This window comes from Caretta caretta, chromosome 8 (assembly GCF_965140235.1).
Source record: "Caretta caretta isolate rCarCar2 chromosome 8, rCarCar1.hap1, whole genome shotgun sequence".
In the NCBI taxonomy this organism is placed as follows: domain Eukaryota; kingdom Metazoa; phylum Chordata; order Testudines; family Cheloniidae; genus Caretta; species Caretta caretta.
This window is the reverse complement of record NC_134213.1, coordinates 25071359-25215537: the sequence shown is the minus strand read 5'-3', so window position 1 is coordinate 25215537 and position 144179 is coordinate 25071359. Positions and strand designations below refer to the sequence as shown.

At 40.2% G+C, this 144179-nt stretch overlaps 1 long non-coding RNA gene across 1 annotated transcript; it reads left to right on the top strand.

Annotated features, from left to right (window-relative positions):
* The first annotated feature begins 60238 nt into the window (after window positions 1-60238).
* LOC142073080 (uncharacterized) lies at window positions 60239-122526 on the top strand. The gene is made up of 2 exons (XR_012669768.1): window positions 60239-60372; window positions 120686-122526. It is a non-coding gene; the product is annotated as an uncharacterized LOC142073080 (long non-coding RNA).
* The last annotated feature ends 21653 nt before the right edge of the window (window positions 122527-144179 follow it).

Here is a 144179-nt window from a genome sequence, read left to right as displayed (position 1 = left end):
CATTCAAGAGGTAGTCCAGCTGGGAAACCATAGAGGAGAACAGGTGCCCTGAGTAGGCTAAACTACAATTCCCATGAGGCACTATGGCAGTTTTTTCTGAATTGAAATATTTCAGTTTTTTTGTTTAGTCTAACACCTAATTTTCCATCACAAGAGCTCTATTCTGTGGCTATGTGCTTTTAAACAGTTTCTATGTTTCACCTTTTCATAATGATTCTTGTTTACAATTTGTAGACCATTTTGGGATCCTATGTCACCTTGATCGATCAGTCCTCATATAGATTGCGCCGATCACAACACGTCTTCCATTCTTCTCGTATCCAGGCCTTCCTTCTCCATGTGCGGCCATGTCTTTTCACAAGAAAAATCTCCTCATTTCTTTGGAGGTTAGCTGAGCAGTCGTTTCAGTTCCCGTGGGTATCACTCGGCGACAGCTGCAATCCATCGATTGTCAGTGAACCTTACTATATGCCTGCCCCATTGTATATTATTGTGCCTGCTCTCAACGAGGACATCCTGCACTCCGCTCTGCTGTCTGATCACTTCACTGGGGACTCAGTCGCAGATTGAAATTCCCAGAATTCTTCTTTCCATTGCCCTCTCCAAGACAGACAGTTGCTGCTCCTCTGTCTTTGTCAGCGCCCATGTTTCGCTGCCATACAACATTGCCAGCAGTACTGTTGAGTTGAAGAAGCTGGTGCATGTTGTCTTGTTGACTTTTTCCTTGGAGGACATACTTGATAGAATTGAATGTGCACCAACCTGCTTTCTTTCTTCGCAAGCGTTCACCTTTCTGATCATGGCGCATGTTAATTTCTTGGTCCAAATAGACATGTTGCTCTACTTCTTCTATTTGTTCTCCCTTGATTGTTATTTGGACTTTCGGCAGGGTATCAATCTGCATAAATTTAGGATCCTATATAATCAATAAAAAATGTAATTGCTTGAGTGACAAGCAGGAAACTGTTTCTCTCACTTTTTTGCCAGTGAAAAATAAATAGTGATCTAAAGCCGTAGTGATAAAGTACTATCAAGACTAATAGGCCTAAAATTACAGAACAAGGTGGGTACGGTAATATCTTTAATTGGACCAACTTCTGTTGGTGAGAGAGACAAGCTTTTGAGTTTACACAGAGCTCTTCTTCAGGTCTGGGAAACTTAAGACTTGTCTTCACGTACAGCACCCGTGCAGCTGCACCACTGTAGCATTTAGTGAAGGCACTACTACACCTACAGAAAAGCTTCTCCTGTTGGTGTAGTTAATCCACCTCCCCGAGAGATGGGGGTTAGGTCAGCATATGTCGCTTTTTCACATCCCTGAGTGACACAGTTATACTGATAGAAGTCTGTAGTGAAGACCTGGCCTTACTCAGAGTGTCACAGCTAAATACAAGATGGAACCAATTGTTTATCATAAGTAGTTAACACATATTTCAAGGGAACAGTCAAGGTGAAGTGGTCCACTTTAACACACCTGCAATCCTAGGGAGAAAAGGAAAGGTGGGTTGAAAGGCAGCGGGGCAGGGGAGTTGTTAGGGGGTTATAGATTGTTATAAGAAGCCATAAATCTAGTCTCTATTTTCAGTCCATGATTTTTAGTGTCTAGCACATATTTTGAAAGTGTTGTGCAAGTTTCCTTTCAGGATGAGGGCTGATAGGTCAGCTATAGCGTGATTGCTTTGTGAAAAGTGTTCATCCACAGGTCTAAAATTAGACCTCCCAGCTGCGTTTTGGTTTGCGAACATGTGTAAGTGCACGTTACACTTCCCTCCATTTTACCCGTTTGCCTCAGCCTTCTGAGTAGGTAAGATTCTTGTACATTTCATTACCCTGCCAACTCAAAAGAACTGAGGAGGCAATCAGTGAAGGCAAATCACCTGCCGCATGCAGCAATTTCATGAAAAATATAAAATTATATCAGTGCTCATTCGTCTTCATTTACTTAGATTCATCTATATTCATATTTGGCCCATTTCTTAGCGCTTGTTTCAACTTTCATTGAAATCAAAGGAACTTTCCCAGTGACTTCAGTGGGCATAGGACCTCAGGTCATTATCTGTGTGGTGGTGTATCGTATGTATACAGACTAATATTTAGCATTAAAAATAATATATGAATAAGCAACACTAAATCTGATAGTCACTGTTGCATTGAAAGTAGTGATACACAGTGAAATGGAAAGAAAAATACAAAAAAGTTGAACACAGATTGGAACAAGTCCATGACATGCTTTGTTAATCTGGAACCCCCAAAATCCAAGTTGAATTGTTAACACATTAGAATAAAACCATACACAGAGGTGTATTTATATGCCATGAAGGTCTGTTCTATCTTACAGAAGTGGGTATACACTTACCAGCATTATAACTCAATATATTTAGGCTTTAATATAGATCTTGTTATATTTGGATGTGATGTTTTATGTTAAATTTAAATAAACACAGTTTTCAAAACAAAATTACTCTCAGCTAACAAATGCACTTGTCAGGCATCAAGTGGCAGAATGTAGAATGAGCAACAACTTTGTGAGCTACACAACTGGTGAGTGTCAAATCTGAAGAGGGTGTTCCTTTGTCTTTTCTTCTTGGACAGAAAGAAAATAAGCACTTATTTAAAACATGTACAAAGTTTACATTTTACAATGAGCTCAGAAATGCAGATGGTTATAGCTAATTTTAGGCCACACTTCACAGAGATCCTAATGATGGGATGTTCATTATACATGAGGAGATGTCTTGAGAAGCAACAGAAACTTAAAAAGACATCCATCTATTTCAGATTGAAAATTCCAAATGTATTATCTTCCCCCATCCTTGTTGCTATAATGCTGTGTAACAAGGCTGTATAATTACAGTAGCCAGCAATCTGTGTGGCACTGAACACCTGTTTTCTACATGGTCTGCTTGAAGACTAATTGCCTAACTTGTAGCAAAAGCTTCTTGTACCAAAACCTCACGTATGAACTATACTTTGCTAAATCATTATCTTTAATGTAACTAAATCTGTAATATGCGGATTGTTGATCGACCATACTCAAATGCCGGCATTTCAAAACTATCGCAAAAGAGAGCTGAATATGGCAGAGCGTACCGTCCATTCTAGTAAGTTCACTACAGCTGGTTTTGGCTTTGTGATGCTGGATAAGAGCCTGTTCTTGCCTTTAACTCACTTGATTAATGTTGGAGTTTGAATTTTAAATAAGACACTGTCATAAATATAAAGGGAAGGGTAACCACCTTTCTGTATACAGTGCTATAAAATCCCTCCTGGCCAGAGGCAACATCCTGTTACCTGTAAAGGGTTAAGAAGCTCAGCTAACCTGGCTGGCACCTGACCCAAAGAACCAATAAGGGGACAAGATAATTTCAAATCTTGGCGGTGGTGGGGGGGGGGGGGGGAGGGGAAGGGAGGCTTTTGTTGTGCTCTTTGTTTACATGGTTGTTCTCTCTTGTGACTGAGAGAGGCCAGACAGAAATCCATCATCTCAAACCCTCCTAATCCAAGTCTCCAATATTGCAACTGGTATAGGTAAGCCAGGCAAGGCAAATTAGTTTATCTTTTGTTTTATGTGAATTTTCCCTGTGTTAAGAGGGAGGTTTATGCCTGTTTTCTGTAACTAAGGTTTTGCCCAGAGGGGGATCTTCTGTGTTTTGAATCTGAATACCCTATAAAGTATTTTCCAACCTGATTTTACAGAGATGATTTTTACCTCTTTCTTTTTTCTTCTTTTTTTTTTTAATAAAATCGTTCTTTTAAGAACCTGACTGATTTTTCCATTGTTCCAATATCCAGGGGTTTGGGTTTTTGATGATTTTGTAACCAATTGGTTAGGATATTCTTCTCAAGCCTCCCCAGGAAAGGGGTTTGTGTGTAGGGCTTGGGGGAATATTTTGGGGGGAAGACATCTCCAAGTGGTCTCTTTCCCTGTTCTTTGTTTAACACGCTTGGTGGTGGCACCATAGGGTTCAAGGACAAGGCAAAGTTTGTACCTTGAGGAAGTTTTTAACCTAAGCTGGTAAGAATAAGCTTAGGGGGTCTTTCATGCAGGTCCCCACATCTGTACCCTAGAGTTCAGAGTGGGGAAGGAACCCTGAAAGACGCAATGCAGGTTAAATACCCCGAATACATCTGGCTGCAAGTTATGAATCCCAAGGAAATAATACTACTGTTTAAGCAACAAATCTAGGCAGGCAGCACTTTGCACAAGCAACACATTTGCAGAGACTAACTTTGCTTGCAAGATGCTCTCACCTTCAAACTTTAAAAAAAAAAAAACATAGGAGATGTGGTCGAGTGATGGAGCAAAATTGTAGTTGTTCACAGAACTGCAGCTTTCTGCAGCACCTTTTTGAGAGTGGACTCAAGCAAATGTACCAAGTATCTTTATACACTGAATTTTTGCCCTGATCCTTCAAGCTGCTTCACCTGACTGGACCCCGAGCCCATATTTAACTCCATTACAGTCAGTGGACTCTGTAGACCTATAGGAGCTTGCCCACATAGGCAGCTTGCTGGATTAGGGCCTTCTTTGGTTCTTTCTTTAAGCTAAGCAAACAAACAAATATCCTTTTCTTTTTACATGTGTGTGAATTCCAACACATCATTGTTTTACCTCATATACTGAAGCTGAGACTTATGGACTATTTTAACTGCCATCACCATTATCCTAGAGAACAACAAATTAGCCTTTGCATTTCAGATAAGTTTTTCCCTGTGTTTTATCTCTGGGTCAGATTCTGATCTAATTTCCATAGCTGTAAAAGCAGAGTAACTCCACTGACGTTATTGGTTATTCCAGAAATATAAAGCTTTCCATTAAAAAATTTCTTCCACTATGAACTATTCCATTAGTCTGAAAGGGAATCCTGGAGAACAACTCAAGCAAGTTTTCCTGGACAAAAATTTTAAGCATGACCACTGTAGCCGAGGTAAGAATCTTGCCCAGAAATGAGCAATTTTATTCTTGTTCTGTAATACTATTCTCATTTTCAATTTATATACTAGCAGATTTGTCTAACCAATTATCTCTTTTGTGCCCCAAGATATTTGACCAATACAGACTAACACAGATGCTGAAATCTTTTATATTAATACCAGTATTTGTGGAGATCTGTGGTATTTTAAACTTTGATATAAACATTTTTGGGGGGCAATGTTGCACATATTGACCAGCCTGGAGAAATAAGATATGGTTCTGCACATACATCTTTTTATACCTTTCTGTATGCATGGCTTTCTTATCAACATTCATACCAAATAATTAAGGCTAAGTTTTTGTCATGGATATTTTTAGTAAAAGTCAGGGACAGATCATGGAAAACAAACAATTCATGTAGCCCGTGACCTGTCCCTGACTTTCATTAAAAATATCCCTGACAAAAGGGAGAGATGGGTTCAGAACCTGCTGCTGATGGGATTCCCAGGTGCCCCACTGATGCAGTGCGTGGGAGCTCCGGGCTCCCCCTGCCCTTGGGGTGAGGCTGCTGCAGGGTCCCCTCGCCCCCAGCAGCTGGTAGCTGCAGGGTCTCCCAGCTGCTGGCCGCCCACAGTGGCTAGTCAGATGCAGGGTCCACTGGGAGCTCCAGCCCCAGGGCAGAAAATGTTAGAGAGGTCAATGGAAGTCACAGGTTCTGTGACCTCCGTGACATAATCGTAGCCTTACTAATAATTATATTTTAAAAGATTTTAGCTCCCTAACAGTGCCCTTTAAATGTGCAGAGAGTTCACAATTTTATTTTCCAACTATTTGGGAACTTTATCTCTAATAATTTTCAAGTTCATTCCTAGTGGTGGCAAACACTATGAGCCCAATCTTGCTCCTATTGAAATCAGTAATAGTTTTGCCATTGCCTTTGAGGAGGGTAGGATTGGGTCCCAAGATTATATGACAGTTCTAGAGTAAAGTGATGAAGTGGTTTTGAACTACTCTGTATGTATTTCCTCTCTTCCCCAGACCCCCACAAAAGCACAATCTACTTAAATTTCTTCAAGCACCGTAGAATGTCATTGTTATCAAGGGCGAAGGAGAATATTCACTGTCTGATTTAATTATTTAATCCAAGGTAGGTATTTTTGAATTTCCTACTTTTCTTTGTCTCTGACCCTTAAAATGTTCAGTCATTTATGTTTAATGAACTCTCCTGTGGACCTCTGTGTCAAACTCAACATGAGAGAGCTTAATCATGGATATGAATGATTATCAACTTGGCGACTACATGATATTGCAATTAAAGTCAGCTTCAGCTTTGTTGAGAGAGTTGTCTTCTCTGATCAGATGGAAACATGATGTTTTAGAAGCTGTTAATTCCCAAATTCTACTGTGTTTGCCTTCTAGTGCTCATGTAAGTTAGAATCAAGGCAGCATGAAACATCCCCAACAAGTACAATTTGAAAGCAGAACCAAGTTTGTTAAGATTCATGAAGCATGGCCTGATTTTTGATGGAACCATGGCAACATATAGTTTGGGAGGGCAACAATGTACTCCATTCAAATTAAAAAATTAAAGGAGAACTCCATTGGCTGTGAGCTGATGTGAATCACACCACCAATTTAACCGCCTCCATACCAAACTCATTTAGTTTACAACTCTGATTCAACCTTAATTTTTTTTTTACCTTAATCACTCTGTATATCTAAATGCCTTTTCACTAATAACTGGCTCTTATATAGCACTTTTCATCTGTAGCTCTCAAATGTTTTACACATCAGTTAAGAATTGCTCTCTCTCCACTTTATAGATGGGGAAACCAAGGCACAGAAAGATGATATAACTCCCCTCCCCCACTCCAAAAAATCACCCAGGCAAGCTGGACTTAGTGATAAATAGTCACTTACACCAAACATCAAAATATTGAGGTTCCTCCCAGTCCCAAGAGACCAGTCACTTACCCCAGATCAGTTTGTATGTTAGATCTCACACCAAAGACAACACCTGTAGCCAGTCCTGTAATAAACTAACTAAAGGTTTATTAACTAGGACAAAGAAATGAGAGAGTTATTTAAAGATTAAAGCAAGAAAGCGTATACACAAATGGGTTCCTAAACATGACAGAGATGTAATAATCCATCAATTCAAAGTGTCTTTTGGGGTGGACCCAGGGGTATCCACTGGGGATCTCTGCCTTAGTTAAGTGTCTCTGATCCTGTGAGAGTTCAAACAGCAAAGAGATGAAAACTTTTCTTGTGACCCTGTTTTATCTTTTACATTTAGCCTTCCAGTCCATGAGATGAGCTTTTTTGCATGCAGCATTTCCAAGGTGTGATAGAGCCATTCACCAGCCCTTTCAATCATGATGTTACTTAATGGCCTATTTAATCTTGATAGACCTTCTTAATGGGTGAGGGGGACAATTCCCATGCCCGGGTTCAGAAGTTCGGAGCAAACATTTTCAAAACAAAACTTACATATTTTCTTATAGAATGGTATACAGACACTTGCAAGTGAGATTAATTCATGCAGCAATTTACAAGCATTCCATAGAGTCTAAACTCTAAAAATATTCTTAGAAGACTAATACCTATTTAGAATAAAACTCACATACACATGATTTGGTTTCCATCTGTGAGTTTGTCAGTTCTTTCTTAGCTAAGGCCTACAGAGCTGGCACTTGGTTTACCATCATTACCGGCATCCATAATGGACCTTACTGTTTCCCACAATCTCCTTTGTACAGTGCATATACTGTACAGTCCACACCACATCTGATATAAAGTGACTCCATTTTATAGAGTGCTCCTCTTTCCCATCCCCAGTATCAGCTTAACCCACACTTTTACCTCTCCCCCTTCATCCTCCATGCTGAAAAAGTGTCTGGGAGAGTGTGTACAGTGTGTATGCATATATGTGTGTGTGTGTGTGTATATGTAAACATTACCCTGTTTCCTCTCTCCAAAACCATATTATCCCATCAGCTGAATATAATACACCAAAAATATTCTGAATTGTGGTTCCTATCTCACTGTCATTGCCAGTCAGAAAACAAAAGTTCACAATAGAGCCTTGCAAACCAGCCCCTCCCCTTTTGGGGGAAGAGGGGGATAAATTTCACTGCCCCTATTTTGACAAAAATGAAGCTTTACCCAGTATTATAGGCCCAAAATCTTTTGCATTGATTTGGGAGAAATGCCATGGAAATAACAGTTTGGAGAGCCTAAGGGGACTGTCTGACTCTATGGGAAGACTGTTATAGTGATAGAGGAGTTCACATGTGTCACTGGGTTGGTGAAACCTAATTACGGAAAATAACGTCAGTTTGGGGTGTCTGCTATTTTTGGCAGTCTGCCCTGAGGTGGGCACTCGTGGTAATGAGCCACTCCAGACAACGTGACACTCACAAAAAGATGTTCCTGGCCTCATGTTAGGTCTGCCCACAGAATCTAAGGGCCTGATTTTTAAAGCTAGTAAGATGCAGATAGGCACCTAGTTGGATTTTCAAGAGTACCGAGGCACATAATTCTCATAAGAATTAGGCAGCTATCCCTCTGGGTATTAGGCATGTATGCAATTTTGAAACTTCCACTGAGACTAGATTCACAAGGGGAATTTAGATACCTAAGTCCAGCATTTATGTACCACTGGCATTCACAAAACCTACTCTCAGTTGCTGTCTACCCCTGTGGGCGCTTAAAATCTCTAGATACCTAAATTTCTACTAGTCAAGTAGCCTAGACACCTACATTTCTGCCAGAGGGTATGTGCAAAGCCAACTAAGCCTCGACACTCTCAAGCTACTCAGCTCATGGCTAAGCCCCACCAGGGGTCACAAAGTAGGTATGTTCTGCCGAGCTTGCTTGTGAGGCCCAAGCTGAGCGAAACCCATGGATGTAAAAGAGGAGAGGCTGTCCTTATACCCGCTAGTCAGTGCCCTTACTTAGGAGGTGGGAGATGCAGGTTCAAATCCCCACTCAGCTTGATCTGAAGGAGGGACTCAAAACACACATCTCCCAGCCCTGCAGGGGAGTATCCTTGTTTGTGGGTATTCTGGGAGGGATTGCTCTCATTCTTGCATGAAGCAGTTTCATTTCATATGAAATACTTGAATAACCATTGGGTCAGAGACTGATGGTATAGGTTGGTGGCTGCTACACTCACATGGGAGACCTGGCATCAAGTGCCTGCTCCAGAGCCAATTTGAATCTGGATCTGGGCAGAAGGGTGGGTTTTTGACTAATGTGGCTTAGGCATCTAACTCCAGGAGAGGGTTCACTTCTGTGAATCCTGAGTGAAGGGAACATGTCCATCCAGCCCAGAATGGGGCCCCTAACTCCCTTTTAGTGGTGGGTCTTCAGCACCAGTCTTCTCCTCAGAAGATCTTATTGGCTAGCTTAGCTGGCTGCCTGCTCAATAGGTGCTAGCTTCTGTGAATCCCTTTCGCTGAATTGTATGGGAAGGCTGAACACCTAATTCAAGGTTGTGAATTCCACTAGGATACCTGAAAGTCCCCCTTGTGAACCTAGGCCTAGGTGCCAATCTGTGTCTTTAGGCACCTACATTCCTTTAAAAATTTGTCGCTCAGTGGCAATGGTGAGGAGAGGCATTGTTGCTTCTGTCAACCTCCCTTTCTTTTTCAGGGTCCTGCTTGGAATCTCCTTCCCTTATTAATGTTTTTCCTCTTTACATTTCTTGGGTCTCCCTCTGTAACAAAAACATATGCTGAAGACAGCAAACAATTATGAGAGAAATCATAGACACCTGAGGCACCAGGGCTAGAGCCACACTATTTCATCTCCGGTAATACTCTCACAGGAAAGCACTTATAACTGCTGATACTAAATCCTTTCACCTCTCTCCAGGCTGCCATTTCTGCTCTTTGTTCTTATTCCCTCTTTAGCAAGCTCTCCTAAAATGTAGTCACCATTCTGCTCACTCCTCCATTTGTCATTTGCAAGGTGATTTTTCTTGCCCGCCCTCAGATTTCCTTTAATCAACACATGAGAAAGGTTGAGCACTGAATCCCTTCTGTGACCTGGAACTGTAGAATTAAAGATGTGAGCAATAAGATGTGTCTGAGAGCATCTGGGGCAGGCAACAGGCAGGACCCAAGATTAGCATCACTAAAAAGCAAACAAAAGCAGCAGGAACAGCAAGATCAAAAGAACGTATTGAATTTAAACTAGGAAGTACATGCAGAGTTACACAAATAGAGCAGCATCAACAGAAGAAGCAAAAACTTCTGTTGTAGCAAATAGTAGCAAAACTGCCATAGCAGGGTCCCACTGTGTATACAAAGCCTTACTGATTCCTATGACATAGACATAGGAAATAGAGGTACAAAAATAAAATATAATACATTCAGACAACATAAACCACAGCAGCAATAATAGCATTATACTATAGGCTTGGTTGCTATCTCATAAACCCAATTTTAAGCAACATAGCAGATAGAAGTAGATAGAACTTAAGTGTGTAAGTCTTTACTCCCATTGCTTCAATAACAATTGCTGACTGCTTCTGAAAACCCCACCTTAAGATAAAAGTTAAAAGACCTGAGTTCCACTCTCAGCTTGGTGTAGCTGATCTGGTATGTGACCTTAGGCAAGTTACTGATTTTCTCTGTATCTCCATTACTCAATCTGTAAAAATGGAGACAATGATATTGACAGTAATTATCTTTATAAAGTCTTACCCAATGATGAAAACCACTTAAGGGCTAAGTATTATCCCTGAAGTATTACTGATTGTGATTATGTACTGAACAAGCACAACTACAGGCCTGAAGATGAGAAATTCAGAATGTAATATCATTAAATTAAAAAAAAAAAAAAACTATGTCAATCCTTTTAACTTGCAGGAAGTTTATACTTTTCCATTTCCTAACTTTTGAGTATTTAAGTTCAGGCTTACACTGAAAATCTGGAGGGTAAAGGATTTATTCTCTAAGGTACAGGCAGCTTCTTTTTTCTGTGCTAATCAAGGGTGCCTGAGAACATGCTAACTAAACAAGTTTCAGAGTAACAGCCGTGTTAGTCTGTATTCGCAAAAAGAACAGGAGGACTTGTGGCACCTTAGACACTAACCAATTCATTCGAGGACGAGCCCTCGTGAGCTACAGCTCACCTCATCAGTTCCGATTTGGTTCCAATGAGGTGAGCTGTAGCTCACGAGGGCTCGTGCTCGAATGAATTGGTTAGTCTCTAAGGTGCCACAAGTCCTCCTTTTCTTTTAACTAAACAAGGTAGACATTACAGGACTTTTCAGGTGAAACACTTAAAAGCCAATTAACTGGTGATAATTGAAGTCTCATTATGTTCAGTTAACAATTTAGCTGCCAGGTGCTCTAATCTATATAAAGGAAAAAGCTGGGCTCTATCCCTATGTTCTGAGAGTTTGGGGTGGATGGATGGTTACTGTTTTCTGTACTAGTAACAGCTACTAAGTACATTAGGGAATTAGTCTTGATGGGTGTAATATTCATTGCATAGACACAGAAGATAGATAAAAATATAAATACTGGAAGGTGATAAGGCAACACTGCTTTATTTCTTAGAATTCAGAATGATTGCACACAAGCAGGGGTGCTGGAACAATTTGTATAGTTGGGGTACTGAGAGCCATTGAACCAAACTGAAAACACTGTGAATGATGGAAACTGCTTCAAGCATGGGATGCAGCAGCACCCCAGGCACCCCTAGTTCCAGCACCCCTGCATACACGAACTACAAAATAGAGAGAGGAAACAGGCTGTTTCCAAAGACAGAGAGACTGCTCACTTCTCCCCTCTGCTCTTTGCTTTAAGACGGATCTGTCTAGACTGATGGCCTGCTACTCCCAGTTGCTTAACTACGGAGCCTTATAGCCTACAAGCAAGACCAGGAACGCTCACTGCTCTTAAAGTGATAGCTGTCAATTCTAGCACAGTCCTTAATTCGCCACAATGCGTGTGTGGACTTCAAATGAGAAAGAATTTAGGTGCTTTTGATCCCATATTTTGTTACTCTATAAGGCACTGACCCATTGTGCCTTCTAAATACAACATAAGCAATACTGAATGTAATAATTAGGGTGTAGTGTTATCAACAGCGTGTAAGGGATAAGAAGAAACTAATACGTATAGTCTTCTGAAATTCAAAAATGACAGGTCTACTGGTGCGTGAGCCCCACGCATGGGAATATGGAGGAGAGAATGCCTTGTTTTCTACTCCTCCAATCCTGATTGTGGAAAGCTGGCTCTCGAGTTGTCAAGTCAGGAAAGAACCTCCGTGACCCCCTTACTGTAAATGGTGAAGGGACATGCTCATTCACATGGTTTGTGTGTAAGATCAGTATAATAAAATGTGTTACCCACAAAAATCTAGGGCACCTCACCTATACCTACCGAGGGCTCAAGGAGTAAACTGGTCAATTTAGGGCACCCCACCAATCCCTTGGAGTTCTAGGGGACTGTGGAACCTTTTCCCAGTGAAAGAGCTTTAAAGAGCTGTGCTCTAAACATCTATTCATTAGCAACACACACACAATACATACACCAAGCAACTCTCATGTGCTCACCACTCCCAAGATACAGACAAATTTCATATGATGGCCAGTCAGGATCCACTCATCTGGAAATGCCTCTGCACCTTATGGTCATGCAGAGGGGTCAGAGTTCCAGCAGCTTGATGTTGAACTGCAGTCTGGAAATAAGAAAAGGAGTACTAGTGGCACCTTAGAGACTAACCAATTTATTTGAGCATAAGCTTTCGTGAGCTACAGCATCCGATGAAGTGAGCTGTAGCTCACGAAAGCTTATGTTCAAATAAATTGGTTAGTCTCTAAGTCTCTAACTTAGACTAACAGGGCTGCTACTCTGAAGTCTGGAAATCGTTCCCAAAGAGCATTGTTTTTCATTTACACTATATAGGTAAAATTAGCTACCTCCTTCAAATTTACTTAATCTATCACATTATCCCACACTCCAAAATAACAGATATTTTAACCCAGGGATTGGCAACCCTTGGCATGCAGCCCATTGGAGAAATCCACTGGCAGACCAGGACGGTTTGTTTACCTGCAGAGTCTGCAGGTTTGGCTGATCGCAGCTTCCACTAGCCATGGTTCGCTGCTCCAGGCCGATGGGGCCTGCGGGTAGTGGCGGCCAGCACATCCCTCAGCCCACGCTGCTTCCCACAGCCCCGATTGGCCTGGAACAGTGAACCGCCGCCAGTGAGAGCTGTGATTGGCTGAACCTGCAGACGCTGCAGGTAAACAAACCGGCCCGCCCCGCCAGTGGATTTCCCTGATGGGCCTCGTGCCAAAGGTTGCCAATCCCTGTTTTAACCTATGTGTCCTTCTTCCTGCCCACGTTTTTACATTTTATCATTCATGTCTAAATTGTAACTTAGTTGTGACCTTCTCTGTTTATACAGATGATCAGCATAAAAATGCTGGTTAGTGCTTATCTTACAATTTATTGTCTCTTTCTGTATTATCCCTAATTTCCCAGCCTGGGTGTCTCTACTTTACAACCTTGGTGGTTATAACTCTTGTCAAGGTTCCTCCCCCACTCTGAACTCTAGGGTACAGATGTGGGGACCTGCATGAAAAACCTCCTAAGCTTATCTTTACCAGCTTAGGTCAAAACTTCCCCAAGGTACAAAATATTACACCCGTTATCCTTGGAATGGCCGCTACCACCACCAAACTAATACTGGTGCTGTAGTGCGGTACAAGTCGTCTGTAATAACCAGCCAAGCCTAAGAAGGATTGAACCTGTTTCTTTGACTTTGGGACAGGCCACTTTTGGATAGCATCCACTTTGGCCTGTAGGGGGCTGATAGTTCCTTGACCCACCTGGTGTCCAAGGTAAGTCACTCTGTTTAGGCCTATTTGACACTTCTTAGCCTTAACAGTTAGTCCTGCCTCCCTTATGCGCTCAAGGACTTTTTGTAGATGTTCCAGGTGGTCTGCCCAGGAATCCGAAAATATGGCCACATCGTCAAGGTAGGCGACTGCATATTCTCCTAATCCTGCTAGGAGACCATCTACAAGTCTTTGGAAAGTGGCGGGTGCATTTCGCAGCCCGAAAGGGAGTACATTAAATTCATACAGCCCGAGATGTGTGATGAAGGCTGACCTTTCCTTGGCAGATTCATCTAGCGGTACCTGCCAGTACCCCTTGGTTAAGTCCAAGGTAGAGATGAACTGGGCCCGTCCCAGTTTCTCTAATAGTTCATCTGTGCGTGGCATTGGATAGTTGTCTGGGCGAGTTACAGCATTTAGCTTACGGTAGTCCACGCAAAAACGTATTTCCCCATCTGGTTTGGGAACTAGAACCACTGGAGATGCCCATGCACTTTCAGAGGGGCGGATTACACCCATCTGTAACATATCCTGGATCTCCCGTTCTATAGCAGTTTTAGCTTGAGGAGACACCTGGTAAGGTTGGACCCTAATTGGGTGAGCATTACCTGTGTCAATGGAGTGGTATGCCCGTTCAGTCAGTCCTGGGGTGGCTGAGAACATTGGCGCGTAGCTAGTGCACAGCTCCTGGATCTGCTGTCGCTGCATACGCCCAAGGGTCATGGAGAGGTTCACCTCTTCCACACCACCAGCACATTTCCCTTCGTAGTAAACACCTTCAGGCCACTCAGCGTCGTCTCCTCCCTGGGCTGTAAACTGACAAACCTTTAATTCTCTGGAATAAAAGGGCTTTAGAGAATTAATATGGTACACCTTAGGCTTTCGGTTGGAGGTGGGGAATGCTATGAGATAATTAACAGCTCCCAGGCGCTCCTGGACCATGAATGGCCCTTCCCACGATGCTTCCATTTTATGGGCCTGGAGCGCCTTTAAGACCATGACCTGGTCTCCTACTTTGAAGGAACGCTCTCTGGCAGGCTTATCATACCAGGCTTTTTGCTCTTTTTGAGCATCCTGTAAGTTTTCTCTAGCAAGGGCTAAAGAGGTTCGGAGGGTGTTTTGTAGGTTGGTTACGAAGTCCAGAATGTTAGTTCCTGGAGACGGTGTAAATCCCTCCCATTGCTGCTTCACCAACTGCAATGGCCCCTTAACCTTACGGCCATATACAAGTTCAAATGGGGAAAACCCTAAACTGGGATGTGGTACAGCTCTGTAGGCAAAGAGCAACTGCTGCAACACTAGGTCCCAATCATTGGAGTACTCATTTACAAATTTACGTATCATGGCCCCCAAAGTTCCATTAAACTTCTCCACCATGCCATTTGTTTGATGGTGGTAAGGAGTGGCAACCAAGTGATTTACCCCATGAGCTTCCCAAAGGTTTTTCATAGTTCCTGCCAGGAAATTAGTCCCTGCATCGGTGAGGATGTCGGAGGGCCAACCTACCCTGGCAAAAATGTCTGCTAGTGCCTGGCACACACTTTTAGCCCTGGTGTTGCTTAGAGCTACTGCTTCCGGCCATCGGGTGGCAAAATCCATGAAAGTCAGTATGTACTGCTTTCCTCTGGGTGTCTTTTTCGGAAAAGGACCCAGAATATCCACAGCTACTCGCTGAAATGGAACTTCAATGATGGGGAGTGGCTGGAGAGGGGCTTTGACCTGGTCTTGGGGTTTTCCCACTCTTTGGCACACCTCACAAGACTGGACATAGGTAGAAACATCCTTGCCCATTCCCTCCCAGTGGAATGACCCCCCCAAACGGTCTTTGGTCCTGTTCACCCCAGCATGGCCACTAGGGTGATCATGGGCTAAGCTCAAGAGCTTGGCCCGGTATTTAGTTGGAACTACCAACTGTCTCTGAGGATGCCAGTCTTCCTGGTGTCCACCAGAAAGAGTTTCCTTGTATAAAAGTCCTCTTTCTACAACAAACCTGGATCGATTAGAAGAGCTGAGAGGCGGTGGGTTGCTCCGTGCCGCCGTCCAAGCTCTCTGGAGGCTTTCATCTGCTTCCTGTTCGGTCTGGAACTGTTCCCTTGATGCTGGGGACATCAGTTCCTCATGGGATTGTGGACCTAGGCTTGGTCCCTCTGGAAGCGATATAGGGGATGGAGCTGTTCCTGTTGACTGTGAACCGCTCTCCGCTGGTGCACTATGTTGGGATTCAGGCTCCGGCTGAGCCTCTTGTGTAGGGTTATCAGCTGCTGCCAGTTCAGGTTCAGTGGGGCCCTCTGGTGTTGAGGTTGCAAGTACTGGATTCAGTGCTGGCACGGGGTCTGGTGTTGGTTGTTTGGCTGGTTCCGGTTCTGGGACTGGTTCCGTCTGGGTCTCTGGGACTGGATCCACTACTGCTGTTGCAGACATTGGCCTGGGGTCCAGGTCCATCACCTCTGACTGGGTCCTGATAGAAGTTTCCGGAACAGAGCTAGGCCTCACGGCTTGTTTAGCCTGGCTGCGGGTGACCATTCCCACCCTCTTGGCCTGCTTCACATGATTGGCCAAGTCTTCCCCCAACAGCATGGGGATGGGATAATCATCATAGACTGCAAAAGTCCACATTCCTGACCAGCCCTTGTACTGGACAGGCAACTTGGCTGTAGGCAAATTGAAAGAGTTGGACTTGAAGGGTTGAATCGTCACTTGGATCTCTGGGTTGATTAAATTGGGGTCCACTAAGGAAGCATGGATAGCTGACACTTGTGCTCCGGTGTCCCTCCACGCGGTGACCTTCTTCCCGCCCACACTCACAGTTTCCCTCCGCTCCAAGGGTATCTGGGAGGTATCTGGGCCTGTGGACCTCTGGTGTGATTCCGGTGCAATGAACTGTAATCTGTTGGGGTTCTTGGGGCAGTTGGCCTTTACATGCCCCAGCTCATTACATTTAAAACATCGTCCAGCTGACGGGTCACTGGGGCGAGGAGGGTTGCTGGAGAACGGGGTGGTGGGACGATAAGGGGTCTGGAGGGTTCTTTGGGAGGTAGGTGGGGCTTTGGGCGGTCCCCGATAATAGGGTGTGGTCTGGGGTGGTCCCTTCTGCTCTCCGCTCCAACTGCGACCAGTTTTCTTCTTCTCTGCCACCTCCACCCATCTGGCTCCAATCTCTCCTGCCTCAATTACAGTTTTGGGTTTCCCATCTAGGATGTATCTTTCTATTTCCTCAGGAACACCCTCTAAGAATTGCTCCATTTGCATTAGGAAGGGCAAATTTACTGGAGATTCAACACTTGCTCCTGATATCCAGGCATCCCAATGTTTCACAATGTGGTAGGCATGTCGGGTAAATGACATGTCTGGTTTCCACCTTAGGGCTCTGAACCTCCGACGAGACTGCTCGGGTGTTATCCCCATTCTGACTCTCACCTTGGATTTAAACAGTTCATACTTGTTCATGTGTTCTTTAGGCATTTCAGCTGCCACCTCAGCTAAGGGTCCACTGAGCTGCGGCCTCAGCTCTACCATGTATTGGTCAGTAGAGATGTTGTACCCAAGGCAGGCCCTTTCGAAGTTTTCTAAGAAGGCCTCAGTATCATCACCTGCCTTGTAGGTGGGGAACTTTCTGGGATGGGAAGTGGTGCTTGGAGAAGGATTGCTAGGGTTTGTTGGGATATTCCGCTGAGCCTTTATCTTCTCCACCTCCTCCACATGCTTCCTCTCTTTTTCCTTCTCCTCCAGTTCTTTGTCCCTTGCTTCCATTTCTTTGTCCCTTGCTTCCATTTTCAGCCGCATGAGTTCTATCTGTCTTTCATGTTCCCTTTGTTTTTCCGCAGCCTGAAATCTGGCTAATTCCAGCTTTTGTCGAGTCGTGGATTTTGTCATTCTAACCTCTCTGTTTTTAACTAACTTTACACCCAAGGTTTAGAAATAAACAAACAAAACTTGGCTGTAAAATTTTGCTGTGCTGGAATAGAATACCTATTCTCTGATAGTGATTGTCAGCCTACAGAAAAAGACAATTCCCTTGTCTCTGCTCTGGGCCCAAATCAAAGCAAAAAACCTCCAACTACTTGGAAACCTGCTTACCAGCAGCCCAAAGGAAAAAAAAATTCCTTTTCAAACCTGTGCTCCTTGTAAAACAAAAAAAATCAAAATCCTAAAAAAAAAACCCTGCCACTTTTGTCTCCAGGCAAATGGGTAGAACACACAGCCCCTATTTACTTTTAGGAAGAAAAGAAAAAAAAAAAACTCTGGGTTGGAAGACTGTGAATTTCCCTGCAGGAGTTAAGTACCCTGCCTCCAGGCAAAGAAAACCTGCAATTCACAAAGATAATCCCCTTTTGTCTCTGCTTGGCCACAAAGCAGAGAGAAACCAAGCTGCTTTCAGTTTCAAAGCTGCTTTCTGGACTTCCTAAAAATTCCTTTTTAAAATCTGTATTTCTAGTTCAAAAAATCTCAACTGGATCTCAAAATGATTTCAGGTTAATCCCACCACTATGCCACCATGTCAAGGTTCCTCCCCCACTCTGAACTCTAGGGTACAGATGTGGGGACCTGCATGAAAAACCTCCTAAGCTTATCTTTACCAGCTTAGGTCAAAACTTCCCCAAGGTACAAAATATTACACCCGTTATCCTTGGAATGGCCGCTACCACCACCAAACTAATACTGGTTACTGGGGAAGAGCTGTTTGGACGCGTCTTTCCCCCCAAAATACTTCCCAAAACCTTGCACCCCACTTCCTGGACAAGGTTTGGTAAAAAGCCTCACCAATTTGTCTAGGTAACTACAGACCCAGACCCTTGGATCTTAAGAACAATGAACAATCCTCCCAACACTTGCACCCCCCCCTCTCCTGGGAAATGTTGGATAAAAAGCCTCACCAATTTGCATAGGTGACCACAGACCCAAACCCTTGGATCTGAGAACAATGAAAAAGCATTCAGTTTTTTACAAGAAGACTTTTAATAAAAAATAGAAGTAAATAGAAATAAAGAAATCCCCCCTGTAAAATCAGGATGGTAGATATCTTACAGGGTAATTAGATTCCAAAACATAGAGAACCCCTCTAGGCAAAACCTTAAGTTACAAAAAAGATACACAGACAGAAATAGTTATTCTATTCAGCACAATGCTTTTCTCAGCCATTTAAAGATATCATAATCTAACACATACCTAGCTAGATTACTTACTAAAAGTTCTAAGACTCCATTCCTGTTCTGTCCCTGGCAAGAAGCAGCATACAGACAGACACAGACCCTTTGTTTCTCTCCCTCCTCCCAGCTTTTGAAAGTATCTTGTCTCCTCATTGGTCATTTTGGTCAGGTGCCAGTGAGGTTACCTTTAGCTTCTTAACCCTTTACAGGTGAGAGGAGCTTTCCCCTGGCCAGGAGGGATTTCAAAGGGGTTTACCCTTCCCTTTATATTTATGACAACTCTCATTCGGGATATTCCTGAGACTGGGGTGCTTTATCAGCTACAGAACTCTTTTTTTTTTTCTTTTTCAGTTTTAGTGGTGAATTCCCTAAGTTTCACCCAAGGTTGGTTTAGTATGGGGGTGAGGAGTTGATCTGTTCTCAGGCCTACATAAGGGAAATTCAATATGAGTGGATAAATCTGGTGGACTTAATTTTCCACTGTTTTGGAGCTAGTGTGACTGTTTACAGCTGAACAAAGTGGGGTGAAAGACATTGGAAAATCATACCTACTCTGATGAATAAAGCATGCCCACACTCTGAAGTCTGTCTTACCACATGCAAGATATGTGGTTAAAGTTAATATATATAGGAAATGGGTTTCCTATTAATTTTATATATATATATATATATATATATATATATATATGTTAATAGGAAACCCATTGGGAAAATGCTTAATGTCTGCCATTTTCTGAGACCTTGAAATGATGCACTGTGACTGCTCAGAAATGAAAATATATGAATACAAACGTATGCTCTTTTTCTTTTTCTAATAATTCTGGAGGTTTATTTTTTTAAAAGTTAACTGTATGATAGAGGGAAAACGGAGTTGTTCTGCAACTTCCTAAATCAAGCTGTTTCATGTGTCAAGATAATCTATGGCTTTGGAATAACAGCCACAGATTCAATAGAGAAGCAAGCACTATTTTACTTGTGAATTAAATGTTTAGTTTTAAACTGGACAATCAGTGCGAAGTTTGCAGGGAAAAATAACATTAGTAGGTCTGGTAAAGTAATATGAAATATGGCTAGTTACGTCTGCTATTAATATTTTATAGAAGCATAGTCCACTGTTACCAGATCTGGGTGTCCACGCTGCCTTCATGTCTGTAGATTTATGAGATGCTACCTTGCAACCTATAAAGCATTCACAAGCTTCCACACATGAATTATTCAATCCAAATCACATTTAATCTTTTTGACAATTTAGATGTTATAAGAGCATTGATGGGAAGGCTTCTTCATTAGCCTATAATATCACAAGGATGAATGAAAACATTTATAAAAACTTCAGTTAGCTACTTCACAAAGCTCATGCTCAAATAAATTGGTTAGTCTCTAAGGTGCCACAAGTACTCCTTTTCTTTTTACAATACTTCAAGGTAAATTGAGACATCCTATATACTGTAGGAAACAACAGTTTAACTATGTCCTTTTATAATAATTAAGGGCCTACTTAATCTGCGATATTGCGGATCCCTTAATATTAGGTTCCCACATCAATTTTTGTAGTGGGACCCCCCACTGTCAGCTCCAAGATCCCGCTGTTAGCCCCGGGAGGCTGACAATGGGAGCTCCTGCTGTCAGCTTTTCCAAATTACCACAAATAATAAAGGTTCATTATTACCTTTCTGCGATTTTCCATGTCTCGTCCCCAACTCAGCCGCAATTATTTGACAATTATCCCACAATTCAAGTAGGGCCTTAATAATAATAGAAATAAATCTATATAAATCTTTAAAGCCAAGATACATATTACTTATAAAATAGAGACTAGCCTAATGGATTGGAGGTGAAAAGGGATAATAAATAATTAGGTGCTTTCTGTTATTTGGAAATGACATATCTCTGCCTAAATAAATTAGACTTAGGGAAAAATGTGAGTATTCACTCAGGCTTTAAAATGAACTCACTTCAGGCTTATGTCCCTTTTTTGTGTCTGTTTTCCATGAACATCTGAATGATTGTGGCAATCCATATGAATGTTTACAAAATAATTACAAGCATACGTGCTTGAATACTTGCAGAAATTTAAATGTCAATTCACACATGAGGATTCACCCTGGTAATGGAATATTTTGCATGGCATAAGATACAGCTTGACACAGCAGAAGGATGCCAAAAACCCCTCCACAGTGCTCTGGGGCGTTAGCTGTTAAATGAGCTAGAGAAGAATGTGAGCATGTACCCTTCCTATGTAGGACTGCATACTGTGAATTTTTTTAAGAACTTTTCCTTCTTTTTATTAAAATTTAAAATTTTGAAGTTGTGCAATTTGAAAACTTTTGACCAGTTCCATAGTTGGTAGAAAAACAGAAGTGAAAATACCACACAAATTTTCCCCCTCCCCCTTTTTTTTTAATTGTAAAAATGTAGATCTGTTCTGTCATTTAGTTTGTTCATTCCTATTTCTTGGGCTCTGGTTTGACACAGCAAGGAGAGGGGACTCCAAAACCTATCATCAAAATTCTGGTATACAGGCAATTAAGTAACCCAAATAAAGATCTGGCCACCCCTGTACATCCATGTACCCACGCAAATAACTTCAGTAAATGTGCTGAGCTACTGCTTTTTCCCTGAAAAAAATCAAAGCCTCGTGGCGTCTTTAGCTCTTTTTTTGTTTATAAGAATTAAATTGGCAATTAAAGAATTGGCAATAAGAAAAATAGCATGTGACTTGTGATCAACGACAACTAACACAATCTGAATTTTAAATATGGAGTATCAAATTATTGCAGTGAACTGTTGAGGATCATTCTATAGAATAGATCACAGTGACCTAATTGCTCCTGTGGAAGCAAGGGAAAGTGGGTGTTGAAGGTAACATTTATATTGCTCAATAGTCAGCTATTCAGCTAAACAAGGGGTGACACTATGAGACTCCAAGGGAAAACCCATCTTCTCCTTGCTTTTTGGAAGAATAGTGGAGGTTGCAACCATTTCACCTCCATCACAAATCTCATTACTGGCTTCTCCCATTCTCTGAGCATATTCACCTTCTAAATTCTACATCTTATCCTCTCTCTGTCTTTCAGCCCTTGTTTCCTCTGACATTCTCTTGTTGGTCCTATACCTTTTAGCTGTCTTTCCTTATCGCTGCCTCCATCTCCATGCACTTTTCATGAAACACTATTTCCCACTCTCTCTCACACACTCTGGTACCTGACTCCCTCATCTGGTGTGCAAAGTACTGATTTTGGTCACCATGAAAAAGGCAAATATTTAGTAGTAATTACCATACCCATTACCTTAATGCCACAGACTCTCCTCCTCTATTATAGAGAAATACTGTAGCACCTCAGAGTTCCATCATGATTTCAGGTAAATAGAAACTTTAAAATAGTGCCACTCTAGCTTCTCTCTCTTTGTTCCCCTACTTTTTGATCTAAATTAGGTATGATTCTGCTCCTACCTTCCTATTTCTTCTGTTAGGGACTCATGCTGACTTCAATGAATTTTCTAGTAGGCCCTTAATTGTTAGATTGTAGCCATCCAATTTACAGTTTAAGTTCCGCAAGACCTTTCTAAAGTACCGTGCACGTCTGTTCCTCTATCTGAGTAATAAATAACCTGGACTATTCTAGTCTAATGATGGAACAAGCTAAAGAGTGCAAAGAGCTGATCTGTGGTTTTTTTGCAGTTTCATGCAAAACCCAAAGGTCTTTGGTAAAATAAATTTATATATATGTTAGATGCAAATATTTTCTCTCCAACACTGAGTTCAGGAGTTGAAGCAATAATATATGATGTATAATATATTGTGTCATGAATAAACACAGAGGATGCTAAATTGCTTCCTTTGAGAATCATCAGTGACAACGGTGCTCAAGAAAAAAGAAACAACATATGTGTCATTTATATCTCTTCTGTCTTTGTACATTGATGACTACACTAGCATTCCAATTATTTTATCTTCATGTCTGTACTTTTAGCAAGGCATTGTAATTGTTTTCATACCACTTTCATGACATCCAGAAGGAGGAGGGCAAGACAAAACCAACTACAACAAAAAGCCCAGATCAACCATAACCATTTGTAAAAGCATTATGCTTGTTATGATGACCCATGTTTAGGGGCATTAGTGTCTTAGGTTTTCCAGAAGGGAGTAAACACTTCTGAAAATGAAGATTGAAAAGATAAGCCTCAGTGATAGCTATGAAGGACCCTGTGGACAATGTCAGACAGTAATTTTCTGTGATAGCTGGCTGTTTGATTCTGACTCATTAATTTCTTTTCTCTGTGGAGGTAAATTTGACAGCTCAGCTTTTCCTATTAGCAGGGCAAAAAGGCTCTGAAAAAATCCATAAACATATACAGTTATTACCTTTGACCTTGTTCATCTCTTGTTCTAGTTTACCCAAGGTTTTTTTGGAGCTCTTATTTTTCCAAATGACTCTCTAATTTGTTGTGTGCAGAAGTTCCTGAAGCTTCTTCATCAACTGAAATTTTAGTGTTAACACTAAATAAGGTTTGTATGTTAATTGTTATTCTCATTCTGTAACCAAAGAATGCTGGGTAATTCAATAATATGACACCATTTACTCATCACTTTCTAGTAGCGAGAGTCACTTCAAAATGCCTTACAGTATTTCTAGTTGGTTCTACTATTAATTTATTTCTGCAAATTTCTAAAATACAACAAGAAAAGGAGCCACTCGTACTCCTTTTCTTTTTGCAAATACAGACTAACATGGCTACTACTCTGAAACCTAAAATACAACTATGGTACATAGATTCCAAGGTCAGAAGAGACCATTGTGATCACCTAGTCTGATCTCCTGTATAATATGGACCATGGAATCTCCCCAAAATAATTTCTAGAGCACATCTTTTAGAAAACATCCAATCTTGATTTTAAAATGGTCAGGGATGGAGACTTCACCAGGACCCTTGGTAAGTTGTTCCAGTGGTTCATTACTCTCAGTGTTAAAAATTTCTGCCTTATTTCCAGTCTGAATTTGATCAGTTTCATCTTCCAGCCATTAGACTGTGTTATACTTTTCTCTGCTAGATTGTTACTCATTTGTAGATGCTTTATAGACTGTAATCAAGTCACTCCTTAACCTTCTTTTTGTTAGACTCAAGGAGTTCGATCTATTTAGCTTATCACTGAAGGTTATCTAATTCTTTAATCATTCTCATGGCTCTTCTCTGAGCTTTCTCCAGTTATCAAAATCCATCTTGAATTGTGGACACCAGAACTGGACACAGTGGTCCAGCAGTGGTTGTACCAGTGCCAAATCAGAGGTAAAATAACCTCACTACTTCTACTTGAGATTCCCCTGTTTATGCATCCTAGGATCACATTAGCTCTTCTGGCCACAGGCATATTGGGGGCACATATTCAGCAGATTATCCAACCCCCCCACAAATATTTTTTCAGGGTCACTACTTCCTATGATACAGTCCTTCATTATCCTGTAAGTATGGTGGAAATTATTAATAATTCCAACATATGGCCTATATTCTTTTTTCCTAGATGTATATATTTATAAGCCATATTAAAACATATTGTTTGTTTGTGCCCAGTTTACCAGGAGATTCAGATCACTCTGAATCAGTGATATGCCCTATTCATTATTTAATACTTCCCCAATTTTTGTGTCATCTATGAACTTTATCAGTGATGGTTCTATGTTTTCTTCCTGGTCATTGATAAAAAAAATGTTTAATAGCACAGGGCCAAGAACTGATCCCTGTGGGATCTCACTATAAACACATATGCTTGATGATGATTTCCCATTTACAGTTGCATTTTGAGACCTATCAGTTAACCAATTTTTAATGCATTTAATGTGTTCTATGTTAATTTTATATCGTTCTATTTTTTTTTAATAACAATATGGTGTAATACCAAGTCAAACACCTTGGAGAAGTCTTCTATGACAACGCTATTCCCATTATCAACAAATCTTGTAATCTCATCAAAAAAGATATCAGGTTAGTTTGACAGGATCAATTTTCCATAAACCCATGTTGATTTGCATTAATTGCATTGCCTTCTTTTAATTCTTTATTAATCAAATCCAATCTTAGACACTCCATTATTTTGCCCATGATCCATGTCATGCTGACAGGCCTGTAATTACCCAGGACATCACTTTTTTTAAAAAATGGCACAACATTAGCTTTCTTTCAGTCTTCTGGAACATCCGCAGTGCCAAGACTTATTGAAAATCAACATTAACGGTCCATCAAACTCCCCAGCCAGTTCTTTTAAAACTCTTAGATAAAAGTTTTCTGGACCTACTGATTGAAAATGTCTAACTCTAGTAGCTTCTGTTTAACATCCTCCAGAGATGGAAAGAGTGTTATCATTGCCATATGAGATTATTTGTTTTTCCCGCAAATGCAGAACAGAAATCTTTATTGAGCACTTTTGCCTTTTTTGTACTGTTATTGATAATTCTACCATTTCCATCTAGTAGTGGAGCAATAACATGGTTGTCATTCTTTTTTGTTCCTAATATACTTTAAAAACTCATTATTGTCCTTAACTCTGCTGGCCATAGATGTCTCCTTGTGTTCCTTGGCTTCCCTTTTCAATTTCCTACAATTCCTGACTTCAGATTTTATATTCATTACTATGAACTTCCCCTTTCTTCCATTTGTTATATATTATTTTATTATTTTTATAATTGCCTTCACTTCACATAGTTGTCAATCTAGTGCTCTGGGAACCTATCCCATGAATTAAAAATTACAAAACAAAGGACTGCCATATCTATGTATAATTCTCTCTCTCTCTCTCTCTCTCTCTCTCTCATTCTCTCTCTTTCTGTGTGTGTGTGTGTAAGCTATTTTACCTCATTTATTCCTCAACAGCAAACAAGAGAGATAATAGATTGGGTTTTCAATGTGCCTTGGAGATTAACAAGTTTGGGATCTGATGGACCCAAGAAAAGGAGTAAGTTCCAAAACAGAGGACGCTTCACAGAGAACATCCAATCAGAAGCTCTTCTCATTTAATTTACCTTGGGACAGATATGCAGTATGATTCATTTATTTCTGATTGCACTTACGCAGCGGTAAATTCTGAAACATTTAGCCATACCTCATACACCAGAAGTTGAAGTCATGGACTTGCAACAGGTACTCATGCCATTTCAGCCAAAACATATTGTTGGAGGTTCTTAATAACTGTGAGCCCATGGTGATTAGATTGCTAGCGAATGGCCATCCTATTGTTGTTATTAGCCTATTCTAGTTTTTCTGGCTCATCAATTGTTGGCTTGTTTTGGAAGATGTTAAACAAAAACTAACACCTGTTACAGTTAACTGGTAGCTGTGACACTCATGATTTCTGCAAAGCATGACACAGTGGGAGGCAGGGCAATGTGCAAAGCCTTTTTAACAGAAATCATTGTAAAGCAAAGTTTTACATCTAATCTGTGAGGCTCTATCTCACATTACATGTGTTTGATTTTACAATGAATCAATGTCTTTATACAATGTTTCAAAATTTATCCTCAGAAACCATCAATTAACACTATGATATCTTATTAAATCTAAAATAATATATGATAAATGGAAGAAAGGGGAAGTTGATAGTAATGAATACAAATAAAATGGAAGCTTCGTGAAATAATTCAGGGCTGTAAGGGTCCATTATACAAACCTTGGTTTAAAGGTGATGGGAGTCTTGCTTGAGTAATGTATTCACAGTACTGAGCCCTGCATTTAATTAAAATAACATGAAAAATCCTAAAATAGAATAAACCCGATTTACTTCAGTGGATTCACTCCTGATTTATACAGGAGTAACTGAGAAGGAAATCAGACCGGCTGTATCTCTGGCTCTCTCAGTTCTTTGTATATTTATTTTATTTCTTAATTTGTAAAAATATGTCTATCACAATTCTCTCTGGGTCTCTGAGCATATGTTAAAACAATAGAAATCAACAAAAGAAGCCTAACCTAAATACATGTAAAGATATACTGAATGCACTCTTTAACCACTTGAGCAACAGCCTGAGTTAGTTTTCACACTATGCCTGGAAAACCATCGGACTCAGAATCTATCGTACTAAGAATGGAAGATAATTCCAGAGTCAAGGGCTTGCCAGCAGTACGCCCAGCCTCCAGCTTCTCAACAATTCAGAGTAGAGGCATAGATTACAGTGACAGGATCCAGATCCAAAATAAATGGTTACATCCACCTGCCCAGATAAAGATGAAAAAAACTGTTTTGCAAAAGGAAGGTTGTTGTCTGTTAGTTTGGCTGGGATTTTACCCTTTAATACACAGCACTGACCGGGTTTGTTATAAAACGAGAACAAGTTTATTAACAAAAAACAGCTATGTAAGTGATAATAAGTAAGAATAGAAGAGACAGGTATGGTTAGAAGTACAAAACCAAAATGTTCCTGTTAGTGACTAAAACTTAACTTCAGTAAATTACAATCTTTGCCTAAATTACAATATTTACCTATTGTCAGCTTCCAGCTACTCTTGCCTCCCAGGCCAAGAGGATCCATTTTTCAAAAACTCAGAGTGTGCTGATCCTCTATGTCCTCTTGGTGATGGATAACAAAATGGCTTTTTGTTTCTGCTTATATCTTCTCAAAGTTCATTGACCCAGTTTCAAGAGGCAGGAAGGCTTCCTGGGAAGGCAGCCTCCATCCCCCTTGAGATGGTTAAATGGTCATCTTCCCCTGACTTGCTCCTGGGATGGCTTTATTTATCTTACATGTAAATGCCCTTTTCATTGTCTTTGGTCTTACCTTGCTTAATTTACATTGGAGACACAGTCAAGCCAGCAAAACAAAATTCCTTTGTTGAGGACAGACGGGCTAGACACTGCCTACCAAATGCATTTTAGGAACATATTTCCAGCACACATCTATAATTTTTTATACACCACATGTACATAAATCACACTAAAATATTAATGACCAGCATGTTGCCAGTGTTATATGCCTTTTATCTATTGTTATGTAACCTCTCTAATACCTCAACTAACGTTGCCAGTAGGCTCCTTGAGACAATAAAGAGCTAGCTGCATATAAGACCTACCTCTGGTCTCTCTGAGTGCATCCCTCAGGTGTTAGGCCACCTGCCAGTACCCCTTCTGGGGTGGAATCCTGAGAGTCTCTCATTCTTATATTGGGTGTCAGGCTACAACACCCTGTGTACCATCCATGATTATTCAGGAGACCTGACTGGGTTCAACACTGAGCAATTCTTCCTCTTGAGATCTGGGACCAAGCAAACAGCTGGGACATATAATATATTTACAGATAATTTAAAGAGCAGTTTCAAATCCATTACACTCCTTCCACTTGCCCAGCACATGGCATACTGGAAGTCCCTCCACACAGTTCAAGAGTCTTCTTCTCTGCAATGCCTGCCATCTGGGATTGCTCTCCTGTATCTATCTCTTGGCTTCATCTACTTTCCAACTTCTTTCCTGTCTTAGCTGAAAACATAACTCCATTCCCTTTGCCTCTGAGTTTTACTTTCTCTGCAAATATTGATTTAACTTTGCAAATTATTTTGGAACAGAGTTTGTATGAAAGTGGCTGTATGAAGCACAGTCACTTTGCATTGCACCAATAACATTTTTCTATGTTTTTTCTAACCACAACTCTAGTGCCTTGCAGAAGTTTGTACTGAAAATAAAACCACCACAACAGAAACACACCACAAACTTCATATGAATTTACAGTTATAATCATCTCTATGTTGCACAGTTGAGCTGATGAAAAGCAAACCGTACAATCAGAGTAAGATATAGAAGATATTCTAATAATGATTAAAGCAGCATGAGAGCAAGTTTTATGTAACATTTCCTCAATAAATAAGTGATAATGACTGTGATCTGTTAAATATTTGCTTTAGGGATTTTATGTAATTAAATATAATTCTCTTGCTTTTGTTATAACAATCGTATTATATTATTACATCTAACCCATCCTATCAAATTACTTGTTTAAAAACCTTCCAGAGTAAAAGTAGAGTTCTTTTCCACTGAATGCATCTGATGAAGTGAGCTGTAGCTCACGAAAGCTTATGCTCAAATAAATTTGGTAGTCTCTAAGGTGCCACAAGTACTCCTTTTCTTTTTGCGAATACAGACTAACACGGCTGCTACTCTGAAACCTTTCTTTGTATAATGTTTCCAAGAACGGACGTTGTTGAAACTGGGGCAAGATATTTGTTGTAGGGATGGGTGGCCAAACAAGTTTGGAAAAAACAAAAATTGACTTGAACTTTCTCCCCAAACTACAACTGACCTCCTTTAAATTAACAAAATATTAAGTACAAATTATCCCCAACCTACCTTTATTGAACTATTCACCAGCTGTTTTTGTGGGGAAGGACAAACAGTCCACTATACTTCTCTGCTCACTTTTCCTTTAAGAGGTAGATCTTTGATGGCTGGTAAATGCAAATTTGTAAATGGAGAGCATTAAGGGTAAAATCCTGACCTTGCATCCAACTGGTATGGGCCAAGAGTGCCAAGGATGTTCAAAACATGTGATCAAAGCATGGGGAGCTCCTCCAGCTTTGCACATTTGGGTAGAAAGAGAGGCGGATACATTTGCAACAGTCAGTGGTTGGCTGGATAAAGAAGGAGCATGCTGTTGTACATAAGAGGTTGAAAGGATACCCTCTGTAACAAGGTAGCTGGAATTGGGCTCAGCTCTCCTGGTCCAGTCCAGGTGTGCCCTAGTTTGATGTAATGAGGAGCGTGGGGCTGCTCCTGGGAGTTATAAATGAATCCAGAATCCTGAGAGAGAGAGACAGAAAGAATTTAGAAGGAAAGTTTTATATACAGAGTTTAAAAAGAAGGGGTCCTGAGAGTAAAGGGTATACAGGGGAGGGGATGTCCTGCAGGAGGGACCAGGGAGAGTTCCCTGGTTGAGCAGTGGAGCCAAGTGAGGCTGGTGAAAGCAGAAGGCAGAGAAGCAGCCGAGGCCACCTACAAACTTCCCCAGGGCATGGAGCCATGACCAGAGAGGGCTGAAGGCTGAAAGCAGTAGAGAGAGAGCCTGCCGGCTATCTGAGCTGGAGACATGAAGCTAGAGGGTTGAAAGTCAGTGAATGATGGAGGGGTAAGCCTGCTGATGTCTCCAAGCAAGAGCTGGAATCCTACCTGTAGAAGAAACAGGGAGGAGAAACACTTCAGCTAGAGGAGAAATGTTGAAACGTGACACTTGGGAGAGATGCCAGAGGCATACCCGGAAGCTGAGGTGAGGCATAGTGAGAGATGCTAGAGCCATAGCTGGAGAGTTGGGGTGAGGGGATAGATACTGGGGCTGTACTTGCTATTGGACAGTTATGATGAATGTACTGTTTGGACTGTGATCAGGGGATTCTGGTTTATGGTTATGGGACTTTGAGTAATAAATTAACCCCACAGAAAGGGCTATTTATATATTCCAAATGCTGTGTGCGGAGTTTGTTTGAGGAATAGCCTCAAATATTCAGGCAAGAGGCTGCTTGCTGCTGCTCTGAGGCCATGAGGGGATGGCTGAGAGGGGGCCATATATTTAGACAAACAAAAGAAAGAGTTCTAGCAGTAATAGCCTCAATACAGTGTCCAACGGGGTACAATTCTACATGTACACCTACACCTGGCAACCACCAAGAAGACACTGACAATAGAATTCCTGGGGAATTTTCCAGCTAAATGTTTTTCACTGGAAAATGCTTATTTGTTGGAACCCAAACAGTTCATGGGGAAAAGTTGTTTTTGACTAATCTCCTGATTCAGGAAATTTTTACTTTCAAAATGAAAAGCTTTGTTTTCCAGTTTGAAACAACTTTAGACATTTTAGTTAATATATAGTACAAAAAGGCTATTTTGATTTTGAACTTAAAACAAATATTCAGATGTAATGGAACAAAATATTTTGATCCAATTTGATTTTTTTCAGATTATTTGTTCACAAAAAAAAAAAAAAAAAAAATGAGATTTTGACTTTTTGGCCTGATTTGGGATGTGAAAATATTTTGACTTTTCAATAAATCTCACAGGACAGGAAAATATTTCCCACTCAGCTCTCATTTACACATATTCACAACTAGTGGAGTAGGCATCCTATAGCCAGGACAGTGACTGTCCTTCATCTGTCAAGTAGAGCAAGACCAGAAAACAACAACGGTTTACAGCAGACCAGCAGCCACAAAGCACCCACATAGCAAGAAGTGTTGTTGTACAGACCCAGGTGAGAGTATCACATACCAAAAAGAAGGTTCTCCACTCCCTGCTTAGGTCACTGAGCTTCACAAAGGCCCATTAGGCACTACATTAAGTATCAAATATGAACAGATGCTGTTCTGTCCATTTGGTCTGACACAATTAATGGCCACTGTCCCATATACAGATGGATTACATAGCTCACAGGGTTGATGTCCCCAAATGATAGTAGCATAGAGGGAGCCCTGATTTCAGGTTGTTTTAGTTCTCAGTCAGAAGCATATTTTCAGATGAAAACCTTAAACAATATCAGTTGAATCATTTTTGTGTTGTGCTGGTGAAAAGAAATGTATAAATCTGGAACCCTGCCAAAACTTAGTGGCATGAAAAACGTTGCCTAAATAGATTCTTGATTCTTGACAAAGCACTGGCGGGGATGATTTAGTTGGAGATTGGTCCTGCTTTGAGCAGGGGGTTGGACTAGATGACCTCCTGAGGTCCCTTCCAACCTTGATATTCTATGATTGTATGACTTTGAAAAGCATTCAGGTCAGTTCAAAGGTTAGATGAAGGATTTGAGCCATTTCTTATTTTGGCTGAAACAATCCATCCCTTTCTAATTTGTAATGCAGGGCAAAGGGGTAAAGTTAAGGCTGCTGTGGGGATTTTAACTAAGGGACTCTTTGCCTTAACTTTTCATTCACCAAGTATTTCTATTCAGGATGGTTGGTGTAAGCAGAAACTTGTCAGAAAACTTGTGAACTGGATTACAGCAGAGGGTAAATATGGCTTATTGAGATCCTTAGCAAATAATACTTATGGTAAATAAATACAGCCAATGAAAATATATTTTTCTTATGTTTTTGCTGACAAGAAAGAATTAATTTGAACTACTTTGGAGTTAGATGGGAGCTGAGAGCCAGAACAAAGGCCTTGTCTACACTACCAGGGTAAGTGGCCCAAATTACATTACTTCAGCTACATGAATAACGTAGCTGGAGTCGACATAGCTTAAGACAACTTACTGCGGTTTTTACACCATGCTGCATCAATGGGACATGCTTTCCCGTTGACTTACTTTACTCTTCTCATTCCGGTGGAGTACCAGAATCAACCGGTAAGCGCTCGGTGGTCAATTTAACTGGTCTTCGCTGGACCCTCTAAATCAACCCCCGCTGCATCGATCGCAGCAGTGTCGATGCCCAGTAAGTGTAGACATGGCTAAAGTCAAAGCTTTGTAAAGCAGCTTGTAAAATTCAGGCCTTTAGCAAATACTTTGACAATTAATGCCTCTTAGTATATCCTGTTTAGCTTTACAGAAAACTGTAAAAACAAGAAGCTTTGTAATCACATTTTTTCATGCTATAGCAATGACACATCAGGTCCTGGTCAGGCATAAAAATTTTGGAGGCCAACATATTTTTGAGAAATTCAATTAAAATCAACCAAAGAAAGTGCAAAAAGGCAGCTAAATTCCAATTGATTATTTTAAAAAAAAAGTCCTAAATCATCCAGATGCCCAGGATTTAAAGCCAATGTATTGTTAGAACATTGCACTTGATATATTTCTCTTTTCTTAATCACATCCAATCAGGTTTATTGATTTAAGCAGACTGCAGCTTGCCTGGTCAGCTCTTCAACGTGTATTGAATGTCTGGTCGGCAATAGCTTCAACTTCCACTCAGTCAGTTTCAGAAATACTCTAGCTTGATAGTCTACAAAAAAGGACTGTCTGTTCCTGAAAATGGTTTCTGGTGAGGGAGATACTTGGCATATAACCATAAATCTATAGTCTATTAATCTTATACCATCAGCTACGGGCCACATTTTTAGAAACGTATGCTTGCATAACTTGTCTGTGCATGTGTATTTCTGTTAATTGCATGTACAAATGACTTAGAAGTTTAACTGGAAGTTTGTGCATGAAAATAATATGTGAATAATTCTAAAAGTCTGGCTACCCTAAATAATTACTAAATTAGCTTTTAAAGTTTGTGGTTAGGTCGTACACTTGGGAGTCAGGACTCCTAGATTCTCTTTCTGATGCTGCCACTGACTTGTGTTTATACTTGGTTGAGTCACTTAATATTGTGTTCAATCTCCTTCTCTATAAGCTTGGTATAATAATCTTTAACTTCTGATTTGGTTGCCTTGTGAGTCTTACAGAGTTTTTGTAGATTGTTTTGAGGACTTTGGAGAGACGTACTTACAAGTATGGTAAAAAATGATGATGATGAACACACATTTACATTTGTGCACATTTCTGCAGTTTATCCATTCTTGCAACTGAACTGAATATAAGTTCATAGTGAACAAATATAGCTTTCCCAAGTCTGTTCTCACAATAGCTCCTGTTTGTTCCAGACATTTTTCATTAGCTGTTTGCTGCTCTTGAAAAAAGTCTGCTGACTAGAAATCAGCAGTTAACTTGCAAATTGCTGCTTGCATGCATTTTTTTACAGTGCCTACGACAATGGAGTCCTGGTCCATGACTGGAGCTCCTGGATTCAATTGGGATACAAATGAAGAAATAATGCATTCACTGTATCACACTATACATGACTATCAGCAGAGATAATGATGCAAGACTTAAGCTCTTCCTGATTTTGTCCTGTGATTATTGGTGTGACGATGAGACTGGGATCATGAGCAATCCAGAGACATTTTAGATATTATAAAAATATTTACTGAGCTGCAAACTATTTAAAAACTGCAAGCCCTTACATGTAGAGAGTGTTAAAGAGAAACCTATGGCACTAAAAGCAGTTGGATAATTGGGAGGTGAAGCTAACATTGCAGAATTGACACTGTTGCCAGGGAAATGGGTTTTGACACTCAGTTACTCAGCTTGGGTAACTGTCTGAGAGAATAAATCAGCACATATAGGTAATTAAGTAGGAAACTTGCTGAGATGGCAAACAGGAAACTGTTCTTACCTGAGGAAGCAATCTCACGCATCAGAGCAATCATCACATCAGTTAGCACAGGACAGAATCACAGAAAGCAGACATTTCAAGCTTTAAAAAGTGCTATTGGATCTGATGCTACTTCTAATGTTTCCCTAAGAAAACTGACTGACTGATTGCACAAGACACAAATGCCATTGATTAGTGGGCCATGTTGTGGTAAAAGGTAGAAGGATTTTTTGTATTAAAGAAACTGGAAAAAAAAAGAGCTATGGACTGAACTCCAATATATGACTCATATGTTCTCAAAGTGCTTAAGAAAAGGTGATGGCTCTTTTTTCAACTAAAAAAAATGATGCTTATTTAAGGCTTCTAGTCATCTTGGGGCAGATTCATCCCTTTAACTTTAGTGACTTCAGTGGAGTTACACCAAGGATGACTATGGCATGTTATTTCAAAGAAAGGCTCTTGAGTTAGTAGCCATGCCATATAGGGACAGGTGTGAAGCAAGATAATTCAGGGTATCCCACAGGGAGGAATTCCCAAGTGCTCCTTCCTGGGTCCAAGGGTTTTTTGGGGTTTTTTGCATTTGGGTGGTGGCAGCATTTACCAAGCCAAGGTCAGAGAAAAGCTGTAACCTTGGGAGTTTAATACAAGCCTGGAGTGGCAGCTATTAATTTTTAAAATCCTTGCCGGCCCCCACCTTGTGTCTGTACTCAAAAGTGACACAATGGGGATTCAGCCTTAACAGAAGCATACAAATTTCCCTTCCCTAGGTAGCCTTCCTCATTCCCCTCCAAAATAGCAGCACTCACCACCACAATAAGCCCCCAGGATAATCTGCTTACCTGAGATATTTCAGAGACTTGGCTTGTTGGTGTCTACTGGGGAGGTGGGGGTGTGCAGCAGAGCAAGTAGCGATGGGTCAGCTGTGGGGAGTTTCCATGGAAGATTAGAATTATTTGTACTATAGTTGTACCTAGGGGTATGTATACAGTGCATGTAAACCTGGGTGTCTGGGACCCATGCTTGCGGACTTGTTGTTTCAGCGACCACACTTGAGCATCCACACTGCACTGTAAACTTCTGTTTACAATTGCTGGACCTATGTCTCACAGCTAACACATCCATACTGAACTACAGAGACTTTCTGACTTGGGTTTGTGCTGGGTCCACCTTGATCACATTGACTGATCAGTCCTTCAGCCCTCACATAGATTCACAATTCGCCTTCCATTCTTCTCGTATCCTGGCATTCCTTCTCCATGGGTGGCCACGCCTTTTCTCAGTAAAACCTTCCCATCTCTTTGGAGGTCAGCCGAGTGGTCATTTCAGTTCTTGTGGGTTCCACTCAATGACAGCTGTAGTCCATTGATTGTCAGTGAGCCTGTATGCCCGTCCCGTCACATTTTACTGTACCTGCTTTCAACAGTGATGTCCTGCATTCCAATCTTCTGTCTGACCACTTCACTGGGGACTTGGTCATGGATTGGAAACCCCAGAATTCTTCTTTCCATCACCTGCTCTGTGGCAGAGAGTAGTTGCTCCTCTATCTTTGTGAGCACCTGTGTTTCGCTGCCATACAACATTGCTGGCAGTACTGTTGAGTTGAAGAGGTTGGCATGTGTTGCCTTGTTGATTTTTCCTTGGAGGACATCCTTGACAGAACTGAATGAGCACCAACCAGATCTCTTTCTTCATGAGAGTTTGCCTTTTTGATCATGGTGCTTGTTAATTTCTTGACCAAAATAGACATATTGTTCCACTTCTTCTATTTGTTCAAGGAATCTGACCACATACATTTCATTTTAGAGTGGTTCATTTTCAGCTTTTTGTGTCGAGTTCTCACAGCATTCTCTGTAGTTTGATAGTGTTTTTGGCAATCAACATGATATCATCCGTGAATCTAAGGTGGTTTAACTGTTCTCCATAGATGCTGATTAATGATCTGGAGGATGGTTTGGACTCCACCTTCAGCAAGTTTGCAGATGACACTAAACTGGGAGGAGTGGTAGATACTCTGGAGGGTAGGGATAGGATACAGACATAGACAAATTAGAGAACTGGGCCAAAAGAAATCTGATGAGGTTCAACAAGGACAAGTGCAGAATCCTGCACTTAGGATGGAAGAATCCCATGCACTGCTACAGACTAGGGACCGAGCAGCTAGGCAGCAGTTCTGCAGAAAAGGACCTAGGGGTTACATTGGACGAGAAGCTGGATATGAGTCAACAGTGTGCCCTTGTTGCCAAGAAGGCTAATGGCATTTTGGGTTCTATAAGTAGGGACATTGCCAGCAGGTCGAGGGACGTGATCGTTCCCCTCTATTCGACACTGGTGAGGCCTCATCTGGAGTACAGTGTCCAGTTTTGGGCTCCACACTACAAGAAGGATGTGGAAAAATTGGAAAGAGTCCAGCAGAGGGCAACGGAAATGATTAGGGGGCTGGAGCACATGACTTATGAGGAGAGGCTGAGGGAACTAGGATTGTTTAGTCTGCAGATGAGAAGAATGAGAGAGGAAATTGATAGCTGCTTTCAACTACCTGAAAGGGGGTTCCAAAGAGGATGGATCTAGACTGTTCTCAGTGGTACCAGATGACAGAACAAGGAGTAATGGTCTCAAGTTGCAGTGGTGCCGGTTTGGGTTGGATGTTAGGAAAAACTTTTTCACTAGGCGGGTGGTGAAGCACTGGAATGCGTTGCCTAGGGAGGTGGTGGAATCCCCTTCCTTCGAGGTTTTCAGTGTCAGGCTTGACAAAGCCCTGGCTGGGATGATTTAGTTGGGGATGAGTCCTGCTTTGAGCAGGGGTTTGGACTAGATGACCTCCTGAGGTCTCTTCCAACCCTGATATTCTATGATGCTATGATTCCACCCTTCCAGTTCATCCATCTCATTACCATTTAGAGGCAGTCTGTGAAGAGTTTTGGTGAAATGGTGTCTCCTTGCTACACAACTTTTTTGACTGGGATACAAAAGGGAGTGTCAAATAGAGTTATATCTGTAATGCAGTCAGAGTTTGCTTCATTTAGTAGTTTGATGCAGTTTGTGTCAATGCCCTGCTTTCAGCACTGCACTGATCTCTAGGCTGTCGAACGCTTTTTCATAGTCAACTAAGGCAATGAATAAAGGGAATTTGTATTCCCTTGAGTGCTCCAATAGCTGGCTTATAGTGAATATATGGTCCAGTGTGCTGAAATTCCTTCAAAAACCTGCCTGCTCTCCCTGCTGCTGCTCGTTCAATCTCTGTGAGAGTCCGTTTGTTGTTATTTTGGCAAATAGCCTGTAAACATGTGAGAGCAGGCATATTGGACCATAGTTCTTTAGATCTTCATGATCAACCTTCATGTACAACAAAATGGTGTTGGACTCATCCCAGCTGGATGGTATCTTCTGCGTTTCCAAGTAATGGCTAAACCTCTGAGCATGTGTTTTCCAGAGGTCATGGCCACTCCAGCTCTTATCATTTTGGTTGTCTGTCCATCTTTTCCTGGATCTACACTGCAAAATAAGAACATAAGAACAGCCACACTGGGTCAGACCAAAGACCCATCTAGCCAAGTATTCTGTCTTCTGATAGTGGCCAATGCCAGGTGCTTCAGAGGGAACAAACAGAACAGGTAATCATCAAGTGATCCATCCCCTGTTGTCTATTCCCAGCTTCTGGCAATTAGAGGCTAGGGACACCATCCCTGCCCATCCTGGCTAATAGCCCTGCATGGACCTATCCTTCACGAATTTATCAAGTTCTTTTTTGAATCCTGTTATAGTCTTGGCCTTACAACATACTCTGACAAGGAGTTCCCACAGGTTGACTGAGTGTTTGTGAAGAAATATTTCCTTTTGTTTGTTGTAAACCTGCTGCCTATTTATTTCATTTGGTGACCCCTAATTCTTGTGTTATGAGAAGGAGTAAATAACATTTCCTTATTTACTTTCTCCACACCCGTCATGATTTTCTCCATCATATCCCCACCTTAGTCATCTCTTTTGCAAAGTCCCATCTTATTAATCTCTCCTCATATAGAAGCTGTTCAAGCCCCCTAATCATTTTTGTTGTCATTTTCTGTACCTTTTCCAATTCCAACATATCTTTTTTGAGATGACCACATCTACGTGCAGTATTCAAGATGTGGGTGTTCCATACAGTTCTACAGAAGCAATATGATGTTTTCTGTCTTATTATCAAACCCTTTCTTAATGATTCCCATCGTTCTGTTAGCTTTTTTGATGGTCACTGCACATTGAGTGTATGTTTTCAGAGAATTATCTACAATGACTCCAAGATCTTTTTCTTGAGTGGTAACAACTAATTTAGACCCCATCATTTTATATGTGTAGTTGGGATTATGTTTTCCAATGTGCATTTATCAACACTGAATTTCATCTGCCATTTTGTTGCCTAGTCACGCAGTTTGTGAAATCCCTTTGTAACTCTTCATCGTCTGCTTTGGACTATTTTGAGTAATTTTGCATCATCTGAAAATTTTGCCACCTCACTGTTTACCCCTTTTTCCAGACTGTTTATGAATATGTTAAATAGGACTGGTCTCAGCACAGACCCCCAGGGGACACCACTATTTATCTCTCTCCATTCTGAAAACTGACCATTTATTCTACCCTTTGTTTCCTATGTTGGGGCTTGGAAGCTAGTCTCAGAGAGACTTGGGGTCAGACCCTCCCTCACCCTGAGTATGGATGGTGGTGGTGGTGGTGGGGAGGTTGGGATCAAACCTGAGTCTGAGTCTGGGTTTACAATGCAGTGTAGACATACACTAAAGGCCCCAACTGAGATTAGAGCCTGATTATTTTCATGGTAAATAGGCCCAATGGCCTGTGATGGGATGTTAGATGGGGTGGGATCTGAATTACTACAGAAAATTATTTTCCTGGGTATCTGGCTGGTGAATCTTGCCCATATGCTCAGGGTTTAGCTGATCGCCATATTTGGGGTCGGGAAGGAATTTTCCTCCAGGGCAGATTGGAAGAGGCCCTGGAGGTTTTTCGCCTTCCTCTGTAGCATGGGGCATGGGTCACTTGCTGGAGGATTCTCTGCTCCTTGAAGTCTTCAATAGCTCAGACATAGGTTAGAGGATTCTCTGCTCCTTGAAGACTTCAATAGCTCAGACATAGGTGAGAGGTTTTTTGCAAGAGTGGGTGGGTGAGATTCTGTGGCCTGCGTTGTGCAGGAGGTCGGATTAGATGATCATACTGGTCCCTTCTGACTTTAGTATCTATGAATCTAAGGAAAAGAAGAGAGAGACTGAATGTGAGGACTGGAATGTGGAAGCACCACAGTAAGAATATTAAATTTTACCAAGCAATAAAGTAAATAAAATGGGAGAAACATTGAATCTTCAGCACTCTTCTTAACAAATCAATGTTTTTAATTTGTGTCATTTGTCTCACACAGAATCACGTAAAGTGGCTATTGGATCATTGGCAAAAATGACAAAGAGTCAAATGTTTATCTAAGATTTCACAGTTTCCTTTAAATATAGCCAAGCCAGTGTCATGCCATGCAGCTATAGCTTAGATGCGTTGCCAGTTCGAACAATGACATTGGACATCAAAATGGACTTTCTACAGGAAAAAGCTAATAGTGATGAATCTGAGTTGAAAAATTCTGTTAGTGCCCAAAGTTTGGGCTGTTTGGATCAGAACAAGTTATATATAGATAAATCTAGTGAAAATCAGAAAATAATTATACAGAGATTATAGTGGAGGGGGCAGTGGTACGTTGGATTTTTGCTATTTCAAAATTTCACTAACATAATTCTGTCATCCAGGATCTAACAAAAAAGACACAACTGCACATAGAAAATAAATAAAATAAAAAATCTTTAACATGGAGAACTTTGCTTCTAGAAGTGTCTTTTCAAAACTTTTTGATGTGATTTCTCCTGGAATTCACATAGTCTTTTATATGAAATTCATACAAAATGCATACACAGACATCTGCATATATATGCTGTCTATTTTTTATAGAGATTTGGGAACAAATCATCTGGAAAATCCACTGAATCATCATTAGAGCCCATTGAATAAGAATAACTCAATTTGCATTTTGTGGTCAATTTAAATCTAAAAGCAAATTGCAAAGAGAAATGAAAATGTGACTAGTGAGGTGTGAAAATGATGCAAAGAGTCCTTCAAAACTGCAGATTGAGTTATAGGGTTTTGGAGAATCTGCATGAAGAATAAAAAAACCTTTTGGACACATCAGGAATGTAGAGGTGGAATAAGAAACCTCCATTGCTTGAAAAATAACCTGGATGGATGGATTTTTCTAAACTAATTGAAATCTTCAAAAAGGAGCAAATCAGAGTGAAAATGTGAGTAAATCCAAAATATAAATGACACATTATTGAACTGTAGAAAGAATGATCTATCTTACATCAGAGAAATTATAGTCTGTGTATTAGAGAAGCAGTGAGGTCTAGTGGCTAGTGTCCTAGACTGGGAATATTCAACACATAGGAAGAGACAGTCCTGAAAAGCTGACATTCTAAACAGACAAAGGGTGGGACGGGGCATGGAAACAAAGAGAGGTGAGGTGACTTGTCCAAGGTCATATAAGTGGTCAATGGCAGAACCAGGAAAAAAACCCACATATTTAACAGGTCAATGGCAGAATCAGGAAAAAAAAAAAACACATATTTAACAGGTCAATGGCAGAACCAGGAAAAAAAACCCACATGAATATGCCATTGACCTGTTATGTGACCTTGGACAAGTCATCTCACCTCTCTTTGTTTCCGTGCCCCCTCCCACCCTTTGTCTGTTTAGAATGTCAGCTTTTCAGGACTGTCTCTTCCTACATAGTGCCTTAGCCTGCACCAACAGGGCTGTACATTCTAATTCTTACGGGTATGTTGCACACTCACTGGTCCACATGTGCTGTGCGTGCACTAAAAGTTCCCTAGTGTGCTGGGAAGTTCCCATTAATGTACTGCTGTTTGAAACCGGTGTACGTTAATCAGCATTAGGGAACTTTTAGGGCACATCAGCAGGGTCATTGTGGGCCAGTGAGTGCACAACATGCTAGTGTGTATTAGAATTTACACCCCTGCTGCACCACTGAGTAGAGAAGCTCACAGTTCCTAGCACAAGTGGGCCATCTGGTTGGTGTGCTACTGTAATGCAAATAATAATAATAGAATGAGACAGTGTAGAGGAATGGATTGTATATGGAACAGCTCAGAGTCAGGAATTCCTGATTTTTAGCTCTGGCTCTGCCTCTGCTTCTTACTTAACAGCTCTTCCTTGCTCTGACCACATGTAAAATGAAGTTGATTTAAAAAAAAAAGTTCCTTCTTCACAAGAATATTGTAAGGATTAGTTAATGCTTGTAAACATGTGGGCACAAATTAGAAGATGCAAAGAGAGCAACAGAATTAACACATGCCACTTTCCATTGTTAAAGACAATTAAAATAATGGCACAGAAGACAGAAATGATTTTGAAACAACTGGCCACATTGGTTGTGGGGAATGAAGCAGAAAAATAGCTTAAAGTTGGAAGAGTGCAATTTTCAAAATGTTCTTGTAAGCAGGAAAACTAGTGTTGTGGCAAAATTCAGGCTGATATGCCAGAGCATTATATTAATATGTCCTTGGAACCAGAGATGACCATACAAGTTTACAGCTTGTGCTAGAAATCTGGAATATCTTCTCTACCAATTTGTACTAAATTCTCTCTCCAGTTTCATATAAGTGGCATCAAATCTAGGAAACCTGTGATGCCTAATGATATGAAATCTGTGGGCGTAAGATGGCGGCTGTAACATATAAGAGCTGAGCAAACTGACCATACCGAACAACTAATTGAACTTTTAAAAAATTTCCTGGGTTCAAAGGCTGTCTTTGTTTTTTGCTTTAGTTTGGATAACAGGACTACATCTTCTTTTCAGTATTTACTTACTCACTGAAGACTATGAGGAAATTGTCCTCATTGCATTGGACTATTTGGATAACTATTCGGTATTGTTTCTCTGTGTGATTTTCTTTAAAACAATAAATATTTCTAAAGCAGATAAGAAAGATAAGTAAGAAAATACATCTGAGTAACTCGAAACAAAATAAAATATTCCACTCACCCCTATTTAATACACTAATCTCAAAATGCAAAATTAGGAGCTGACTGGGAATTTCAAACACCCCAAGAATGTTTAGAGCAGGGGTTTCAATTTCTAATATTAAAGCTATGTAATAATATTTTAAAGTGTTTATCCCTCTAGGAGCCATTATCAAGCTCATAATCCTGTTACCAAACAATAATGTTTGCTATTACCTTTGTTCTGTTAAGCCTCTGTGGGCATGCTTATTGAGGCCCATTAGTTCTGATCATACCTATCTATTTCTTGAAGATCAAGGTGGGATCAGGAAGGAAATCAAGGTTAGATTATTTTATTCCCCAGAAACTCAGTTTCCATTTAGAAGGCATAATAGCTATTGCCTCAGCATAAAGTAATTTATCTTAAAAGGAAGTTATCAGTCATTGTTAGCTTTTTGGCAACTAGAGTACTATCAACGAAAAAGAATACTATGACCCCTTGATGGCATAAACTGTACCTTCCAGTGCAGCAGATTTCAAAAACAACACCCATTAGACCCCCCAAATTTCAGATTTAAGACTAATTTTAGCTAATTCCAGGGATATTAGACCAGACTTACAGGGGTGCTGGAACAATTTTTATAATGGGGGTGCTGAGAGCCATTGAACCAAACTGTAAATTCTGTATATTATGGAAATCACTTCAAGCCAGGGAGTGCTGCAGCACCCCCATCACTCCTAGCTCCAGCACCTATGCAGACTTGCACATGGGTTTCCTCAGTGTTATGCATTGCAGTGTAGTTGCATTTGATCTGCTATATATCAAATTATGTTTAGTGTTCAGGTAATTGTGGTCCTATGATTAGTACTTACTCAGCAGTGAATTAGGGCTCAATTCAGCAAAGAACTTAAGCATGTGCTTAAATCCCATTGACTTCAATGACACTTAAAAACACAAGTTTAAAGTCAAGCACATGCTTAAAAGCTTTGATGAATTGGCAACTTTAAGATTAATGAGGGAAAAGATCATGTGTTGTGTGTTTTGGTTTTTTAATCAAATGACTATGATATGCTGTGGGATATAGGTTAATCAAAACTAGAAAGAGAAACATTATATTAAAATATTTGTTGTATTAAAATAGTTTGTAGAACTTGATTGACTTTTATTTCCTCTGCACACAAGGCTCTGGATCCAATTTTTGCAACTTGAGGTCTCCAGGCTCCTTTCAAACAATGTCTTTGAAAGAAAAGCCCAGCTCTTTACAAGGTGAGACCAAGAACCATGTTATCTTTCTGTAGCACATCAGTCATCTGCTCCTCCAGGGTGGCTAAGTTCTCTCTTTTGCCTTATCCCCAGCTGCTACACTTGTTTGTTTAGCCAGAGAAGGGATGAGAACAAAATGGTGATCAAAGGGGTGATCCATGCTCTGCCTGGCACATACAGATATATATTAGCTATGGAGCAAAGCACTGATCACAACCTCTGAACAAGCAGCACTGCCTTGACCATGTCACTAGTGAAAGGATTGAATATGTACCTTACACAGCCCATTGCCACCAGTGCCCATGACCCTGTAATTTATTTTAACTTCTGGGAAGCTTAATGAACACGTGCCAAATAATGTTATTCTGGTCACATGGCAATTTCCAAGGAAACATCCTGGGTGCACATTCTGGAAGTTTTTCAGAAGGAAAAAGCAAATATCACTTGGGAAGTTTGGATGGGTCTTCTACTTGGAATGGATATTGAGATCCAGGTTCATCTGGTGAGTAGAATGAAGGATGGAGTACTTAGGTGAAAGGTACAATTGCAAGGAAAGAACAGCAGGAATTGCTGCAGGTTTGCACTGTTGAGTATACCAAGTTGTCAAGAGACATCTGTGGTCTAAAAATCAAGTACAGCCTCTATACAGACTCTAGAAGTTAGCTTGCCTCACATTACAGCATTAGATTTATGTTAATGACAGCTTAAGGGTGCATCCTATTATTTCCATGAGCTTATGCCATTTAAAAAAAATCAGCTTTCAACTATCACAGTCCTCCCTACCCTCCAAAACTAATGCCAGGATCAGTTCCCTATCTCACTGTCTGTTGATTTTTATATTTTTCTTATTGCTTTTGGCAAATTCCATTTCAAATTTATTTTCAGTTTCTAACCATATGGAAAATTTTACATGCTAGGGGGCATAATGAAGTTTTGAGTTTCCATACTGGGACCTGAAAGTGAATTTAGCTGAGGCAGAGAGAAATCATTACAATTTGATGTGAGTTAAGAGTACACATGACAGGACCACCAGCATTCTCTCACTGTGTTTTCAACATGCGTAAGAATAACATACCAGTTAACAAATTAGGAATTGCTTTGCTTTGTTGGTCTGAGAAGATACTAAATATACCTTAACACTTTTTCATAAAAATGTAACATGTAGTGTGTGTGTATGTGTACACATACATACACATTATGGGTTAGGGCTCCTATTCAGCAAATTACTTAAGTACATATTTAACTTCAAACAGAAGCTTAATTCTCATTGAATTAAATAGGTCTTTAATATGGCTTAAATGTAAGCATGTTTAAGCACTTTGCTGAATTGGACCCCAGATTCTGATATCCTTATTCACAGTTAGAGGCACCTTACACCATAAGTAGACCCATTGACTTCACTAGTACTATTTATGGAATAAGGTACTGCTTGTGAGTAAGGTTGGTAGAATCTGGTCCTGTGTTAGCCGATGTGTATCAATATATCTTTGGATTTAAAGAAGTCAGCGTTTTATTATTATCTCAGCTGTGCACAAAGAAGATCTAAAACTTACAGTTATAATTGGGTCTTTAATGTAGGCATCTGTTCTATTTCTGCCTAGTGCTATAAAGACTGCCTCTCACTTGGATGAGAATTTGCAGTTCAGTTTGCAGACAGTAGCTGTGCAGGGTTTCAAAAAGGCTGGGGATATCATTTTACTATTATCACAGATGTGGCATATGGGTGAATAGTCAAATATCTGGCTAAATGGTTGTCGGGGCATATTGGGCAATATCTGGTTATGTGGTCATTAGAGCACACTGGGCAATTTTTATTTCTGATTTCTCCATCCTGCTGAGTACTAAACCAAACAGCATTGATATAGATGCAGCACTATGTATGGACCCCTCTCAGAGGAGCTACAACAGCAGTCTAATGTGATGCTTGTTTCCAAGCCTCTTGGACCTCAATGTATTGTGCTGTCCAGAAATTCCTGCCAAGCATACAATATTCTAAACATGACTCTAGGTTGTTCTCTCTCAAGAATCAATGACCTGTTAATCAGGGATTTAGCTATAATTAGTAAACTATTCATTTTTTATTCATGTTGCAAGAGGAGACAGATGCAACCACACATCCTAAGAGCGCATACACTGAGCACATTGACCTGCTTATATTGACTATGACCATATGGACTATGGCCGCCTTACATAGTGTAAGTTAAGTATGGTGGAGGTTGATCAGTATTAGGAGGGAAAGCGCCACTAAAAACCAGAGGGTAAAAGAATATAACTGTACTTTTCCTTTGTGCTTTGACAAAACGATATGAGAAGGCTATGTTCTGCTGCAGTTGCTATCTCTTGGATAACATGTGAAACATATGCTGTACCTGAGTATCCAATGACAATGGGGTACATTGTCCTACTGGGGAGATGCTATATTTTGGCTTATGTTAGGAAGGGTACTATTAAGTATCCGGGAACCTGGCCAAGAGGAGGGGAGGCAGCCAAGCTAATTGCCGACACCTTCTTCTGGCAGGTGTCCAGTGCAAGTATTTATTCCACAGGTGGTCTCATTCCCTTTTAAAATGGAATTGGAAGTGGACTTAGGGAAAAGCATCATCTAAAGAAACTGGGGAATGGATTTGGGGGTCCTAACATCTGGAATATTGAGGAGACGACAACCACCTTCCCCTAGACTCTTAGCCTTTGTACAAGTGCAGCATGGTGAGGTCCCAGCAATGGGCTGTGGAAGGGAAGAGGGCTGATCACATCCCTCCCCTAGGTGGAAACAAAGAAGGAATCATGACCTTCTCTATATGAGTTATTACTATCTGGTTCACAAATGAGTTAGGTTAATAAAATTGAGGCCTAATTAATCCACATACCTTGTATCTTCAAAAAGAAAAGGAGTACTTGTGGCACCTTAGAGACTAACCAATTTATTTGAGCATAAGCTTTTGTGAGCTACAGCTCACTTCATCGGATGCATACTGTGGAAACTGCAGAAGACATTATATACATAGAGTCCATGAAACAATACCTCCTCCCATCCCACTCTCCTGCTCGTAATAGCTTATGTAAAGTGATCACTCTCCTTACAATGTGTATGATAATCAAGTTGGGCCATTTCCAGCACAAATCCAGGTTTTCTCACCCTCTGCCCCCCCCCCCCAAACTCACTCTCCTGCTGGTAATAGCCCATCCAAAGTGACCACTCTCTTTACAATGTGTATGATAATCAAGGTGGGCCATTTCCAGCACAAATCCAGGTTTTCTCACCCCCCACCCCCCCTCCAAAAACCACACACACAAACTCACTCTCCTGCTGGTAACAGCTTATCCAAAGTGACCACTCTCCCTACAATGTGCATGATAATCAAGGTGAGCCATTTCCAGGACAAATCCACCCCCCCCACACACCCCCCCACACACAAACTCACTCTCCTGCTGGTAATAGCTCATCCAAACTGACCACTTTCCTTACAGTGTGTATGATTATCAAGGTGGGCCATTTCCAGCATAAATCTAAGTTTAACCAGAACGTCTGAGGTGGGGGGAGTGGTAGGAAAAAACAAGGAGATATAGGCTACCTTGCATAATGACTTAGCCACTCCCAGTCTCTATTTAAGCCTGAATTAATAGTATCCAATTTGCAAATGAATTCCAATTCAGCAGTTTCTCGCTGGAGTCTGGATTTGAAGTTGGATGGGCTATTACCAGCAGGAGAGTGAGTTTGTGTGGGGGGCAGGCAGAGGGTGAGAAAACCTGGATTTGTGCTGGAAATGGCCCAACTTGATTATCATACACATTGTAAGGAGAGTGATCACTTTACATAAGCTATTACGAGCAGGAGAGTGGGATGGGAGGAGGTATTGTTTCATGGTCTCTGTGTATATAATGTCTTCTGCAGTTTCCACAGTATGCATCCGCTGAAGTAAGCTGTAGCTCACGAAAGTTTATGCTCAAATAAATTGGTTAGTCTCTAAGGTGCCACAAGTACTCCTTTTCTTTTTGCGAATACAGACTAACACGGCTGTTACTCTGAAACCTGTCACTACAGAAATTGTTCTAAAGTATTGTTACAATGTACTCAGTGCTAACGTCTATGGAGAAATGTTCCCCAAATCAAACATTCCTCCCCCTTTTTATTTCTACTCTGTATTTAGGACAAACTTCCTTTAAAAAGAAATTAAACAATAGCATGTCAGTAAAAAACAATGATTCCCCATGAAGTTACAGAATAATTTATTATGGTGGTTTTTTTTAATTATAGTTCAGTTTTAGTGGTTCACCCAACTTTTAGAGCCCTCACCCAAGCCTTATGAAATTTCAGCTAATAAAATCACATAAGCATAAACCCTTATCCTTTAATTAGATGGAAGGGGAACAAGTGGGATACTTAATATTATATTGTTGTTTCAGTAAAATAATATCTGTCCTTGAGCCCGTTGCCAAAGGCAATGTGCTGGGCATGTGGTTAACAAAGGACAAAGCCTTCCACAGAAAAGCAACCACTAGAAAAGGAGTACTTGTGGCACCTTAGAGACTAACCAATTTATTTGAGCATGAGCTTTCGTGAGCTACAGCTCACTTCATCGGATGCATGCCGTGGAAACTGCAGCAGACTTTATTTATACACAGAGAATATGAAAAAATACCTCCTCCCACCCCATTGTCCTGCTGGTAATAGCTTATCTAAAGTGATCATCAGGTGGGCCATTTCCAGCACAAATCCAGGTTTTCTCACCCTCCACCCCCCCACACAAATTCACTCTCCTGCTGGTGAGTAGCATAGTAGTTGAGAAACATGGGAAATTTACTTAGCTTGTTCATACCTCTCAACTTAGAGTTGATTTGTGTGAGCTGAACAATTTATTTGAGTTAAGAATGCCTGACTTTTCATTTCCCATAGATAAAATTATTTCATTAATTTTATTTTACACTTTTACTTACACACACACACACACACCCCAGCAGAAGGAACATCAAAAACAGAATCTCTCTCTCACACTCATCTGTCCCATTAAGTGGTTAAGTAGATCAGAATAGAAGGGATTGTGCTGATTTGGGGGGAGGGAGGGCTGCCATAATGGGTGTTGACATTTGGATGATATAGTGCAGAAGCACCTTGTGGCGAAGGGGTCTTCAAGGGGAAGAGAAAAAGAAGAGATGAATGTAATCAAATTCTCCCCAAAAAGGGAGAGGCATCTGGGAGCAGGGTCTCCCTCTTTTCCTCTCCCCACTGGAGAAAAGGAGAAGCCTGCAAAGGAACAGATCTACTATAGAAGAGAGGAAGCAGACCATGGGTTTTGTGACTGGTTCAACTCTTCTTTGCTCTTCAGGTTCTGCTGTTGCTCTCCTATTGCTCAGAATGCCCCAAAGCTGTTCTGGCTGCTTGGTTACAACGCCATTCAAACATGGCCCAGTCTCTCCTCTGTACAGGTAGTGTGGTGGCCGGTCCAAATCGAGTTTCCACCTGGTACATGGGGAATCTTTTTCTTTGTGGAAGAGTTCAAGGGAATGTGCTGAGAACTTGACTCCTGGCAGCACCAGCTCGTGTACTGTGTGGGAGAAACCTAGGGTCTGTGAGAGGAAGGTGGCGGGGGGTAGCTAAGTGAGTGGAGAACAGAAAGGGGTTCCTGCCAGGGAAAGGGCAGGGACAGGAATTTGCTAACCGCTCTTTCTCCCAAGAAATATCTGAATTGGCGCCACTGACAAACACAGGACTTGATCCAGCAACCTCAACTTACATAAGTGTATGGTCTCAATAGATTGATCAGGACTATTCACATGAATAAGTTCTACTCACATAAGTAACTAGCTTGCATGATCAGACCCATAGTGAGCAGTGGGTATTTTGGAGAGGAGAAAACTCAGTTCTTTCTGTGTGAGAAAATGTATCTCCAGTTACAAGTGCTTTTTCTGTACAATGCCTACAGTTAATCTCTAAGGTTGCTGCAAACTGGCTCTTTACTTCACTGAACTCCCTTTGTGCCAAAGGAGAAACACAAAATCTATTTGCAAGGTTTTGTTGTTATCCAAACTCTGACATTTCTTTTTGTGTTTTTCAAATTTTTAATGAAAAATTTTGTTTGATAGGTGGAGATGGGGAAGAAAGAAAGGTGTTTGACATTATTAAAATTCATATCAGGGAAACAAATGTCTACAAAATAATAGAAAATATATTCTTTTAATGACAAGTTCTATGCTTGTTTGTGCAAAAGAAATCCATGTGGATATTATTTCTATGGCTCCAGGCAGTCATGCACCATTTGTGCTTCAAAGCACAGGAATGCAGTACGCCTAGTTTGTTTGTTAATTAATTAATTTATTTATTGGTGGGGGGTGTTGTAGCATCCAAAATATTCAGAATCAAGTAGCGAATGCTCTATAGTAACAGCAGAGTAGAGTTTCTCAACAATACTGTCAATCATTTTCCTTTTCTGTGAGAATACCCCTAGGTTTGGTTCAGAACCTCTAATCTTAATCCTTAAAAGGCTCATTTGTAGTCGTCAGCTCATTCTGTAGCTGACTGCCATCAATTCCACATGCAACTCAGCAAAATTTGCGATAGTATATTAGGTTCCATGTTGTCAAGCTGATTTTTCCCAGTCCTGAGATAATGAAGAGACAAATTACATTTTAGTTGCCTATTTCAAACTTTAAACAATGTAGCTCATTTCTGATCTGCTCCATTCCTGTTACTCCAGTTTGGGGCTTGTCTGAGCAAAGACTTAGACTTGCTAAATTTGCTCAGTTATGTGGTCAGATGAAGGGTGTGACTGCGTTTACATTGGTTCTGTCTATTTTTGCCACGGCTGGACCTGAATTGTAGGGAATACTTCCTCATGGAGATCACTAAAGATATTTTAAAGTCTGGAATGAGATTAAAGCCCAGGATTCCCAGAGACTAATGCTTGCACTCCACAGCATAACACCAGTACAGTGTTTTATGAATTCACTAAGGGTCTGATTGGCACCTACAGTTCAAGCTGAAATCAGTGGGAACTGTTGATTCAAAGCACCCAAGAAAATGAGGTCCTAAATCAGCATTTAATCAAAAGACTGTTCAAGCAATATTTTAGGTCCACTTTGTCCATCCTTACTTTTCAACTTACTAAAACAAAACAGACTGTATTTTTCCTCAAATTCTCTTCTGATCTTTCAAACACTCTTCATATCATTATCTCACATGACAAGAACTAAAGATCTTTGTTTTAGATGGTAAAAGCCGGTATCAGGGTGCTCAGTTACATTGCAAACCTGATGTTGAGCTTCCCCGCTGACTTCACTGGTCTTTAGGTCAAGACCTAAGTGATCATTATTACTGTCCCTGGAGAAGCCCATGGTAACTTCAGTGATTTCTGTTAATAGACTGAGCTAATTTTTCCCACGTAGTTAATGATGACTAAATCTCAAAAGGCTTAGAAGTTTTTTGTTTGGTTCACATAACAGTTGAAAAATTCCATTGCATATTTGAACATTATCCAAAACCTATGAAGTTTCCTGTCTCTCCCTACTTTCCTCACTTCTACGTCCCAACACAACCAGGTTTTTCTCTTCCAGGATTTCCAATGCATCCTGCGGATTCGAACAGGCCCTTCCCTGCAATTCTCATCTTCCTACTTTCAAATAGGCCCACTACATTTGAGGCCTTTGCATAGAGGGAGATTCTCAGCTCTAGCAGTCCCTATCTCTTTCTCTCCTCTGGGGTATAACCAGATGCTAACTTCTAACTTTGTTTCACAATCAGGGTGCACCATTGTGCATATTCCTAGCTGCAGCATGTTGTAGTTATGAAGTTTTACTAAAAAAAAACAGGAGTACTTGTGGCACCTTAGAGACAAACAAATTTATTAGAGCATAAGCTTTCATGGGCTACAGCCCACTTCAACAGATGCATTGAATGGAAAATATAGTAAGAAGATATATATATGGCAAATTCCACTTTCTCTGTATGTATGTGTGTATATATATATATATATATATATATATATATATATATATATATAAAGTGTAAGAGGCTAATTAATTAAGATGAGCTATTATCAGCAGGAGAAAAAAAAACTTTTGTAGTGATAATCAAGATGGACCATTTAGACAGTTGACAAGAAGGTATGAGGATACTTAACATAGGGAAATAGATTCAATATGTGTAATGACCCAGCCACTCCCAGTCTCTATTCAAACCCAAATTAATGGTATCTAGTTTGCATATTAATTCAAGCTCAGCAGTTTCTCGTTGGAGTCTGTTTTTGAAGCTTTTCTGTTGCACAATTGCCACCCTTAAGTCTTTTACTGAGTGGCTAGAGAGGTTGAAGTGTTCTCCTACCGGTTTTTGAATGTTATGTTTCCTGATGTTAGATTTGTGTCCATTTATTCTTTTGCTTAGAGACTGTCCAGTCTGGCCAATGTACATGGCAGAGGGGCACTGCTGGAACATGATGGCATATATCACATTGGTAGATGTGCAGGTGAACGAGCCCCTGATGGCGTGGCTAATGTGATTAGATCCTATGATAGTGTCACTTGAATAAATATGTGGACAGAGTTGGCATCGGGCTTTGTTGCAAGGATAGGTTCCTGGGTTAGTGTTTTTGTTGTGTGGTTGCTGGAGAGTATTTGCTTCAGGTTGGGGGGGCTGTCTATTAGTGAGGACTGGTCTGTCTCCCAAGATCTGTGAGAGTGAGGGATCATTTTTCAGGATAGGTTGTAGATCTTTGATGATGCGCTGGAGAGGTTTTAGTTGGGGGCTGAAGGTGACAGCTAGTGGCATTCTGTTATTTTCTTTGTTGGGCCTATCCTGTAGTAGGTGACTTCTGGGTACTCTTCTGGCTCTGTCAATCTGTTTTTTTCACTTCAGCAGGTGGGTATTGTAGTTTTAAGAATGCTTGATAGAGATCTTGTAGGTGTTTGTCTCTGTCTGAGGGGTTGGAGCAAATGTGGTTGTATCTTAGAGCTTGGATGTAGACAATGGATAGTTTGGTGTGGTCTGGATGAAAGCTGGAGGCATGTAGGTAAGTATAGCAGTCAGTAGGTTTCCGGTATAGGGTGGTGTTTACGTGACCATCACTTATTAGCACAGTAGTGTCCAGGAAATGGACCGGTTGTGTGGACTGGTCTAGGCTGAGGTTGATGGTGGGATGGAAATTGTTGAAATCATGGTGGAATTCCTCAAGGGCTTCTTTTCCATGGGTCCAGATGATGAAGATGTCATGAGTGTAGCGCAAGTAGAGTAGGGGCTTTAGGGGACAAGAGCTAAGGAAGCGTTGTTCTAAGTCAGCCATAAAAATGTTGGCATACTGTGGGGCCATGCAGGTACCCATAGCAGTGCTGCTGACTTGAAGGTATATATTGTCCCCAAATGTGAAATAGTTGTGGTTGAGGACAAAGTCACAAAGATCAGTCACCAGGTTTGCTGTGACATTATTGGGGATACTGTTTCTGATAGCCTGTAGTCCATCTTTGTGTAGTCCATCTACATCCATAGTGGCTACGATGGTGTTTTCTGGAAGATCACCGATGGATTGTAGTTTTCTCAGGAAGTTAGTGGTGTCTCAAAGATAGCTGGGAGTGCTGGTAGCGTAGGGCCTGAGGAGAGAGTCCACATAGCCAGACAATCCTGGTTTTACTAGTTTTACTAGTTTCAGTGTAACATTTTTCAAATCTTTTTGAATTTAACATTTCCTTATCTAGATTTTAGTGTCACAGGACAAAATGTTTTTGCTTATTTACACCCATTTAAACCTGGAGTAACTACATCAACTTCGACTGAGTTACACTGATAGCAATAACAGCAGAGTTGTTAGGTCAGGCCTAAGAATCTCTGAGAAATGTCACTGAAGATCACAGTCCTGACAAGTTAGAATATGGCTATGTTGAAGTCACTGGGAAATAGATCCGGCTAGGAGACTCATACATTTGTCAGACATGGCAAAGAGCCCAGACTGAAGAGTAAGGGACCGTGAAGGAGATTTCTTCCTCCTGTAGTCTGGGCTGAAAGTGATCAATTAAGATTAAAAGATTACAGTTCATAGTGTCAGATGCAAATCAGTTCTTATTTTGGGAAGTTTGGAGGAGAAAAGTCTTGCACAGCAGCACTTAACTAACAAACAAATAAGAGTTTTTCTCTCTGATGCTGAAAAATTCAATGCCTGATCAAAGTATATTAGGCAGTCAAAAAATATACACACACTGATGAGCAACATAATGTGCTGTCACTGGTACCAATAAACAACATCAATTCTGAGAAACTCAATAGCTCATCTGAAAACTAAACTGTGAAACAGTTAGTAATGATGTCAGATTGCTAGAGAGAAGTTTGATTATCTTTAATAGTCACTGGATAACAAGCATGAAATGATGTTGACTACAGCCAGGTCTCAAAGGCTTATTGCATTTGTCATAAATTATAAATATCAGAAAGTGGCTGGTATAGCCAACTCTGACCGAATTACTGAAGGTGGTGTAGCTATGGATCGGGAGAGGTTACTGAAAATGAAATTAGATGTTTGATGCTTCTGTGAGGTCTTCTACAGTAAAACACTTTAGAAATTAGAGCAAATGGAATGGAATGGAAGATTAAATGGCGGGGAGGGGTTTCATATGTAAGCCAAAGGTTTGCCTAGATGAAGAAATGGCATTAGGATTATTTAATACATGAGCCTCCAACATTGGAAACTACCAATGGACATACTATACTCACCTTACAATTTACTAGAGCCCCATAATATTGGAGATCAGAACCACAAGGCTGGAATCAGAGTCAGGCTAGGGAGCCATTGGCAGGAGACAAACTGGAGATCTGTAATCTCAAGATAGATGTCAGGAAATAAAGTCTGAAAATACAAAGAACAGGAAGAATGAGGTACACAGTCCAGAGCAGGGTGGAACCCAGTTGTTCAGACAGCTCCCTGCTCCTGCTGATGGCTTAAGTAGGGCCAACAGTCCAATCAGTCACTCTGAGACCCCACCAATCAGATCTCAGAACAGAGGTTTAACCATATTAAATAATAATCTACTGGACTATTTTCTGAGATAGTTATTTAGATATTAATTTATAAAATGCCTATTATTGTGGATCATACTGTTCCAAAAATAAATCAGACAGCACCTCCCCATTCCACATTAATAATAATCCATGCCAGTTGAAATGCCAGATTATTCTGTCCTGTTCTTTTTAGATTCTTATACTGTACTCGCTTCTGCTATATTTGAGCACCTAAGCAAATGCATCTTGCATTACATTTTAAATGCCATCAAACCCTGGCAGAAGCAAATCCCAAACACAAAGGCCCTTCATTGAAAATACCCTAATGCGGCACGGACCGTAAAGATCTTCCTGCTGACCATAACTGCTGTGACGTTTGTCATGTGTCTATTGGTGAGTAGCAGGGAGAATTAAGGATGTGTAGTTATCAAGAGGCATAAACCTTTGAAATCACCTGTGGTTTCTTCAAGCTGTAGTCACAATTAACGCTGAATAAAATTCTGTGTACGATTTACAGAATGTTTTTTGGATTCCATGTATATAAAATGAAATACAATAACATGACAATATGGTAATAAAAATGCACTTTGAGCATGGGTAGGCATTGTTCCTACCCATGCTTTTTAAAAGGGAGGAGTTGAACTGAGTTCAGCTCAGGTCATTCTGTATTTTAGGTCTGGTGGATTTTATTCTTCTTCTCAGAGACTAGATGGGCAAGTGAAGAACTTTCAGGAAGTTGGATGAGTTTGAGTCTGTTAACAATACAAAAGGCATATGGTCACAGAGAAAGTTAAATCTGTTTTCCTACCATAGAAGATTTACTCATAGATTTTGCAAGTATTGAAGCAGAAATTTAGACCTCAGTAGATAAATGTGTGTGTGCTGAAGTGAAGTAGTGATTAAGGGTCAATTTCAAAGGAAGCATCTGTCCTAGAGAAGTATTGTATGAACTTGCATTACTGGAAGAATATCTAAGAATAGCAGTAAAGTGCTTGCAAAGGCTACCAGTATTCTTTTTTCTAGGTCCACTTCTGCTATAGTTTCACATTTGCTCCAGAGATATGTAAATGTAAAGGGAGATGAGTAGTTGCTGCAGTGTAGGGATATGCCTGAGTGATCAGAGGGTAGAAGAAAAACCAAATATGACCCTTATCCTTATTTCCATCAAAATGATGCAATTGCTCTATTCTCCATGCTGGAAGAATACATATTTTTTCCCTCTTGAAATTATTCTTGATTAGAGATTGTGTGAGATTACTTGCCATTTCCAAAGTTTATAGTATATGCCTATTTTAAGGCCTGATTGCACTTCTCATTCACACTGGTGTAAATCAGGAGTATCTCCTTTAAAGTAAACTATTACAGCAGTGTAAGATTGATGTGAAATCAGTATCAGGCCCAGGTATGTAGCTAGGAGCTTGAGCCAACACCGATTTGCGCATGCAGTTTAATGGTTTTGCGTGTCTCAATTGATTCAAAAATCTGTCTCCAAGTTTCTTCAATACACTGAAGTATTCATCTGATTGAAATTTATTTGTAATAATTACCAATTGGTTATTCATTGTTTGATAGAAGATGACAGCAAAGAGAGTGGGGAAGCACAGAGAGACAGGGAAGTGATGCGGCACTACTTCTGTAGGGGTTGAATATGGGAGAGCTCTGTGTCCCCTTATAGTCTATGGAAACTATAACTGGCTAGCAGAGAGAACAGCATTCTGTCAGGCTGTCAATCTAAACTGCACATAGGGCATTCATCACCTAGTAGCTGAGCCCTTCCCAAGGATTTATAAATAGAAATAAATCTTAAATAACTTGACTAGCTAAGTGGTAGGGTTCTTTGTGTGTAAGAGACAGTGGTGTGTGTATGAAGAAATTGTTGAAGGAAAGCACGAGCAGCGGTGGGGGCGGGGGGAGAGTTCCTGGATGGAAAAGGGGGTACCAAAGTTAGGGTGATTTCGCAGCATAATACAGGGCTGTTGCTGTAATTCCAGCCACATGCCTTTGCCCCAGGATGAGAAAGATTTTACCCTGTGCCCCCTAATCTCTCATTACTTGAGCCTTATGTTAGCAAATTGAATCTCACCCCATGAAAACAGCTTTTTGCAGCAGGATAAAACAACCATTTACTGCATGCATAGAAGGTACACAGTTTTGAACAGTAAAGAAAAGAAAATATTATGACAAAGAAGTTTTGGGGCTTTGTTTTATCTTGCAAAATCCTCCCAAATATTCATTTTCCATTCTCTGTTAATACAGCTCTATCCCTATGTGTGTATAGAGTATGTATAGAATGATGACTGAAAAGACCTTAAACTTACTCTTCTAATTAGCATTCATCATACAAAGTGGAGTTTTAGTACATTAGCACCAGGTTTTAATGCTTTGGGCCTCTTTAGGATGACAAGCTCTGAAAAAATTTACATAATATAACATCTGTTGATGAACTGTTGTCTGATTTGTACAGCATTTTGCTTCACACTGTAATACTGTGGTAAGTGCCACCTGGTTTTGTATTTTCCTGTCAGTATAATAATAATCTAACCTTTAGCCTGTATGTTGTGTAAAGATGTAAACTATCTACTGCTGTGTTAAACACATTAAACAAAGTAATTAATTAGCATCTTGCTGACAGGATTAAGCACAGTGGGTCTAAACATTTAAATTGCATATGGAGCAATATCAAGACTTTCTTTTGGCAAAGTCTGTAAATAGCTCTAAGAAACAGCAACAAAGATGTTATGTTCTGGAATTGATTAGAAGGGTCTTTCTGTGGAATGTGCTGATTGTGAAATAGAGCTTTGCTATTAAATCATGCCTTAGTTAATGAGGACTGTATAAGATTGAGTGGGCATTATCAAAAAGGATAGAATCTGCTTGAGAGAGGAATCAGCAAAGTACTCAAAGACAGAAATCCTTAGTTCAGTTCAGCTTTTCTTAGATAGTTATTCCTTTAGGTGCATTACTGAAGTAATAAATTCCTTAAAATTACAGGGACATTTTTACCCTTTTGAATGCATTATATTTGTTCCAGTGACCTTTGAAGACTTGTGGCTCTGCAGTCCATTTTTGTAATGATCAGATAGTGACTCCAAAGGAGATTTCTCCTTTCTTAGGTGGAGGAACAGACAGGGCCGACTCTAGGTTTTTGCCACCCCAAGCTCCGAGAGCACAACTGCCCAAGCAAAAGAAAAAAAGGAATTTTTTTCCTTTTTGCCACCCCTGGAATTGTGCCGCCCCCCCAGGCACGTGCTTGCTTTGCTGGTGCCTAGAGCCGGTCCTGGGAACAGAACTGCCCTCTCTATCATGTATGTCACTAAATACTATTTCCCATGGTCCTTTCTGCAGTTAAATTATGTTTGCATTATTAAATCATTTTTAAAGATCTTCAGCCTGTGTAGGCCAGAATTAAAAAACCAAAAAGGATATATGCTTCATATTTCCTACCATACAGTTAAAGATGAACATCTGAACCTGAATAATTGATTGTCTGTGAACCAAATGCACAAATCAGAAGATTTGTTCACCCCCACTTGAGGCTTATGTTACCATTTGGAGTTGCATTACTAAAGTAATAAATGCCTTAAAATTTCAGGCCATATTTATCTCTGGCATAAATTCTTTGAAGTTAACCAAATTTCCGCAGGAATGCATTTGAGCCAGCTTGTAAGTGCTGATCTAATGTGAGCTCAAATGGTTCCTTAGGGACAGCTACACCAGCCAGAGATCATACATTGTGAAAACTCCCTCACGCTCCCAGCCCACCCAGGGAACTGTTCAGGTGTACTGGAAAAGAGGGGAGTTGTTCAACATTTTAAGTAAAAACTAATAGCATCTATTAGTACATCTGCAAGTACTTAATTTGCTATAATAGGGGACCAAATGTTGACCTCAGTAACAATGATGCCTCCCCCAGTGACGTTAACATCCAGTATAGGCTTTTTAGAATGGACGGTAAGTACACAGACTGCAAAGAGGCCTCTTGCTGCTTTGAGAATCAAGTATGCACAGAGGTGAGGCCATGAAATTCTAACACAGGATCAAGACCTAAATTTCCAGATGGAATATTGTTTCCTTTATACCTGCAAAATCAAATATGGAAAAATAATAAAGCTGAAGTAGAATTGGGTTTACAGTTTCTAAAATAAGAGCCCTTTTGCTTTTCAGATCCTTGAATTCAAGCCATTGCCAGTATGATACAGTAACTGTTGTGCTTGCTGTGTTAGGTGTGCCAGTCTCTAAATTGTGATTACAATAGTGAATGTGGCATCATGTCTATTATACTGCAACATAATGAAATTCTTAATTTTTCATTCACTATCATCAACTTCTTAAAGATAACTCAGGGAAACACTTTGCTGAAAGAGGGGAATTATTTGCAGGCTGCTCCAATTATATATAATGATTCATTTTTTCCCCTTCCTTACTGTTCCATTATATTTCAGTCCACAAAGTCAGAAACTTTAGATCTGGCTAATCTCAACCTGAGTTAATATTTCTGTCACAAAGTCTGAGCACCATGGTCTTTAAAACTTCTTGAAATGAAAATACATGGTTTTATAATCAAATAGCGTCTCTAGGAATAACTTCACATTAAAAGCACCATTCCATAGCTAATTTTCATATCTTTTACATGGCATACAATTTCACTACTCCAGTGCAATTTGACACACTCAGGATTCACAAGCCATTCAAGCCAATTCCCATTCCTTTATCATTTTTAAATGAAACAATTTGAATGAATAACCCTAGAGAACTGATACTTTAAAAAAAGCAAGTTCAAAATGAACATTGATTTCCTCACCTCTATTTGGGTCTAAAATATTTGTTTTAAAAATAGTCAAATCAAATTTAGAAATGCTGTCAATGTATATAAACTATCTATACCTTGTACTTATATTGCTGTACTATATGAGCACCTCACAATCTTTTAATGTATTTATCCTAACAGACACCCATGAGGTAGTTTTAAATATTATCCCCATTTTACTATGGGGAATTGAGGCACATTAACACTAAATGACTTGCCTGTAGGTCATACAGGAAGTCTGTGGGAAAGTAGGGGATTTAATCTAGGTTTCCCAAATCCCATGCTAGGGATTTAGCTACTGGATCATTCTTTCTCTCCAATCATAGATGCCCCTATAGGGCACAGATATGACTTCCAGGACCCAGGGGCACAGTGGCAGTTTGCCAGAAGCCTGAGGGCCACAGGAGTTTATGAGAGATATTTACTCACAGATACAGGGACCACATCAATAGTAAAACACCCACTGATTTACATGGGTAGGGTGACCAGATGTCCTGATTTTATAGGGACAGTCCCGATATTTGGGGCTTTTTTTATATGGGCTCCTATTACCCCCCACCTCCTGTCCTGATTTTTCACACTTGCTATCTGGTCACCCTATACATGGGTGGTGGATTAGGGCCATAATGTACTTATTTATAGTGTGCCCTAGTCTTACACTGATGCATAGCACTAAATAGTGCCCAGCTCTGCACAGATGGGAAAGAGTAGGACAAAGACATAAGGATCCTACCCATACACACATCATATGCCCCTTTTTAGGGGTCAGGTACAATCTCTCATTGTGTTCTTAGGGCCAGATTCTGCTTTAAATAATGTAAATGGAAAGTCTCCCATTAATTAAATGCAAACTTTTCAGGCCTCCGGTGCACAAGAACAAATACAAGCTTTATTCCTGGCTCTACTCTATGTCAGCTTCAGTTTTAACCTGTTAGTGCCTCAGTTCACTCTCCTGTAATGTGCACACAATATTCCTTATTTGCCTTACAGGGCTGTTGTGAAGCTGTTTTGCTGCTAGAACACTTTCTGCTTTTCACATGTTATATGTAAGAATCTTTATACATTTTCAGCATTAGCGCCGCTGACATCCTGGGAGCTTATATAACTCAAATGCCAACATACTTGGCATCTCCAAGTTCCTGGGTTATCTTCAGTTCAGAAGCAACTTCAGGCATACTCTTTACTGGGAGCTGGAATCTGCCACTAGAAGAGGGAACCTGAGATGGAACAAAAATGTCAGACACAAAAACGAGCAGGTAATGCAAACTTTTCTAAGCCCAGGAGCTATCAGAGGCTGTTCAAATATTAGTCAACGTTCAGGTCACATCATAGTCTCTTTCTGATTGTGCTTTTTCTCTTTTTGGTGACTAAGTGCAAAGGGGAGGGGTGTTTGAAGCAAGCCCAAGGCTAGGCGAGGGAGTATGGCTGAGAGACTATGACAGAAAGTCAGTAACCCCAGAACTGTGCTTTAAGAACTTTTTTTTAAAAGGGAAAAGGGATGATAAATGAGAGGGCAATATACCCCAGGGATTGGACATCAATTTGTTGTCCTGGAAATGTATTTTGTTAATATGTGACACTATTCAGGGAAAGCATTACACTTTTCTGTCACTCTCTCTGTATATGTATATTTATATATTATGTATATACATTTTAAATTAATTGTACATTTAAAGACCTTTATTCAGAGACTATACTGTTTACATTGCAGGCACATTTTCTGTTTTTCATTCTTCTTTGTTTCTTTATTACTTCTGACATTTCAGTGAAAACAGGATGCTCGTTCCTTAAGAGTTCACCTAAAGCTGCTGTGTATTCCCTACATATATCCAGAAAATATCCCTTCCTAAAGCCATATAAGACCAGAAAATCATACCCTCCATTTTCAAAAGCAAAGGAGGCTCAGAAGTGGCAGTTCTGGGTTGCAGCATTGTTCTCCTGTGTACTAAAATAAATCCACCCATGAGGCTGTGTCTTATGTTTATTGGGAAAGTGACTGTTCTTGTTATTCCTCCCCCACACCCAAAAAAAAAGAACACATGGAGAGCAGCCTGAGCCAAAAAATGAACCAGAACCAAACCTGGATCCACATTTAATTTTGCAATTTGAATTGAGCTCTAGTTAGCAATATTTCTGACAAAATGCTTATTTTAAAAGGTATGACAAGAACCAACTGTGCATGTATGCATGAGATTGCAATAAGAGGCAAGCTAAAGATACTATCATGGAAAGGTCCTTTGAAAAAATAATTACTATGTCAACTATTTTGTGCAAGAAAATATTTTTAATTACCTCAGAACTCCCACTTGTTACAAAATGAGGTGTCTGGGTCTTTAAATTTCAACTGGTTACATAGAAACACTCAATTTATCTCAACAGTCTAGGTTTATTTTATCCACAGTATTTACTTGCACAGAAACTACAGTGTGTCAGACTTTAAAATCAACAGTATTCTTCCCTGTTTTTCTCTGCAGTGTTTCCGTGTATGGCCTGCCAGGCTTGACACTCATAAATCTAGTAGAGTTCAAGACTATATAAATAAATAAAAGCTGACAGCCTGTCACCTGGAACAGCCAGTCTTGTTTTTATCACATTGCAATAGACATTTGAGTTTGCCTGAGGTTGACCTTGAGTTTGCAGGTGGTTTGGGAAGCTATTTACTAAGTCTACTGGGGTGGGGGGTGGTGGTGGTGGTGGAAAGTAACAGGGAGCCTAAAATGAACTAAACTGAAAGCTATGACGCTGCTCTTTAAACAAAGAATATTGCTGACCCATGTCAGAATATTGCTATTCTTTAAGTGCCATATTCTAGCTTCTGTGGCATGGATATGCAAAGTAGTGTGGGCTAGAAGGGATAAGGACACATTCCCACTTTCATTCTGGTGAAGGAGGCAGCCAGAATCTTACATGTCTGTGAGTGAGTATCAGTGGGGATATGGAGCAATGGTGCATGTTACCAGACATGGGCACTGCAAAGAGTATGAGGGACTGATCTAACTCTTATTGAAGCTCCTAAATTGTGACCTGGTCTTCATGTGGTTGCATAGGCTGGGGGAAGAGGGAGGAAAGGTACACCTTGTGCAGCCGGCAGAAGGAGGTTCAGTTCCTGAACTCAGAGAAGTGCAAGGGTTACCACCAGGATGCCCCCCATCATAAGGAGTCTGAGGGGGAACAAAGAATAGGCAGGCACATGGCTCCCCTCACATACAGACATTCATTCTGTGAAATATACAGCACAGCTCAAAAAGGGTGTAGACTGGATAGTGAAATACTCCTCACCTAGTGAAACTGAAGAGGCCTGGGAAGTCTTGTGCCTCCCTGAGGTAAATTTCCCTTTAGGCTGTGCAACTCTGCACCACCCCCAACAAAGCACAGTGGAGCCCTTCATTTGAGTTGAGGACTTGTATTTAGAGAGGGGGAGCAGAGCCACTGTGGGGGCTGCTTTACTTTGCACTTTACCACTCCCATGTATTGTTTACTTTTCTTGCCTCAAAGCTGCCCTTTGTCCCCTCAGAGTTATACCAACTTACATCTCCATTGACTTACCAATGTATGATATACACTGCTATTTAGCCCACCTCTGAATCTGGCCCCCTGACAGTAAGGAGGGGAGTGGCACAGAATGCTGGAGACCAAAAAGGGATAGATGTGGCCAGGGTTCTTCTCACCGCTCCTACTGCCACACTTGCCCCCTGGCCAGCAGTCTGGTGCATGTACCATGGGTATAACATGTTGTATCCCTTTAAACACCTGAAAGGGTATAACCATGGGTGCATTCCTTTATCATCTGTAGGCAGAGCCTCTCCAGCCAGTGACCCTCTACCCCAGGCACGAATGTTACAGTGGGTTCAAAAACCAAATTCCAGCCCTCAGTGTCATTCAGTCTACCAAAGTTAATTATTGGGAACAACTGTATTTCCCTCCTTGCATAAAAATTAGCAGCATCTTTGGACAGAAAGGAGCCACAGTGACATATTCAGGTCACTCCAGTGACACAGCTCATAGGAGTTTAATTTGAACTTTAAAAAAGTTTGATTACAGCCGTGAGGTTTTATTGGCATTTCACACTAAATAAAGTAGCATGACTAAGTTCTCACCTTCTGCCAGCTTGTCTTTCTTAATTTATACTTATGAAGACAGAAAACAGCCTCTTAAGTTCCAGAAAATTTAGTGACTAGGAACATAAAGTGTGTATCATTCAGAATTGACCTAATTTCAAATAGACTTCATAACAGTTACATAGATGAACAAATCACTGTAGTTCTCCTTTTCACCCAGAGTTGTTCTTCAGAGAAGTTGCCATCAGAGGAAAAGTGAGATAATAGTAACCATATTTTCATTTTAATATCTAGGAGAATGTACTACTCAATCACTAAAATGTTAGTTTCTTCATTAAAAAAAAAAGATTGTTTCATTCATGGTGCTTACAATAATTGGGCCAGTTTCTCAGTTATGCTAAGACCCTTTTAAACCACATTGGTAATATTAGAAAGGGCCCTTAAAGGAGATGTAAATATAATTCAAGACATTAATGATAATAATACCACCTCTTTAGACTTCTGTCTGACTGTCTCATACAGTGTTGTACTTTATATTTAAGACTTCATAATACCTCTAGGAGTAAACAAGTGTTATATCCATTGGTGAACATGGAAAAACCAGTGCACACAGGATAATCCCTTTGTCCTGGGTGAGCAAACAACTTCTAAAAACAAATATGATCTGCATATGTAAAAATTGTATAGCAAGGCAGCCAGCCATCTGAAATTGAGCTGAGTGGGGAAACTGGGCTGAGTGAGAGTAGGTGTAATCACCAATGTTCTTCACTCTATTTAATACATTGTTTTGTTGTTAGATTACAGTTTCTTTGACATTTTTCCTTCTAATGGAGAAAGACAAATTGCTAAGTATATTGTGGAAGTAAGCTGAAGGAGAGAAAGCAAACTGTTGCTATTCTAAATATAAGATAAGAGGAACAGTGAGAAATGGAGAGATACAATACAGAAGGGCAACTAGCAAGTAAGAGGATTTGGGTACAACAAAGAGAGTTCTAGTCCTTTAATTTCAGTTGAGTCATATTTAGATAGGAAGAATCAAATAATTCCTGAAAATGTTAAAAGTTCAATGGCAGGGCAGGCACAAAGTAAGCTCAGGAAGCTCAACAAAAGAGAGTGGTGTCTAATGAAACAAACATAATTCAGTGCACAGGGTGCATATCATGGAGCAAAAATCATGGAGCAGGTCCTCAAAGAATCAATCCTGAAGCATTTGCATGAGAGGAAAGTGATCAGGAACAGCCAGCATGGATTCACCAAGGGAAGGTCATGCCTGACTAATCTAATCGCCTTTTATGATGAGATTACTGGTTCTGTGGATGAAGGGAAAGCAGTGGATGTATTGTTTCTTGACTTTAGCAAAGCTTTTGACACGGTCTCCCACAGTATTCTTGTCAGCAAGTTAAGGAAGTATGGGCTGGAAGAATGCACTATAAGGTGGGTAGAAAGCTGGCTAGATTGTCGGGCTCAACGGGTAGTTATCAATGGCTCCATGTCTAGTTGGCAGCCGGTATCAAGTGGAGTGCCCCAAGGGTCGGTCCTGGGGCCGGTTTTGTTCAATATCTTCATAAATGATCTGGAGGATGGTGTGGATTGCACTCTCAGCAAATTTGCGGATGATACTAAACTGGGAGGAGTGGTAGATACGCTGGAGGGGAGGGATAGGATACAGAAGGACCTAGACAAATTGGAGGATTGGGCCAAAAGAAATCTGATGAGGTTCAATAAGGATAAGTGCAGGGTCCTGCACTTAGGACGGAAGAACCCAATGCACAGCTACAGACTAGGGACCAAATGGCTAGGCAGCAGTTCTGCGGAAAAGGACCTAGGGGTGACAGTGGACGAGAAGCTGGATATGAGTCAGCAGTGTGCCCTTGTTGCCAAGAAGGCCAATGGCATTTTGGGATGTATAAGTAGGGGCATAGCGAGCAGATCGAGGGACGTGATCGTTCCCCTCTATTTGACATTGGTGAGGCCTCATCTGGAGTACTGTGTCCAGTTTTGGGCCCCACACTTCAAGAAGGATGTGGATAAATTGGAGAGAGTCCAGCGAAGGGCAACAAAAATGATTAGGGGTCTGGAACACATGAGTTATGAGGAGAGGCTGAGGGAGCTGGGATTGTTTAGCCTGCAGAAGAGAAGAATGAGGGGGGATTTGATAGCTGCTTTCAACTACCTGAAAGGGGGTTCCAAAGAGGATGGCTCTAGACTGTTCTCAATGGTATCAGATGACAGAACGAGGAGTAATGGTCTCAAGCTGCAGTGGGGGAGGTTTAGATTGGATATTAGGAAAAACTTTTTCACTAAGAGGGTGGTGAAACACTGGAATGCGTTACCTAGGGAGGTGGTAGAATCTCCTTCCTTAGAGGTTTTTAAGGTCAGGCTTGACAAAGCCCTGGCTGAGATGATTTAACTGGGAATTGGTCCTGCTTCGAGCAGGGGGTTGGACTAGATGACCTTCTGGGGTCCCTTCCAACCCTTATATTCTATGATTCTATGATTCTATGATTCATATGATTTCTTTCCAGCATAAAGATGAAGATTTCCACTGCATTCAGTGCAAGGTGATTGCACTGCTGGGGGCCAAGGTGAGGAAGCCCAACTCCCTTCTTCTTGCTGCAGAAAAGCCAGCCCTAACAAAACAAAACAAAAAAAAATCCTTGGCTTCACGTACAGCTGGAGGCATTAACTTGCACAAGCCCTTTATTTTCAAACCCACTAGGTACTCAAATGGTCTTTCTGAAAATACTTTAGTATCCTTTAATAAGTCACTCAGTGTGTAAGTACCTAGAGAAAAAAGACAGGGTCAAAGCAGATTTGGGACCAGAAAGGAATTTTCCCCAGGTCAGATACATAGGGAACTTGGGTTTTTTTTCATCTTTCTCTGCGGCATGGGGCACAGGTCATTGGCTAGCATCATCTTGATATATCTCATTTAATGATTCCTCTTACATTGAAGAGGCCTCAGGCATTAGTGCACCTTGGTTTCCTGCTGTTCCCTGCGTATGGCACACAATAGTTTAGTCTCCTGTGGTCTGTAATACTTTGGTCTAATTCTGGTTGTTGGGTTTGGTGCAGGGGACCTGGAGTGATGATTAATGGCTTGTCATATACAGGGAGGTCACACTAGATGATCCATTGGTCCTTCTGGCCTTAAACTCTATGACTCAATGAGATATGTATGTAACAATGAAAATCTACTCAAAATCACATGCATTTGGTGTCACACTTCCTGGGGGTAGCCAGGGCTATGAATCACCTCATTACCACCTGCCCTTGTCTGTGCCTGCTATGGGTCAGTTTCTCAACTCCTCTAGCCACAGGCAACACAAGCACTACCCTCTAGCTCTCCTATGCAAGCCCTGCTGCCTCTTTACGGGATAGAGATTGTCACATTCCAACCCTCAAGCCCTCTGAGTTGGAGCATCCAGCCCCAGGGCCACTGGGCACTTGCAGTATTCACAGATTTGTTGCTTCCAAATGAGCACACTCCTGTTTATCAGTTCCATCTCAGATCGCCTACCGCTTAAGACACAGCACTTAGATATGTTTATGGTGAAATCAAGTATACATTTATTTAACAGAGCATAGAGATTCAAGTGATAGCAAGTAGAAGTACTGGAGACAAATGGTTACATATAAAATAAAATCATAACATGCATTTTAGAACCTAGACTTAATTAATTAGATACTCTTATGTTTTACAGAGTAATGCTCACCCAAAGCCCTGACTGCATTTTACAGATAGGCTTCTTCATGAAAGAGACACTCTCAGCTTGCCTCCTATGTGAAAAACCCCTATGTTTCTATGCTTGCTAAAATATACGCTAACAACCCTTTGTCTTTAGTCATACACAGGACACTCCCTGCTGTTTGTTTCATCCTATGAATTTCCTTTCTTTGTAGGTTTTGCAATCTCTTATTTTGTTTGTGGCTCAGTATGCAAGTAGCTCTACATTATGAGACATACAATACCCAAATGACCCAACAGGGAGATAAACATCTGCTACCTCCTGCTTGAAAGGATTTTTTTCTGAGGTATGTCACCTCTTGGTAATTTGCCTCAACTCCAAGACCTTAAGAACATAATTTTCAGTATAGAGCCATTACTTCTTAAATATTGTCTGTATAAACATTTCACAACGATTATGATGAACAGTGGGATACTGGCTCTCAGTAAAGACCTTACATATTAACTTTTGTTGAACTATTATGCATATATCTGAAATGGGTATAACCCTATTCATCTCCTATTGGCAACAAGAGGTCCATGGGTCACAGCTGGGTTTCTTGAGTTCCATTATGACCTCAAAATGGCCCACTATTTGATGTCAGTGTTCGCAATAGTAAGAAAAAAATCAGGTAAAGATGACTTTGCATTATGGATGTGGGTATTAGTTTTTATTTTTCTCAGTTTTTCCCCCCATGTTTTGCAGTATAAAAATAGCTATTTTTATTAAAAAAAAAACCCACTGACTTAATGAAAGAGTCTAAAAAGAAGGAAACATTTAGAATGTTGGACAGCAATAAGCCGTGGGTAATAGGGTTTTTCAAAAACAAATTATGCCAAACCAATTTAATTGCTTTCTGTCATGCAAAGATAAGTGGAGAGGATAAAGGTAATGCTATAAGCACAGTATAACTTGGTTTAGTTAAAACATTGACTACAGTTCCATGCTACATTCTCATAGAGGGAAAAAATATGTGAATTGGATTGTCCTATATATGATAAATAAGTAACTGCTTGAATCAGACTCTTGGAATAATTACAAATACAAGAAAAGCAGGGTTCTGTACATGTCCATCCTTAGACCAGTGCTATTCTTCATTAACAAATTAGCAACCTGGTTATTACTTGCTTCTGGCGTACAACTCCACAGAAGTAAATGGGAGTTTTCTATGTATGAAGTTAGAAGATGACATGTAGAGAGTCCACTAATCACATTCATGGACAGATCTGAAAGATTGCATATACTCTGGAAGATAAAAATATAGTACAATACTGATAAATTGAAGAAATCAATCTAAATAAATAATATGAGATTAACTAAAGTGGTTTGTAGAATGTTCACATAAGAAGGAATAAAGGAAGTAATTACATGCACAAACAATGCATGTTAACTGGATAGGCAGAGAATGACTGGAGGATTATGATGAGTGATATAACAAATGAGTTGTCAATGTGTTTCTCACCCACACACGAAACAAATGCTAAATTAGACTTCACAAAGAAGAGCAGTTTTCTACTCAGAACTGGCTTGGTCTTATATGCTTAATTAAAAAAAAAGATTACATAAAGGGACCCAAAATAAAGCCTCAGATCTGAACATCTCTGCACTTTTGTAAAATTTAGAATAGTTGAATGGTTGAAAAAAAGAATCACAACAAATTTTCAAGGTATTTCACTGGTTTATCAAAATGTTGCCTACATTACAAAAATTCAAACAGCTCTTGTTGCTTGTTTAATAAAAAAAAGATAATTTCTTTGAATTTATTTTTGCTCCCTTGAACATTTAACTTTGCAACCAAAAAGGTAATGGAAACAATCTAACTTCAAAAAAATGTGACCAGCTCTAGTTTAAAACCTTCTGCTTGATACTTATTTCCATTGGGGCTGAGGATAAACTTGAGTTTCAAACACCTTCTGTTCCAGAAGTTTAGGTCCAGATCTTGATCCAAATTTTGCATGTCAGACCCATATCTAATTACTATTATTGCACCCCCCCACACACACCCCCAAAAACCCCAGTCCTGATTCTGCTCCCATTGAAATCACTAAGGGTTTTATCACTGATTTCAATGAGAGCTCAATCAAGTGGTTTATTATATTTGTTTTAAATGTAGTGTGAAAGGGAAAATGCTATTTGCTTAGAAGCACACTTTTTAATATGATATTTTACATATTTTAATCAGATACATTTTGCTTGTCTCAAGGCATTATGAATGACAATATCATACCACAATTGCCAGTTATCCATGGGGTGAGTTACCCGAATTTTAAGAGATTAAACATGAACATTAATTTCACAATGCAGAAAAAATATTATTGTAGTGGAATATGGAGAATGAGTTTGGGCACATGTGCCTGCAAAGGCTGGCGGGGGGGGGGAAGATACGTGAAAGGAGGACACTCAGGCCGAAGAATAGTAAACTATGCTTTATTGAAGAAAGGAAGAACTTATGCTCCAATCTGCGCGGGGAGCTGCTAGGACTTGCGGAGGGGCTGCAGGGGACTCTGGCCGTTTGGGACAGCTGACCAGGCAGGACTCCGCCAGGGGAGAGTCCTCTGTGGCACTATATTTTCTGCGCTTATCTCGTGGTTACATGGGGTCAACAGCTGGCCACATTCTTATATGTATGATTTATGCTTATTACATAAACTGACTTGTTTACAGGCAAAAATATGCTGAGCTATGCTACAATGTCTTTTGGCAGGGTCTGTTGGACAAAGTTCATTGAAACTGCCTGCATCCTTCGCTTACATCCAGTCACATACTCAGTCCACCACTTAGCTCCTCGCCAATCTTCCACAACCTTGCCCCTTCAACACAGAAGGCTAATTAATGTTCCTCACAAACCCTATTATTCTTGAATTTCATAATGCAGCAAATTTCTCAAGTTCTGTCATGTGGATGAGTAGAAAACAGCTACCAAAATAACCCTACTAGGCACTTGGGAAATTATTTGGCCATGAAATCACTCACGGCTTTTCATTCACTGTTGTACACATCACAAATTACAGTCTTACGACATGCATATTCACCAAGCATAGGAGCACATGTTGGATGAGTAGGCCTATAAAAAAGGAGGTGAAGCTTGAAAGTACATTTAGAGGAAGATAATGATAGAAACTAGCTGGACAGGCATCAGTCCATTGGGATTGAATCCAACCACTGAATCCCATGTGCTTCTAAATCCCTTGAGTCTGGGAGCGATAGTTTTTCAGTTAAGCTCTTCAGGGACAATGTGGCAGTAAAGTAAGGAACACGGACTTAGCAGTAGAATTTCTTAATCACAAACTCTTTACTCTTTAATAAGCACAAGAGACTATTTCAGATCTATGGAAAAGAACAAACAGTCCTGGACATAACTCCACAACCTGATCTCACCCTTTCTGTGAGTCCTAGTTCTGGTCATCATCCTTAGGCAAGGCAAAGTCTCTCCTGTCTTCACTCTTTCCAACAAGTTCTGCTTGCAGGTAGCAATGGCATGGCCCCTTGCTAAGAAAAGCAGTCACCTTTTACATCCATCTCTGTCCCATTTCTGCCCATGTGCTATGGCGGGGGCAAATGGTGGGGTGCGGGGAGTATAAGCTCCAGCCATCCCTACCCCACCCCCACTGGCTATAGAAAACCCATTGTTCCGGTAAGGAAGAGTTACTCAGCATTCCTGAGTCTCATTGTTAGCTGTCTTGAAGGTATCTGACACCATAGCATGAGTACATAGTATCCAAAATTGACTGACCTTTTCAAGATTAAGTTGGTTTTCAACACCACGTGAATGTCTTTATCCAAGCTGGAGATTATAATACAGAGAAAAGGTTTCAATGAAGATACAATCACCAAATGGCATTCTCAAAACAACATGGTGTTCACACCAAGACACAAACATATTCACCATCTGTCACGGAAGCATTTACAATAATGAAAATCTGGGTCTTACCTCCCCTTGGAATTCTGCTTAGAGGTGTGCAGTCTCCCATTAGCAAAGTCTGTACTGCACACTCATTTCTTTCCCTAAAAGCTGCTTTTCCACAATGAGTTCTGCTCTCGTATAAAGGTAAGGTGAAGTGCAAAGTACCTCAATGGAGCTGGCCAGGAATTTTTTAATTAAACATTTTTTTCATCAAAACTGAAACTTTCCATGGGGTTGCTTTTAACTTGTTTCCTATTTTGAAAAAAAAAATGGAATGGGATGGAATGGGATGCTCTCTTTTTTAAAATAAAAGTTCCATTTTGGGGTGCAAACAATTTTTCATTGAGAAATTTATTATTTCTAGCAAAAGAAATATAAAAAATATCAAATATCCATCAAAAGAAAACATTTCAAAATTATCATAAAGAAACTTTTTAATTGATTTCAGACATTTTTTTTAAAGGAAGATTTTCAGTATGTAAAATCTTCCAGATTTTGACTTTTCCTCCCAATTAAGATGAGAAACTTTTCTGAAATTTCAAAAATTCTCCCAGGATAACTGTTTCATCCCCAGTTCTCCCCACCCCGCTCTAGCTTTTGGTAACTTTCAACAGACATTCAGCAGATTAAGTCCATAACCTTATTTCCTTTCTTGTTCCCTGCATGGCCAATAGAAGTAGGAATTACTCTGGTATCCTAGATTCAGAGTACAGGGATATGATCGTGAGATATGGGTCTATATCTACAATGTCAAATATCTGAAACTGAGTGTCACTACTAGTAACCTAACATGAGAAGCATCTAATTTTGCTTGGTAAAGAGACCAATGCGTTTGTGTTGATGATCTCAGAACCACCATCCCCTCTACTCCTAGAGAAGTGGAGTGAAGATCTCCATGACCCCTATAGTATATGTAGTCATGTCATTATTATTACTTTGTTTTATTTATCAAAATCTCTTTAAATGTTGGAGTCAGAGAAACCTGCCATTTTGTGATGGAGAGTTGGTGCAGTATAATACAAAGGAGACACTTTTGTGTTAACTCTTCACTTTTGTTCTTTCTTAATTTGCTGTTTCCCTGTTCTAAAATAAGTCGTTCAGACTGAAAGTAGAGGGTTGCTTTTTGTGTATGGAAAAACAAAAAACACACACAGACCCCTACACCTCTCTATCTCTGCAGGATAGGGGTGGAAGACTCCCGCTAACAATGACCTCCAATCAACCCCAATCTCTCCTCACAAGGGAAAAACAAGTCTAACCCTGGGACTCCCCAGTTCAATCCTCCAGAGGAAAGAAGAAAATAAATAGCAAAGTATGTGCTATATGTATGGGATCGAGAATGAAGAAAGTTTTAATGGGATACATAACTCCCCAAATACAAATATCTGAGATTGAAAGTCAGGCTGTTCATCCATCCTTACTGGCTATGACACACGCATCACACATATTTGCTTGTTATGTACTTTTCCCCAATGAATAATATCTTTGTTCCTCTAGAAACATTGACTACAGTAAAATTTAAAAGTATATAATAATAAAATCATCAAGTGAAAACCCTCCAATGACATTATCTGGGAATCTCAAATCTATACAAAGAGAAAATCATCAAACAAAGTCATAGTTTACAGACTTTATAACTTTTATTAGTCTAATAAAGAAAAAGGTAGCAGCTTTGTCATTAAAAATCAAATATAGATGACAAAAACACATTGTGGAAGATCAGAGACTATCTTTTTCATTAAAAGAAAAGGAGTACTTGTGGCACCTTAGAGACTAACCAATTTATTTAGTCTCTAAGGTGCCACGAGTACTCCTTTTCTTTTTGCAAATACAGATAACATGGCTGAAACCTATCTTTTTCATATTGGCATTATATTAAGCAAGAAGATATTGAAATTAAATTGTTATTATTTATTTGTATTACTGGACCTAGGACATAGAACCTAGGACCCCACTGTGCTAAGTGTTGTACAAACACAGAACACAAAGATGGTCCTTGCCCCAGACCTTACAGAATAGGATATTCTTTCCTTGTAGCATTTCCTGTACATATGGTCTGCATTAAAAAATCTAGATTGGATGATGGAAAGATTTGCCTAGGACAATAATGGTTTCTAGGGACTAGTATGCTTACAAGAGAAGTGTGGCACAGCACACAAAATCATACTTATGTTGTCATACTGAGAAAAAAAAATACTCCCATATGTCACCACTATACTGGAATCTGCCATTACCCATTGTCTGCCATGTATTTATCCTTAACATGGAGATATTGATATATTTTAAAGGAAAAAATAAACAATAATGGAATTCAGAATTATATTCTTCAGTACCTCTTGAGTAACCTGTCTGGCAGATGCAGGCTTGCCTTACCTGACTTCTGTGATTTGACTGTTGAGTTCATCTTAGGACACAAACCATTAGCAAATGTGCTTTTGGCCCTCTTTGCTTTTAGACATTCCCACCCCCTTTGGGTTGGTTTTACTGTGTTCTGCCACCTGTCTTCTCTGCTCCCAGGTGCTAGCAGCCTGCACTCCGCTCCACAGTGCTCAGATGCAGGCAATGTGTTACTGTGCTTCCCGAGTGTGCTCACTAAAGCCAACCGAATGCAGGCTGCTCACTAGACCAATAAAGTGCGTGTGTGTGACTGAATCCAGCAGCAGTAACTTTATTCAAAACTTTTACCAAACTTGGGTAAACCACCCCAAACTAGTTGAAAATAAACCATAGTGCCAACCTCCTCCACTCCAGGTGAGGGAAGCGACACATTGCAGGAGACATAGTGGCAAAAGCCCTCACCTTGCAATGCTGTACTCAGGTCTAAAGCCCAAGCAGCCCACTGGACTATGGTAACCTCAGTTGAATACTTCCTACCCCACCAACTGCACTGGAACCTGACAGAGTTACAACGTTTGTAATTTAACCGTCCAAACCAGACCTCCAGGATACCAGATGGAAGGTGAAAAATCCCACAGAGCAATTTGTCAATATTGCCATGTGGAAAAAAAAATCCTTTCAGCATCACCAGGGATCCAGAAAGTAGATTAAGGTTTAGTCTGAAACAGGGAATCCACATTGATTACCCTGCCCAGACATCAGACTGTATCACTATGACTCATGCTCACCACCACATAATTACTCGTCTCTGCAAGCTCTGTCCTAACTGCCTTCCAAGCATCTGGGCAGATGAACCGCAGAGATCAAAGCTTTCACTCCTTCAGCCCCACTGATGCATGACATTTCAGGGAATGAGTGACTGCAAGGGCAAATGTTTGAATGCCACACAAACAGGATGAAACTGGGCAGGCCTGCCATAAAAGTATTTGCTCTCAGCATTTTAGGTAATTATTCCAGTAGCCTGAAGATAGAAATGTTCATAAACAATAGGTGGGAGATACCATGATATTCTAGAAAGCATTGTAGTTATATGATAACTTGAGTGTGCTGTTTATTATCATTATTATTTATTACTTTTTTAGTCTGCTGATCATGATAGCAGCTAGATGTTTATTTACAAAGTTCAGAAACATAATTTTCCATTAAATTACCAACAATGGCTAGCTTTAAAGACCCAGTGCTGCTGCCAACAGAAATGCTATCCATCAGATTTACAGAAGTGAAACCAGAAAAAAAACTGAAATACAAAGACAGGCAAGGGGATAACACTATCCTGAGCTAAATGAACTCTAAAGCAGAAACTTGGGATGTGATTACAGTAAGGTTTATTGTTAGAGATAGACCAAGAAGTTAATGTTTGGGAATGAGAGCAAACGGTTATGAGTAGGGTCAGGAAGTTAGCTTCAAGGCTGAATTATGTCTGGGTTTCTGACAACACTCAAATCTTACAATAATTTATGCAACCATATCTGAATCCCAGATGGTTTTGGATGCAAACTGGGAATGAAACCACAACTTTAAATAGGATTCAGAATTTGAATCTAAATTCGATCCCCCTGAATTCAAAGGGATTTGCTGTCAGTTAGCAGCGAAAGGATCCAAGTTAATAGCTGGGTTAAGAACCAAGTTAGTGCAATATCTAAAGACCAACTTTACCCATGCTTAGTAGCACTCATTGAGGAGACTCTCACTGAAATAAAAAAAAAGGTAATATCCAATTTGAGCTAGGGTGGCAGAAACTCTTGGGTTCAATTCTAGAGTCAACATAAGCAAAACTTGATTTGTTGGTAGGGGAGGCTTCAGGACTAGGCCCTATTTGCTTTTGACTCATAAGAAGCCAAAGGAGGAGCAGAAGAGGAGTTGACAGATGACTGAAATGGTCAGTTTTGATGCGGGTGTAAGCCAACAGTAGTGAGAGCAGTAATGAGTAAAATATACAACATTCCTGCAGTCTGATTGACTAAAGTAATTGCAATTCAGTATAATTTTCCACTAACTATGAATGTTCAAATAAATTCCTGTTGATTATTTTTTAATAAAAGATTCTTGGTTACTTAGATATCAATTGCTTTTTTCCTCCAAAAGGAAATGTTCAGTTTCTCAACAGATCCGTGCTTTTGTTTCTATATTGATGGGATGGGAGGACCTAGACTTATCTGTTTTCAGTTAGCATGCTTATTTTACCTATATATTTATATCTGGAGACTGATTTTCTTTTTATGTGCTTTTGGGTACCTGGGATGCATAAGGGCTAAAGTGGTATATGTATATATTATTATTAATGAATATTTCTGCTATTTTTTCAATCATTACTAAATGTATGTTGCACTGACAGCATACCTTTTTATTATAACTGGATACCTATTGTTTTCTCATTGCACCATGAGAAGATCATTAATGGAATTCCTGGAGTCTGTGAACTTTACTCACTCTACACAAGGTATCTCTTGTTAGATAAGAGCTGATCTTATGGAGTGTTGTTAAATAATCCGAGATTCCTTGGAGGAAACTATACTCCCTGCTGTGAAAGGTCTTGGGCACAGGTAATGAATTTTTAATATGATCTGGGTAGGAATTAAAGTGGTCTAAACTACTGAATAGGTGAGTGGTTCTCTTTAAGTGAGGGCATGAAAGTGCTAAATTAATGTGATATAGTTTAAAGATAATAGGGCTTACCAAAAACACTAATTTTATCCTGGTATTTTATTTCCTTCCATCTATGGGGTGGCTGAATAGAATTTTTCAGAAAGTTATGTATCGCTCTTTTTGCTGTTTTTCAAGAAAAATAGTATCTCGTGTTGCAATGCTATTTAAAAAAACCAGAAGCAAAATAACGTATTCCCATGAATTATGTGATGGTGCATTCCTGGTTTATAAAGCTGAATTTCAAAAGGATGATTCTGATACTATCCAGAAATTGGTCAGTATAATTTTTATGACACATTGCTATCTATGCAACAAGCAAGTACGGTTTAAAACATGCATATGAGCATGCACTTTCTATAAAGACCATAAAGTTCATGGGAATGAGCGGAAAGAGAAATAATTTTATAATCAGTAGCAATACTCTGTGCTTGCAGAGCAACTTCAACATGAGAATCTCAAAGCATTTTTAAAATATTAATGATTTAAGCCTCACAATACCCCTCTAAGATAGAAAAGTGTGTTATCCCAGTTTGAGAATGGGGACACTGAAACACAATGAGGTTATGGTTGCCCATGATCAAATGAGAACTTCTTGGCACAGTCACATCTCCTGGCTCCTAGAATTGCATTTTATCTGTCCTTCTTCTCACTTAATTTGAAATGGTGCTTCCATCCCTACCTTAAATATACCATGGCGTGTATTATGCAGGAGGCCAGAGCCAGGTGATCATAACAATCTTTCTAAACCTTTTATCATTTTTGTTGCTCTCCTCTGGTCTCTCTCCAACTTGTCCACATTTTTCCTAAAGTATGATGCCCAGAAATGGAGACACTACTTTAGCTGAGCCCTCACCAGTGCCTGGTAGAGTGAAAAAATGACCTCCATATCTTGCATATGGCATTCCAGTTAATACACCCCAGAATGATATTAGCCTTTGTGATACGGTGGATTAGGCCCTGCCACACCCCACCTCAGAGAAGGGCAGTGAAGAGGGTCCTCCAAGCTCCCTGGAGAGGGTGCATGGAATGCAGCCTATCAAGGCCCAGCAGGCTCATATACAAGGAGGTGCAGGGCCAGAATGAGTTCAGTTTGCTGGCAGGGACTGAGTGAGTAAGAGGTGCTCCTGGTTGGCTGCAGGACCTAAAAGGCTGGACAGATCAGTTGTTGGCAGGGTCCAGGGGAGCCCAAGAGTAGCTCCTGGCTGGCTGCTGGGACTCAACTAAGATGCGCTACTGGGAAATGGCCCAGGGAAACATAGAGCAGCAATTAGTAAAGGGATGCAGCACAAGTCTGCAATACTGAAAGGATCCCTGAGTTGGGACCCGAAGCAGTGGGCAGAACGGGGTCCCCACTACCAGCCATTGGGGGAAGTGGATACACTCTAAGGAAGAGAATTAGAACTGTGAACCCCAGGGAAGGAGGCTGCATTACTGGAACTAACTCAGCAGGGAGCTGTGGTCAGAGAACTGAGTCCAAGTGGGGTGGCTCAGCAGGAAGGCTGGGGTCACTGAGGACTCATGTAGAGGCAAGCAGCCCCTAGGGGAGAAGCTTGGGGTGCTGCTCAGTTCCAGAGGAGGAACCTTGCAATTTAGCCAAACCAAGAGAGGGTACCCCGTTGGACTAATTAAGGGCCTGAGCCCAGAGAGGGCTGCAGGTTGACGCCATCAGAGAAGGTACCGTGGTGGGCTCTGTTGGATATTTAGAAGACTGAGCCCAGGGAAGGCTGCGAGACACTTTGGACTTATACCCCAGAAGGGGTTTGTTTATTTTGCACATGGACGGAGTGTGACTTGGCTGGATGGCTGAGTCACCAAAGACCCATCTGGCAAACACAGTGACCAACAGGGGGCACCGTGAGAGGAGGAAAAACCTGAAGGCATGCATACCCTCAACCAGGGGGCACTCATGCGAGGTGAGTGTACCCGGTTACAGCACTTTTCACCACTGCCATTTAGCCAGTCATTCCCCATTTTGTAGTTGTGCATTTGATTTTTCCTTCTTAAGTGAAGTATGTTGCACTTGACTTCATTTAATTTAATCTTATTCATTTTTGACTGTTCAATTTGTCAAAGGAGAGCAGTGGAGAGGAGGAGAGAATGGAGGAAAAACTAATTTTGGCTTTAACTGTAATACTATAAAAAAAGTATAGCCCAGTATTACTTGAACTGCCAAGAAATAGTTCCCCAAAGCCAAACACATTGGTTGAAAAAAAGACTATACACAGCAGAGTTTATACCGTCTTTGTCATTCATTTTGAATATAGTTTTGCTATGTATCTAGAAGGTGACATTGACCATTAGAGGGATCCCTTATGGTCTCAGGACCAAAAGGAGAAATAAACTGAAAATGTAAGCATTATGGGATGGAGAGGAGGCTTTAAGAGCCTTTTGAGTTTGACCAAGCAATTAGTTAAACATTAGATTAGTGCTTTCCTGAGCTACTGTTTGCCTGTATGTAAATGCTTATGCCATTTTATAGTAACACCCTGTAAGTCTGTTGGCAAACATACCAGCTGGGACAGGTAGAATAAAGCTCCCCACCATTTAGTCCAAAATCTTTTTCTCAGGACTGGGTTTATTTTCAAACTTGAGTTTAAAAACAAAGGCAGATAAACTCAAAATATTGGGAGCTACCCATTTTAGTATTCCACCAGTTGAGGACAGAAGATGCACCTCTTTCCCCTTCAGTGGCGGTTTCTAACTTCTAGGGATACCCATAATAGGGCCTCCTATCTGCTGCCCCTACTAAAAGGCAGGAAGCCTTACACCTGCTTCCTATAGTCACATGCTTACTCCTAGCCATGTGCCCTGCAACTTATTTTGACTGTTTTAAAGGGACATATCAAGGGTATTGGGACATGAGCATATCCCTCCAATACCCCACATACCCTAGCAGAGCTGGATGAATAATGCAAAATAAAAAAAAAGTTTACCATTTGGTTGAATTTTTAATCGCATCCATTTTGAGTTTTGTGTCCTGTCTGTTTGCTTTCTGAAAAACAGCCAAGGGACTGTTTGTGATAGCTATCACACATTCTATATTTACTCTTCACAATGTAGTGTGGTTCCAAGACAACTGCCTGGAGATATTGTCCTATTGTGCTTGTTTCATTAACACAAGCCTATTGTGCAGGTTACAGGAACAAGGCCTGACTGACCACTGCCTTGTTTAATTACCGCCTTTACTTGAAGCAATTTTATTAACTGGAGTTAATTTAATCTCTCTCATTTTTAGCCAAACTATGTGGAACGTCCACTATTTACTGATTTCTTTTTTTCACCAGTGCTTGGAGAGTCTAAATATTTTTTAAGGTGAAACTGGGCTCTTTTTATTTTAATTGGCTTCCTTCCCTAAATGAATATGGTCTGGAACAGCAGCAAAGTTGCTTCTGCATTTACACATTAAACGGAATGGATTTCTCCAAAAGAAGCCCCATTATCAAAAGGACTTCAGATGTAATGGGATGCAGCACAGCTGCCTCTGTCTTGCTTATCTCCTAAACAAGCAGTTCAGCCTTCAAATCGGAGATGCCTGCCACCCAAAATAATTTACCAAACTCAAGGGGGATAAGAAAATGGGAATTTATTTTGAAAGGTTAAATAAAATACACGTCCTTAGAAACAGAGCTGAATTATTAACCTTCAGTTTCCTCCATCTGGCAATAAAATTTTGAATGGCAAGTGGTTGGGAAATTTCTGCAACTAACAATGGATTGGGTGGCATAGAACTAAGCACAGATGCATGTTTTTATTTTTGTATTTTTTTTTTATTTTGTATTGTATTAATCCACAGTTTTCCACAGAATTCTCAACTTTTGTATCAGACTTTACAAACAGCTGTGTTCTTTGATCAAGAAGAAAAGTTTAAAGTTTTAAAGTTACCATTTACCGTTTAAAGTTACCATTCCACTGAATGCTCCCTCCTGTATTTTATTTTGCAGCTCTCGGTGCTTCTTAGATAATGATGGCGTACATATGTTTTCCTGTCATGATATTTTATTCAGGGTTAATAAGAGTTAAAATTGCAAGTTTGACTTTGGAATCGTTGATCACTAAATAAGGTATCCTGTCTTATTGTCTCAGGTTATTTCCCCTTTGGCCAGTACAGTAACTGGTGCCATATAATTTCAGACCATACAATGGCTGCTCTTATAAACTGCACAACTCTGATTTTAGCAAAAAAACCATTGAGATTTATTTTATGCAATGCAAATAGGTGGAGCTAGAAAACTGGAACAAGTATTCAGTATAGTTCTGAATATAAAAATAAATGTGGTTTTGATAAGGTGAGGTCAGGGGAACCCTAGGAAACATGGGGGCAACTCTAATTTGCAGTTCTATTCTAAAAGGTGACTTTGTTAAAACAAGCATGGTGGGCATGACACACTGTACCTCAAAATAGCACCCTGTTACCCCCCCAATCACCACTTGTACATGGTTATGATATTCTGTACAAAGGATGCCTTGGAAGGTATCTTATGACCGATATCATTGTTCTGTCAAAGTAAGCATATCATCATTGTATACGAAGTTATGGGATTTTGTTATATGGCTGTTATATGGCTGAAATATGCTGTGAGTCTGGGAGTTGCACACTGTTAGTTCTTCAGTGGCAACAAAGGAGGTGACCCACAGCCAGGTGGCTGTTAAACAACCACCACCAGCCATTGACCAGCAGGGAAATTGTGAACAAGAAATTTACACTTCAATAAGAAATAGTTGTGCAAGCAACAAAGAATGGGGATCAGCAAGGCCCATCAGGACCCATCTGGGCCAGTATTTTTCCAGGAACATGAACTGAAAGTATAAAATAAGTACTAGTGGCATAATGAGACCACCTCTCTCCTCCCACACCTATTCTGAAGGCAACAAGAATGCTGGGAAGACAAAGAATTTGAACTGGGGAGATTGGTCCCAGGCTGAGAAGGGAATTCATCCTGTGTACCATGAACTGTAACCTGCCTGCAACATCCGGGGGGGGGGGGTGAGAAAAACTATTTGATTAAAATCTTACTGAGTCTGATAAAGTTTAGAATTTAGAATGTGTGTTCACTTTTATTTCTTAAGTAACTATCTCTGAGACGGGGGGGGGGGCTTTTGTAGTGATAAGCAAGGTGATTATCACTAGAAAAGGACCACCCCTCCCCCCGCTCTCCTGCTGGTAATAGCTCACCTTTCCTGATCACTCTTGTTACAGTCTGTATGGTAACACCCATTGTTTCATGATCTCTGTGTATATAAAATCTTCCCAGTATATTTTCCACCGTATGCATCCGATAAAGTGAACTGTCGCTCACGAAAGCTTATGCTCTAATAAATTTGTTAGTCTCTAAGGTGCCACAAATACTCCTTTTCTTTTTAATTAATGATCTTGCATTGTTCAAGAGAAGGTCTTGAGCAGTTTATGATGGTATGTTTATGGGGCTGCAAGGCTGGGCAAATTTGCTGGTGTCTCCTTCTGTACAGTTCATGAGAGCCTGTGAGATCCTGCATATAACTCTGGGTTATAACTCTCTCACATTCTAGTGGCTGTGTGAGAGAGAAGCCTGAAGGGGCTGCTGTCACTAGCAAAGCAGTTAAAGAGGTACCCTGATACAGCGAGTAAAGGGGGGATAGATATAGCAGTCTCACAGTCTAGTTTGTACCCCAGGGATTTGTCACACTGTGAATCCACATTTATTGTCTCTTAATGAACCCAGATCAGATTTGGTCAGTTCACAGGTTATGGAAAGATAGCTGCATAGGCGATGACTCTGTGGGTGCTCCGGGGCTGGAGCACCCATGGGGAAAAATTGGTGGGTGCTCTGCACCCACCAGCAGCTCCCTGACCCGCACCCCAGCTCACCTCCATCTCCTCTCTGCCACCTCCCCTGAGCATGCCGCGTGCCTGCTTTTTTCCCTCCCTCCCAGTGCTTGGCGCAGCGAAACAGCTGTTTTGCATGGCAAGCGCTGGGAGGGAGGAAGGGGAACGCGGCACACTCAGGGAAGAGGCAGGGTCGGGGCTGGGATTTGGGGAAGGGGGTCCAATGGCGGCGGAGACTTTGGGGAAGGGGTGGGAATGGGGAAGGGGCAGGGGCGCAAGCTCCCAGCACCGCCAGGGAAAGTTGGTGCCTATGGATAGATGTAACTGCCAGCTCTGCAAACTCAATCTGGCATCAGAGAGCCAAACTGCTCTATCCATTTCATGTACCATTCACCATTTAGTAATAAAGATTCTGCAAGTCAAACCCTGCCCTTAGTTACACCAGTGTGAACAAAGGCAGGGTCTAATCGGAAGACAATGAAATTTCACAAGTGAACCTGCAAATGGGATTTGGGTTGGAATATGCAAGAGGACCATGGACTTTGGGCACCTAATTCCCTAAGGCTCCTTTGAAAACCTGAGCCTTATTCAACTATTCTGAAAGCAAGGAAAGATTCATACTATTAGGACATGAACATGCCTTTCTGATTGCAGCCACTATTGCCTTTTCCTTACCAAATATATATATATATATATATATATATATATATATATATTCTTTACACTGATGCTGCTGTGATTAACAGATTTGTGGGTCTGTTGCTTCTTTAATGTCTCTTCTGAGCTGCTTCTGAAGCAGCTGGATTCAACGTAAATGTGATCTTTGAAAATGAGAATACATACCTTCTTTATAGTCTAAACAGCACCTCCATTCAATTCTCAATCCCTTTCTCAAGGTGTCTGCTCTTTGTGTAAGATGTCTTAATGCTCTGTGACTCAGCTGCCAAGCATTTACTGCATTTAAAAGAAAATATTAAAAATCTCAATGCTGCAGTGAGACCACTGAGGTTTACTAATTAGATTCATTAACTGTTTTCCAATTGTAAGGAAAATTCTTCAACTTCTTTTGTAATTCTCTTCATATCTTTTCATTAGCAGTATTTTTCAGCTATCTTTTTTTATTCCTTTGAAAACATTTTGTTATAAAATGTTCTTGATTGTAATCTTAGTGCTACAATTAAAGTGTTTCCAATAATAAAATATTAGATTCCAGGATTTTAAGGCTTATAATTTCTCTGCAATGTGCCACAGAAAGTCCTGGACAGGAAGAACAATTTAAGCACAAAAAATGTAAAGACTGGTTCAGGCATTTTTATAATAAAAATGTAGGGTGATATAGTCCTCCACAAGGGGACAACATTGCATGGGAACTGGGAAACACAGGTCACATTTGTTGACTTTCATCCTAAATTGTCCATGAGAGGCAAATTTTCCCCTGTGGAACAGGCAACACTTCAGCCACCTAACTCCAAAATCCACATGCTGGAACTGAGAGGTTGTTCAGGAACTGCTCCATTCCTTGGCCAGCCTGTCTGTACCTAACTGTTGGCAGGTTCTATTAGTTCTCTCACTTTTTATTTCTGGTCTATTTTGATCAAATAACTAATAAGATCTTTATGAGTTGGTCCATATACTTCTCGATCTGGTGGCCATTAGGAGTTGTTCTTTCACTGATGGTCTGTCTCCCTTTGAAAAGATTCTCTTTGGTTTGGTTAGATCACAGATTCTTGTGTTCCTATAAGATTTAGGCAGCATGGCCATACCTTCTTGCCATTTGTTGGGGTCTTCCAAGTATGCTATTATGCCCACTCTTTAGATCTTTTTGTGCTTTAGCCATCATGCTAATGGAGCTGTGAATAGAATTGATATGACTTGTAGACAAGATGAATCCTTTACATGATTTTTCCCTCTGCAGTTTGCCTGTACCCATGAAAACCTCTGGCGCTATTTCCATGAAGTATTCCTAAACTGTTTCAGTTTACTTTATAGCAAGAATAGCAATGATTGCTGATAGGCCAAGCAGTGGACTTATAAACCCTACCATCACATTTCTTGATCTATTTTCTCAAGAGGATTGATATCATTTTCTTTTTCTTCTGAGTTGCTACTCAGAACTTTCTGAGGACTTTAAAATATTTCTCTCTCTGTTTGGGATGGTTGTCCCTGCACTGTCTGTACACAGCTTAAAACAGACCTTCCTGTATAACACAGAAGTTGCAAAGACCAGTCCAAGTCTACAAAGGATATTTTGCCAAATGTGATCAGTTCCCTCTCTCTCTCTCTCTCTCTCTCTCTCTCTTTTGTCTTAACTGTGTACCATTTATTTAGCATCTGCTTTGAAATTCTTTACACAATAATTCTGTTTAATATTCTTATGACATGGTAACCAGATTCCTAGCCTGGAAAGTTGGAGGTTTCTTACCAAATCTGACATGTTTGGGCCCAAATTCTGATGTTGTTCAAACTGAATATTGCCTTATTCCAAGGTAGTCTCAGTCACATTAGTGGGACTAGAAGACATCTTGTTCAGAACTCCTTTGTGCTATGCACTGTAAAAACACAGAACCAAAAGACAGTCCCTGACCCAAAGATCTTACAATCTAAGTATAAAACAAGGTACAACAGATGGATATAGAAAAACAAGGGAACACAAGCAAAAAAACATGAAACAGTGGTCTCAGCATACCAGTAGCTTAACCATTCTCAGGTTTTTTGTAGACAGCATGCCAAAGAAGAGTATTAAAGAAGGCTAGTCAGCCTGTTAGCATTTAAACTGCTTTACAGTGTCATAACCACAAAAGAATCATCAAATACTCATGTGAGTTGTCTCACTGAAGAGTGAGTTAGGAAGTAAGATTTGGCTAATTGATTTCAATGAGCAGTTTTATGAATAAGGAATTCAGGACTGTCACCCTGCCTCCAGTGCTTTAAGCTGTTACTATGTTACTTGTTGCAAAAGTTATCTGTACTGTTTTAAATTCATAGACTCTAAGGCCAGAATGGACCACTGTGATCATGTAGTCTGACCTCCTGTATAGCACAAGCCATAGAACTTTCCCAAAATAATTCCTAGAGCATATCTTTTAGAAAAACATCCAATCTTGATTTTTAAGATTGTCAACGATGAAGAATCCACCATGACCCATGGTAAATTGTTCCAATGGTTAATTACACTCACAGTTAAAAGTTTGTTTTATTTCCGGTCTCAGTTGGTCAATTTCAGTGGAAAAGACAATAAAAAAGTTATCTTGTTGCCAAGATTATGCTGCCCCATCCTCTTTCCCCTCCATGGACCACACAAGATCAGACTCAATCTGCGGTTATGTCACCTTCCCCTGATGTAAGTGTAGTTTAGTTTGTCTTTAATAAGAAAATTGTTGAACCAACTCTTTGTGGTGTAAAATCTCAAAAGTTTGCAGGCCCTTATTTACCACTGTGTCAATCCACAGTGTTATTACACCGTTCAGTGTAGGTTAACTGGCCATGGCTTTCCCATCTGCAGATACTCACTTCTTTACATTTGCAGTTGCATTATTTATGTTCATTTGTTCAGCTGTGTTATGTAACATGTTGAACCCTAGGCAAAAAAATGTTAGCCACAGATTTTAATGGACCTGGAACTTATTGTATTTCCACTTCAGAAAGCTGCTGTCCATCCAAAGAGCAGATACTGTAGTGAATCTATGCAATGTTCATTATTGTGAGTACCCTGCAAAACATTTCACATTTGATGTGAACAGTAGGAAGCTGGATGATAGCTAGCAATTCAAGAGTGAAACACCATATGTTAGTAGCCATACAGCAGGTGTGTGTGTGTGTGTGTGTGTGTGTGTGTGTGTGTGTGTGTGACAGAACTCAGTATAAAGTTTCACACTCACAGTTCAAACAAAGAAAGAAAATAATTATTATACATGGGACCTAAAAAAAGCAACTTGGCTTGCTTCCCAGCTTCTCTGTTAGATCTTTTTATTCTCACTGGCTCAAAAATTACATCCCTGGGTCTATTGTTTACTGCCATCAGTGGTCCTGATCTGTGCATGAGGCTCACAGCATTTCCTTGGACAGTATAACCCATTTAACATAATAACCATGTATTAATTATAATATCTGTATTACCCTCAGAAAAATGTTGTTAATAATATGGAGGTGAGGTTCTGAGATGGTCTATTTCTGCCTTTTACAATCAGTGATAATTTTTCTCAAAGCTTGACATGTGATTCCCAAACTTAGTGCCTGCAAGTGCCAATCTAGCTTGGGCTTGTATTGCGCTATGCATTGTACAAACATATAGTAAGAGATAATCCCCACCATGAAGTGACTGCAGTCTAAATACACAGGACAGAGAGAGGAAATATTATCATCCCTATTTTATAACTGGGGAATAGAAGAATTAAGATACTTGCAAGAGATCACCCAAGAACTCTGTGGCAGAATCAGGAATCGAACCCAGAGACCTAGTGAGTTCTCATCCAATGCCTTAATGAGAAAATCTGCAATCCTCTCCTACTTATCTCTGAGTCCTCATCACGGAAGCTCTAGCCCTTGATGTATGAGTTTCAGGTTTCTAAGTAAAAACAACAAGAAGTCTTTGTGGCACCTTAGAGACGAACAAATTTATTTGGGCATAAGCTTTCGTGGGCTATAACCAACTTCATCAGATGCATGGAGTGGAAAATACAGTAGGCCGGTATAAATACACAGCACATGAAAAGATGGAAGTTGCCTTACCGAGTGGGGGGTCAGTGCTAACAAGGCCAATTCAATCATGGTAGATGTGGCCCATTCTCAACAGTTGACAAGGAGGCATGAGTATCAACAGAGAGAACATTATTTTTTATAGTGACCCAGCCACTCCCAGTCTTTATTCAGGCCTAATTTGATGGAGTCAAGTTTGCAAATTAATTCCAGTTCTGCAGTTTCTCGTTGAAGTCTATTTTTTGAAGTTTTTTTTTGTTGAAGAATTGCCACTTTTAAGTCTGTTATTGAGTGTCCAGGGAGATTGAAGTGCTCTCCTACTGGTTTTTGAATGTTACAATTCTTGATGTCTGATTTGTGTCCATTTATTCGTTTGTGTAGAGACTGTCTAGTTTATCCAATGTACATGGCAGAGGGGCATTGCTGGCACAAAATGACATATATCACATTGGTAGATGTGCAGGTGAACGAGCCCCTGATGGTGCGGCTAGGTGCTATGATGGTGTCCCTTGACAGAGTTGCCAACGGGGTTTGTTGCAGGGATTGGTTCCTGGGTTAGTATTTCTGTTGTGTGGTTTGTCGTTGCTGGTGAGTATTTGCTTCAGGTTGGGGGGCTGTCTGTAAGCGAGGACTGGCCTGTCTCCCAAGATCTGCGAGAGTGAGGGATCGTCCTTCACAGAGTATTTCAACTCATTTTATGATGTGTCAGCAATAGCCCTGCATAATCTGACATGGCATGTTGTCTTATGCACTACTGCTACTTACATGTCATGAGCTACTGTCAAGTAAAAAAAAATTGAAACAATTTTCACATTGGAATGAAACTGAAACGTTTCAGAAACAAATATTTTGTTCATTGCAGATCGCCCCACCCCACTAAAAAGTTCAAAAGTTTATATTTAAATTTTTAGCGTGATATTTTCAAAAACATTTCTCGTTAACCTAACTCTGATCCCATTGAAATCTATGGTAAAAGCCTTATTGCTTTAAAATACTGCCTTAAATGTTTAGCTTCTCTCTTCCCCATACTGTTACTCATATCCCACTGTTATCCTCCCCCCTCTTAAATGAATGACTGTTCTCCCTTGTCCCTGACTCCATTTTTCCCTTTCCTCAATCCCCCCTTCCTGTTTCCATACTTCCCAATACCAAGTTTGCTCGCCCTGAGTGGCAATATTCTGCTGATTCATTGTCCCTGATCCCAGAAGTCACTCTGCATCTGCAAGCTCTTACTTGAACCCTGGTGATGCTCCTTCATGGGCACCCAACTGGACTAGCAGCTCTTTTTGAATACTTTAGGCTTTCCCTAGGTCAGAAGCACCACTGAATGAACTGCATGTCTCTGACCCCAGGGCAGCCCTCAAGGAAAGACAACTACAAATCTTATATAGGCAGTGATGCTGTAGCCATGTCAGTCTCAGGATATTAAAGAGACAAGACGGGTGATGTAATATCTTTTATTGGACCAACTTCCGTTGGTGTGAGAGACAAGCTTCTGAGATACACAGCGCTCTTTGTCAGGTCAGAAGACAGAAGCTCTGTTTGTCTAATAGAAGATATTACATCTCCCACCTTGTCTCTGAAAATCTTAAACAGTTGAGCAGTGGCTGCCTGGCCTGCTGAGATCCTATGCTGTCTTTTGTGTCATATCAGTGTAAGAAATAAAAAGAGGGAAGTACCAAACTGAACTAATCCCAACCTGAAAATACGTCTGGGTTTAATTCAGTTAGCGATTTGGGTTCTTACATTTTATGAACTAGCTCTCCCATGACCTACAAATGACATACATTTTTCAGAACTCAGCGTAAGCATTCACTCATGTGATTTCCATTCACATATATGGGGATCACCTGACTAAACCCCTTTCTGCTACATTTTGAGGAATTAGAGGTGAGGGACAGAGAAGAGTAGAGCCACCTAATCAAGAATATAAGGACTAGATTCATACAATTTTGCTGCAGCATTAATATAGTGAGAAAGTACAGATTCCAAGTCAGGAATTTGCAGTCATACAAAGAATCCTCCTATCTCAAAACAAGTGAATATGAGTTGACAGTCTTTGTGTGATGTCCTGTAATATGACAATCCTCTTCCACGAATGAGATATTTGTATGTGATGCAATACTAGCAAGATGCCAGTAGAGGTCACTGAAGCAAGATTAAAAGCCTGAAGAAAGCACACACAGACTTAATGGTCCTAGAAAATGCTAATTGAGTGACCAGTAAGAGGAAGGCGTAATCACAGTCTGAATGAAATTGTAAAAATCTCAGAAATAAAAAATTACATGCCAAATAGTTCCAAGCCTACATAAAACTAATAGCAAAATTATCTGCTAACAAGATCTAATTAAGTGATCTGCCACATCAGATAACCACAGCTAGATACTAAAAAGAAAAAGTGCCATTCAGTCCAAGTATACATGATGTGTGTGTCTAAAATAAAGACTGAATGTCAGGAAATGATTGTGTGTAAATCACATCACAATTAATTATTTGAACATCTATTTGCAAAAATCCATTATGTTATGTAACAGGAAATTTTCATTATACCATACATTAAAAATTGTTGATGAGATTTTAGTAATTAAATACTTTTTAGTTAGCATACAAGTTTATAGTGCTGATATATATAATAAGCAATTATGAGTCACTTAAATATCAGGAGATTACAGAACACTATGAGGTTTTCTTTCAGGGAAGTTATATTGTATGAGTGGTATCAATTTTTATGTAGAAATGAAGCCATGATAACAAGAAAACAAGCATAGTCTTTTTTTCTTAATTTGATAACATTTTGACAATGTTTTTATAAAAATGTTTTCTTCGAGTTTGCCAAGAGACTGAAGATCTAACAAGGCACTTGGCAATTAAAGAAAAATACTATCAAGCAGTGTTCTTTGGGAAGGTTTCTGGCTTGTGTTATTCCCCTTTGTTAACAAAAGCTATAAATCTGTCAAGACATAAAAGTGAAACCTTTTTAAATACCAAAGGCAATATGGAGCAATCCCTTTAAATGCCTTGTATGTTTTAAGCAGATACTAAAAATGGTGTCCTTAGAATGTCTGGGTGCATTAGGGACAAATCTTTATTTTTTAATTAATCTGCTATTGATCCACTCCATAAAATTTTGGGCAAATTTTTAGAAGAGGCTTCAAAATTGGCATGGCTAAGCTTTTGAATGATTATTTCCAGGGTGGTTGGAAATTTTCCATCTAAACTATTGTTATAGAAAATTGAGGTTTCGATTAAATAAAAATATTGAGTGAAATTGTAAGCTTTCCTTCAATATTTTGTTTTGCATATGAAAACAACAACAAAAAACTGAAAAATTTGAGATTTGGGCAGTTTGGGACCAAAAGTTTTCAGTTTTTAGCAATTAAAAACTGAAAAAAACCCAACCAGTTTTCATTCTTTTCCAAAAATTGAAATTTTCTATGAGAAAAACTGTTAATGTTCTGACCAGCTCTAATATATATATAAGTTATATCGACAGAAAAAGTAGAGCTGGTCAGAACATTTTTTTCCTAGGTTTTGTTTAACTGGATTTTTCCACTAAGTCACATTAAACTCCAAGCTTTCTAGAACAAAGGTCTGTGACTCAGGTATTGAATCGTGATTCTTTTGATGCAGCTGCTACACTTTCAAACTTATCTGCTAGTTAGAATATTAAGAAATGCTCCAACTCAGGAAAAAAAATATTGTTGGAAATGAGCAGGAAATGTCTCAACACCAGGAGGCTGGTAGAGTCTAAAATACTTAGCCTGAGTCCTGAAGTGCTTTTAAGTCCACAGAAAAAGTGGGTAGATGAACTTCATCATCTGAATAATAATAATAATAAGAAGAAGAAGAAGAACAACAACAACAACAACAAAGGACTGGGGTAGAATTAGATGGCCCAGTACTTTCTAATGGGACATAGATCCTTCCACATTAAAATCACCACTTTAAATCCAGTTCAGGCTGATGGTAACCACAAGTTGTTACTGTATAATGGCTCTTTTTAGTGGATCTTGCAAAAAACAATTTGTGGCTCCATTTCTGTTCCCAGTGGTCAAAGGCCCACATCTTTAAAAAAAAAAAAATCCACCCCCTTGAGTTCTGTTAAACTGTGCTACAAAGTAGTTAAGTCATAGATTCATAGATACTAAGGTCAGAAGGGACCATTATGATCATCTAGTCCGATCTCCTGCACAACGCAGGCCACAGAATCTCACCTAGCCACTCTTGCGAAAAACCTCTCACCTATGTCTGAGCTATTGAAGTCCTCAAATCGTGGTTTAAAGACTTCAAGGAGCAGAGAATCCTCCAGCAAGTGACCTGTGCCCCAGGCTACAGAGGAAGGCGAAAAATCTCCAGGGCCTCTTCCAATCTGCCCTGGAAGAAAATTCCTTCCTGACACTAAATCCTGATCAGCATATGGGCAAGATTCATCAGCCAGATACCCAGGAAAGAATTGGCCTTTAGAACATCTAAAATAAACCATCAGACTAGGCACACTGAGAACCTAACATCATCTCTATCCAATGCCATGTGTTACTCACAGTAGGTTATTTAAACACATGGTGTTTCTATCATTCACATGAGATCTACCAGGAGCTTGATCTCCCTTGGTATAAAAGTGATGGGGCTGCTGACAGAGCATTCTCCAAAGGACACTATACTTTTGCAACTGTGTAAGGTTTTCCCTGTCTAAAAGTGCCCTAATCTGATGGCCTTCAGAATCTTCTGCAAGACTCATCATTGATGGAAGCCTTTGGCCTGGTCTGCACTTAAAAATGTTACCAGCATAGCTAATCTATTACAGGTGTAATTTTTTTTATCCACACAGCCATGGCAGTAAAGGCATGAGTGTAAATGCAGTTATACGGGTATGGCTTAGGGGGATCTGGCATAATCTATACAAATGGAAGCACTTTTTTACCAAGACACGCTCTAGCGCAGACAGAGTTATTGCCAGTATAGCTATACTGATTATATCTATACGAGGAGAATCCTGCTACTGTAAGCAAGGATTTTGAAGGGGGAAATGTTGCTTGAGGCTTGATCCTTAATGAGCATGGGGTATTTTTTTATTTGCATTATACAGTATATCAGCTTTTGTTACATTTGCTGAGGTTGTTGCTGGCTTTCTTTTTTGTATATTTTAAATGTCTTTGTCACTAATTATCAAGGGGGTCTACAGGGTAAGATTTGCACGCCTTGTGCTTTTATCATCATAAGTAACTAAATACGAATGAGCCATGCTTTTTCCTAGAGCACGCAGCCCACATTCCAGTAGGGAGTCCAACAACATCTGGAATATGGCTATAGGGAATGCATCGGACTCTTTAAATGAATAAGCAGCAGCTATAGTCCATGTATGTGGAGGTAAGGAGATTCACATTGACTCACACTGACTTCCAGACTAGAACCAGCTCTGATGGTATGGCCTATGATGCAAATAAGGCTGGGCGTGATTTTTTTTTCCCTCAGGACAAAGGAGGGTAACCATTAAGTATTTGATAAATTATTACAGTGACTTTCTGTTTTTATCAGTATTGCTGGGTTTAGTTTGAAGATCCCATGCAGCAGCATTACTAACACATCTTAGCATCCCACCAGAGCAGAGAATTGATTTTTTTTTCTGAACACAAAATATAGATATCCAGGTCCTTTCTCTTAAAGGTGAAATATATGTTTATATCTTTTAAAAATTACCTTCTTGTTTCTTGCATGGAGAAAACTTTGAAACTTTAAACCTATTAGAATGGTAATCTTGAAAAATATATAAATATTTTAATGATTGTCAACTTCAATACCTGACCAACTCACAAAAAATGGAGTTTTTAGGGAGAAGGAACTTACCCCAGAGTAGCTGACTGAAATGCAAAGTTAAAAATATTGTGTTGAATCTAGACCAGATATGAATTACATATATTTACCAAGTGATAAAGCAATTTCCCCTTTGGCGTCAAAATTCTAAATCAGAATCTGAGACTTTAAAATGATTACCTTTTAGCTGCCTACAGTGTGATTAATTTTTATTAGACTAAATTAACTGCACTAAGATATGACATTAATTTTGTTCTTTTTTTGAAATTTGAGCTGCTTGTCAGTTTTTGGAAGTGGTTTGTTCCCCTTTCCTTCACTTTCTGTAGATAATCATAAATAAAAGCATATTTGAACTGTAAATTGAACCGTATTTTGCCATCAGCAATGAGACTTTAAATCTCAGAACCCTCTCTGAGCTCTGTATTTTTGAGTTAATGAGAGGGAGAGAACAAGTTGCGTGGCCACTCCCTTCACAAAAAGGATGGACTGCTTGGATCAATATTAATATTTTTATTTCTATTGGTAAGGTTACCAAGCTGATCTTTGGCTATTTCATTCCATAACAGTAGTCCTTCAGGTTTATATATTATGGGCCAGAACCTCAGCTGGTTTAAATTAGCATAGTTCAATGACTTAAAGGAGCTGTGCTGATACACACCAGCTGAGGATCTGGCTGTATATTATTACAATTATTAACTAATTATAGATCTTATTTTTTCTCAGTACTGTCATTACTTGTCTTTTTGGAACATAATTATATTAATGCTTCTATAATAATAGATTCATATTATAAATTATCATAACGACAGTAAAGAAGACAAACCTGGAAAAATGAGCTTCAAGTAACATTTTTCTGTCATTACTTTCTAGATGGTTATAAAGATCTGGTTCTTTGTAGCTTTCTCCCACTAAGAAATGTTCAGGCAGTGTGATTAGGTCTTCATACCCCTTTTTCACCATGGTTCATAATTCAATCAGGACTGGCCAATTTTGATCATTATAATGCAATAAGGTTTATTGGCCAAATTCTCAGCTGACACACTGTAGTCTCATTGACTTCAATCTGGCCCTTTGTATTTAATCAATCATTAGATTCAGTTTACACTGGAATTGCATTGTATGGGGGAATCCTGCTAACTGAGGCTAACTGGCTGACAGTGGCAAACCAGGCAGGCAGTGTGACATAGTGGATACAGCAATGGACTAGGACTCCAGAGATGTGCCTTCTATTCCTGGCTCTGCCAATGACCTGCTGTATGATCTTGGCAAGTCATCTACCCTGTTTGTACAGTTTCCCCATCTGTAAAATGGGAATAATGATACTGACCTCCTTTGTAAAGTGCTTTAAGATATACTGATAAAAGAGCTATATAAGAGTTAGGTATTATTATTTTTATTATTAATTATTAAACCACATGAGGTTTCAATACAGTTTCAAATACAAAGGTAGATGGACTCGAAGCTTAACAAGGGAAACAGAAGTCTGCTAAATTTCGAACTCTTCAGATACTTACATCGTTTGTCAGAGTACCAGTCCACGGTGGTTAGTGACAAAAGTTAGAATCGATTAATTAATAATGTCTTTCCTAACTGAACATTGGTGTGCATTTGTGTATACATTCAGCTGGGAGTTAGTGTTGTATTAATTTAGTTCATTTGTTAGGATGTGTTATATAATGAAACCCAAACTGGGAACTGGCAGATTTAAAATAGCTAAATGCATCTGTTTCACCTTTGGAAAATTGCTACTTTCTCAAATAATAACTTTGTCCAGATTCCCTAAAATAAACTCAATGGCATCCATTAACATGAATTTATTCTGAGTAGTTTTACAGAGAAACTAGAAAGCTGACTCATGTCTGGCAAGTTATTAGTGAGGCACCACATGTTAAAAGCATACAGCAGATATAAAAAGTATGTGAGTTATGTCTTGCATTGGATATTTGATAAAAATCTTTTCTGAAATGTATTTTGGATAAAATAAAAGGCAGTGCCTGGTATTCACTAACTCCTGACCCCATGTTTTGTGCTTAAATTATTCCTAGCTCAACCATAGGGGCTCTTCATACAGTTCCTTCTATGAGGTCTATATTCTCTACTCTTACTAGATCCATCCCTTCCCCTTTATTTGTTAAACTGGACTACATTCTCTTGTATTGGTTTTGGAGATCATCTCTCTTATCCCAGTGAAAACCACTTACAACAATATCTGGTAAAGAAACAGTGTGTATTTTGTAGGCAACAAACTAATACTGCTGTCCAGTAAGGAATATTTCTTTAATGAAATATGCATCTTTTCAGAGAACAGATTTACAGTGAACGTAAAAGTAAACTATAGAGATGGGCTTGAGTCACGACTTTCAGCTTTGGAATCAGATTTAATTTTGAATTTCCCCAACACACAGTGGCATTCCAGATTTATTGTCCACTTTGACCCATTAAAGATAGAGTCAGGGTGCTCACATATGGCTCTGAATTTCTCCTGAGTTTTGGGATGTTCAGATTTATTCTTCTGGATTCAACCTCTCTATCAAAATGAAATTTAAACTAAATAGTTAATAGAAGCGACTAACTCATTCCTATATTATGCAAATATTAGAGGACACTGAGAGAAATAGCAGTAACACATTTCCCAAAAGCATACTAATTCCTGTGATTATAGTGTTACTGGTCAAAGATGAAAGTTTAGGGCAATACGTTAATGTAATTGCCCCAGAAAAATGTTTGTTTTTACTGTAATGGTGTTTGGAGATAATTACTCACTATTTGTTTTATTATCCTGTGCTGAATACTTGGATTATTCTCCACTGAAGTTTGTTTATATATTTGGTGTATCTGGTGACTTCAATGGGGTGGGGGAGGGGGGGTGGGGCTTGCTTGTTTATTGCCCACAGAAGTTGGCCAAGAAACTATAACTTTTTAAAAGTGCTCTAGCTAGCTAGTTCCCCTGATTTCTCTCACCCAAAAAGAGCTGGACAATTGGTCTGGCCCCTTCTTTTGCTGTTGAGACCTTCATAACTAGACAGCTTTTCTTAGGTGGCAAACATGAAAGGAAGTCACATGATATTGCTTCTGGTTCCCTTATTGGTTGAGTTTACCCCATGTGGTCAGGCAAGGTAACCAAAGACTCTTTTTTTCCGAGTGATTGACCATATTTACACTTTTTCTGCATGAGAGGAGTCTGTGCTGCTGCTTTCCCATTTAACCAGCAATGGAAACAAATTATTACTTTTGTGTCACTATTTGCAATTTTTTTTTAAAATGTCAGTAACATGTTATCCCCATCGTATCTTACTGACAGGCAGAGCAGTGTCGAAATAAACCCTCTTATTATGAACAAGAACTATGTAAAGAAATGAGGTAACAAAGTTACTGCTCTGTTTCAGCTGCAACCTGTGACTGTGCAGGCTATCCAGGGCTTCCTTGTTTCTGGCACAACAGGAAGTGTGTCCCAGAAAATCAAAAATTGTGTGTAGAGTAGCATCTCTCTCTGTGATGCTTCAGGCACCATTATTGCATGCATAATGGCCTTACCCGGTTGAAGCCCGTGTAATAGTAAGTTCAGGAGACCATGCCTCTGTCTTTAATATTTATCTTTTTTACACTGACTATTTCATCACGTTTACAAACTACTATCCACCCTCCTTGATTTTCTGTCCTTGTCCTAAAGGCATCTGCCCTTCAACCTTGATCCGACAGCATTTTAGTACATTGCAATTGGTTTCGCATTTCATATTTCTACCTGTCTAACATTTAGTGCAACTGCTTTCTGCATCTGGTTCTTATTCAGCTGAGACCCAATGCAGCAATGGTCAAATAAAGAGGGAGAGCTATGACTTAAACAGGAACAGATACCAAAGGGCCACCGCCAGTCACAGAGGGAGAGGCTTGACATCAGAAGCATTACTTTGTGATTTTTGAACATCTTCTAGCTTGTCAGGTCTGCTTCCAGGCAACCTCAAAGAATTGTCACAGAGAAATGTTTGGCCATTTGACTGAAACAAGCAGGCAGTCAGCGATTTGAGGGTAAGCTTTGGAACCAGACTGCTGCTTAAGAAATCTCTTAAGTAGCAAACTTTTGTTTGAAGTGGTTTTCACAAGTTGATAAGTGAAGAAATATAAAATAAATTAAGACTACCTCCATTGGCCTGCTCCATAGCCCATTGAAGTTAATGTTTTCTTTTCCTCTCCAGCCAGAAAGTAAAATTGACAAAAGCCTTCTAGGTGGGCAGCTGGGGAGCTGTCATTTCAATTTGCCCAGCGGAAAAATTAAATTTTTCAGCAAAATTGAAATTTTCCCACAGAAAATTTTGATATTGTAAAAAGGGAACTTTTCCATTACAGTAATTTTCTGACTGAAAATTCCCTAACAGCTGTATAGTAGAACCTCAGAGTTATGAACACCATAGTTACGAACTGACCTGTCAACCACACACCTTATTTGGAACCGAAAGTACACAATCTGGCGGCAGCAGCAGTGATGGGGGGAAAAAAAGCAAATACAGTACAGTAGTGTATTAAATGTAAACTACTAAAAAAAAAAGGGGAAAGCAGCATTTTTCTTCATAGTAAAGTTTCAAACTATGAAATCAATGTTCAGTTGTAAACTTTTGAAACCACAACCATAATGTTTTGTTCAGAGTTACAAACAACTTCCATTCCTGAGGTGTTCGTAAGTCTGAGATTCTACTGTAGTTACAACCTGTTTATAGGGTCTATGAAATTGGCCCCTTCCGTATACAACTGATCATCAATAGAGATTACCATTATTTTTGTGGCATGTGTTAGGCCTAGTGTTTGTCTACCTAAATAAAAAGGGGTGGAAAATTATGGAACTGGGATGTTTTCTTTTGGAAAAAATTGTGAACTGGCAATTTTCTCTCTATTTCCATTTCCAGCAATTGTAGCTTATTTCAATTAGCATTTTAGTGCCAGATTTTCAGATTTTTTAATTGGCATAACTCAGATGACCTTAGTGGAGCTATGTTGCTTTCTACAAGCTTAGAATCTGGCATGTAGTATATGTATTCTAATTTTAATTATAATTAGGCAACCTTTTTTCCATTATTCCGGTAGCAAGAAACACAATGGAGATCCAAATTGTAAATAAAGAGATGAGGGCACAAGGCATTTTTAATTCTTTTTAAAAAGCACTGAAGACCTTCACTGAAAAGATCTTCATGGTAGGATAACTACTGCATGGGGAGTTTCTTATTAAAGTTGACATGACTGCTGTTGAGCTTTGTCCCTTCTGCAATATTGAATGAGCTATTTTTTCATCTCTTTTGTTCTTCTGAGTGAATTCTCCCTTCTCAAATGCTCACATTATTTGCTGCATATGATATTAGTTTTTCCATCTTCTCAGTTTGTTTGGTTTTCCTTTGTCAAATTGTGAAAAAGAGTCACTTTCCTCTAAGATCTTTTTTTTTCCTTGCATACATCTTCAATTCAGCATGGTACTCTTCATAAAGTAGAATTTAAAGTGTTACAGCCTGGTCCTGCACCACCAAAATCTTTGGGACTTTTGCCATTAACAACAATGGTAGCCGATTGAGATACTTAATGAAACCACAGTTACAAACATTGGTCACAGACTCCAGGACTGGAAAATGGGAATGCAAAATCTTCAACTAGCTACAAATTTAATCCAAACTGCAAGACACCATACATGCTGAGAAGGGATTTAGGCTACTCAAATATCTGTTGGGTAACAAACAATCCTAAACCAAGCAAGGGCCCATTGTGCTAAACACTGTACACAGATACTAAATGACAGTTCTTGCACCAAACAATTTACAATCCAAAATATTACTACACTCTTGATACAGAGGAACTGATTAAGAATATAAAAACAATAGAAAAGCTGACTACCAATGATACATACTACTTGAATTCTGACCAGTTAGGAGTGGGTTCACAGACTGCTGTGGTACAAAGTACTGTGCTAGACTTCAGGAAAGTAACTTTTGTGGAATTAGGAAACATAAGACCATATGCTGCAGTTGTTACTCATGCAAAACCTCCATTGCAGGGACTGCAGGACTTGGCTCCAGTAAGTAAGATGCAATAGAAGAAACTATTAAAATCTCCCATATAAGAGAAGGCCTGTAGTGTCCTAAAACCACCATATTTAAGGCTTAAGTTCCTCTGAACAACAACAACAAAAATACAGCAAATCAGAAATGGACAGAATTGATTCACAAGGAAGTCCTCAAAATTCTGAGATTAAAAAACCTATATTTAAAGAATATTCCACTTCTTTTAATGTTTGTAAGGGGGGGAAATAGGAGCAGCAAAAAGTGCAGAATGAGTCAGTGCTTGTCAAAGGGGGATGGGGGGAGGCAGATCCATTGTCGAAGGGAATGAAATTAATGATGACTCAGAAATGTCTGAGAGACTGAGAATGTGCTTTTTAACGTGGAAAATAAAGGACAGAAATTGGGACAATCAGGGAAGAAGGGCCTCATCCAAAGCTGGTTGAACTTAGTGAAATCACCCACTGAATTAAATGGGCTTTGGATCAGGCCTATAACCAGCCGATAAAGAAATACATGGAAAATCTGAACACACTGGGAAGAATCTGCCAGCCTGGTGATAGGCATTTTAATGTGTTAAATGAACTAGTTGATGAACTTGCTTTACCACCTGTGCATGCACACCACACATCCATCCCTATCCCCAGAGGCTGTTTAGATCTTAGTTATTCAATACCATTGATTATATAGGGCATTGGATCTGACAAATGATGGGTTTAACTGAACACTGGGAGGAAATGGTTCATAGTTCCTAACACTTCATAATTAAGGAGGATGGGAAGGTGGCATGAGTGTCAGATAAATGTCTGTTACACGATATTTCCAGATGCTAATACTGTTAGACAAAGAGTGAAACTGCCACCCACTCTTCAAAAAGCAATGTATTGCTTCCAGCAGCCACTTGCTGTATTTTGTACAAAATCTGAACTCTTGAGAAGGTAATTTTTTCCCAATAGGCTGGGGTTTCCAAACTTGCACATCAACATTTTGAGCTGTTAAAACAGTGAATTAAAGATGATGCTTGATTTTCATTTTTTTTAAAAGCCATTTCTGCAAGTGATTAAAATCTGACCCATGTAATGCCCTTCACTCCCTGCTCACACACATACCAAGCCTAAAACAATACACTGACTTTGTGTTCCATATCAGAACTCCACCTTCATATAAGAAATGGCCGTATGCCAATAAAATGAAAATAAAATTATTGGTGAAAGACTCAGGAATTCACTTCCCCCATTACTTTGTCACAGCATGGGTCTGTTAACCTTCAGGTCATAATGGAAGACTCACAAACATTAAAATGGTAGCGGAATATTTCATTTTTTCAACTAACAAAACAGAAATCAAGTGATAAAGAGTCTGGCTGTCAGAGGTGCACCTACTGGAAAGTCCTATTGGATTACTTATATGGTACACACTTCTGTAGCTTGTAAGCACCTTACCAATTTTTATAAATTTAAACTTGCATGGGTAAGGGAAGTATTCTCAGTTTTACAGACTGGCAAATAAGAGATAGGTAGATGAAGTAACTTTCTAAAGGTCAAAGAAGAAGATTGTGGTAAAGCCAGGAACTGAGTCCTAGCCTAACACTTTAACTGCAAGACCAAATAATCTTCTTTTCCTACGTCTTATATCAAGTTGTTACCATTTTTGAAACTGTTTACTGATTTTTCCCTTGACTTCCTGATCAGGTCCAGAATTCTGCTACTCAACAGAAAATTTTACTGAAATGTTTCGGCTGTTATGTCCTCCTACTGTTTCTCTTGCTTTCTGATGGAGCCAAGTTTTCACCAGTTTTCAAGGCCCCTTTCCATCTCTACGTAGTCTTCGTGTGAAATCCTATCTGCTTTGAAATCAATGGGTATTTTACCACTGATTTCAGTAGGACTAGGATTTCATCCTATGTATCTTCTTTCCTGCTTCCCCTTGTATCTGAAAGAGTCTCCTTCGTCCTAGCATTTATTCATCATTCTATGTTCAATGACCTCCTTAAGAACAAGTTTCATCTTCTGCCTTTCCATGTAAATCTACTAAACAATTTTTTTTTAAATCCATACAGTTTTTTAGATTTAACCTTCATTTGGTCAGTTAGTGTAGGTATGTGGTATCTAAACTGTACCTGTCTGTCTAACATAGATTGTAAAATCATTTGAGAAGGGACTGCATGATTTATGTATGTTGCACAGCACTGAATATAAGGCTAGGGAAATTCAGTTTCTGTAAATCTCTCATCTCAAACTTTCATCTCTGTCAACTAATTTTATTCTGATGTTGCTAATCCTTGATAGATTAGAACAACCAAGGAAAATGCAAGGTCACTTCATCCTGGGCCAGAGTTACTCATTCAACTTAATCCACAAATGTAGACCTCTTTCTCCGCGGGATGATCAGTTACTCCCATAAACTGGCAATTTTCTTCTGAGTAAATGTTTTCTTGTGTGAACGAAGAATTCCCACTCTGGTTCAGGCAGGCTATACTCAAAGTAAGGGTGGCATAATCTGCCCTGATTCTTTCAAACCCCTATATTTCATCAGCAGTTGAGAGATCAGTTCCTGAATAAAACAGTTGTTTTGCAACTTTTTTATGAGCATTTAAAAACTCTTCTTTTGTTCTGCACAGTTGTGATTTCTAATGCTTATGACAATCATGACTGCTTTTTTGAAGTGTTGCATTTGTTTACTCAAATCTCTTCTAAACAACCCTAAATCCAACATGCCTGGGTGCCTGGAACTCTGACAAACATCAATGTTCATGCATGGCTAAATAGGCAATGAACTATTCATCCACCCCTGTGTTGAACATACTGTATTTTTGAAAGGTATAAGAGCAAACATATTTACTTTTCATGTAAAACAGAATGTGAACTATATTTAGAAAGGGCAATAACAGGAATAGATTAGTCAGTGTGGCCAATATGAGATAAACTTTGCTTAATCCTTGGGCAGGGCAGAGAATTAGAAGTTGATATTCCCTGAACACTAAACAGTGATTCCTTTTCCTTGAGTGGTTAGCATCAGGAGTTTCTGTTGCAACTGCTAACTGGCAGACAGATGCTCCAAGCAGAACTAGTAAATTAAAGGCCTCACCCTCTCCAAGGTCCATTGATGGCTTTGTTGTGACCACATTGAGGTCTAGGAAAATTGAAATAGCTTGTCCATATTGGTAAGCCATGTTTTACAACCAGGGGAAATGTTATCAAGCATTTTAAAAATACAATAATTTGCAATCAGCAGTAGAGTACTAAAGTATTCAAATATGATAATATTTCAGCCCCTCTGGCATTTTGAAAGTACAGCTGGTCAAAGAATTTCCAAATTAAAAAAAAAATATGAAAAAAAGGATTCTTTCTCTTTTGGTTCTACATAAAAGGAATATTCTTCAGTTTTATTCTAGTTTGAATTGAATTGCCCCCTTTGTTTGACAATTTTTGTAAACCCTCATTATTCTGTCCTCACAAGGCCTATTGATGCAAATCCTTACATCCCCTGAGTTGTCCTTGTTCAGGAGATCAGTTCCATTAACATTAGTGGAACCACCCACTGGAATAAAGACTATTCACAGACATGCAGGATTGGGCATTAGTAAATAGATCAGTCTATAATGCTAAGCAATTGTTTTTGGGAAAGGGTGTCTGGAGCATTTGATATTGTAACTAGATGATTCATCCCTTAGTTAAGAGCTACTAGGAATGAGTACTTTTATATTTTTTCCATCAACAAGCAAAGCAAGTGGATATTTCAAACCAGAATTATTTTTGATTAAGGAGAACAGCAACAAGAAAGAACCAGCATTTCCATGGAAGAGACAACAGTGTATGTATCTCCTCCATGAGAATCTCCACTGAAATGAACATGAAATGGCTGCAGCCTCAGTAGGCATCAGACTACTAAGAGACTTAAAAGTGCAGTGAACAAGGCACAAAGGCATAACAGTTACTGATCTGGAAGAGTAGTGATTTCCTGGCTGTTTTTAACAATGATGGAGTAGGAGGGCTTCTTAGGAGACAGGGGTCTGATTTGTTACCTTACCTGTTTCGAATTGAGAACCCTTGCAAATTAATATTAACAACCAGATTCCTTCCCCCCTAAATACTTTGATTTTCAGCTTTGTAAGGAATGAGACCAATGGAGCTATTGACTTCCTCATAAGGTAGAAACATACTCAGAACCTTGCAGGGCTGGGCACTTAAATTTGGCCCTGGAGAATGCAGGTGATAAGTGAATGGATAATAGCACTGTGCCTCAGGAAAGGGTTGTTAGCATTCTGTTACAGTAAGCTGTAAGGAAACAGCAATACTGCAGGCTCCTCAGCTTCTCCATTTCAAACAGGTGGCCAAGCTTAGCTGACTAGGCTTTCCAAACATCTTGCATTCATTGCAGCTCTTCTGGAAGCTTAAGAGTGTCAGATTCCCAGTCTGCTTGGGGAGCTGGGGAAAAAGAAATTTTAAACAATTTCAAGCTATTTATTTATTAAAAAGCCACAATAAGTTCAGCAGTTGTTGCTATTACAAGTTGCTTTAGAAAATCAGGGAATTGGTACTCTGGTGAATGGACAAGAAAGAGGTGGTGAAAGGTTAATAAGAAGACTTTGAGTAGACATCAAACAAAATGAATTTTGACTTGTAGTATTTGCCTGTTCAAAACCAGGTACAGCACTTGCCAAACAGTTGTGCCAGTTTTAAAGTCTATTGGAAAGGGCCTAAAATGCCTTAAACTCTCATCATTTTTCACATGACGTAGGATTACGAGTTGCATGGATTTGATTTCAGTCCAGCTGGAAGGAACACTCGCCTGCATTGGCATAATTCAACAAGCAGCATGGGTAGGGGGTGGGTCTGGAGCCAACAGACTTGGGCCTGGCAGGTCTGCCAGTATGTTGAATAACTTGTAATTTTACAGCTTGCTGCTCAGAAAAATGGGCCTGGTGTAAAAATTAATAAAAGTCTGTGAGTGAACAATGCTCGTTGAAATCCAAGTTTGGCAGAGTAACCTAGGGATAGAAATGCCTTCTGATTCTGAAGGGGAAAGCAAGTTGATTTTGTCAGAAGCCCTGTGGCAATGTACACAAAAGCATGAATACGAATACATAATATGAAATATAATTCTTGATTCTCGGATTAAACTGGTCAATTGTAAAGACACAGGGCCACCTCCTCAGCAGCTGTAAATCAGTATAGCTCCATGGACTGAAGTGGAGTAAAGTTAAATATTTTGGCATCTGAGCAGTCTGTGAGAAAGCAGTTATCAAGCAGTCAGTAGGTAATTACACTACATCATATAAAATAAAAGGGCATACTTTAACCTTCTAGAAGAAACAGTAAAAAATAGCTCTAAAACCACTCTGACAGGGCAGTTCGGGATTCTTCTAGCATTGAGGAATTAGTGGCTGGTGCAGGGCTGTCATAGCTGTCTCTGTGTCACCTCCTTTGGTCCCCCCAATGTAGCAGATGAGTTGGGGATGGGAGTGGCTAAATTGCACTGTGCTTCACCAATCTCTAGTTCTAGAACATTCGCTTCGAGTGCATGGCAGCAGTATGTACTTTGGAGGAGCCCTGAGGCTGCTAAAAGTTATACCAAGGACAAACCCAGTCTGTGACAGCCACTGGGGCTCAGGAGAGTGCAAAGAGAGGATCCATATATCGGTTCAGCAGAAAAGTTTACTTGTGGCACAGGAATGAAAGTAATATCTGAGTTAACTTTTTCAATTATACAGCTCCATGAAAGCCTGCTACAGTAGCTCATAACAAGAAAATTATGTAGTACATCATGAAAATGTAGTACATCATGAAAAGGCCACTTAAAGTGCTTACATTTTGCAATTACTACCGCCCTTCTGGCTTTATAATCTATGAAGTTTATAATCTATGTATCAATGATGTTGAGCTTCATGGCTCTGCCATATTTCCTATGGAAAATTGTAGGCATATATTTCTCTTCTGTATAAGATTCCAGTATATATTTCTTGCAAACAGTATGCTAGAGTAGGCTGTTTTATACCTTGCAACAATGCTAGAGCTCTGGATTATCTAATTAAATCACAAACAGCTAAATTTGTAATGTCGACAATGCTGTTTCTCATAAGGTACTTTCACTCATCAGCACGTGAATCTGTGTGGACTTTACAATGATTTCATTGCTATATTGCATCTTTAAGAGGACATACTTTGAAGTCCTACATGGTTATGAATTAAGAATCACAGATATGGACTAGGAATGAAAGCACCTATTTCTAAGCAATAACTTTCTCCCTAAGAAGCATCCTTTCACTGTGTAATTGATGTTTCTTTATTTTCACTGCTCTTGGCCCTTGCAACCTGATGTTTAATTCAGTACATAAAAAATCCTTACTCACAGATACAAACTGTAAGCTTTCTGTAGTGTCTCGCACAACTGCAAAAAAATTGATCTATCACCTTCTGAATTCTTTGTTTTCTCCCACATAAAAAGCCTGCTGTTTGCTTCTCACTGAGGCATAGCACTATGGCAGTCTGTGACAATTCCCCTCCATTGAACAAATTTAGAACCAGACCTTTCACCTTCATTTTCTGTTTCTCCCAAAGCAAATGCAGTGTCTCAGATTCAGCCATTGGAATGGCTGGAGGCTTAATTCTATGACACGAGCCTGAGACCACTGGAGAACCTTTGAAGGGCCAATATTATATGTTCATGTTGTAATGACTCAGCAAGGAGAATGTATTTCTGAATTTAAACAAAAACCAGGCAAACATAATTTTCTCTTCAGAAGAAATTTAATAGTTTCACTGCTGGATCCCTTAAATACACATTTTTGTAAATATTGGTTTATAGTTATGTAGTGTATTTAAAATTGGAATGTGCACCATCTATGTATGCATCAGGCATTTAACACTTCATATGCACTTTGCGCTGTACTTGTACTAATTTTTTGAATATACAGTGTTGTTGTAGCCATGCTGATCCTAGGATATTAGCGAGACAAGGTGGGTGAGGTAATATCTTTTAGTGGATTATCTTCTGTTGGCGTGAGAGACATGCTTTCAAGCTTACACAGAGCTCTTCTTCAGCTTGTCCTTGTCATCCATCTTTTCTTGTCTCTAATTTTTTGAATAATCAGGCAAAGGGGGAGATTTCCAAAGGCCCACATAGCAGTTAGGTGCCCAACTGCCATTAAAAGTCAATGGGAGCTATATGTCTAATTTCCAGTCTTCCCCAAAGCAACATGTTACTGTGAACACATTTCATGGTTAATTTGGCCACATTAAAAAGTGTGGTTTTTTTCCCCCCGTTATGGCTTGAACAAACACTTGACAAATGTATTTTAAAAAATAGCCAGATCCAAAAGCCTTTCTTCACACAAGTAATCATTTATCATACAAGTCTTCTTACTGAAGTAGATGGTTCAGCTCAAGTGTAGAGATTACTCATGTCAGCATCTGCATTATTGGGCTCTGTCAGGGTTCCCGCCCCACTCTGAACTCTAGGGTACAGATGTGGGAACCCACATGAAAGACCCCTTAAGCTTATTTCTACCAGCTTCGGTTAAAACTTCCCCAAGGCACAAATTCTTTGCCCTTGGATGGTATGTTGCCACCACCAAGTGATTGAACAAAGAATCAGGGAAAGGACCACTTGGAGTTCCTATTCCCCCAAAATATCCCCCCAAGCCCTTACACCCCCTTTCCTGGGGAGGCTTGAGAATAATATCCTAACCAATTGGTTACAAAGTAATCACAGACCCAAACCCCTGGGTCATAGGACAATAGAAGAATCAGTCAGGTTCTTAAAAGAAGGATTTTATTTTTTAAAAAATGGTAAAAATCACCTCTGTAAAATCAGAATGGAAAATAACTTTACAGGGTAACAAAAGATTCAAAAACACAGCAGAACTTCCTCTAGGCTTAGTTTCAAAGTTACAGAAAACAGGAATCAACCTCTCTCCAGCAAAGGAAAAATTCACAAGCAAAACAAAAGATAATCTAACATGCCTTGCCTGGCTTTTACTTATAATTTTTATAATATGAGAGACTTTTAGGATGGTTTATAGGAGGAGTTTTCTGTCCTGATGCTTCTCTGCTTCCCAAGAGAACACTCAAAACAAAACCTTTCCCCCACCCCCCAAGATTTGAAAGTATCTTCTTTCCCCATTGGTCCCTTTGGTCAGGTGCCAACCAGGTTATTTGAGCTTCTTAACCCCTTACAGGTAAGGAGGAATTCTAGGCTACCCTTAGCTGTATGGTTATGACAGGCTCAATGATGGAATCCTTTCCTCTAGTATCCAAGCTTTATTTTTGATACATTATGTCTGTGTTGAGACAATGGCAATTACCAGCGGGGCACAATCAGAAGCCTAGCATATTTAACTTCACAGTTGAAGGGGGACACTTTACAGAAAAACCATAAGCTCACCCCCCATTTATTTAATGCTTTTATTTGGCTGAGGCATGTTTGTATATTATAACTGATTTACCAATTTTCATTGGCATTGAGGCAGATTTATGGTGTGGCCATTTGAAAATTCCACTCAAAAGTTATACTGTATTTGATATAGGAGAAATCTGTAAACCATGCACTCAATTGTCACCCTTTCCCCCCCACCCCCACACAGATTCATTTCAGAGGGTCCATGAAATGATGTGCTAGCATATCAGACAAATACATACACATAAGAGATTTTTGCTGGTAATTTTCATTGTCTTTACCTTTTGAGGCTCTAAAAATTCCTTTTAAGGCTATTCTTGCACAAGACATTCACTTAAAATATTAAAATAACATATTAAAATTAAATATTAAAATATTAAAATATGCATCAGATGCAACCGATGAAGTGAGCTGTAGCTCACGAAAGCTTATGCTCAAATAAATTGGTTAGTCTCTAAGGTGCCACAAGTACTCCTTTTCTTTTCTTTTACTAGGTTTATGATTTAAACAATTGTATATAAAACTGATTGTTGGGGTATTACAGAGTATGAATTGTCTTTCTTGAAAGTAAATGGGAGTACAGTTAAGTAAGTCCTAGACTCTCATCTAAATATTTGAATAACCAAAGAATAATCTGGATTCTAACAAGATTAGAGACCTATCTGTATCCCATCTGTACATCTGAGAGACTAAATGCACTCCAGATGGGAAAATTCAATGAAAAAGCATACTTAGAATGGTAAGTAGTGATCAGACTTGATGGTAGATGATGGTACCGTCTCCCTGTGTATGGAGGAGAAGGGATTATGTTATCTCAATTGTCACCCTTATCACCATTCCTTTTAGCCTTCCCAGGGCACGTACCATTTAGTCTGATACGTGTATACATCATCTAGCATTTGTGGGACATTTAGAGATACATTAGAATTTTTTTTATTTATTATTTATCTGTCACTTTTTAAACCACTAAAATATGTTTTTCTTTAAAAGTGAGGCTATCAGGTATTGTGTGGGAGGAGGGTTTTGACATATTTTTAAAACATGCCATCATCTTTAATCATCTTGGACGTAGGTTTTCTGCAGGGTATTACTTCCTTTGATCATGAATTCATCAAACACATATTTTCCCAGTGATAAAGTTCAGTCCATTACTGTAAAAATGAAAACTAAGAGATGCTGTCAAAGGGAAATTTGCTGACTGTGGCTTCCACCCCATGATTTTATAGAAGACTTACGGAAAGGAAAGATAAAATAAATTTTAAGTAGTCTCTGTCTCTCTCTCCCTCTCTCCCTCCCTCCAAAGGAAGTATCTACAGACACATATTACCCATTTAAAACAGACTGATCTTTTACTTCTTTAACTTTTGATTTGATTGTGAGCCCTCTGCATTTAACCTATCAGCAATGCAGATGAATCTTACAAGTAAGGTTACTTTCCAATTTGTGATGGCTCATTTGAGTCAATCTGCTTTTTTTCCCTTCTGGGCACCAGATGAGGTGTTGCATTGGATCCACTCCATCACATCTACACCAGCATAAAACTAAAAGGAATATGTGTATTCAGCATTAGTACACCACCAAACAAAACATAAAAGTCAGTTCTCAAGTGGCATTGGTGCAAAATTTTAAATTATTGCCCAAAGAGTTCATTTATTCATAGAAGACGGAGGAAGAGGAATCAAACAAACAAAAATCAGGTCTCTCAGGGGAACTAAGAAGGAAATGATATATGGATTTGTATGCTGTGGTAATGGTAATTCTGCTAGGTGCTTAGTTAAGTGTGTGTAAGTGTGTGTGTGGTCTAAATGCTCATGGAAGTACTTCCTTACTTTGCATAGTTGCTGTTTTCAACCCTATTCTGTCAATTGAGAATTTTATTTTATTTTTTTAAAAGTCAGTCACACTTTGTTTCATGGTGCATGAAATTTTTAAAATTTGCTACAAAGGTAAAGGGCTGTGATGTAAGTGGTTTCAACACCAAAAGTAAACTGTAAACATAACAAATATACTCCAGAAACACCAGTGCAGTCAAGAGCCTGGATGAGGAAAAGCATCTGATGCTCTTCTATGAAGATCCACAGACTTTGCCAGACTAATGAGGAAGAAACTTTCTTCTTTCGACTTTCTTCTGCTGAGAAATCCTCAGCCTGTTTCTGATCAAACAGTGGTTTTACTCTAGCTAAGACTCCATGAACAATCAGGGTACACAGGTGCCCTTCCTTGTAAATCTCATAGACAAAGTACGTGCAATTGCTACTTTCACCCTATTCTATAACGGTGGTTCTCAACCAGGGGTCCAGGACCCCCTAAGGGGCCTTGAGCAGGTTTCAGGGGGACCTCCAAGCAGGGCCAGCATTAGACTCACTGGGGCCCAGAGCAGTAAGCTGAAGTCCCACTGCATGGGGCTGAAGCCCATGGCCCTGAGCCCCCCCCACCCAGGGCTGAAGCTGAAGCCGAGCAATGTGGCTTTGTGGGGGGCCCTGTGGCATGGGGTCCCAGACAATTGCCCTGCTTGCTACCCCCTAATGATGGCCCTGGCTTTTATATGCAGAAAGCTAGTTATTTTGGCACAGGTGGGCCATGGAGTTTTTATAGCATATTTGCGGGCCTCAGAAAGAAAAAGTTTGAGAACCTCTGCTCTCTAATAGGTAGGGTTGCCAACTGTCTAATCACATAAACCCAAACACCTTTGCCCCACCATCTACCCCACCCATTCCCTGAGGCCCCACCACTGCCTCGTCCCTTCTCCAAGGCCCCACCCTGCTCACTCCATCCCCCGCCTTCACTCACTTTCACTGGGCTGAGGCAGGGGGTTGGGGTGCAGGCTCTAAGCTGGGGCCAAGGGGTTTGGAGTGTGGGAGGGGGCTCTGGGCTGAGTCTGGGCCAGAGGGTTGGGGTACAGGAGGGGGTGCAGGATATAGAGCCACCCGAGGTAAGCAGGGCCAGGGGGTTCTGCGCATCGCTCCCGGAAACAGCTAGCATGTCCCTGCAGCCCCTGGGGGTGGGGTTGGGGGCCAGGACTCCTTCAGGCACCGCCCTCTCAGCTCCCATTGGCTGCAGTTCCCCACCAATGGGAGCTGTGGAGTCAGAGCTCAGGGCACGGGCAGTGCATAGACCCCTGCCCTGCCTCCCCAGGGTCCGCAGGGATGTGATGGCTACTTCCAGGAGCAGTGCAGGGAGCCTGCCTTAGCCGTGCTGCACCGTTGGATGTTTAGCACCTAAAATCTCCTGGTTTGGCTGCAGTAGCTTCTGGGAGTTAGGGCCTGATTCCGGGAGACTCCCAGCAAAACCAGAGTGGTTGGCAACCCTAATAACAGGCTCTCCTTGAACAACCAATTCCTACCCTAACCCGTGTCTTATCCAGACACAGGCAAAGTAAATGTTCTGAGTATGATGCAAGTGATATGTAGAGTTGCATGTCATTCTGCTGCTAACAGGATATTTTCATATCATATCTGTTCTTCAAGCTCATAGTCTGGTTTCCATAAACCAGGACCACCCAAATATTTCCCAATTCCAACTTTCTTTGATACCAGCCTCAGAGCTCCAGCCAATTTATATAACACTAACATAATATTTATAACATAACATAATATGAAACATTTTTTGCAACTTTGTTGCAACTTTCAGAAAAGAACTGGAGAACTGTTGGATTCTTTAATATTTGCCTCTTTTAGGAATCCACAGGAGTCAATTGCTTTCTTCCTTGCCAATAAACTGCCTTCTGTCATATCACTGTCCATTCACATTGCTGATCAGACTTTGGTGTGGATCATGCAGTTAGTTCGGCTGGAGCTACATAAAGCCCGTATTCAGCAAATCACTTGAGCACGTGCTTAACTTTAAGAACATACTTAACTTAGATGAATTTAAACACATGCTTAACTTTAAGAATGTGCCTAAGTGTTTTGCTGAACGGGGATACATTTAAATACATGCTTAAGTACTCTGCTGAATCTGGGCCTAAACTCTGAAGTAGATTCACTTCATTATATTCTTCATTTCTTTTCAAACACTGATTTCAGCACATGGAAGAATTTTAATTTAACTGTTGCCTGATTAATCAAACTTCAGAATATTCACTTGCATATTCGTGTAATATATAAACATGTTAACATAACCAACATATTGTCTTCAGCACTTCTCAATTTTTTATCACCCAAACATTCACGTCTCCATGCATTCATAATATTCCATTAAATGATATGGCAGTCTGAAATTCTGTTGTTCTGCAAACCCTGAGAATGTTTCCTTGGAGATGGGACATATCGTTTTGTTAGGATCATAGCTTCCCTGTCATAGTGTTCTTCTTTCTCCTAAGATGTGGTGAGGTATGAGATGATGACTTTGAAGAAGGAAACGTAGTAATCATTACAGTTGGCCTAATAATAATAGTAAATTAGAATTATTTTATGTAGAACAAATCATGGAATTCATGTATGTTCACAAATATTTGCTAATTTTTCATCCCTTCCTATAAACAGTGCAAATAATGAAAATATTCACCAACTTTATTTTCAAAAGATAAAAAAAATAAGTTGTCATTTGTCAGCTCTTGTAACCAGAGTGTCTTCAACTTCAACTACAGTGAAACACTGGGGTGAAATCCAGAGGCAATTTTCCTTTATATTCTACACAAAGAAGAACACAATCACCAACCACTACTTAGCTTTGCCATGTCTGAAGCTGATGATAACTCATGTTGGGAAGCAAACATGTTGTTTGACACTGAACAATATGCCATACAAACATTCAACAGGTGTCTTTTCATTAGGCCTCTGGTGTTGTTCAGCAGTTCTGAAGGAAACCATCTATTTTCATAGTTGTTAAACTATTTTATGCAGCTTTATTCAGTGTCCACATAAAATATCTCAACACTTGATTGGTTTATGGCCAGTATGAGATGAATCAATGATGCTTAAAATAAGATAATTTGCAAAATTCTTGGCCACAATACGGCAGACAATTGTGTTTTTCATCTTTGTAACATACAAAAGCTTCCCAAATGAAGAGCAAAAGTAACTGCTCAATTATACATCCTCCTTTCCCTCACCTCTTTTTCCCTTGTTTGTTTGATTCCTTGAATTTTGAAAAAGTGGTGCCTCTGGGATTCACTGCAGTATTTTAATTGGCTGTAATTCATAAAACGAGAGACCCAGATATTGGTTCTAGTCATTCTCCTGTCCAAACATAGCAATCCTTTGCATGACTTATAGAAAGCATTGAGAGTTGCTCAGTTATTTAACATTTGTTTTTAATAAGAACTTGCTCCTGTATGCTAATCACAGTCCCTCTGAATTGCAAATCAAATTCTGGAGGGGATTCCATACTTACTTAGACTATAGTTACGTGAAAGCCCATAAACTGTGTGATTCAGGTTAAAATTGAAGGCTCAATATTGGCTTTTTTTTTTTTTTTTTTTTTTAAGGAGGAATGTTAGGGGGAAATCTTTGCAAGTAGACCAGTGCTTTTATAAAATCTGAGAATAGCATTGCACAGAAAAAAATGTAATTTTCAGGAAATGTTCTTCTTCCCACCACTAAATTATGCATTGTTCAAGTAAACCATGGAAAGAGGGCTAGTCCGTACCTCCTAGCCTCTATATATTAAGTGGTTGCACTGCTGAATCAGCATAATTTCTCACAAATTACAGGATTCAGAGACGATACAACTACTTTTCTAGTAGATTAACCTGTGGCAAAGAGCACTGAGCTTATTCTGCAGGTGCAGAATGGAAAATCTACAAGTGTATGAACTGATCCCAGTGTCATCATGCATAACGTTGCTCGAAACTAATGGGAAATGTCACTCAAAACAGTCTACACTTAAAAATTAGCTTGACCTAGCTACTTCACTCGGGGCTGTGAAAAATTTTGCGCCCTGAGCACCATGATTAGATCAGCCTAACCCCCGCCCCCCCCCCCGTGCAGATGTGGCTAGGCCAACAGAAGAATTTTTATGTTGACCTCGCTACTACCCCTCTGTGAGATATATTAACTACATCAATGTAAAAGCCCCTTCCTCCAGTGTAGGGAACATCTAGACTCTGGCACTACTGTGGGATAGGTGCAGCAGTGTCGCTGGGTGGTGCTGTAGCAGCTGTAGATTCGACATACCCCACCGTACATTGATGCCTTCCAGGAGCTGAAGTTTTTGTGTTCCAAATCTTCATATTACAAGGCTAAAAAAGCCCACATTTTTGGACCCGGAGGGATGCACTTTAGGCACTTTTCCCATAGACATTTCATCTGAGCCTTAATCTATTTAACAATACGCTGCTTCCATTAAACAGTCATTTTATTAATAAATACTATCTGGACATGCTTGAAAGCTTTTATGGTGTTATAAAAATGTTTCATGACTGTTCATTTTATAGATTTGTGCTAGTCTCACTCTAACAGGATCCTCCTAACTATAAAGAGCTTTAGAAACTTATTGAGCTTATATGATAACAAATATTTGGTGGTGAATCAATAGGTCATTTTGTCATGAAGAATAACGTTAAATAGAATAGGCAAAGGTTACTATTTTCACAGCATGGCGATGTCTTTTATGGAAGATCACCTGCTTCTCTTATGCATAGCTGCAGCTGGTTACAACAATACGGAGGATCTCACAAAAAGTGCGGCAGGTAAATAGGATGAACATAGACTGGCCAAATCCAGGCTGAACTGAAATGCAATGCAGCAACTATAGCTGGCTTCAAGTGAAGTAAAAAAAAAAACCACGCAGTGGGCTTCTGACTAATAAAGAAGTTGAGGAGATAGTGTAACAGAAGCTTGCCGATCCCTGATATAGATGTTTTATGTTGTTTTGTTTTACTAGCAGATTGTTGGTAAAAGTTGGGAAATTGAGTCACAATTTGAGCCCAAAGTACACCCAATTTAGGCTTCATCAATTTTCGCCTTTATTTATACAATTTCAGACAGAATTAATGTCACTTACAGTGTCTGAACATACATACATACATTCATGCCAGGCAAATAACAGACAGGATAGAACTGGCACTGGGAAGTTCTTCCCCCTTCCTTGATAGTCATCACCTTCTCTGTTCCATTGGTCTGGTTCTTCAATCCTATCCTTCAGTTTCTGGTCTGGTGTGTCTCCAGTATGAGGCCATGTTCACTTAATCTGTAACATAGAACTGTATGAAAAAGCTAACTAATCTTTATCCAATTGCCTTTTATCACATTAACACTTTGGGTTTTAGGTAGCCCGTATATTACACATGTGCAAGCTGCAATTAATTAACTTCTGCATTTTTCACGCTAGTTTTTGCACTTTCTGAGTCATGTCATTTTATCACCCTGTCCTGGGTCTTTCTTTTGTTATAGGCTTGTCTGTGTTTACCTCAAAACTTCCAGCACAATATGTTACATTTGTTCTGTTATCAATAACATCATTTTAAGCAGCTTAGCAATTCTACGTAAAAGAAGATTTGGGAAAACCACACTTATACCATCAAGATCTTTTCCTGAGTGTTACCTCATCTGTACTCATTCACTATCCATAATTACAAATTATTAAAATATATCTATCAAAGCTTTTAATTTTACCATTTAGCAATCCTTCATTTTATATTTCAATGTTATAAATCAGTATATGTTATCTCTTTTATCTGTTTGGGAAGGGGATTTTGGAGAGCACACTATGATTCTTTAATGTCAGCATTTCTTATCCTCTTTAAATATGGGTTTTCCATACAAATTCCAGTTTTGTTTGTGAATCATTAGAAAGAAACTTCATTTGAGTTTTTCTTGTGCATGCATTTTGAGGGGTGTCTCAATTTTAGGCCTTGATATTTAGTTGCTTCTAATGGTACCCCAGCAACCATTTTCTCTGTATTTTTAACTAATCTTGTTTTAATAATTAGTATTGTATCAGGTATTTTCATGCAGATTACCCCCAAAAGAGATGAGAATCCATCAATGCTTAAAGAGAGATATTGAAGGATAAGGAGATTCTGAAACTTAACTCACTATTCCTGGTCTCAGACAGAAGAGGCACAGTATAGTCAGAAAGCAGGATCTCCTGCCTAGTTATTAGCATCTATGGATGCGGTCACACCTAGTGGATATGGTTCAGTGGGTGACAACTCTGCCTAGTGGAGGCATTACTCATGGCAACAACTTCAGCTGGTGGATAAATGCAGAGAACAGTAGGAGAACCTGGGCCCTCCCACTCCACCAGGTTCCGACCTAGTTCCTGGGAGGCTGGTTCGGCTGCTTACCTGTAGGTGTCTTGTGTCAGCTTCAAGTTAGCTTACCAGCGTCACTTCCTACTTCAGTCTGCACCCTATCTGGCCATTGCCCATCCCTGGGAAGAGTTACCTTCTGGGTTTCTAGCCCCAGTCCTAGTTGCGGTGTGTTTTGGCTCCTCTGCTCACTGACTCGGTGTGGGCTTAGGTCATATTCTCCACTGGAACTCCCAGGGCACATCCTTCTCCCTGGTTTACAAGCTCCTGACTGAGCTGCCTGGCTGGCTTTTAAACCCTACCTCCAACTCGACCATGCTCAGCACAGGTGGAAGGGTGGAGCCTCCATAGCCCAGAGTTGCTCATTAAACCCCTCCTATCCAGTGAAGGGCTTGTACGTCCTGTCACACATGGACACAAGTGTCCTTGCCCAGTAAAGTGTATAATCAAAAATGCAGCAGATGAACAAAGGGGAACACAGAAAGACCAGGTACATTTGTGAGTTGGCATGGAGTGTAGGTGACAAACAGCAGAGAATGAGGAGAGGGATCATCCAGTATCACCTTCTAAAAAGAAAGAATGAATGAAAGAGACTAGTGAAACGGCATGATCAACAACTTAGCAATATTAATTATGTGACAGCATTATCAACACCTTAGCGATTTTAATTATGTGACAGCTTCCAACCCACCTCTTCAAACAATTGTCTTTGTCATGTTAATTCATGACAATTAATTCACCATAGCTGTAATATTTGTACATATTTAAACAAGGGGCTTCTAACAAAATGCCTCCCTTTAGCCACGCTTAACCCCATGTCATGGGACATGCACTTACAGAGAAAAGGGATGAGTGACTGAGAACTCTATTCATTTGACTTCCCATTTAAACAAATACACTTTCTCATAACCACAACCAAAGCTGAGGCACACCAGCTGTTATTCAAACCCACCTCTTCAAACAATTGTCTTTGTCATGTTAATTCATGACAATTAATTCACCATAGCTGTAATATTTGTACATATTTAAACAAGGGGCTTCTAACAAAATGCCTCCCTTTAGCCACGCTTAACCCCATGTCATGGGACATGCACTTACAGAGAAAAGGGATGAGTGACTGAGAACTCTATTCATTTGACTTCCCATTTAAACAAATACACTTTCTCATAACCACAACCAAAGCTGAGGCACACCAGCTGTTATTCAAACTAATGTTAACTGCCACTTGCTAGAAATGCTTCTGCTTTGTTATTAAGAACTAGACTTACTGTTCAACTTCTGTAATTTAAGGGTCTCTTCCCTTTGAGATTGCCTGACACATGGCACATTCCACAGGCAAAATAATTGCTGGTCTGAATTAATTTTATATACACATGTGTTGGGATGGTGCCAAATTATTATTAATTGCTGTGATTGATACTAATAAATGTGGAAAGCATGAGTCTGGTATGGCTTGGTATGTCTGAACCTGAGCAGGATCTCTTAGCATTAGATGAATGAAATGGAAAATTACTAGAGGTGCTGAAACTGCACTGGAATGGTTTATAACGGCTTGATGGGCATGTATGTTTCAACCCCGAACTTTGGAATATCAGCAGAGAACCAGCTCACAAAGTAAAGAACACATAAAATCATTTGATTGGTGGGCTTGGTGCAAGCTGACCTGGGTCAAAGTGACCAGTTCAGATGGCATCACGCTGAGAGCTTCAGTGAATGACTGATGAGAGGGTAAACAATGATTAAGCTTTGGTCTGTCTGTGTCCGCTTTGCAGTCCCTTCCAAAATATTAATTAGGGTATACTAGTTATAAACACCCACAAGGCATACTTCTGGGACATGTGACTCCTTTGAGAACAAAAGGTATAAGTTCTAAGCAAAGTAAATTAGTTAGATTAATTCCCCAATTAACATCTGAAGAGGATCATGATGCTGTGAGATAGAGGGCTCGGAGCGATGTAGGCTCCGCTTCAAGGGGTCTTTCCGGGATCCTAGAACCAGAGGGCTCAGATTAACCAAGACTCTGCTTCCGGGGAACTTGGACAGACCAAGTGCCTGAGAGGGGAAGAAAAAGAAGAGAAGGAGTCTCCATCTAGAAATGGTAGATATGCCTGCTTTGTTTGCCAATCAGGATACTGCGTAGAGCTAACATACTTACTAAGGGTTTATGCTTGGCGAGCTAAGACTTATAGGAAAAGATGTGTACTATGTAACCTTAATTGCTTGTGTGATTCTTTCTCAAATTAATTATTATGCATTAAGCATATTTGTTTCTGCATTCTCACTGGTACCGGTAACATCTGCCCAGCTGTGGGCCATAAATGATCCATTTCAACACCATGGGATAATAGTCATCTCAGGCAGGGATGAGTCAGCAATATCCAGAGGCAAGGTGCTGGGGGGGGGGGGAGAGTAACTGGGCAGGAATCAAAAGTTGGGAAATCCCTCTGATGCTCCCTTCGACATGGCTACCAGATTTTAACAAAGGACTCCCAAAAGTCCCCTCCAGCGTATGACTGCAGTTCCTGCAAGGAGATTGGAAATATTCTGTCACTCCCAGGAGACAGTCCATTAAAATGTTAATGTAAATGACAGCTCTCCCAGTAAGTGGATGAAACATTAAGAAAAAAATCACTGGATTTTAATCATGTGCTACTGAAGGATGTTCTGAAGGGAAACTGTCAAACTGGAAAATTACTGCAAAATAAAAACAAATCCACAAATATTCACTGATATTTCTAAGATGACTCTTCTAGTTTGCTTGCTTCTTTTTTGTATTCACTTTCCTTTACTATTCTAGGAAAGAAACTTTACTAAAGTGAGTACTCATGAATTGCTAAGTTTAAATTCAAATGCTCAGCTATTCACTGAAAGTGAATGTGCAATTAAATATTTGATTGTGTATTTTTTTCAGTGTAAGCTGTGTTGGTTATTGACATAAAGCATCCAGTCAGAGAAAAGAAATGCTACCACATGACTTATGCTTCTAACCAACATGGCACACATTTTGAAGTTTGAATATTTGCAATGAACTCTTCATAAATGACCCACAGACCTAGAATTCTTTGCTAAAGAAATTGATAAGTAATATTAAATAATGAAATAGAGAAAAACACAAGTTGTTTATGGACAATTTGTGAATCTAAAAAGAGGTGACATTGACTAAATTATCCTTTATGTTTTATTACTCAGGATGGATTGCATCAGCCAATCCAGAGAAGCAGAAGCACATTTTTGTGTCCATTCTAACCATGGGGAGATGAAAAGCATTTTCTTCTTTAGGGAGACACCTTTACAGCGAAAAAAGTTTAAAAAGGGGCCTAGTATCTGTCAGTTAGGAGTGTTTTAATATGGAGGATAATTACATTGACAGTTATGAAAGTGCTTACGTTTCTTTGCTAAATATAGGCAAGGGCTGTTGAATGGATAGCACAAAGAAAACCAGAAACTGCCTGTTTGACTTCTTCCCCACAAAGGGCAATCATCTTTGTGATGCAGAATATATACTGACACTTAAGCCCTGATCTTGCCTCCTGTGTTGCATGCAACTGATCAGCTTCATCCATGTGGTGTTGCATTGAAATTAACTTGACATTAATGATCCTCCATGCAGAGGCAGCTGTCCATCTGTACATTACACAGCACAGGATTGGGGCTCTACTTTAGATCTACCCACAATGGACTATTGAGTGAGATTAGAGTAAAGCTAGCCGGCGTGATAATAAACTAGAACACCTGGGGAAATGCCTGTGTGAGGGGAGTGTGAGCTGAAGACAAGCGAGGCACATTGACCAAATCATTGACAAGGGGGTTGAAAAACAGACCCTTCCCTGCTTCCCAGGATCTCTCGCCTCTACCGTCAGTCCTAACAAATTTCTAACAGGTTGTCTTTGACAAAAAAGGGGTAGGAGATGGGCATTGCTTTCTAGAACCACACTGCAACTAAGCTGAGGTGTCTTATCTTGGGAGACGTTTTAATCTAGATAGATTTGGCAAATCATTTCTTTTTGAGCTATAATGTTTTCTCTGTTTCTCTCTATAAATCTTAGACTTTGTGTAATTAATCTCCTCAAAGAGAGCAAAACTATCACCCTCTTGGGAAAAGTAAGCAAGGAGGTAGAGTGCCTGGAGCACGTCTCTTCTCATCAGGTGTTTCATAAAAGGATTCAGACTCAAGGGAGAAGTCCACCAGCCAAAGAGGGACTTGAGTGGTAAGGGTGCTGTGGCAGGAGCGCCTGAGAGCAACACAGTCTCCATTTTGGGAAGAGAACTCCGTTCATGTTACTGGAGTTTTGATTATATGCTTGAATTTGGCCCATATATAAGACTACATTCAGCAATACTTTTAACTAGCAAAAGAGGAATAGCAAATAGTATTTCTATGATTAAATACTATATATATTTGCAACTTGGTCAAATTATCATTGCTTTTGAAACTTTACCATCACATTATAAATAAAATGATGATTAAAAGAGATTGGAACTCAACATACTTAAATAGTTTTCTGCTCTAAAACTCTTATAAAACATTTTTAAAAGGTTACTGGCACATGAAAGATAGAGAGCTTACCTGGATGTTAGGCACCATGCCTCAATTTGCTTTGCTTGAGTTTAAGGCTAGTCCTTGGTAAATGAATAAAAAGAGACCTTGAAAAATAACTCTGGAGATTGATTTTGTTATGTTAATCCCAGTCCTTCCAGTATAAGTGGTGCAGATAGAAGGAGGAGTGAATAAATAATGTTTTCCTTTGTGCTGAGAACTCAGGTAAGTATACTTTATTATTGTGTGTTTGTGTTTACATTGAAGGGCATCACTTAAGGCAAGATGATGACAGTCCAAATTGATTTTTACACATTAATTTTATCTTCCCCAATGTTTCTTTTTTCCAGAAAAATATGACACTCTCTCCATCTTATGCTATGACATTTAACTTGCATTCATCACATTGGAAAGTTATGTAGGCAACACTCCAACACTGCTTTAACTTTTATGGGCAATGCTTATTAGTGATAATTTCTCCATCAGGTACCTTTCTACTATCATGCATCAGCAATAACTTTCAATACCTAACAGCCACTGGGCAGTTGGCCCAAAATGTCCTTCAGTCATTTACAATGACCTGATTTTAAAAGTGCTCTGCAGCTGTAGCCCTCACTGAAGTCAAGGAAAGCTGTGGTGCTCAGCACCTTTGAAAATTAAGGCCAAAATGAGCTAGCTGGCATTTAGCCCATAGTACATTTTCAGCTGTATAAAGGATTTCAGTTTTGCTTCCAAAAAGATTGTCTTCCTATGTGCCTTCTTTTTGGCATGCAGTTTGGTGCAAAGCACCAAGTGGCTTGTCGTGATCCTGCCATTTGTAGAGCTCAGTTATTTGTATTTTGGGGTCATTTCCCTAATGGATTTAGAAGCAATTAATTATGGGGAGAAGGCTTTACTGGACTAGAGTCAGAGTTTAAAGCTTTTCTAACAATGCATTTCTGTAGGTCTGTGAACTTTCTGGTCATAAAAGGTGAAAACCTTGACGACTGAAGTCCTGTTCGTCTATAGAACAGATGCAGCCAAGACGATAGTAGTGCTTGCTTGCCTTACACTGCCCTGCCAATATTCAACAAATTTAATTTGGAAGGCCCACTTCTTGGAGAGAGAAGGTAGTTCAATCTCCAATGCCCTTTTAGTCCTTGATTTTTCTCCTTGGAATTGCGAAGGTCTGAAAGTGCCGGACCCATTCTCACAAGTAGATACATGAATAGAAAACAGTGCTGCAAATTCATGATAGCAGAGTACACTGAATAGTAAAAGTAATGTCAGGTTACATACTTCTGGAGGGAAACTATCTAAAAATAACGCAGAAAATTCCAAGTGCTTGGATCTCTAATTCATTAATGCCATTTTATGTCCTGCAGCCTATGCAAAATGACCTTCAAGCAGCTGGAAGATGGCCATTGGAGAGTTCCCTCTGTGCAAGAGAACTCTGAGCATGTGGAGATCTGGTGGAGGCAGTTCCTGAGCCAGTCATCTTGCACAGACATGGCAGGGGAAGGAAAGGGCATGCTGGGGATTTTAAAGGATAATATTTGGCTGGAGGAAGAAGGGGTGATATAGCATGATGGAGAAAAACTCTGCTACACTTGATCATCCAATGGCATAATGTCCCTGAGTAATAGAACTGGTCAGAACATTTTTGAAGAAATGAGCAGAAACCCTTCATGGGAAAGTGACAGTTTCAACTATATTTACAATGGGAAGGTTTCAGAGATCTCAAGTGCACTATCTGGTTACTTCCAGAGTACAAGAGAGACCTAAATTGAAAACCTGACCTTTTAACCTGAAAACTAACCTTTTAACACAATTCCATTTTGTGAACTGTTTGTTTTTTGTTCTGAAACAAAACATTTCAAAGTTCAAAACCTCAAAAGTTTTCAGGAAATGCAATGGTCTTTCTCTGTCCAGTTCTACTGAAAGACCTCTTGCTTGTGGGATAAGTTTATCACTGCCCTTGTGCAGCTGAGAATTTGGGAGTCTCAACCATCTCCTTGTATCCTCCCTTCTCCACTTTGTCTGAATCAAGCCCTAAATATTTATCTCTAGTTCTGTTCTTTCTGGGATAGCCAAAAGGCTGACAACGCCTGGATGATTTTCTCTTTTCTCTTCGAACTTCAATATTCAAGTTTATATTCTGGTAGGTGACCTGCCTCTCACTCCATCTCTCTCCAGTCAAGGAAAAGCCCTGGAATTCCTGAGATTTGAAGGCAGCAAACAGCCAAGGCTGGCTACATATTAACAAACTGTTACCTAGCAGCTCTTGGGGAACCAGTAACCCAGCCTGTCTGACTCACAAAAAACCCACCCACCCCCGCCTCTACTTGAACCAAATCTGCATCAGAAGAAAGACTTACGAAAAGAAATGAAAAGGCAGGGGGAGACACACTTAAATCCTTGGAATAAGGATGACAGAATTAAGGAAACTCCACTAGCCTCATTTGCAGTGAAGATTGGACAAGGCGGCATCTCCATTATCATACAAAATGGAGAACAGAGATTCCAAGGCAAGAACAGCATGGAACTCTGGGACCAGAAAAGCAGGGAAGCACTGTATGATGGGGGATTTCTGCTCCAGATGTTAATGAACCCACGCCTGCACACACCCAGCTCAGTAGTTATCAGACCAATTCTAGTACTAAATCCTTTATTGCTATCCAAAATAGTAATGCTCCCTAATTGCATTGTGAGCTCCCTCCAAGGAACAGAGCCCAGAGCCAGGAATGATCAACTCCCATGTCTAGCCTGAACAAAACAACTTTGGTGTTCTCTCTTGTTTACACATAAACAAATCTAATGTTCTCCCTTGAACCATTGTTGTTTCTCTACAAAAACTCCTACCCATGCTCAAGTAAGTGTTCTGATGCCTGGATCCAAAATCTGCAGCAGTTTCATTGGGACTTCATCTTCTCCTGACTGATCATTCTGGGGGGTCTGCCTGTCTCCAGCACTCCGGACCCTCAGCTACCACCACTACCTGGGACCCCCAATCTATTCAAGCTTCACAGAGTGGTGAGAACCCAGCTTTTGCTCTCTTTCACTCTCTTTCTAAGTATAGCCTTCAGACCCTGACTTGTGTGATCAGTTATAGTTTTCTAAACCTGACTTTTATAATCAAATTTAAGTTAAATTTAATATTATAACAGTTTTGTTTGTTTGGCTTCCCTATGGTTATTACCTGGCAATAAATAACTTTCACGTTTAAGCTGGTTGCTTCTCTCTCTCTCCCACTCGTGGGTGGGTTTTTTGGTTTCCTCATTCACTCTTCAGTAACACTCCTCGTAGCTAAGCTAAAAGATCCATGCAGCACCCAAAAATCCTGTGGGGTTTGCTCATCAAGTGGGTTACTTCCAGAACAATTGTAACATGAAAGTGGGGATAGAGACGTGCTGAACCTGGGACATATGAGGGTGGCAGCTTGGAAGTGCTACTCGACCCAGTCTGCTGAGTCCAGGGGCATATGAGGGTGGTAGATTGAAAGTGCTGCTCGACCCAGCCTGCTCCGGCATGCTCTATTCCGGTGCAGTACCGATGGCATGTGAGGGTGACAGTTTGGAGGCGCTGTTCGACCCAGTTTGCTGAGTCCAAGGGCATATGAGGGCGACAGCTTGGAAGTGCCACTCAACCCAGCCTACGGAGGCCAAGGACATATAAGGGGTCAGCTTGGGAGTGCTGATTAACCCAGTCCTCTTGGATGTGTGTGTGTGTGTTAGTCTGATTCTGGGGCTGGAAGAACCCAGCCCTGGGGAACCTAGGTCCTGCAGGATAGCTCCATTGGGAGGGAACTTGCAGAAGGGAGAAGTAGAGCTCCTTATGAGAACACATCAGTACATTGATAGAAGTACAGACCCCTCTCCCCCAGAAGAGTAACCCTAATAAATGAGCATACCATGAAGTAACGGGCAAAGCTGGTAACAAAATGTGTAAGAACCTTTTTGCTGGATGATAGGAAGGACTCTGTATATTCCTAATCATTTAACCAAAGAGCCAAGAAAGGTTTGAGTTTGGTTTATTTCAAGATTAAGGATAAAGGTTAAAGACAGTTATTATTTACCAATATAATTTGCCTAGTTAATTGCTAATATAAAGATTCTCTATGGCTGTGAGAAACAAAAGTATTGGGGCCATATGATATAGTAGACACTACAATATTTCCTATCTGAGTTCAGTGTTTTAAACTTACCTGATTTTTCCAGGCTTCCCAGCAATAACTGGCCATTTTAGATATTGAGTTAAATAATTTGGGAAGTATCACAAAAAGCCTCAAGTTAGTATTATTTTGAAATGTACATATTTACATATTTTTGTACTTCATCTTTTTGCAGAAATATTAGAAATTATTCATAGAAGTTATGTATCACTGGTAAGGAATTGAAGAAGAATCTTGTATTTTTCCCCCTTTTTCATTGTGCCCCAGATTCCCAGCTGTGGCCAAGGAACGCACAGCACAGCTGAGGTGGAGGTGAGAGAAAGGTGACTTTAACTCTTCTTTACACTTGTCTGATCCTAGGCTGGCTATACACCAGGCTTCTCCCTTAGCACAAAACCAATGGGACTACTCTCAGGCTTAAAACTAAACACATACTTAAATGCTTTTGTAGATCAGGGCCTTAATAGTCTACATTACATTAGCTGTTAATGGCCAAGCCAGGCTGTTTTAGCAGCCAGGGATTGCTGGAACACAAGTAATCTCTACCTACATTCCCTTTCCCCTGGCCTCGTCTCATCATGCCAGCTGAAGGGAAGGAGGTGGCATAGAAGCCATTATGTATGTGCCAGTGGAAAGTAGGATTCCTGTGTCTGGCTACCCTGGTTTTGGGGGAGGGAAGCTTTGCACTGACAACATGTAGAAAAGGGGCATGTATGCAAGGTAGAATCTGGGTTTATTCCTTTATCAAGCACTACTGTTAGGAAAAGGAAATAGCATTGTACTGATATGGAAACTGTAATACAATGATAATTGTATATAACTTAACCTATTTTTGAGGCACCTTTCCTCCCTCCTCCCCCATACACTGCACTCTGGTCTTAATAGGCTAATCGTCCTTTCTCAGGCTAGTCGAATTAATTCATGGGCATCCGACATGCCTTTTTAAATCATTTTGACAGTATAAAAAGGGGCATTCTCCCTGAACTGTACTCAGCTGTTTGATTTATTAAGAGCGTGAGAGTGACTGTCCTCTTTCTCTGGGATAATAGCCACTGCACTGATACAGCAGTACAGGCTTGGTAGCAGTAAAATAATGAGGCTGTATGGTAGACGTCATTTCAATAAATAGAATCTCTGTGTCTCTGTAGTAGAGCAAGATACATAGTGAGAAAAATTATTTGTGAACGTTTTGAGGACTTCTAAATAAAATTTTGCTTCCCCCTTTTCTTCTTTGTTCTTCATGAACATTTGGGCGAATGCTATTTTGTTTACATGCATGCTGATCAAAAGAAAATTTTAGCACTGTAGCCAAGATTTGCTTAATGAAAAACTTGAAATAATTTCAATTGAAAGTGGAAGTAGCTTACAAAGTTTAGGTCACCCAGTCAGGGAAAGAAACAATACCATGTGAGTTACATGGTCATAATACAAGTACTGAATACTTGAATAGTCAAAAAGTGTAGAGTCCTGCTCTACCAGGAACTGTAGTGACAAAAGCAGCAGCATGGCAGGCCTCTACTCAGAGGAGCCAGCGTCCAGCCCGGGCAGCTCCTCCAGCATGGCTATAGGACTGCCAGCCTGGTCCGCTGGAGTGAGTAACAGGCCAACCAGCAGCCACTTGCACACATTAGCGTTACCAGGGATAGCTGCTGGTGAACCTGATGCCCACCCCAGTGGGCAGGACAAGGGAGGGTACAGTCACACTGGAGAAGATGACCAAGTTGCGTGTTGGCTCCTGTGAGCTGTGGCCCAACATGCTGTTGCTTTCACTATTGCAGTTCCTGGTAGAGCTCTTCAACTCCACAGATATCTACTTTATATGCATGGATGCCCACATCTGTAGAAATACATGTTGTGTCTGTGCAGGGCTCTAAAATGTGTAAATTTTGTGCTCTCTAGAGGATGAAATGTGCTTGTCCAAATGAATTAATGGGTGAATGAATTAACAAAAAATAACAGTTTGTTTGATGGTAGGTTGGGAACAGAAAAACAGCTAAATTAACCAAATAAAGTATTCATTGCAAATTGTTTGCACAGTTCCATTCCTTAATATCACTGTAGTCCATTTGCATGTAACAGTTAAATTAGCAGAGCCTTTTTTTCCCTTTTAACATGTCTAGCTAATGTTGGCTACATCAAGTAAGGACGTTAAAGTAAAGTGAACTAAGCCATGTTCACTACATTAATAGCATACTTAAAGTTATCAAGTGAACAATTGTAAAGAATATCCAGTGAGTACACAAAATATACAGTATGTCAAGTTAACTAAGAGAGTTTAGTGAAATAATATAGTGAACAGGACATTCCCTGATACATGAATAGGCAATATGGATATTGTAGTATTACTCAGTTTATACTTACAGTACACCAAACAACTTAGTGTTGGTACTGGATATTCAGACTGAAAGCAAACAGTTTGTTAAAATAGTTGTGTTACTATTCATGCACAGTGACAACTGATACAATTCAGTTTCAACATCAGGCTGGTATAATATAAGTAAGGGGCTAATCCAGCATGCTATACTAGACATTATCTTTATAGCAAGATATAATATAAAGAAGAGTATGATCTAGTATAATTGAAGAAGGAGAGGAAGAATTGTGAGTTATCCTCTTTTACTAACCAGAGCCCAGATCCAGCATTGAAATCAATGGGATTGCTCATGTGTTTAAAATTAAGCACATGCTTAAGTGCCTTGTTCAATAAGGGCTTGGGTATATTTTGAAAACTTCCAGGCTCTTAGCTTTTATCTATAAGTAATGCAATTGCATTTGAGTTCTTTATCGTGTCAACTACAAATGCTTGGGTAGAAAATGGAGCAACTGCAATAGGATGGGCATATCTATTAAGAAAACCAGCCATGTATAAGCAGCAGAAGTTTCAGAAGGCCAAAGTGGATGAGAGATTGTTGTGGCTCAAACTACTTAAGAGAAATCCCTTATTCTTTGTCATGTGATTTTTAAGATGCAACATTTCAAAGCTTTCAACTTCCATGTTTGGTGGAACAGAGCAAGCCAAGACCTATTCTCCCTGTGGTGAAAGCTATGAAACCCCATTAACTCTGAGAGGAAGAGTTCTCCTGACGTGGCACTGAGGCTGGGGATAAGGTGAATTGAGTTCAATTCCCTCTGTTGCCTCAGACTTTGTACACTACAGCATCTAGCAGAGCCAATCGGGGGGGGGGGGGGGGGGGAGGGGGCGGCAGGAGGGCCATTAGGCCTGGGCCTCAAGCTCAAAGGGGGCCTCAAATTTAGACACTTGTTAATTTTTGGGCATATAAGAAGTTTCGCAACTTGTTTTTATGTGCATCCCTATTGGGCCAAAATGTGACATACTCTCTCAGCTTACAGCTGCAAATTTAAGCAAATAAGAGATGTGATTTGGTAAAAGACATCCTTTTTTTTGTTGACCAATATAGATTTTTGTCATATTAAAGAGTTTAAAATGTTCATAAATAATAATAAAAATATATCGGTTCCGATGGCACAAGATTAGACCATGTGTTGTCATTTTTTATGTTTATTAAGGCTAGGGGCCTCAAAAGCTGGAAGTTGCACTGGCCTCTCTGGACCTCTGTGCCTCTGGCACAATGGAGTCTGGATTTCTGTTGAGGCTTCTTGGCCCTTTCCTACTGCTAATAATGTTGTTGTTGTAACTCGAGGGGATGGAAGACCATGAGGGTCGATGAAGCCCCCTCGCACTAGGCCCAGGTGTCCTTGCCCCCCCACCCCCCAGCCTGGAGGCACTCACAGCAGTTATGCTGAGGCTCTGCAACAATATGTTGCAGAGTCAGACTGCCTGAAACTAAGCAAGGCCAAACAGGGCAGATATGGAAGAACAATGCTGAATAAAGCAGCTTTATGTATGTATGTAAGAAATGATACATAGCACAAGGGCACTAGCTGGGAACTGGATTGGCTGGCTATATGGATACTTAGGGCAGCTTGCTATTGGATAAGTATGCTAGGAAAAAGGATGTATAAAAGCCTGTGTAATTTCCTGCTCTGTGTACAGGATTTGAGATCTTATTCTCCCTGTACCTTTTTGCAGCTGCAAATAAACTTTTCTGCTTCTCCACCCCATTGTGATTATTGGGTGTAGCACACCGGGTAGCGAACCAACGCCAGCTGTTGTTTAGCCTCTCGGCACTGGGTGCCGGCAACATTGTGGTAGATGGTTGTAATCAACTCAGGCTCTAGAACAGGGATCAGCAACCTTTGGCACATGGCCCGGCAGGGTAAGCCCCCTGGCAGGCCAGGCCGGTTTGTTTACCTGCTGCGTCCGCAGATTCAGTCGATCGCAGCTCCCACTGGCTGCGATTCACTGCTCCAGGCCAATGGGGGCTGTGGGAAGCGGCACAGGCTGAGGGATTCTCCCTGCAGCGAACTGCGTCCAGTGGGAGCTGCAATCGGCTGAACCTGCAGACACGACAGGTAAACAAACCGGCCCAGCTCACCAGGGGGCTTACACTGGTGAGCCGCGTGCCAAAGGTTGCCGATCCCTGCTCTAGACCCCTAGATTCACCTAAATGTATACAAGGTTTGCTACTGTAACGCACACACCTCCTGGGTGTGGTGTTCTGTCCCATCTAATGGCACCGAGACCACTTAAAGAGAGAGAGAAAAAAAATGAATCTGCTCTACAGTCTTAGCTAACAGCCAGTTGGCTTTTAGTTCATGCTGTAGAAGCTCATGTACTAAGCTCCTGAGGTTCCAGATTTGATCCCACTCACCAACGATCGGGGTCTGTCGGCATTACGCTACCAGCTTCTCCTAAATAAAGGCTAATCTCATGGTAGATTGAAGCTCTCATGGCTTCTCTGGATTACACGAAACATATGTTTCTTCTTTGTTTTATTTTAACAATATTGTTTCACTCTTTAGTGTTCTGCAATTAGTTAAAAAGAAAACAATAGGAATGGACAGCTTTAGTCTCTAAGGTGCCACAAGTACTCCTTTTCTTTTTAATAATAATGTTATTTTTCAATTATATAGCCATTGATTCAGGTCTGTTCCCTGTGTAAGTGCATGTCTGTAAATGTGTTCTTTGTTTCAGGCATGACTGCACAATATACTATTACTACAATGCTACTGGGGATTCTATAATTAAAGGGGAATTTGTCTCACAATGGAACATGCATGTAATTTTTCAGTCTACATACCAAAATCATTAGTTTCTGAATTTTCTTTTGTCTACCAATTTTTTATGAAGAAATAGTAAAATATTCTGAGTAGACAATCCTCCAGCCATCTCTTCCACTTACAGTATGAAATTTTCTCATGGCACTCAGGCTCCGTGCACAACATTATATTTCAGTTTTGCCTACCTACCACCAGCCTCCATTGGTGGGTCTGTGTGGTGTACTCCTGGGGGAATGAAAACAGATCCCCCTGCAGATTTCTTTGCTTCTGTTTAAAAAGTGAGGGAGAAGCAAAGGGAAGCGCCCAGGGGTGGGTGGGTGGGTGTGTGTGGCTGGGAATGCCCATGGGCTTAGTTTGGGGGGCATTGCTCCCAAACAGACGTGAAGCATGGAGGGCCCACAGGGTCACATGCCACTGCCCCTCCTTTTTCAGTGGGGCAGCTCTGCACTCACAGAAAAGAGGGTGCTGCTCAGCTGAGCTCCCTACACTTAGACACCCCCTGTTTCACCCCACCCACCTTCACTTGGAAGTCCCTGCAGAGTCCCATTGCCCCTGCACTTTGAAGCCCCCAATGATCCCCAGTGCATCCAGATCCCCCACTGAGCTGCTGGCACCCAGATTGCCCCACACAGAAACCTCTTACTTCCACCTGGATCCCCCCACACTAAGTCTCTCCGCACTTGGATCCTGCTGCCGGACTGAGTGTGTCTGCCCACATCTCCTGTGCCTGGTGCAGAGGGGCAGGGCTCCAGGGTGTTTCTGGGGCAGGCCTGGCCCTTTCACTGTCAGGGTCGGGTGCAGTCTCACTGCCGAGTCCCTGTCCTGGGGTGGGGGTGGAGGGAGGCTGTAGGGTGATCTCCCAGTCTATGCAACCAGTGGCCTGTGCTCCCCACTGTCATGCTGGAGCGTCCACATTTATTGGCAAATAAAATGCATGGAATTTTAAAATATTGTGCACAGAATTTTTAATTTTTTGATGCAGAATTCCCTCATGAGGTACTGTGCAGCTATGAGGTGGGTGCTGGACAGTGAGGGGTCTGTGGGCGGGGGGCACTGGGTGGGAAGTGTGGTGTCGAGGGCGCTGGGCAGTTGTGATTGGAGGCCAGTGTGGGAGGTCTCTGGGTAGGGGACCCTGGGCATAGCGGGTCCAGGGGGGTTCTGAGCATAGAGGACATCAGTGAGGGGGTGCTGGGCATAGGAATCCGTGGTAGAGGTCTTTGGGCAAGGGAGTGCTGAACATAAGGGCGGGGTACTGGGTAGAGGGGGCAGTGTGGTGCGGGCCCACCCCAGAGGGGAAGGGGCATGCTGGCATCACAGGGCTGGGTGGGCCATGTGCATCTGGCAGCTGTGGGTTTGTAAATGGTGCCCTCATGCTGGGCTGCATGGAGTGGGGCCACTCCTAGCCGTGCCATATCCTGCCTCATGCCCCCAGCCAGCCCCTCACTCTGGGGACTGACCCTCCCCCGCACCATGCCCCATTGCCCCCATGGGAGTTCACAATATGTTTGGCGCCGGATCCACAAAAAGTGATTCCGGCCCTGAATATAGGCTTCAAATTATGTTAACCTCACTTCCAAAATGTATATTGGTATGAAAACAAGATTAAAAGCAAGGTAGTAAAAGTAGATTAAAGTATATCCAGCAAACCAAATTAAAGTTATATTTTAGTTTCCTTCCTCAAGCTTTTCCTTCACCAACTCGAACCATCACTGGGGGATACACCCAGCAACAGTGAATGACTATTGCAGCCAGAGGACTGAGCTCTTTAACCAGTAATTCTGATTTAAAGAATTGTTTCATGATCTCTGTGTGTATATAAAGTCTGCTGCAGTTTACACAGTATGCATCCGATGAAGTGAGCTGTAGCTCACGAAAGCTCATGCTCAAATAAATTGGTTAGTCTCTAGTACTCCTTTTCTTTTTAAAGTCACTTTAAGTCCTCAGATGTGATTGGGGGAGGGGTGAGAGTAAACCTGTAACACTTTGCTGGATGGTTAAGAGACGTCAGCACATCCTTTTTGTTATTCAGTGGTATATTTAAGTCCTGATCAATACAGGCTGATGGAATTTGGGAAATGGCACACTGAGCAACTGTGACAACAGATGTCAATGCGAAAGGGCAGCAGCTCAGTTCAGAGGCCCCTTGACCTAATGAGAAGGCATGTATGTTTGGGTGAGTAGCAGCTGCAATTACTCTCCCTTCCAATTTTCTAGCCTTTCTATCAGTTCCAGTGCATGAGGACAGGTTTCAGAGTAGCAGCCGTGTTAGTCTGTATTCGCAAAAAGAACAGGAGGACTTGTGGCACCTTAGAGACTAACCAATTCATTTGAGCATAAGCTTTCATGAGCTCTAGCTCACGAAAGCTTATGCGCAAATAAATTGGTTAGTCTCTAAGGTGCCACAAGTCCTCCTTTTCTTAGTGCATGAGGAGAAAACCCTGAAATCTCTCCAGTTCCAAAGCTCATCCTAAATAATTGCATGCATCAGGGAGGGAAAGGCAACTTTCGAGGACAGTGGAACATGCAAAGCAAAATCCAGAAAAGAAGAGGAATGCGGCAGATGACAAATACATAAAACAAGAAATGGGCTCCCTTTGACCCTGTATTGTCTGTGCTCTTTGACTCTTATTTGAAAATTATTTGGAAGTTGTAGTCTGAGGCCTTTCTAGGGAATCTTTCTTTTTTCAAGTAAATCCGTAAGGTGGAAATATTTCTAAAAGGTGATTTCTAGATATTCTTTTTTGTCCCCTATTGGCTCTGTTATTTATTTATAAACAAATGCCCAAATGGAATGTGTTCTTCATCTGTAAAATAGGGCAATAATCCTACTTATCAGTGGGACAAATGCTGTACTATGTCAAATCTCCACCATGAGTTGTTGTTGGGGACATAAAAATCATCTCAGATTCCACCCACACTTTGTTCAAATCATTCCCAAAATACATTTATACTCTGAGCCTCATTCAAAGATTCCCATTGGCTTCAATGAGCTTTGGATCAGGCCTTTTATCCATGTGTGCCCCGTTTTCTCTTTCAACCCCCCCCCCCCCCCCACACACACACACACACACCTTTTCACTTGTATGTTCTACCCTTTACTTTTCTGTCAAGTTAATTTTTTATATCCTGATCATGTAACTTGCTCCATGCAGGTGGACCCTGCACACAGCACCACTGACTTCCCTGGAGTTCTGTATATGAGCAGGAGTCTCCCCATGACAAGCTTATTGCAGGATTGACACATTAAGGGATGGTTATGTAGAGGGGGGTGTTATTTCACACTGAGTTTGAACATACTGGCTAGTGTGTAGTAGGTAACCTGCAGTAAGAGCGTGCACACGCACTACTCCCTGTTTCACTTCTGTTTCAATCCATATAATTGTGTACACATGACAGGGACTTTGTGTGGAATAAACATGCAACATTCTGGGTGTGTATCCCATGGTCCTTTGCCTTGCTTTTGGGCAGAGTGCATTCTGGGACTTTTCTCCCAGCGCATTGCAAGATACATACCAGAAGTCATAGAATCATAGAAGATTAGGAGGTCTTCTAGTCCAACCCCCTGCTCAAAGCAGGACCAACCCTGTCTTTTAGTGTTTCCTGTGAAACACAGAGCACATTTATGGATGCAATATAATAATTACAGGGCAAGTTAAAAGGAGAGGTAGCTCTAGGGAGGTTGTTCTAAATGGCAGAGAAAAGAAGCAGCAGGTCACAGAAATGAAAACAGGAGAAATGTAGCTGCAGTGCTCGGAACACCCGCCTTTATGTGTTGGATCATATTAAAGAAGTTCTGTATTAAAATCACAAAAGAGTTTGATTCCCCATAGTTTAAATTCCAAGGTATTACTAATTAAGAGGTCTCTTGGTTTTTGGTACTGTTTCTCTCCCTCTCTGTGTGAAACTTGCAAGCTGCTAATTGTGTTAGTACATTAAGATAGAGTCTGTTCTCAAAGCAATACTTTGTAACAACAACTATTCACACAGAGAAGGACTCAAAGCGATACTTTGTAACAACAGAAACAGCACACAGATACTCCCTGCCCTTTTGTTATATTTATCTCGCTTTTTTAACAATTGTGATTAAAATAGAGATAGAGGATGTATGTGGATGGATGCTTGGTGTGGATAATAAATGAATGATCAGGGAGGTGCCAGCCTAAGAATCCAGTGTCCATCGGCCAAAGAAGGCGTCAAGTGGAAACAGCCAGAGGAACCCCGGAGCGCAGACTGGAATCCACCCAACAGCCTCAAGAATGGGAGAATCGAAGAACAAGATAACATCTGGCAGAACAGAGCTGTCAGGAATGTGCCATCTGCTGATTGATTCAGCCACAGCATGATGAAGCAATTCCCACAGACTCGCATAGGAATAAATTCCTATAAAAATTGACTCTAGAAACTGAGAACTTTGGGGTCTGATTCTGCAAACCAACTTCCAGGAGCGTCAGATGTGCATCTGACAAGGCCCTGCTCCCTCCTCATGTCCAGGCCACCTGGCCAGTGGCTTGGCATGAGCAACTCTAAGGCTGGTAACTATGATAACAACCTTGCAGAACTTGTGTGTGTATGTATGAATGAATGTGTGAATAAATATGAGATTGAATGGAATGTTATAGCTATAACTAACTGCTTACTATGATTCTTTCTTTATTCACAATAAATGTGGCATTTTGCCTTTTGCCCTTTAATAATATCCTGCTGGTTTTTATTTTATTAGTATAACATATGCTGCAAGGTTGTACACTAACTAATATTTGTTTATTCCACAGGCTATTTATAGACTTTGTGGCTTCCTTTAATTGCCTGAACCCCTGTACTGGCTGTAGGTAAGGGGCATGACAAAAACCTGTGCTAGAAATTAAGGATGAGTCACAAACCCATGATTTCAGCATTTGCCAGGATTCATCTGTGAGTGTTTGCAGAAATTTCTGAGACAACACAGCCTATTGATAACTCATTAAGATCTTCGCTCCAGAGAAACAACAAGCAATTGATTCAAAACTTGCTCTGCTTTTAGCTGATGCTTCTGGGTATTGACAGGGCCCCACAGAAGCATACTGTAAAATGGAGTAACAATAAAACATATATTTTATTTGGAAAATGAACATTTAAAAGGAGAAAAGAGAAAAATGCAGGATTGAGAAAGCTAATCTTCCCAACACCATTCTCCTATTAGTGTGGCTGCACTAATATGTCGACTCACAACAGATAATATTGCACTGTGTCTTGCAAACTTGAAGGTCACTTTAAGATTGAGCATATGGGGAACAAACAATTCTGGCTAGGGGACATATGGCATGTCCGTGACCTCTCCTAGTTTTTCACTAAAGGACCACTTGGCAAAATGCAAGGGGAAAAAAAAAACAGTTTAACTCAGCCAACCTTTCATAGCTATTGAATTTTGGCATGGGGTATGACAGTGGAGCCATGAAAATGAATGCCAGCAAGAACCTGGAATGGGTAACTTGGCTGTTGCAACCAATTAAGTAATTCACTAAGCTCATATTGAAATGCTTTGTAAAATGTAAAAGTCAAGGAGTGCCAGCAGAGTCAGTACATTTATAACATCCCATCTCCATTGAAAAGAAGCATCATCTTGAGTGCTGCTGGGCAATCCTAAAGGAAATCTGAATAATTTCCAACTCATAGCTTTATCTTTCTTCATCAGTGCCAGCAAAGAGTAAGCCTGAGATGAAACTGAGCCAAGTACTAATGTGGCCTCTTTCAGCTCTGAGTTGCTCAAATACCAGCAGTCTCAAGAAACCAGAGTGACATCACCTGTTCACCTCCAAATTACTTAAGCAAAATACAACTTGCTGGATTTCCCTCAGTGTTCCTGATCTCACTCCTGCCCTCCCAGCACAGTTCCTTACCACATCACCAATGAGATTTGTTCAAGAAAACATTTCTTAAAAAACAACTCCAGCATATGGTGTTATAAAAGGATATACACTGTGAGTTCAGACAGAAGTCCAGTATATAGAGAATAGAATCTATATATTTTTAAACAAACACAAATAGGTTTTTTATAAAAAAATGTTAGTCTCTAAAAACTAAACTGAGTTGCCTTCAATTGGCATACCAAAGACCCCACGTTTCATGTAAATGAAGCAAAAATGTAACCTGTTGAGCTGCACTTTTAACCTTCACTTAGTGCCTTTGGTATCCCATTCAGCATGACCAACATTTTAGCTGCTCTGCTTGAGATTTATACACAAAAGGCAGCACTTTTTAGAAACTAATATTCTCCGCACTTGATAAGTAATGTATCAAGTTAATATCCACCCAGAAACTGAAAGCTACTTCCTTGTACTGGTGATCGTTATCATTTCCACAACTTCAAGGCACTGCCTCTGTGATGAACAGAATATCTTTGCATTAGCCAGAAATATTATTCCAGTTGTTGAATGCTAACCCTCCACTTAGACCGGTTATTTACATAGATTTTTAATGTTCTTGGTGGGGTAAAAAAAGATTTCTGATTGTATTGGAAGAGGAAAAACCTGTATGCTCTTTCCCCAGCGCATTGAGTGCTTGTTGAGATGTTCCAGGTTTATTTTATTTGCTTTTATTTGAACAGAGGAATCATGGAGGCAGCTGTGGCAGTTTCTCCACATGACCATCAGTGCTACTAATGTGTTTCCACCTCACCTAAAGAGAATACCATGTTAGCAGTGACCAGGGTAGCTCAGTCTCCGTCCCATTCAATCCTCGGCCTCCCTGAAACTTCCATCAAGGGTGTCAATTTGTGTAAATGTGAGAGCAGACTTGGGGAGAATAGGACTGATAACATCCACACATTTTCACATGCTGTGGGCCACCAAACAGATCTAACAGTTTTGAGAGCTACTGTTAGTTTCAATTTGCATCTGTGACCCAGAGGCAGAATGTTCCGTATGCTGTTATCCTTAACTCAGCCATTCTCCTATCTCAGATAATTGTCACAATGTTTGAGATCCTATCATGTTTCTATCCACAATTGGATCTACCTGTTTTCTCCTCTTCTCTCTCCCCCACCCCCCATCTCCTGCTATAGTAGCTTTAACATCAAGAGAATAGAAATTAACTGATGTTGCTTGATTTAATATCACTCTAAAAAGCTTTAGGGCCTTGATCACTTTGAGTGGTACTTTATTTGGTGTGTAGTCCCAATGAACTGACAGGAACATTTGTAGTATTCAGCACGGGTAGCAGATTCTCTCCCTTAATTACCAACTGATCATTTGTTCAATGGCATTTGTATGAAACATTAACTTCCTTTGAATAAGGATGAAATTCTTCATATATTTTTAATTAAACTGAAAGACTTCCACGTTTGCATAACATGTTTTTTTTTCCTTTCTATTTTGTATATCTTTGCCTATTCTTTTTAACAGTTTTAATGAGTTCTTATTCTTAGCCAGGAAACCTGCACGGCTTCTCTTTACTGTCTCTGAGCAATTTGTTGTTCTCCACAGTCTGATCCTCCCTGACAGTTTTCTTGACTCTATTTTCTGTGCACAAAGAGAAAAACAAGCACTTCAGTCTAGATTACTTTCATTTTAGATTAGGGAAAACAGCAATACAAAGTGAGAACAAATATAAAATCTTCATGAGAGAGAAAGCAGAGTATCTGTACAATTGGTAATGTAAAACACTCTGTAAATTCTTTCATCTCTAATCCTCTTGGAGCCCTGTCACTAGCGGAAAGGCAGTTGGAGAGACTTTTCATTTTATGGTGTAGGCAGGATCGTTGTGTAGATAAGGTCCAGGATTGGGATTGAGTAGATCTAGGTTACTTTCTCTGGCACGGGCTTCATGTGTGTCCTGAGGCACATCATAGACATTCTCTGTGTCTCTGTTTCTCATCTGTAAAATGAGAAGATTAATACTTCCTTTGTCTCTCTTGTCTATTTTGATTTTTGCTCTCTAACAATACCTGCACAGCAAAAGAAGAAATATCGGCCTGATATCATTCAACTATTACAACATGTGCCTTAAGTTGTTATAATAACATCCCAAATTCAGCAAAGCACTTAAGCATATGCTTAAGTTTAATCAAATGCTTAAATCCCATTGACATCAATGAGGCTAAATTACCATTACTGAATAAGGATGCTTTCCTGAATCAGTGCCCAAGATTGCAGGGCATTAAATACCTTACAGGGGAGTATAACACATACAAAATAAAACAGTGTGGTAGAGATAACATAATAAGAATATGAAATGTCCATAGCAAAATGTATACACTAGATTTGTCTCCAAATTAAGGTAGAGTTGAAGATGAGGTGAGAACAAGGATATTTTCATTTGTTTATATTTATTTTGTGTTGCCAGCCCCAAACTTTAAACACAAATGAACTTTACCTTTTTGATGTTGCATGGACATATGCTGCTGTTCTGGAGATAGTTTCAATAGTTTGCAATTCCTTTCATCAACATGGTTCAAAAATTCCCACCAGAACCTGTTATTTTGACTCAAGGGCTACCTGACATACAGATAATAATGTTCACATTTTTGTTTGATGACTTGATGTTATCTCCTGCGTTCCTTGTACATTTCAAGGTAAATAATTTATTGTGAAACTGATTTTGTTCTCAGCAAAGAGGTATAATGTCTCACTTCATTTTAGCTCAGTTTCACACTGGCAAAAAATGTGCTTTTTGTATGAAAATTCTATGTTCACTGTTCTCTTTGAACTGGGTCACTTTTTCACTTTGTGGATCTGACCACTGATGTCAGGGGATCAGGCATTTGCACTCTGCATAGAGTTTATTCACTTAGCTGTGGAAGACTGCACAAGCCCCTCTGCCTTATTTAATCCTTCATTGCTCCCTCTGGGTGAGGGGGCTATGAGCAGAACACCTGCACAGGGGGTTCTCTTCAGTCAGTCAGTAATATTGCCACTTCAGCAGGATTCCTAAAAGTAGCAAGATGTCTAACTAATGTCTATAGAGATACTGCAGAGAAGGAGATATCCAAGAGAACACCCTCAGTGCTCTGAGCATCAGCACTGTGCTCTCTGCTGCATCTCCACCCTTGTGAATTCCAAAATCATGAGTCAGGCCCCTAAAAATCATGAAATTGTCTTAAAAACCAGAAAAAAATAGTTATTTTAAAAAAATGTGTCTTCTGGTTTTCAAAGCTTTGGGATTCATGTTTCTAGTTTTTCTCCATAGCCTTGTTGTCTAGAGTAACAGGTCTATAAACCCTGCACTAGCCTGGAAGGGGTTAAGGAGCTACTCTGGGATGGCGTGATCCTGCCTCTCTGAACCTGTATATCATGCCAGGACTGGAGGGGGAGTTAAAAGGAGGGAGTCCTCGTAAGGGAACAGGCTATTGAGCTTTTCCAGCCTGAAGACAGGGCTGACAGCCTGCAGAGCTCCTGCCCTCTCAGAAGAAGGGTGCAGTTCCCCTAAAAGGGAAAAAGAGACTGAGACTTGCACTGGAGACCCAGTGAAAGCTGAAGTGGACAGTGATACTGAAGCCAGAGCCCCATATGCTGGCCGAGCTGCCTGCAGATTCTTGCCCTCCCCACCCCCACCCGCTTTCCTTTCCTTTCCCTTATACCCTTATTTCACTTCATTTGCTGTGTGCTATGTGTTGTTACCCGTGGAGCCACAAGAAGGCAAGAAATAGCCAAGAGGTCTTGGCCAAGGGGCTAAGTGCCCGGCTGCTAGAAAGACACTCCCCCTCCTGCAGCACCTGCTAGAGTGTGAGTAATCAGAATCACACGTGAGTGCTCCCCAAGTAGCCCCTAAAGGAGGCACCTTATCACAGACTGATCAAGACAGCTACAAACTTGCTTTTTTAGAATATGAATGTTGAGATTCTGATGCGATAACATGACTGCAAGACAAGAGCTGAGACTTGGAAAAAAAAGACCAAATATTATGAAATTCCCAATAACATTTTGAGTGTTGGTTCACATTCTGCCTCAGAGAGATTGTATATGTGTGATAAAACTGAACAAATAAAAGTTAGAGATAAAAGCTACCCACTTGTCTAAACTAGCTTCTAGAGCTGAGGCATGGGAATCTCTCAGTGTATGTCATGGGATTCTGTTAATTTAGATTTTAAAAATAAAATTATTTTCTAATCATAGGAAAAAGGGGTTCAGGAACTGGAACTAGTTTGCTAACCCTAAAAAAGTAATTTGTAAAATCTTGTACTCCATTATTTTACTTATCCCTTAGGACTGCATCTTTTATAAACGTGTTTTTTTTCACCTGCTCTTCTAATTACTCTTCCTTATCTAATACACAATTATTGTTTTCCTCAGGGATACAGCTTTGGAATAACAAGAAGGAAGGTTTCCATTTGTTTTTAAGTATATTTTGAAAAATTACTGAGTATCTCTAGAAAACTGGTCCCTACTGTAGCTATAACAAAATATATTATGTATGAATTCTCTTTTTATGTTATAAATTGGATGGCTTTTGAGTGGTTAGCGGTATTGTTTCATTTACATATGGATTAAATAGCCCTATACATGTTAACGAGTTTTTTATTGATATAACTAGAGAATCAATTCAGTCCATTTTTATTTTTTGAAGTGTTCAGGGAACATAAATATTTGCTGGGCAACAGGACTGTGTCAGCCCATTCAATGGAACTGTAATAAATAATTTACACATAGTAGAATTACTTAATTGCACTACCACTAGAAAAGATGTAGGGAACTTCTGTTCTTTAAGGACAGGTGACACTCTGAGTTGGTGAAGGGTATTTAAGAACATGGCTTTTAGATATTCTATGTCTCAAATAGCAATTTTGATTACCGATTTAATTTAAGTTCTTCTTTTTTAATAATTTCTAACATACTGCTTCCTAGTTTTATGTGTCATCATTCTTTCTGATATTTTAACACTGGATAAAATGTAGGCATCTGTGAAAAATTAACCATGTCACATTATATTGCTCTTTTGTAACTGATGAAGTGACAAAAGGAATCTTCCATGAATTTCAGATGACTAAAGCCTGAATACATCCTTTTTACAGGAAAGACAATCCTTTAACTAAATAATATTACTTAGAAAATATAGGGCTAAATCCTTGTACAGAGTTTTGCCACTGACTCTAATAGTCATTGAATTGGCACATCAATGTGCTTTATGCAGACAGCACCCTGGTATATTTTAACTACCTAATCCCTACAACAGCCCTGTGAAGTAAACATATATTGTTGTTGTTCCCATATTTAAAGATAGAAAAACTGATAGATAGGAAAGGTTAAGCCCAAGGTCACATCGTGAGTGAGAACTTCATCACTTCTAGCTCATTCCTCCCATGTGTTCCTTCCTCAGAATGCTCCATCACAGGAGCTCCCAAATATGCATCTTATAGGGTTGGGGTGAATTTTGAGAACTTTCAGAGGGGCAACTGCACCTGTACCACCCCCCTTTTTGGTCCTGCAAGGACACTCCCCTTTTAGGGTCATGGCCCCAGCCAGCATCACTCTTGGGCAGAGACCTGCATCGCTCTCCTCATAACTGGGATTTCTCCAGGCTGCACAGTTCCCTGCCTACACTGTGTAATCCCAGCAAGCCAGACTGCCTAGACAGGCCAGCGTCTTTGTGCTTTGTCCACTGAATTCATCCGATGAAGTGAGCTGTAGCTCACAAAAGCTTATGCTCAAATAAATTTGTTAGTCTCTAAGGTGCCACAAGTACTCCTTTTCTTTGTGCTTTGCTTTCTCCTCAGAGGCTATAAACAGAGTAATTGCCCACAGTTATATGTTACCACACTGCCATTTCTAAGCAAGCACATGTACTCTTAAAGTGGAAGCATTACAGAGAAAATGTATTAAAAACAATAAAGGAACCTACACGCATGCTAATAATCTTATCAGAGATCACCCCTGCTCCCGCCAACTTCAGAAGGAGTCAGTTCGTCAAACTCCCGCCAAGGAGTTCTTCTATGGTTACAAGTTCATAAAGCTTTTTCTCAGAACAATCACTGCCACGGATATATCAATCTCTCCTTTATATGGCTTGAGTGTTTGATCTTCAGAGTCTGGGGCTAGGTAGTCAGCAGACAATGGTTCTCTCTTCAGGGTATAGCTTCAAAAGGTTGGATGTTTGAATTACTGAGGTGGAATTTTGTATTCACCTCTCCCCAGGCATTTCCTAGAAAACCCACTTAACTTTGTTTGCAAAAGGTCATTCTTATCTAACATGTTGTTTCAAATAGTCTTTTCAAGTTCATAACACTTCCCAGAATTTACATTGGTCACATCTTCCCTCTAGAGAAGTTCCATACAATCCTACAGTGATAGATAAATTTTGTATTTTTAATACAATGGACTCCAAAGCTCATAAAACATAATTTAATAAGGTTTTTCAAGGACATTGCAGGAAATAGCTCAGGCTGTCACATACCCCATACACTCCCTGGTGGATGAGACAATACAAGAATATAAAGCACCAGACTCCCAACTACTGACATGTTTGGGCAGAGCTATTCAATCGCTGTTTCTTGGGACTCCTCTGTCACATAAGAGAATGGCTGTGCTGCTGTTGGTTTTTTCTACTGCGCCTGCTCCTAAACCCTCCCCTTCTACATGTCCCTTCCTACATATATTACTATGAGAGACAGATTGGTAGAAGCAGGATCAATTTCTGTTGTGCCACCACTATATATTTTCATGCTGTAAACACTACCCATCATAAAATCTGTGAGAGGTGGTGTGAACCTGGGCCATGGCTGCACTGGGGCAGGAGTTCCTTGCCAAGGCAGCTACTCCCAGCACAAAGGATAGACCGCCTCCAAGAGCAAATAGTTGAAGTCAACAGTCTGCAAGCAAGCCACAGTCTGAACATTGATCCAGAGCAGGGATCGGCAACCTTTGGCACATGGCCTGCCTGGATAAGCCCCCTGGTGGGCTGGGCTGGTTTGTTTACCTGCCGTGTCTGCAGGTTCGGATGATCATAGCTCCCATTGGCCGTGATTCACCGCTCCAGGTTAATGCGGGCTGCAGGAAGCAGCGCGGGCCAAGGGATGTGCTAGCCGCCGCTTCCTGCAGCCCCCATTGGCCTGGGACGGCAAACTATGGCCAGTGGAAGCTGCGATTGGCTGAATCTGTGGATGCAGCAGGTAAACAAACCGGCTTGACCCGCCAGGGGGTTTACCCTGGCGGGCCGTGTGCCAAAGGTTGCCAATCCCAGATCCAGAGTATTCAGCAAATATTTATGAATATTGGAAATATTCCTAGAAACCAGGATCATTTCACAAATGATCCACAAATAATAATAAAATTATAATACCGATAAATTGCTGGATTATTTGTTAGCAATAAATAATTCAATTACTTTTCCCCAGCTCTAGAATGTTTGGACATTATTTATTTATTTGCTTGGGTATATTGTTCTGTTCTGCTCAGTGTCTTACCACCATTGGATCTGAGTGTCTTAGATAGCTCGGGTGCCAGTAAGTCAGTATGTGTAGCACCTAAGAAATAATTCAGTAAGACAGTGAACAGGTCCTTCTGGTGGTGAGCATGGCTTCTAAAAAGAATTGCATCACAGTTAGGAAGAAGCATTTCTCCAGGATCTAAATGCCTGCACAGTCAGTTAAAAAGAACTCATAAAACTACCCGTGATGGTGCCATTTAGTGATTCTCAATAATATTAGAAATTTCCTTTGGGTCTTCATTCAATCATATTGTTGGATCAATGTTTTGGCTTTGTGTTTGTTTCTTTATGCAGGATTCAGGGTATAATTGATATTTTCCTTTGTTTAAGAGGAATTCAGGGACCACATTTATGCAAGCATATACATTCACAATTATTTATAGAGAATGGGGGTGAGGGACTTTTTATTGCCCATATCAATTTCCTAAGCAGATATCTGGGTTATATTGTTCTGCATACTTATTCAGAAATAACTGCAGAGCTGATATTTCTTTAATTCCCTGAGGGGACTGTCAGATCCCATCCTCCCAACTTATTCCATTAATATAATCAGAGTGTGGGAATAATGTTGTGTTACTGTTCCGTACATTTTTAACAAAATTATTAGTACTCCTCACTACCAGTTGTCAAGATCCTATATTTCTATCATTTGTAAGGTAAGCTTGTGCCTAGCTAGTCTGCATCCAAGATTCCCTGACATTCTGAAGCCCCTTAAGAACCCTGCAGGGTACATTCTGCTTATGTGTGTATATTCCCTAACGAATAGTTGAAGCTTCATGAGAAACTTTGAAAAATTATTGAAACTAGAGAATATGGAGGGGAAAAATATTCACAGATTGGTTCACAAAGTTTAAAATAAATTCACTGTGTCCACAAGCAAACTCCTTTGTTTTTGCTTTCTGTAAACATTCAGGTGGTATGAGCATTCATGGAAAGGAAATGTCAGACTCCAAACCTAGTGAGGATTACTACTGTAGCAGGGAAAAGGAGGTGTGGCCATAAATAAAGATGGGACTTTATTTGGCACTACATCAGGCCAATCTAGGATGTTTACAGCTGGTATAAGTTAGGACAGCCTCATATCTGCCCTAACACAGTGTGGAAATAGACTGCCTTGCTCAGAGCTGACACCAGGATCAAAAGAGGACAAAGCCACTTGTGCACATATGTGCCCCGACCTATGCTATAGCTCCATCAATGATAGTCTAGGACAGTGGTGGGCAACCTGTGGGCCATGGGCCACATGCAGCCCATTAGGGCAAGCTGCTGGTGGGCCGCCAGACCATTTGTTTACAGTTGCATGGCCGCTCGCAACTCCCAGTGGCTGTGGTTCACCGTTCTTGGCCAATGGGAGCTGCAGGCGGCCATGCAAATGTAAATAAACAGTCTGAGGCCCCACAGTGGCTTGTCTTCATCGGCCGCGTGTGGCCCATGGGCCTCAGGTTTCCTATCACTGCCCTAGGATCTAGTCCACTAGCTCCTAAAAGTTCACCTATTATTTCTCAAAACTTATTTCATAGTATTGTTTCAAGGGATAAAATTAAGTTATTATTATAATTGTTGTTAAGTGCAGAAGATTCAGTATAGCTGTAAGGAACAACAAGAGTTGCCACTGGAGTTGTATTGGTTGTGTGTGACTGTTGGGGGAGGGAAAGTGGACCCAATAAAATGCTTATGTCATTGCCGTTGTCATATGAATATATCATTGCCACAAGAAACCTCATTCTGGCAGCAGATTAAAGAAGTACAGCTTTTAATAGAATAGCCAATAGGAAACTGAGAACTAGTAAGGCCTCTGATAGACTTTTGAGGTTAACAAAATGGAAAAGGCTGGTGGATTTGTTAAACTCTTTCCATTCTAGCCTTAGCCCTCCATGGCTTTAAGTGTGAAAATAATATAAAAACCTAAGGGACCTTGTGGAGTGTTCTTTTCAGTACAAGCTTGCAGGTTGTTTCTCATATAAAAGAGACATCCTGACATAATGTGAAGAGTGCTGACTTTGCAAGACTTCTTTTCACACTGTAAAGGAGCCCTTATTGAACAAACTCTCTGCATTCCAAGAAGCCAGTTTATAACCCATCTAAGTTAATATTTTTATGGGGAAACCTGCAATTAGTAACCAGTAACCAGATAGATGGATTATTTCATGTATGTTCGTCATATGAATGTT